The sequence below is a fragment of the Trachemys scripta genome, chromosome 1, assembly GCF_013100865.1.
Source record: "Trachemys scripta elegans isolate TJP31775 chromosome 1, CAS_Tse_1.0, whole genome shotgun sequence".
In the NCBI taxonomy this organism is placed as follows: domain Eukaryota; kingdom Metazoa; phylum Chordata; order Testudines; family Emydidae; genus Trachemys; species Trachemys scripta.
Genome location: NC_048298.1, coordinates 184,605,591 through 184,749,769, shown reverse-complemented (window position 1 = coordinate 184,749,769; position 144,179 = coordinate 184,605,591). Strand labels below are relative to the sequence as shown.

General features: G+C 43.1%; 2 protein-coding genes across 6 annotated transcripts in view; one reads left to right on the top strand and one right to left on the bottom strand.

Annotated features, from left to right (window-relative positions):
• Positions 1-24,413: 24,413 nt before the first annotated feature.
• EVA1C (eva-1 homolog C) lies at positions 24,414-95,172 on the bottom strand. 5 transcript variants are annotated; one of them, XM_034793714.1, is made up of 8 exons: positions 95,130-95,172; positions 62,095-62,291; positions 58,239-58,362; positions 55,216-55,368; positions 37,091-37,234; positions 30,322-30,402; positions 28,659-28,748; positions 24,414-24,928 (listed from the first exon to the last, which is right to left on the bottom strand). In XM_034793714.1, the coding sequence occupies exons 2-8, from the start codon at positions 62,164-62,166 to the stop codon at positions 24,525-24,527; spliced, it is 1,068 nt and encodes a 355-aa protein (XP_034649605.1). In that variant the 5' UTR covers positions 62,167-62,291; positions 95,130-95,172; the 3' UTR covers positions 24,414-24,524. The 5 variants fall into 5 exon arrangements, with proteins under 5 accessions (XP_034649605.1, XP_034649577.1, XP_034649587.1 ...); XM_034793686.1 differs by lacking the exon at positions 95,130-95,172 and adding an exon at positions 94,480-95,025; XM_034793696.1 differs by lacking the exon at positions 95,130-95,172 and adding an exon at positions 94,480-95,019 and having other exon boundaries at positions 30,331-30,402.
• Positions 95,173-109,201: 14,029 nt separating this feature from the next.
• Positions 109,202-144,179, top strand: part of URB1 (URB1 ribosome biogenesis homolog) — a 79,665-nt gene continuing 44,687 nt past the window's right edge. The window contains exons 1-18 of the mRNA XM_034770176.1: positions 109,202-109,497; positions 110,574-110,713; positions 112,848-112,999; positions 115,385-115,517; positions 117,679-117,775; positions 118,957-119,042; positions 121,246-121,371; positions 123,315-123,445; positions 124,829-125,024; positions 126,473-126,610; positions 127,045-127,218; positions 127,895-128,039; positions 130,603-130,725; positions 134,462-134,574; positions 135,794-135,913; positions 138,967-139,083; positions 139,581-139,719; positions 142,398-142,568. Coding sequence (XP_034626067.1) covers positions 109,362-109,497; positions 110,574-110,713; positions 112,848-112,999; positions 115,385-115,517; positions 117,679-117,775; positions 118,957-119,042; positions 121,246-121,371; positions 123,315-123,445; positions 124,829-125,024; positions 126,473-126,610; positions 127,045-127,218; positions 127,895-128,039; positions 130,603-130,725; positions 134,462-134,574; positions 135,794-135,913; positions 138,967-139,083; positions 139,581-139,719; positions 142,398-142,568 — 2,437 coding nt within the window. The 5' untranslated portion in view covers positions 109,202-109,361. The remainder of the gene's footprint in view (positions 109,498-110,573; positions 110,714-112,847; positions 113,000-115,384; positions 115,518-117,678; positions 117,776-118,956; positions 119,043-121,245; positions 121,372-123,314; positions 123,446-124,828; positions 125,025-126,472; positions 126,611-127,044; positions 127,219-127,894; positions 128,040-130,602; positions 130,726-134,461; positions 134,575-135,793; positions 135,914-138,966; positions 139,084-139,580; positions 139,720-142,397; positions 142,569-144,179) is intronic.

Here is a 144,179-nt window from a genome sequence, read left to right as displayed (position 1 = left end):
TGCCGCGGCGCCGGTCATTATCCCCAGGGCATAAAAAAGCCCATAAGACGGGGACGTCCGCGCCGAAGACGCCGGCTCCCCCAGTGCCGGGGGTAGAGCCGCGTCCGCCGATGGAGCATCGGAAACAGGCTCCTCCAGCACCGTCGACTCCGGCGCCGAGGCCGTCGAGTCCGGTGCAAATAGCGTCTCCACCGAGGCCGGCGGTGATACAGTGTCTCCCGTCGACTCCAGAGACCTTCGCGGCGGCGAGAGACTTGATAGCTCTCACGGAGCCGGCACCGCCTCAACCACCGGCACCGACTGCACCGTTGACTCGCCCGGTACAGTCAAGAGGGAAACCTGCCTTGATGCGCCCTCCATCACAAGGGCTGGAACCTCGGCGCCGATCCAGGTCCCGAAGCAGGTCCCCACGCCGCTCGCAGTCCCGGCACCGAACGTCTCGGCACCGGTCGTACTCGCGGTCAAGATCTTCTTCGCGGCACCGCTCTACGTCTCGGCACCGATATGATCGTCGGCACCGGTCAACGTCGAGACGTAGTTCCGGCACCCCCACGCCCGACGCTCGACGCCGAGGGGCCGATCCCGGCACCGGGCATTCTCTAGGTCCTCGTCGAGGTCCAGATCCGATTCCCGGCACCGACGAGGTCATCGGCACCGGTCGCAGTCCCGGCACCGATCGCCGGCACCGCACAGAGATAGATCATCTCCGGACCGGCACCGTGCGGCACCGCAGACCACGGGGATCATTCCATCTTTCACGGCACCGCCATGGCCGTCAAGATCAGCGTCTCGATCCTCAGAGGACCTGTCGAGATCGGCATACCCCCCTCAGGGGCAGGCCGAGGAACGAGACTTGGGCCATTGGCAGGAGAGGGCAGAGGACCACCCTCATGGACCATCTCACTGGTCGTTTTGGACCCCGTGGGCGTACCACCAGGAGCAAGGGGCTTCGTTACCATCGACCTCTCGCTCGGGTCACTCGGTCAGAAGGGCCCCAGAATCCACCATCTCTCGGCCTCCGCCTGGAGGCGTAGAGGCTTCTGTGTCCACACCACCCGACACCGTGGACCCAAGTGCCGGTGATGCTCCGACCCAAGACCAGGGGGACCGGGACCCCCCCTTGGATCCACTACCACCAGAGGCGTCCTCCTCCTCCTCTCCGGATGAGGCAGTGGCGGGCACTTCATGCACGGGTCCCCCTCCGATAGATCTTCGGGCTCACCAGGATCTCCTGCGCAGAATGGCCCGTAACATGGACCTGCAGACGGAGGAGATAGTGGAGGTGCACGACCCGATCGTGAACATCCTTGGATCGGATGCCCCTTCGAGGGTGGCGTTACCCTTGATCCGCACGATCCAAACGAACGCGGATACGATATGGCAGACTCCTGCCTCCATTCCACCCACTGCGAGAGGGGTGGAAAGGAAATACTTTGTCCCATCTAAAGACTATGGGTATTTGTACACACACCCCCAACCGTGCTCACTGGTGGTGGAATCAGTGAATGCACGAGAGCGCCACGGCCAGCAGGCTGCAGCGCCAAAATCAAAAGAGGCTAAGCGGCTTGATCTGTTCGGCCGTAAGGTTTACTCAGCCGGAGGGCTACAACTTAGAGCGGCGAATCAACAAGCGCTACTGAGCCGCTACAATTTCAACTCCTGGAACTCTATGGGGAAGTTTAAGGAGTTGATTCCCCAAGAGTCCAGGGAAGAGTTTGGAGCCATGGTTGAGGAGGGTAAGAAGGTGGCTCGGACCTCCTTACAGGCCTCCCTGGACATAGCGGACTCGGCCGCAAGGACCCTGGCCACAGGTATCGCTATGCGTAGGACCTCCTGGCTCCAAGTTTCGGGTTTGCCCCCTGAATTACAGCAGACCCTACAGGATTTGCCCTTTGAAGGACAGGGGCTGTTCTCGGAGAAGACGGACTCTCGATTACAGAGCCTCAAAGACTCCAGGACAATCATGCGCTCCTTGGGGATGCATGTTGCGGGTCCCCAGCGCAGACCATTTAGGCCCCAGCCTCAACGGTTTTACCCCCCTCCACCTCGTCAGAGACAGGACCCTGCCAGAAGGCGAGGGCGAGGTGGTAGGAGAAGATGGGCTGGCCCTCAACCTGGTCAAAACCAAGGGCCACCAAGACCACCTTCAGGTCCGAGACAGAACTTTTGAAGGTGCGGTCGAGGACGACGCCCCAGTCATCCCCCAGGATCCAGCTCCCTCCTTTCGGGATCGCCTCTCCCACTTCCACCGTGCTTGGTCCCTTATAACTTCGGACCGTTGGGTCCTCCGCACGGTGGAGAGGGGATACGCTATCCAGTTTTCTTCTATCCCCCCCTCCCACCCCCCTTCCCCGTCCCTCTTCAGGGACCCTTCTCACGAGCAACTTCTTATGCAGGAGGTTTCTACGCTCCTGGCCATGGGGGCTATAGAGGAGGTTCCGATAGAGTTAAGGGGCAGGGGATTTTATTCCCGTTACTTCCTGATCCCCAAGTCCAAAGGAGGTCTGCGGCCCATCTTGGACTTGCGCGGACTCAACAAATTCGTAGTAAAGTTGAAGTTCCGCATGGTCTCTTTGGGGACCATCATCCCTTCCCTCGATCCTGGAGACTGGTTCGCCGCCCTCGACATGAAAGACGCATACTTTCATATCTCAATTTACCCACCTCACAGACGTTTCCTGCGATTCGTGGTAAACACGGTGCACTACCAATTTACAGTACTTCCCTTCGGCCTATCCTCGGCCCCAAGGGTGTTCACGAAATGTATGGCGGTCGTGGCAGCGTACCTTCGTCGGCAAGGGATACAGGTGTTCCCGTACCTAGACGACTGGCTGGTGCGCGGTCGCACCAAGGAGCAAGTTCAAGCTTACGTCCACAAAATAGTGCACACATTCAGCGAGTTGGGCATCCTACTCAACAAGGACAAATCCACTCTAGAACCTACCCAGAGAATAGAATTCATCGGCGCAGTTCTAGACTCCAGTCGTGCACAAGCCATCCTGCCAGACAATCGCTTTGGCACCATCACGAACCTCATTCAAGGGCTCAAGGCCTTCCCAACTACCACGGTGAGGTCGTGCCTCACCCTGCTGGGTCACATGGCTTCCTGCACGTACGTAACCAGGCATGCCAGACTTCGACTTCGCCCGCTTCAAACTTGGGTGTCATCAATATACCGTCCACATCGGGACAGCCTGAACATGGTGGTCACGGTCCCGAACTCGATCCTGGCCTCCCTCACCTGGTGGCTAGATCACAATGTGGTCTGCGAGGGGATGCCATTTCACGCCCCACAACCCTCCCTGCACCTGGTCACAGACGCGTCATCTCTGGGGTGGGGCGCCCATCTCAACAAACACCATACCCAGGGCCTGTGGACTGCATCCCAGTTAGCCCTACACATCAATGTTCGGGAACTGATGGCGGTACGCCTGGCGTGCCAGGCATTCCTCAGTCTCCTACGTGGCCGTTGTGTGTTAGTTCTCATCGACAACACCACGGCCATGTTCTACATCAACAAACAAGGAGGAGCACGTTCGTCAATTCTATGCCAAGAGGCCATTCGCCTGTGGGACTTCTGCATCGCCCACTCAATCCATCTCACGGCATCGTTCCTCCCTGGAGTCCAGAACACTCTAGCGGACCGGCTCAGCAGGTCCTTCCAAACGCACGAGTGGTCTATCCGTCCGGACATCATACATTCCATCTTCCAGAGGTGGGGGTTTCCCCAGATAGACCTGTTTGCATCTCGAGACAACAGGAAGTGCCACGTGTTCTGCTCCCTACAAGGTCGAGCTCCGGGCTCCCTCTCGGACGCCTTTCTGCTTCCCTGGAAAGACCACCTGTTTTATGCCTTCCCTCCGTTTCCTCTGGTCCACAAGGTACTGCTCAAACTGCGCAGAGACCAGGCACGGGTAATTCTGATCGCTCCTGCGTGGCCGAGACAACATTGGTACACCACACTGTTGGAGCTCTCGGTTCAGACACCGATCCCGCTTCCGTTGGATCCGGATCTCATCTCTCAGGACCACGGCCGGTTGCGTCACCCCGACCTCCAATCACTCCACCTCACGGCGTGGCTGCTCCATGGTTCACTCAGGCAGAGCAGCAATGCTCGCACTCTGTGCAACAAATTCTACTGAGCAGTAGGAAGCCCTCAACACGGACCACGTACCTGGCCAAATGGAAGCGGTTCTCCTGTTGGTGCGAACAACGAGCCACATCCCCGTTGCAGGCACCCATTCCCCTCATTTTGGACTATCTCCTCTCCCTAAAACAACAGGGGTTGGCGATTTCCTCAATTAGAGTTCACCTGGCCGCTATATCGGCCTTTCACCCAGGGGAACTCGCGTCCTCGGTATTCTCTAACCCGATGGTCGTTAGATTCCTCAAGGGCTTAGACCGGACGTACCCTCAACATCGTCAGCCCGTCCCGACGTGGGACCTCAACCTGGTTCTCTCCAAGCTCACAGGTCCTCCATTCGAACCACTAGCCACCTGTTCACTTTTGTACCTATCCTGGAAGACAGCCTTCCTCGTAGCCATCACCTCAGCAAGGCGCGTTTCTGAACTCAGGGCGCTTACATCCGAGCCCCCTTATACAGTTTTCCATAAGGATAAAGTGCAGCTTCGTCCACATCCTGCCTTTCTCCCTAAGGTGGTTTCTCCTTTTCATATCAACCAGGACATATTTCTCCCGGTCTTTTATCCCAAACCACATGCCACTCGCCAGGACCAACGTTTGCATTCCCTGGACGTACGAAGGGCCCTGGCCTTCTATATTGACCGCACAAAGCACTTTAGAAAGACGACGCAACTCTTCGTTGCAGTGGCCGACCGAATGAAAGGCTCACCGGTCTCCTCACAACGCCTATCCTCCTGGATTACGTCTTGCATCCGGACTTGCTATGACCTGGCAGGTGTCTCAGCACCACACCTCACCGCTCACTCCACGAGGGCCCAAGCCTCCTCGACTGCTTTCCTGGCACATGTTCCGATACAGGACATTTGTAGAGCGGCGGTTTGGTCATCAGTCCACACGTTTACAGCTCACTATGCACTAGTGCAGCAGTCCAGGGACGATGCTGCCTTCGGATCAGCGGTTTTGCACACAGCATTGTCTCACTCCGACCCCACCACCTAAGTTGGGCTTGGGAGTCACCTAATGGAATGGATATGAGCAAGCACTCGAAGAAGAAAAGACGGTTACTCACCGTTGTAACTGTTGTTCTTCGAGATGTGTTGCTCATATCCATTCCAAACCCGCCCCCCGTCCCCGCTGTCGGAGTAGCCGGCAAGAAGGAACTGAGGGGGCGCCGGGTCGGCTGGGGTATATATTCAGCGCCATGAAGGCGCCACTCTAGGGGGCTCCACAGCCGACCCGCCGGTGTTGCTAGGGTAAAAATCTTCCGACGATCGTGCACGCGGCGCGCGCACACCTAATGGAATGGATATGAGCAACACATCTCGAAGAACAACAGTTACAACGGTGAGTAACCGTCTTTTATTGAGGAATCTTAAGTATGTATTTAAATATGTCAGCAAAAAGAATAGAGTACTCCTTTACAATAGTAACAAAAATCCTATCGTAGATTCTCAATTCCTTGTTCTTTTTTTGTAAAACAAAATAATATAGTGATGAAACTAGAACGTTTTATTCTTGAGTGATGGAGTCAATGTTACTGGCAGGCAGTCTTTATCAAAATCAGAATTGCATAACTTTCTCGCTTTAGAACAAAATGAGACACAAAATCAGGTTAATTGGATTACTCTACTCAATGGGAAATTGGTAAAGTATGACTTCCTTTTATGGTGTCTCCCCCTCTCCAGTTCCCTGCTAGCCTTAGTACCCTTCTCTTGCACAGCTTCCTAAAATGTTCATTTCCCCTGGCTCTGAATGGTTCTGTATGTGGTGTGTAGGGGAGGAAAACAGCTGGGAAGGGCTTGGAGGCATAGAGGAGTCCAGCAGAGCAGACAGAATATAAAAAGGGACATGGGGGTAGCAGAATCGGGGACATTCCACCATCGTTGCAAACTTTAGAAGGTTCCCCCATCTTCATGATCCTTATAACCCCATCAGATCGTATCCCCTGCCCCACCCCACCGCCACATACACCACAAGTTTTAATATTTATTTAGACTTGTGCATACTAAAAACAGGTATTTCCATACACTATAGGTGCCCTTGACATATTTTAAGAAATACAATAAAATTATTATCCAGGTGTAACTAAACTGCAGCAATACAATTAAATATAATCTACTAGCAGCAAACCAACACAAACGCTTACCCTCCCCTCTCTATCAATTCCCCACACTTATCATTTTCCATTGATTTCAAATGCCTGGGGAAAAGGATGAGCTTTGCAGCATGTGCTGATCTTTATGTTGTTCAGGCTATTTCAGACTTGAGGAAATTAAATTCCTCTTCATCACTCAACATGCTTGGGAGTTTTATTAGACCCAGCGATCCCCTTACAAGCCTAAACAGGGGCACTGGGAGACTGACAAGATTGCACATGCTCATGTGTCTGATCATCCGTTTTAGCTTGTTGGAGGCTAACTGGTCTCCTAAGGCTTGCAGGAGTTGGGGACTGCGTCCCTCCAGGAATTATCCCAAAACCTGTGAGGTTGTGGAGGCATGCATCTTCTAGTTAATAATTTACAGATTACAAAGACAGAAAAGACTACTGACTTGTCAAATGGCTGCTGAATTTACTTGGGTGGAGCCCTGTTTCAGAATGCACCACCTAAGGTCTCAAGGAGTAGGTTTCCCCTCATGTATGTCAAGATATCCATAGGAAAGCAGGGCAATGCATGTCATTTTTCAGACATCAAGGTCCCCAGAAAGGGAGCCCCCACTCTTGTGCACCTCCTAAGGGAGAGTCTTCACAGAAAAGTTGCACCAAATTAATTAAAATGGGGTTAGTTAAACTGATGCAACTTCTTGTGCATGGCCCTTATATCAGTTTAGCTTGCATCTGTACATTCACCAAGACACGCTAAACTGCTACAAACCAGGTTTAAAAAGACAGGAGTGTCCCCCCACACAGTTGTACTAGTTTTTAATTAATTGGTATAAAATCACACCTTTAAGCTGTTACCACTTTTGATTTAAGCCTGGTGTGTATACAGTATTGACGTAAAGGGGAGCCAAGGTTGATCAGCAACTTTTGAAAATCAGGCCAGTTTTATTTAGGTGTCTGTATCCCCAGGTTTGATATATTGGGCCACAGTCAACATATGTTACCACTGTCAAATTCTACATTCCCTCCTCCCCCAGATGATATGATGTGCATGTCACTGGTTTAGGTACTTGGTCGTGGAGTGGCGAACAGGGGACAGGGAAACAGAGGGAGTTTGCCTGGGAATTCGCCTGCGGAAAGTTCCCACAAAGTTGTTTTGCCTTTCAGGCTTCTAAGAGCCGCTTCAGATGTTGGATTTACTGCTCACAGAAGGAAGACATTATGGATAGGGAGCGATCAACTGTTGTGACCTGCACAGGCTATCTCCCAGAGGATAGAAGCAACTTCGTCTGTATGAATTGCAAACTGGTCTCCATACTGGAAGAGAAGGTTAAAACCCAAGTATCAACCCTGCATAGCATCTGAGGAAAGGAAGATTTTCTGGATAGAAGTCAGCGTTTGATACTGCAGGCACAGCATGCTAAAGAATCAGAGAGGGCAGTGCAGAACAGGGAAGAAAATTGGCAGCATGTGACCTCCAGAAGAAAAAAGAGGAGAACCTATGTAACCGCAATGCAGGTAGAGGTAAGAAACCGTTTTCAGGCTGTCTGCACAGGTACTACTGCAAAGAATGGTTTGGAAGAGTTATCTGGGATCAGAGGGAGACCCCATCAACCGGAAGGCATGGGATGCATTGTACTAGGGATGGGGGTTCCCAAGAGGAAGAGATGGGTGGTGGTGGTTGGGGACTCTCTCCAAAGGGGGACAGAGTCATCCATCTGCCGTCCACACCGGGAAACTTGAGAAGCGTGCTGCTTGCCTGGAGCTAGAATTCAGGATGTGACGGCGTGTCTGCCGAGGCTGATCAAGCCCTCAGACCGTCACCCCTTCCTACTTCTCCATGTGGGCACCAACGATACTGCCAAGAATGACCTTGAGCGGGTCACTGCAGACTACGTGGCTCTCGGAAGAAGGATGAAGGAGTTTGAGGCGCAAGTCATGTTCTCGTCCATCCTCCCTGTTGAAGGAAAAGGCCCAGGTAGGGACCATCGAATTGTGGAGATAAATGCATGGTTACACAGGTGGTGTCGGAGAGAGGGCTTTGGATTCTTCAATCGTGGGATGTTGTTCCAGGAAGGAGGATTGCTAGGAAGAGATGGGATCCACCTAACAGAGAAGGAAGAGCATCTTCGCAGGCAGATTTGCTAACCTAAGTAAGGAGGGCTTTAAACTAGGTTTGCGAGGGAATGGTGACCTAAGCCCTGAGGTAAGTGGGGAAGTGGGATACTGGGAGGAAACACAAGGAGGAGAGTGCAACAGGGGAGGCCTCCTGATTCATACTGAGAAAGTAGGCAATCGGCTAGTTATCTTAGGTACCTGTACATGATCTCAAGAAGTCTGGGAAACAAACTGGAAGAATTGGAAGTCCTGGCACAGTCAAGGACCTATGATGTGATTGGAATAACAGAGACTTGGTGGGGTAACTCACATGACTGGAGCACTGTCATGGATGGGCATAAACTGTTCAGGAAGGTCAGGTGGGGGAGAAAAAGGGGAGGAATTGCACTGCATGTAAGAGAGCAATATTACTGCTCAGAGCTCCAGTATGAAACGAGAAAAGCCTGTTGAGAGTCTTTGGGTTAAGTTTAGAGACGAGAGCAACAATGGCAATGTCATGGTGGCCATCTGCTATAGACCACCAGATCAGGAGGATGAGGTAGATGAGGTTTTCTTTGGACAACTAAAGAAGTTTCCAGATCACAGGCCCTGGTTCTCATGGGGGACTTCAATCACCCTGACATCTGCTGCGAGAGTAATACAGCAGTGCACAAACAATCCAGGAAGTTTTTGGAGAGTGTTGGGGACAACTTCCTGGTGCAAGTGCTGGAGGAACCAACTAGGGGCTGTGCTTCTTTTGACCTGCTGCTTACAAACAAGGAAGAATTGGTAGGGGAAGTAGAAGTGGGTGGTAACCTGGGCAGCAGTGACCATGAGATGGTTGAGTTCAGGATCTTGACAAAAGGAAGAACAAACCATCCCGATGTGCAGAAAGAATAGCAAATATGGCAGGCAACAAGCTTGACTTAACAGAGAAATCTTCAGTGAGCTTAAACACAAAAAGAAAACTTACAAGAAGTGGAAACTTGGACAGATGACTAGAGAGGAGTATACAAATATTGCTCGAGCATGCAGGGGTGTAATCAGGAAGGTCAAAGCACAATTGGAGTTGCAGCTAGCAAGGGATGTGAAGGGTAACAAGAAGGGTTTCTACAGGTATGTTAGCAACAAGAAGAAGGTCAGGGAAAGTGTGGGACCCTTACTGAATGGGGGAGACAACCTAGTGACAGATAATGTGGAAAAAGCTGAAGTACTCAATGCTTCTTTTGCCTCAGTCTTCACAGACAGGGTCAGCTCCCACACTGCTGCACTGGGCAGCACAGTATGGGGAGGAGGTGAGCAGCCATCAGTGGTGAAAGAACAGGTTAAAGACTATTTAGAAAAGCTGGACATGTACAAATCCGTGGGGCCGGATCTAATGCATTTGGGGTGCTGAGGGAGTTGGCTGATGTGATTGCAGAGCCATTGGCCGTTATCTTTGAAAACTCGTGATCGGGGGAGGGTCTGGGTGACTGGAAAAAGGCAAATATAATGCCCATCTTTAAAAAAGGGAAGAAGGAGAATCTGGGGAACTTACAGACCAGTCAGCCTCACCTCAGTCCCTGGAAAAATCATGGAGTAGGTCCTCAAGGAATCCATTTTGAAACACTTGGAGGAGAGGAAGGTGGTCAGGAACAGCCAACATGGATTCACCAAGGGCAAGTCATGCTGGACCAACCTGATTGCCTTCTATGATGAGATAACTGGCTCTGTGGACATGGGGAAAGTGGTGGCCGTGATAATCTTGACTTTAGCAAAGCTTTTGATACAGTCTCCCACAGTATTCTTGCCAACAAGTTAAAAAAGTATGGATTGGATGAATTGGACTATAAGGTGGCTAGAAAGCTGGCTAGATCGTCAGGCTCAACGGGTAGTGATCAATGACTCGATGTCTAGTTGGCAGCTGGTATCAAGCGGAGTGCCCCAGGAGTCGGTCCTGGGTCCAGTTTTGTTCAACATCTTCATTAAAGATCTGGATGATGGGATGGATTGCACCCTCAGAAAGTTCACAGCTGACGCTAAGCTGGGGGGAGAGGTAGATATGCTGGAGGGTAGGGATAGGGTCCAGAGTGACCTAGACAAATTGGAGGATTTGGCCAAAAGGAATCTGAGGTTCAACAACAACAAGTGCAGAGTCCTGCACTTAAGATGGAAGAATCCCATGCACTGCTACAGGCTGGGGACCAACTGGTTAAGCAGCAATTCTGCAGAAAGAGGCCTGGGGATTACAGTGGACAAGAAGCTGGATATGAGTCTTAACAGTGTGCCCTTGTTGCCAAGAAGGCTAACGGCATTTTGGGCTGTGTAAGTAGGAGCATTGCCAGCAGATCGAGGGAAGTGATTTTTGCGTCCAGTTTTGGGGCCCCCACTACAGAAAGGATGTGGACAAATTGGAGAGAGTCCAGTGGAGGGCAACAAAAATGATTAGGGGGGCTAGGGCACGTGACTTATGAGAAGAAGCTGAGGGAAGTGGGCTTATTTAGTCTGCAAAAGAGAAGAGTGAGGGGGGATTTGATAGCAGCCTTCAACTACCTGAAGGGGGGTTCCAAATAGGATGGATCTAGTCTGTTCTCAGGGGTGACAGAACAAGAAGCAATGGTCTCAAGTTGCAGTGGGGGAGGTCTAGGTTGGATATTAGGAAAAACTATTCACTAGGAGGGTGGTGGAGCACTGGAATGGATTACCTAGGGAGGTGGTGGAATCTCCATCCTTAGGGGCTTTTAAGGCCCAGCTTGACAAAGCCCTGGCAGGGATGATTTAGCTGGGGGTTGGTCCTGCTTTGAGCAAGGGGTTGGACTAGATGACCTCCTGAGGTCTCTTCCAACCCTAATCTTCTATGATTCTATGAATAAAAACCTCAGAGACAAAATCGGCTAAACATTTTTTTGACCTCCAAAAATCTTATCTACTCAGCCAGCTCCTTGGCTTTGCAACATGTTCAGAAGTCAACAGATCTGAGATCTATTGCAACAAGGAGGAAATGAATTCCAGGTTCAGTAACTCCCCACAAAAAGTCTGGCTACCAAGGCCCAGACATGCAAATCTGGGAACAGACAGCATAAGGTGTCTCACCTGATTGAATAGTTGCAATATGACAGAGAGAAGGGATTTTCCATATATTTCTACATTATCATTTTAATATTTAATATTCCATTATGTATAGGACCCTTCATTTTTGGATTTTATTTTATTTAGTTTTTCCTGGGAATTTATCAGTGTTTATTACCACCACAACAAAAAAAGGTGAAAATCAGTGCAAAAAACTATTAGTAATTTTTCTGGGTTTATTTTGGTGGATGGAAAGGCAGGAAAAAGGTATTCAGTAGATTAATGCTTTAATAAATGAAATTCAATGGGGTTTGCTGAAGAACTAAAACAGAATTCAAAACACAAGGCCACCTCTGAGTTTAAAAAAACAATATATTTCTAGTCCCCAAATAATTTTTTTTCATTTGAATAAACAGTTTACTGTTGTAGACTTAGAGCTATTAGCCTATAAATAGTTACATTTAATAATTGGGCCACACATGTGCAGCGCATACCCTCAACTTCATCTTTTTCTCCTGTTTTTGTTTTTTTAAAAACTTTTGAATACTTCCTTGTGTTCTGAACCGTATTCTGATACAGATTTTCATTTTCTTCCCATTTTAGTGTGTCAAATCTTTAAACTGATATCTTGAAATGTGTACGTGGTGGGCTTGAGATTAATCAGTACATTCAGATGTGCACGCACTTCAGAGCTTGCGTGCTTGTGTATCGTGTGTATCTTCTAGACTATGGGCTGGTCCACACTAACCCCTCACTTCGAACTAAGATATGCAACTTCAGCTACGTTATTCACATAGCTGAAGTCAAACTATCTTAGTTCCAACTTACCGCGGGTCCACACGCGGCAGGCAGGCTCCCCCGTCGACTCCGTGTACTCCTCTCGCCGAGCACGAGTACTGGCGTCGATGGCGAGCACTTCCGGGATCGATTTATCGCGTCTAGAGAAGACGCGATAAATTGATCCCAGAAGATCGATTGCTTACCTCCGGTCCAGAGGTAAGTATAGACGTACCCTAATACATAGCCTTACTTCAACTGGCAGCTTTGCAGATACACACAGACTAATGTATTATCGTAATACATATAGCTTATGCAATTTATTGTATTTTCCTAATGAAACAAGTTATTTTTCATATATTTGAATTATACAAAAGTAGGGTGAAAATTGGAAAAAATTGAATAATACTTTTTGTAAAACTCAGGAATTTTTTGGTAAAAATCGGTTTAAGCTGAAAACAAAGGGGCTTAAGTGTTTTCCCCAATGATTATATATAATTATCAGGCTACATCAAAATGTTGATTGAGCTCACATAGCTGGAACACAACATAGTACTTGTGCTACTTAATAGATTGTTAATGGTCTTTCTACTTTGACCATCAATCAGTAGTTGTATTTTTAAAAATAGTTCTTCAGACTCTCATATAAAGTTCAATTGAACATTAATGGAAGTTGTTTGTCTCAAGGAGACACTATATATACACCCTATGGTCTTTGTCTCAGAATTAAAAACATATTGTCTTTTAATTGTTTAAGAAAAACTAATTTGGAATTATTTTAATACATTCAAAGAATGCAGTAGGTTATAAAAGAGTTGCTAATCTCATTTCTTCAGATGAACGTCTGTGACCTGTGATAACCCATTCACATAGATCATAAAAAGTCTTCATACTATAAACATAAAATACATACTTGGTGTTACTTGCAAGGGTATAGTGCAGGAAAGCCCGAATTCAAAAGTTGTAGCCATATTTGATTCCTTAGTGCCAATAGGATCCCAAGCCACAATGGTTTGGAAATATTCATATTCTATAGCGTCAATTATTCCATGAGATTGTTGTTTTCCTTGTTTTGATAGTTTTAACCTGAAGTACGTTTTCTAAAAATTCAGTTAATTGAATTAGTAAATGAATAATTCACCATCATTGCAAATAGATCTATTTTTTCCCTTTTTTTCTAACAATATTTTAGATATATGCAATGTACGGGGGGGGGGATTGAAATGATCTTTGTTTCTTTTTTTGAGTCAGAAAAAACACATGAATTGCAGTCCCATTACAGTTGCTGTTTTTAAAGTATTTTGTAATTTGAGAGTTCTATGAAGTTTTAAGCACAATGTACCATGTATCCAAAACAATGTTATAACCCAAAGGCAATGCTAGGGAGTACGGCTCTATTCCAAAATAATTCCTCAAAGGGATTGTCTGTGCTTCATGGGTTAAAAGGAACTTTTTTTTAGTTTTATTGTCAAAACTGCATTGAGATCAGTGTCCCTGGCAAGATGTTTCACAAATGTTTTGGATCAGTCTTAATGGATGCCTGAAAATAGCCAAATGACTCCATTCTTACAAATAGGACTTTCATCTTAGATTAACGTTCTTTTGAATAGTTTGTGCTGTTAGTTTCCAGGCCTATAAATAACTGAAGTCATTGTTGGCTTATAGCCATTTCACTAATTTCTATGATGCTGTGAAAGTATAACAGAGGACGAGGCAACATCACAAAAAAAAATCAACATATGAATAACCGTACAGTAAAATGGTATCTGCACGCTACACATTTCTGCATTAAAATTTGAGAAGATTGTACAACTACTTTGGCTGCTTATGATGGCAGTTTTTCATTAGCAGTGCTAGTGTCCTTTTTTCCAAGAACACTCCTCAGTACACTTGGCAAACTTATCAAAGAAGTCTAAGAAGCTCTGCTATAGTTCCATGTCTCGTTGAGAGTTGCCACTTCAGTGAAACCCCGACAGAGACCTTTTAATTACCATTGTATGCTCGGAGCTCAGAGAGCACTTGAAATGGTGCCTTTGATTTTGTTGTTTACAATATACTAAAATTTTATGTTTTTAAGAAAAAGCAAACAGTCATTGAGCTTATGGAATAAAAGTGTGAAGGATTTGGGGGTGGGCTCAAGGGTTACTGTCAACTTGCAATCTAATGTTTTAAAAATGAGTTAAGCGATTTCAGGCCATCTACTTGCCTTTGCATCCCCTTGCTCATTTTTATGCTTTTACGAGCACATTTTCTCTTTTGTTGTGTTAGTGTGTCTGATCTTTCCCTGTTGCTGTGTGCAAAACCCACAAAAACAACAGGGGAAATTGACAGTTGGCACAATGGAAGGCTACACCGCAGTCATCCTTGGTAAAAATAAATTAATCCAAATTGTGCATTAAAATAGGTTTATTTTTTGGTTTAGCTGCTTTCTCGAACCACTCTCCCACTCAAATAGTTGAGTTAAATTGTGGGTTTGCTTAGTGACCTAATGGAAATATATTCTGTACTGCCATTTGGGAGACCTGGATTTGATTATTTCCAGTCTCTTGCTCCCTGAGCCAGCAGGAACTGGAAGCATGGCAAAGATGATGAATTCAGCCCCTAAGGAGATGGGTTCTAGTGAGCAATGGCTCTACTTACTGAGTGGAGCTGACAAGCTCTCAAGGGAGCCCTGACAAGTTCTACTTGCCCAGAAAATTGTGGAGATGATGTGAGGCCATGAAGGTTGGTCAGAAATGAGCAGATCTTCAGGATCCTTACAAGGACATGAGGGTCTCAAGAAGAATCAAAATGCAGGAGTTTTATCTGCTGTGTTTTACACACAGGATTTCAGGATCAGTTTAACTTGCCACTCTATTGACTGACAGATCATTGCCATTAATTCAGTCAGAAACTGGGTGAAAACAAAGGATCTGAGTCTCATCTCATACTAGTTTATAGTGATGTAACTCCATTGACTTCAGTGAAACTATTTCTGACTTAAGTGTAAGTGAGAAGAGAATTGGGCACACAGTCTCTGAGCGTGCAGCGTTATCAGCTCCGGGAAACATTTTCAGAAGCTGTAAATAGCTTGGCGATCTCTCTCTGGGATCGCCAAGAGTAGAAATGAAGACTTGTATTCCTAAAGCTCCCACTTCCTGTCCCCATCAGGATACTGCAGGACATCATAAATGGGCTAAAACATAATTTAAAAAAACCCTTTCCTCAGTAAAGTTAAACAAAATTAGTGAGTGGGGAGAGTTCCTGTGTTTTTACCATAAAACACCTAACTGTTTCTTTCAAGGACTTGACTTGTTCTCGTGTTGTAGTGAAACAAGTACATACTATGCAGCAGTTAAAATGTTTTGGACTTAGAGGAAGTATATAGCAAAAATAGGAAATTTAGCACTTCCTTAAAAAACTGTAGCAGTTATTTTTTTAATATATTCCCAGGATTGTGAGAGAGATTTTCAATAGAGGGTGAGTAATAAAAGCCAAGTATAATTATGCATTTAAAAATTCCTAGTTGCAACATTTTTGGGGGGTTTATGAGTTTTCTTCAATCAACACAAAAATGCTACTCATTACTAGTTTTGAGTCTTTTTTAGGGCATTGTCTCTTCTCATAAGTGTTTTGGTATCTCAGTGTGTTATGCTGGATTGGTATGGAAACATAACCCTTACACTTTAAGAATTAATCCAACAATTTTTCCATACTGCAGTGATCACTTTTGCTTTTGGTACCCTCTGCTTCCCTGTCTTTCCCTCAGCACCACTTTGCCTCCCATTCAGAGCAAGAACTGCTACCTCTTCATTTATCAATTCTGAATATAGTTCGTCCTGATTTTGAGAGGGCAGGAAAAAACACAGGGTAACGGGAACTCCTTACAGACTTCAGCTGACCTGCCGCATGTTTATTTTCTTCTCCAGAATAGTCTGCTTATCTCACGAGAGTTACTGCCAAAAAAAAAAAAAAGAAAGAAAAAGAAACAAACAAACATGGGTGAAACTGATAGAACTTAAAATTTTCAAAAATTGCAGCGGTGATTAATTAAAATCTCTCCATCTTGGAGGGTGAATGATTTAGGATTATCTTCATCATTAGTGTATCATAGCTTTGAGGGGCCATCACTTACTGTCAAGTTTAAAAAAAATACATAACAGAAGTCTTTGGTGGTGACTAACAGACACTGTTTCAGTTTCTCCCTACTCTCTGTGATTTTAATAAATTCTATATAACCTTTGTTCTGTAATAGGAATTGTTAACAGCTATTTGCTATTGCATTTGATCTTAAACCATAGCTTTGTGGGGTAGTGTGAATGTCAACTTGAATTCTTAGGATCTAATTCTACCCTATTTCATAATCTGTACAAGCCTACTGGAGTCATTGGGATTGCATGGGCCGTAACTCAAGTCGGAATTTGGCTCATAGTCTATAAGGAGTTGAATATTCTGCCATTCTCTCTGCGCTTGATCTCAATTTTTTTATCCTTAGGGGAATTCCTTCTTTCCTAAGGATTAAGGAGGAGTTGCCAGGATACCAAGAGTCTGGCCCAGATCAGGACTTGCTTAGAATGAATCCCAACCCACATTTCCTCCTCCATTACGAAGCCTTCTTTCCTCTGAATTTCCTTCTGGTACAAGCCAGCTCACACTCACTGTCCCTCTCGACCCTTTCCGCCCATGCTGGGAAACTAGCAGTGGGGTAGAGTGCACAAAGTCCAACAGACCAGAAAAGAATCAGCACATGCTTGGTGGGTTGTGTGTACCTTTAAAAAAACAAAACAAAAAACTATATTAGCTGCCATACTTAACTGAAATCAAGCTAGTGTGAATGAACCATTTTGCATGTGCAATATTTCAGATATTCATGAGTGTACAGGTAGTAAGATCAAATAGCCAGAGGTGTGCGTAGCAGAAGGTGCAATCATTCACATACACCTGTGGTTGTTACAACCGAATGTATGTGCATTCATTTCATGTAGCCACAGGTATATGCATCAGAAGGTGCAGCCATCATGATATACACACCTGTGGTAGGTGTGTGCATGAGGATGCTAGTATAATCAAATATAGTCATCAGTGGTTGCTGGCATGGTTAGTTAATATACTTTATTTTAATTAGGTTTTTGGGGTATCCCTCTCATAGGGCAAAACAGGTCACTGTAAACAGGGTCATGGATACTGGGACAGTAGCGGACCTTGTCTCCCAGGGTTCTGGGCATGTCAAAGAACACTGAACCCAGCTCTTGTAAGGGTTATGTGGAGTTTTAATGGTTTAACTTTAGGCTGCTAATATTTGCACAGCCTCAAAAAAATATTCTTTGCTCCTGAGTTAGAATTTCAGCTTTATGGCAGTTGTGCTATTGAAGCCACAGTGTTTGATGTGGAAAACCAGCAGACATGTGACTGTTTACTTACAAAGAACCTTAGAGCTCAATCCAAAATTCACTACAGGCATTGGGCAGATTCCCATTGACATCAATGAGCTTTGGAGGAGGGCCTGTGAGAGCCCTAGAAAATCTATGCTACAAGACGTCTGCTTCACAAATGTTGCAAAATTGTTTTCATTGTGTGGTTGAACTGATCACTTCCAAGCTTGTCTGTGCTCAGCCATGTGACTATGAGAGAGGTTACACAAGGTTTCTACATGTTTGATTTTTAACCTTCACAATGTTTATACTGAAGTCAAGTCAGTTGAATGGTTTCTAAACCTTTCTGTTTTCATTCCTTACCTCCCAGGCACTCACATTTTTATGCTTTCTCAAGTGCTTCAGGTTCTCACTTGAGAATAAGGAAAAGCTCTAAACTATTTTAATGCTGCACCACACCTTCTGTATTGTCGTCTTCTTCATGCCACCTTTCAAGCAGCGGTGCACAGCTTGGCTGATCACAATAGCGTACACGCACGCACTGAATGGATTTTGATGAAAGGCCTGGCTTTCAAAAGGATTCATTTTCAACCTCTTTCAAGCCTGGCACAGGGATTTCTGATAATAAACTTTGGGTTCCTGGGTGGCCTAGTTATTTCAAAGGAGCAAATTATCGATTTAAAACAGATCCATGCAAACTTTGAACAAAACCTTCCAGCTAACTTAATATTTCATGTTTGTTGTAATTGAATGCAATGTTTTCAAATGCAAATGTCATTCACATAGACAGGCATGTAATATAAACCTAATATGTGATGCCTTCAAGACACACAAAGTCAGCTAACTTACTTGCAAGGTCTCCTTTGTAATATTTTCTTCTTATGCAGCTCCACTGAGTAACAGCATGGAGTGTACGGCTGAGACTTCATCTTGTTATTAACTCTGGACGATCCCTCCCGCAGCGATGCTGGTGACCTATGCCACACCAGTTAATTGTGTCTCTGCCTTTAGCCTGCAAACAAAGTAGATATTGGCTATATTTCTACATATTTTTTCAGCTTATGCATCCCTCTGCTAGCTAACGAGTCAATTGCTTTTTCACATTGCTCCTGCAATGGTAAAACAGAATAAGAATGGTACTGAAAGTGGCTTTCTCAGTACAGACCATTTTATGTTTAATTACCCTACATTGGTATTTGCTATAAAAATTGTAAGTCATTTGTTATAGCATCTGTTACACTTGTTCCTCGTTTATTTTCAGTTTCTTGCACCAAATTTTGTTTTCAGCATGAGCTATAACATCAATGAAACTGAAACGATCTGCTCGCTGCATCTTAGTTCTACCAAAAACGATCAGGAAAAAGCAGTGAACTCAAAGCTGATTAATTTTCTCCTGTTGTGATACTAAACAACAAACAGTACAGTACTGGGAAGCAAATGAGAGACTCACTGAAATTTCACCCAATCTACTGTTTGTGAAGATTTAGATTTTAAATAAAAATGAAGTAGCAAGTTGAACTCAAATTATAAACAAGAAAGGGAAACTTCCCTCAAGCAGGAGTGAGTCATGGTTTCCAATCTTATGCAAAAAAACCCTTCCCCTTCTACACCAGGCAATCCTGATTTTTCTTCTCTCATCATCACTTGTCACACCGACTTAAAACAAATGTATCCCTCTAATGTTTTATTTAAGTACTCATACTTAAATGCTTGTATGTAAGCACATTTTCAGGGTGTGGCTCTACAGAGACAGTGGTGGATTGTGGAACAGCTGCCATTTCCGATCCATGGAAGTGCTTTTACCCAGTTGGGACCTTTGGGTGTTATCATAATTTAAATATTTACAGCTGATCTAAGAATTTGATATGGCCCCTGCTACTGTCAGATCAGAGAGTGGGAAGTGCTATTATCCTCATTTTGTTGATGGTAACCTGGGGCACAAAGGGACAGAACTTGTCCATGTCACATAGGACGTGTGACAGAGCAGAGAGTTGAACCCAACCCTTCCAAGCTCTAGGCTATGGTCATAACCACTGGGTGATCCATCTAGTCCCACCAATACTGTCTCCAAGGAAATACTAGGTCCTGTAGTGTTCCCTCACATGTTAAATAGGTTTTGCTGAAATCCATGCTTTTATACACAGCTGAACAAACCATACGCATCTGCCGATGCACAAAGCCAGAATTTAAAGCAGCAATACTTACCCTTTGGCTCCCAAGTCACATACCTCTCCCTAAGTCCTACATTCAGCAATGTTCTTAGGTTTCAGGATCCTTGCTATGTCCTGACCATGATACATGGTGGTTGCCATAAGGAAGATATAGCAGTTTAAAGCACATGCAGTCAGAAGTGGATAGAACCACTGCTTAAAATTAGTGACAGATTTCAAATACCAGGTCCCTCATGGAGCCCTAAATAACACTGAGTGTATTGTAGCCTTTAGTTAGCTGTGTTGAAAAATGCATTAACTATTGGGTTATAATCTTGGTACCCATATTTTTCTGCTCTAAATAGGTTTAACTCCTCTACTTTATTTTTAGTTGGGGGACAGGGGAATCAGGGGGTGGGTTAAGTTTGGGAGAAGGCAGGGATTGTTGTTCTGGCATTTCCTCAAGCAGTGGTGGAGGTACTAGTGGAGAAAGCTGGAAAAGCAGTTCAGGAAAGAGGTGAAGTGGGGCTAGGTTGAGATGGTGAAGTATACGTGGAAAGCTAAAGCTGCAGGTGGAGAAAGAGAATCATGGGGAGGCCAAACATCAGATGGCAGGTAATGGGACCGCTGGGGAGAAGAGGTGGTGGGGACTAGAGAAGCTGCTAGCAAGGGGAGTGGTCTGGGGGAGGGGCGCGAGAGCCTGGTACAGGGGCAAGGCACATGACTATGCTAACATCGCTTTAGAAAAGAGACAGAGGGTATGTGTGAGGAAAGGGTAGCTGTGTGGTAGAAGCACTTTGTGACTCTGTTGATAAAGTAGCTCTTTCGCTGTTAAGGTTGCATATGATGGTTTTAAAGTATCCTTTTGCGAATAATATGCAGCAAGGTTACCTGTTAGGCCTCAAATGACGTAAAACCCATTATTATTAGAACATCGTATTTATCAAGATGTGGCCAACTCTCCACTCTATTTGTATGCTGTACCTCTAAGCAAAGACCAGGCCACCTTTTGTTTGGAAAGTGCCTTCCATGCTGTAGATGTCACCATAAATAAATCATAAGATGAGTATGATGATGACCTTGCTGGCCACTAGAAGCTACCACTTGGCATGTATCACTCTTCTAAGGAAACCAAGGGCCTGAAATGCTGCTATTTTACACTAGTTGAGTCACACAGATGTAAAAGTGGAGTAAATGGAGTCACAGTGGCCCAAGACTTGTGTTAACACACTGGGGGATCAGCCCCATGATTTTCTAAATAAACCTAGTTTAAACTTACCAGGTAGCTTATCTTGCCCCGCAACTTGCAACATACATTGATTGGTTTTGGCTAAACTTTGAGCAGTAATCGATACCATTAACTACATTGAGAGTAACACCTGAAAGGTCCAAAACTCTCTCATTCATCCTTGGGAAGAATGTGTGAATTGAAAACTCAACCTCCTTATCAGAAATTCTGGAAGAAATCAGGTCTGCTAAATCCATTAGGAGCAAGTACTCTCAGGAGAGCGAAGAAGAAATTACTAACCTTCATTTTGATAGAGATGATTTTCACCCTAGCAGAGCAGAGAATTGGCAGCCTGTAAGAAATAAACCACCTCCGAATTTTGATTCTGGTAAGAGGTTAACTAAGCACAATGATGATGAAGCTAAGATCTTGCTTAGCCAAACTGCCACTTCAAAATGACCACTGCTGGACTCACATGGGCTTTGTCAGGTAACACATTGGCTTTCCTTTGTCTGCTGCCATCTTGGATGTTACCTTGTCAAGCATGATCATGGCTACCAGTTGAGCTGTGGAGAGACTGGCATAGTTTGTGTTCAACGTACAAAATATCCTTGAATAGGAAAACGTGTGGTCAAAAGTCAAATGCTTATGGAAGAAATAAAAGGGACAACAGTCACGTGTCAACAGGGATCCTTCAACTATGCTGATGCTAAGTAAAAATCTGGCTTGAAGGACTAAGCCCTGAGCTTTAGAATGATGTCAAATGCAGTCACGTACGGGGCCAAAGAGTTGTAGGAAAAGAATCAAAGGAAAAGACACCGAGAGGTTGGGAAGTAAAAAGGTTTGAAGAATGTTAAACTGTCATGAAAAATGTGGTGGGCTGAGGGGGTTCCATTTCTAACGTAGCCTAAATTACACATGTGGAAAGGAGGTGTGGGGTGCTGAAACTCTTCAATGGAATAAGGGCTCCAAAAGACTCTGGGGCTGCTTTGAGGCAGTCTTTATGCATTGCAATCCAGCAGAAAGGGACAACGTAAGCACACTAGCCAGACCCTCAGCTGGTATAACTCAGCATAGCTCGACTGATGTCAATGAAGTTGCACTGATATATATAGCAGCTGAGGATCTGGCCTCCTGCCTTTAGTCCAAACTTTAAGCTGTTCCTGGAACTGGTTTTAGGGCTGACTCAACTAACAACAATGAAAACATAAACCTGGGTCTAAACTCTCTCCTTGCACTTGGCTGTCTGCAGGGTTTCCCTACAGATGCATCTCTGTCTTAGGCCAGGTCTACACTTGAAACTGTTATTGACAGAGTATTGTCTCTTAATGGTATGATATGTAGAGACATTTTTATATTGGCAAAACCATTAGAGCAGACACAGTTATGCTGGCATTTAAAATGCTTTCGCTGGCACAGCTTATTTAGTGTGAGAAATTGGTATAAACTATACCGCCAAAAGCACTTTTTTGCCAGCATCGTGTGCCTCTACACTAGGAGGTTTTGCTGATGTAGCTATACCAGAATAACTGTAACCACAGCTCTTTCCTAGCGTAGTGCAGGGTAGGCCTTAATTTGGTCAAAGAACTACTCCCATCTCTTCATAGGCAGGGTAAAGTTAATGAACCACAGCTGCCTCCCTGAGACAGCTGGAATCAGGCAGCATTTCCCTGTGGGACAACACCTACTTACAGGGTGGGGCAACAGAAAAACTTGGCCTCTTTAGGCTAAACAAACAAACAAACAAACAAAAATCTTTCACCTTGAAAAGACCAAGTAATTCACTAAATCTTTTCCAAACCAAACCCTGTTAAAGAAATGCATTAACCATAACTCTGCTGTGGAAAGGGGGCTCTCAAGTCCCAGCTAATGAAAAACTAGTGCTATCTCAAATTTACACTGTATTGCATGCTTAACACAATGTGCATAATTTGGAAAAGTGGCCTAGCTAAATGAAGTGGGCTAATGTCATCCTTTCCCATCTCCTTAATCTGTGCCCCTTCCCTCAACAGGACACTAATCAGCGTTCAGCTTTTCCAGTTCAGAATCTGATTGCTGCTAAGCCAGTTGAGCAAGTCCCCCTTCTCTTTTCTAATTTTTTCCCCAAATTCAATTTTGAGTTTAAAACAAGCCACATTTTTTTCTTTCAGAGGATTCATATCACTACATTGTACATGGGGACTGAACAGGGACAGCACAGTGACCTCATAAGTATTACCACTAGGAAGTGACATTTTTCCTCCTTTTGTTCTGCTAGGTCCCTACAGACTATAGTTAAAATATTGGAGACATTCTACTTAAAGGCAGGAAGGCTGCATTTTCAATGTAGATAAATTTCTGATTTAATTTTCTGTGTGATTGAACTAAATCAAACATGATTAGTCCATGAACACTCTTGAAGTGAAGATTGTGACCTTTATCAAAGAACCTCATGGAGAATAACTGGAAATCAAATCAGCAGGCTCTAAGAATATACATTAGCAAAAATGAACTGAAGTCAAATAAATGGCCACAATACTCACAAAAATATTTGTCTAACATGCTACCAATCCTAAGGGGGGGGAGGGATTTATTTTGGCTCTTACAGAATTAAAAGGTTGCTAAACTCAAGGACAGACAGATGTAACAACTCAATATGCCTCAGGTAAGTGCTCTATGACACTTTTATTTTTAATCCTTTTCTCAACAGTACATGACACTAAAAGTCCTGATGCCAGTTTACACGTCTTACCCATGTGTATCGTCCCTGCAAGTGGATTTTTTTTCCAGTGGGGAGGGCATATGTGCCTGCTACCTGCATGCAAAAAAAAGAGCCAAACTGTGAAGCTCCTACTCATATTGAATAGCACCTTACTCTTGCTATTGACATCAATAGACCTACGTGAGGAGTAAAGCTTCAGCATACATCAGGGACTCGTGATCTAGGCCTGTATGCTTTCTGCATGAGCATTAAGGTGGGGTTTGGCTAACCATGGTTCTGAACGAATACAACACACTTTTGAGAAAACACATGACTTCGCTGTGGCTTAACTTCAAGGGCTCCCGCACTTTTTACCTCTTTTGCATACAACCCTAAAGAATCAAACCTGTTAACCTGCCTAACACTAGCAGGATTTTAGCTCCAGCAAGACTGAGCTCAGTTATATAGTGGTTTACTGGGGGGCAAGGTTGAGTAAGGATGGGTTGGAGCAATAGCAGAAGGGCCACAGGGAGCCCTGGATGGTTTTGTCTAGCCCGCCTGCCTCATTAATAATACAAATATTTTACATTGCTATAGCACATGGCAGTTCCAAAGTACTTTAGAAGCCTGCCCTAATTAACCTGTTAACTAATAAATGCCATGTCCTTGTGGAACACAAATACCTAATCCTCTATTATGCTGCTTCATTACTTTTCTTTCTGCAGAGGTGTGTATGTTTTCCACTTATATACAGGAATTCATCTTCAACTAGTCAATAAGAAAAACAACAAACTATAAATCCTTGCAGAATTTGTTCCACACTGGGTTATGCAATCAGGGGTTTGAAACAGTCCTTTTATTATTTATATATTTTTTTACTTTACAAATAATTATATATAGTTACACATGTCCCTTCACAGAAGGTACATTAAAAACAAAAAGCTTGTATCATCCAAAATAAACACTTTGTTGTTCATTAATATAAAATGGACTGATATTTCTAGTAGGAGACATATCCAAACCACTGTTCATCCAAATTTCTTGCATTATCTGTTCTCGGCGCTCTATTCTTTCAGCCAGTTCAGCTGCTTCTGTTGAATTATAACCCGAGTAATACGTCCTATAAAATCCTGTTCGCTCATTTGGCAAGTCTGAATCTGAAGAATCTTCCTCTTCTTCATCATCACTGTGATCATCTGCTTTGTCGCTTTCCAGCACTGAATGGTCTTTCATTCTGTGCAGTTTTGGGAAGTCGTTAGTGCATGACACATGTATCACCAAAGCACACAGTGTGAAGACTAAGCCCACACACACACTAGACACAAACAGGAGAGCAGCTCTTTCAGGGTGATCTAAAATTCAAAACAAAAAGCCAGACTTAAAACATCTGTAAACAAAAGCCGAGAACAGATACAAAAGTCAGCAGTCATTTCCAAAGAGCCCTACGTGATGTTGGGTAAGTTTGGTGCTTTTTTGGCATTATCTGCCATGCAACAAAAAGTTTGTGTACTTGTCATCTAAATCCTGCCTAGTCAATTTCTTTAATTACTGGGCAAAAAGACTTGCCCCTAAAAGTGTTATGCTGGATTTTATGAATAGTTTACTAGCACTCTTAACCACTGGCTGGTGGCCATGCCTCCCTTTTCTAGCCCTCTTGCCATAGTGGGCATGGCCTGGGAAAAGGGGGCAGGGCAGAGAGGTTCTGTGTTCTGGCAAACTCTGGTTGCCAGAATAGTCCCTCGGGCTGTTGCAGCCTTCTTGACAAAGGGTACACCTACATTTGAGCTGGGAGCTGGGATTCCTAGCTAGCGCAGACGTACCCATGCTAGCTCTGCTCCAGCTTGCATGCTAAAAATAGCAGCGCAGCCAGGGTAGCAAGGGTAGCGGCTCTGGCTCACCGCCTGAGTACATACCTGCCCAGCCCCCTGGATACATGTTTGGGGGCTAGCCAAAACCATGGCCCTGCTAGCCCCAGATACACTGTCCTTTTTAGTGCTCTAGCATAAGCAGCACTAATGTGGGTACGTCTATCTCAGCTGAGAATAGCACTTGTGAGCTCAAATGTAAAGCAGTCCTGAGACTGCTCTACGTTGCCACTCAGGACCATCTCCATCTGCAGGTACACATCAAATGTTTGCTCCACTATATTTGGGAGGGAAAGAAGACACCTGGGCACCCTTCACTGAGAAAGAAAAGGATAGCACTCTTGCTTCATGAAAAAAAGGGTTCTCAATTGGGTTAGGTTGAAAATGCTGGAGTGAACTTCGGGTGAGATAAACTTCTTTAGATAGAAGGTTAAGTTTAGTCTCTAGAAAGTGTGTTATGATTTTGTTTTATATGTAACCATTTGTTTCTGCTATTCTTACTCATTATCACTTAAATCTCTGTTTCTTTATAACAGACATTCTTATTTTCACTGTAACTACATCTAAGTGCTGGGGCGTAAAGAAAAATGCTGGTGCTTAGTTGAATCTTACAAGCTGTTCCTTTGGGAACAGCAAGCCTGGTAATTCTGTGAGTGTTCAGTGGATAAGGGGCTGGACACTGCTGGGAATGCTCTGAGAACTCAGGGAGTTGGTGTGTGCCGTCCCTACCTGTACAGCGAGACTAAGGCCTGTGGAGGCCTGGAAGGTAACGCTTGTGCTGCCAGAGGCTGTTGGTTTCAGGGAGCAGGCAAGTGGTGGCGAGGTGCCTCACAACCCTGGTGTAACGGGGTTGGCATCCACCTCTCACATATGCCCCCTTCTGGTACGATGTGTCTGCAGTCTCTCATTTACGGTGACCCATCAGTAGTGTCTCAGGTGATTTATTAGTGATTCAGCCCTCCGGCCGAGTCACACACACTGTCTGTATGTGAAACAGAACAAACCCCTTCCAGGGTAACAGTCTTTAACTTGCCCCAGATATGATATGGGCCGTACCCTCAAGGCTTCTTCCCTGGAGACACTGTCTTTTTGTGGCTCTCCCTAGGCTCAGTCCTTACTCAGTCCCAACTGCCAGCCAGGAGAGCCTTCTTTGCTCCCCCGGTCCCCGCCCGCAGACTGTCTTGGGCTCAGCCCCAGCAGCGAGCCAGGAGCTCTCTCTTACTCCCCCAGTCCCTTCCCACACTGAGCTGTCCGTGGTCCTACTTCTCCTTCAGACAGTCAGGAACACAGTCCTCTCTCCTCCAACTCCAGACAGCAACTGACTGCTGCTCTGTTCTGCAGCTCCTTTTATATGGTCCCTGATTGATTGCTCCCTGCAGCCTCTCTCACTGGCTCTTTCTCCGCAATCACGCTTGGCTGCTTGGAGGACTTCTCTTCTGCTCCTCTCTGGGATGAGTGTGGCAGGACCCTGAGGCCTCCAGTCACACCTGGGCACTCTTGAGGAGCATCACATAGCTCAGTACTTGTATGGGAGACCTCTAAAGCAAAGGTGTGCTACAGGAAGGTGTGATGGTGACTCAATAGGGAAAACTCTTCTGTCTGACTCACTATTTAATGACTTTCCCAGTACGGTGCTAGGGGACACTGGGCTGCAGCAGTGTCATGTTTCAAATGCGTTGTAAAACCAAAGCCGTAATTGCTTGTGCTCATTTACAGATCCCATGACCTCTTCTGAAAGAGTAGAAATATTGGCTCCAGGGCTGCTCTCACATTTCAGCTTGTGGTGTTATATTCTGTCTACCTACATTTTTTTCTGAGTTTTCGGTTAGCTGGTGATATTATTGTTATGAGCTGGGTGATACCTTGTTATGGGTTGAGTTAAAAGCCCATTGAGAGTGGTAGATGTGAACTCATCCTTCAGTTAACATAACTGTAAGCATAAGCCCCACTGAAGGCAAAAAGTGTGTGTAAACCCACTCAGGAGTTTTTGGTTGAATACTGTTTTGGGTAGGGATGTGTGTGTGAGAAGAGAGTCACTATAGTTAATCCACCTCCCTGAGATGCAGTAGCTAAATCAACGGAAGAATTCTTCTGTCCTAGCACTGTCTACACTGGGGTTTAGGTCAGTGCTAGGTTTAACTATGGTTTAGGTTTAACTATGTCACTCAAGGTTGTGGATTTTTCACACCTTTGAGTGATCCTATTGGGATCCAGGAAGTGTCTATAGATCTATACACGAGCGTATATAGATGTTGGCCGGGCGAGCCGGCCGACATCTATACCTTTGACATCACCTTTGAGTGATGTAGCTAGGTCAACCTAACTTTTCAGTGTAGACAGCCCTGAGAATGAAAGCCAACCAAAAGGAGCAGCTGAAAGCTGAAGGTGGCTGACTCTGGAAGAAACCTGGGAAGAGGCTTTTGGGTTATGGGTGCAGGCTAAAAGAGCACTCTTGGTGCTGGATGCAAAAGAAGCTGTTTCTTGCTATTTGATCCCCTCTGCATTCAAAGACACAGGACAGTCTTTGTAAATAAACAAAACTGGATCAAAGAAACACCTATCACCAATTTCTGCTTCTAACTGGAATATCTACAGGGTCCTAAACTTTGACTAGCCACTCAGGTCTAAAAGGGGCAACATGATCTTACATGTATTTTCCTAAATCCTGCTCTGTAGAGTTGTTGGGTCAGAATTCCCACATCGCCAATGGTAGACACAGACTGATCATCCAACTAGACCATCTTAAAGATCTAGCTAGAGGTTGATCTGAGTGGCACTTAATCTGCAAGGAGGCCACGTCCCTTTGGGATTTGCCTTGATGATTGATGGTGGTGGTGGTGGTGGCAATGGGTCAGAATTCCTGCCATGTACCATCCCATGGTTGAATTTTAATTGTGCTTCAATAATCCTTATATATACAGATCAAAAATTCCAAAAATGGATTCCTAAAGACAGGCTCCTAAATAAGTGCCTAATTTTCTAAAGTGCTGAGCACCCAGCAGCTCCCATTGAAATCACTCATTTAAAAAATCTTGGCAGCAACCTCTAAAAGAGTTTAGGATCCTTCGGGCTGGAACATATTACATAAATGTCAGTTGTTATGTTATTATTGTCTCATCCTCCCGGCAGTGTGGTAATGCTCTATCAGCACAATTATTCGAAGTAACAGGTTTACCAAATAGAATATAAGGAGGAAAAAAACCCAACATTTTCCTACCTCTAATGTAAGCAAATGTAGCCAAAGAGTTGCTAATAATAATTCCATCTTTCTTTGGCAGCCTTGATTCCCTGGGGTCAATGTTTATATCTATAATGTGAAAATACAAGACAAATGCAATTAGATTGTAATACCCAAACCCATGATCTACAAACAAAACATAATGGATAGTTAGAAAACTACAAAATTGTTATTAAACAGCAGCTATGACCAATTCCAGTGCCTGAACCAAAGCCCAAAGAGGCCAAAGGAAAGATTCCCAATGACTTCACTGAGCTTTCGATCAAACCCTATATGAATCACTTCCCAAAGCAATCTCTGCAGTATCCTAGAAATGGTGGCAATAGAGGATGTGTGCTAGCCACACCATTCATTTTCTCTGTTGTTCACAAAATTACATTTCAGCGTTACTCATACATGGCTATCCAGTCTGAAACCATCATATACTCACTGTTACTGTTCACATCTCTTGACCACAGTTAAGAAAGATGTACCAAAGTTATGGATAATCATAATGTGCCAATGTCCCAGCGATGGAAATGTCAAAATGCAAGATGTTTAAAGTTCTGTTTAAAGTGACTTCAATGGCTTAATTAAAGATCACAGCTCACAGTATGTAGTGTAAGGGGATGGTTAGCAGATAACTTGTTTTTTATTTGCAGTTTCCCCTCCACCTTATTCCAATCTAAATTTAATAAATTAATAGACAAGAATGAAATATGATAAGAAATATTAAGATTATACTGTGCATGGCTACTTCCCAGGGAATGAAAGTGGCAGACTGAGAAGCAACTGAGGAGAACAGCGATGAAAATTAACAGTACAAGTGTTGCCACTCTGATTCTTGAGGAAACCTTGTGTGTATAAACACAATGTTGATCAAGTTTGCTTTTTTTCAGAAAATCTTTAGCTCTGTGTATAAACAACCACATTGTGTAGCTTGTTTGGTCTGAACATGCAGTTTCAGGCAAATGACTTCTCCACACTTTAAGGCACCCCTTTAAATATTCAGAAGCGCTGGCAGTGAACTACACTGCACATTGGGCATGTACGTTCTGGAGTAGACCCAAAATTCCAGGCTGTGCCTCTGTAAAAGGTGGCCAGAACAAGGCAGCGATTGGCACACTAAGGTCCTGGAGAGAATGGGTAGCTCCTCACTTACCAGAGCCACTGAGCATCTACTGAGTCAACAGGTTCTTCCACAGGAACAGGTGTGGGAAGCATGCCGTAACCCCTCAGCTGCAAGCTTACCCGCTTCATCTCTCAAATTTAGGACCAAATCTTGCAATCCTTGCTCGAGCCAACATCTCATATATTTTTACAGGCATTTGACCTGAGAAAAAGACTTCTGGATTTGGCCCACAATAATTTATTTACTATCAGGCCCAGAATCTTGCCTTTGTTCCTGAATGGATTTCTCATTGTGAAATTCCCAGGTTACAGTATCATCAGAATCTAATTGTGTAGAACTCATTCTGTTGATGATAAAACACTTTTTTTTTTTTTTTTTTTTTTACAACTTTCAGTGGTCAGAGCCAGTTTTAACACATGATTTTACTACTTCCCCCTCTAATTATTCTAATACAACTATGTCCATCTGTGATCAAACATATTTCCTATTTTGACTTAAAGACAAATGATGGTAATAAACCATAAAAATTACCATATTTACCATCGTTCTGCTTTAGAGAAGGATTTAGATTAGAAATCATCGGATCAACTGCTGTAAGTATGATTCTGGGAACTAAAAAGAAAAAAGAAAAATTGTATACCGTCAATTTTAAGAATGTTACACTATCTGAGTTGTTATCTTAATCACACTGCAAATAAGGAAAATTCACTATAAACTATGGCCCAGAATAATAATCAAACCCATTATTAGTACATTTTAAATGTGCACAATCAACACCTTTATGATCATTGTAACACAAACGACCAGGGCTGTAATTTTCTGCTGGCCTTGTCTACTAAAGAACATTCATACAGAGGCTCCACTCCTGCAACTGGATTCCACAGGCAGACCCTTGTGCCTGCGTGCAGCTCAAGTGCAGTCAATGTGACTGCATGAGGGTGTTAGGATCTGCTCTTCTGGGTTGGACTGAAGGACTAGGGCCAGAGTTTGTGCTCCCAGAGCCACAGGTACCGAAAGAGCTAATTTTCTTTTGTTAATAACAAAAGATGAATCAAATGGAGAGCAGAAGTTTTCTTTCTTTCAGGGGCAAGATCTTGCTTTTTCTGCTGCTCTTCTTATGTTCCTACTTGTAGTCAAAAGTAATAGATGGTACAAGAAACAAGTCCTTGTTAAATCCCTTAGCTCCAGGTGAGAGCCAGGGTCTGGACTCCTGCCAGAGATCTGTCTCACAGGGCACAGTTTCCCTAAGACATAACTATCTAATAGCTAGATCCAGCTTTCTGGCCCAAAAGGAAATGCCAATGAACAGGAAATAATGAGGAATATTTTTGATAGACCTTAAATTGTGCCAATCACTGCTTTTGATGAGGAAAATAGACCAAGTCTGTAATGATCAGTAAAGAAATGTTTGAAGCCCTGTGTGATATGCTCTGTAACTTTCCTGACTAGAAGTTTTTGTTCTACTTCAAGTGGTGGACCCTATGGGTATGCCATTGTGGGTGTGCATGCATTCCATGTGCCAGAGAACCCACAGTGGAATATAGGGACCACACAACTTGAAAAACTCCAGTTACAGCAAGGCTCCTATTACCCCCCACTCCCTGTCCCAATTTTTCACATGTGCGGTCTGGTTACCCTAATTTCAGTTTAACTACAGCCCTCTGGGGTGTGAACTTTTCACCTGAGTGACACAGCTAGGTTGATCGAAATTTTAAGTGTAGACTAAGCATTGGTCTGAGTGGCCAGAGAACTGTTTCCTTTTAATTAACTTCTTTTTCTTCTGGTGCATTTTAGTGGATTTAATTTGGAAGCTTTCACACTCTTCTTACAGGGATTAAAATGATCTAAAAGGAAGGCACATTGTGTACATGTTAAGAGCTCACAAATCCTGTGTCAGATGAATGGGTCCTTCAGTTATCCTGATCTTGGCACCTATTCTTCGTACTATACAAAGACAGACTGATGGAGTTTCACACTCATTTGGAAAATGGAAGACATTTCAGGTATGAAAAAAATGTTTGCCAATAAACTATGTAAAAGAAGATTGACAGGAACAGAGGGAGGTCCAGTGCAAGGGGTTGAAGTACAGTTTTACTCTGAAAAATAACTGTAAAAATGGCACTTCTTACTGCCCAGCCATTCTCCATAGGTGTGCGATCAAAGTCATATCTGTTTCCTTTCCTGGTAAAGTTTTTAAAGTAAGTTTTAGTACTTTTGACTCCTTTAAATACTGCAAAGCCAACACGGATATTGAAGAGTAATTTGGCCTCTATTTTGGCTTGTGCATCATCAGATTTGTTAACTAAGTTCCAGAGGCAGAATTTTTATTATTGATGTGTGCAGGGCCAGCTCCAGGCACCAGCTTAACAAGCAGGTGCTTGGGGTGGCCAAGGGAGAGGGGCGGCACCTGCGGCAATTCGGCGGCGGCAGGTCCCTCACTCCCTCTAGGAGCGAAGGACCTGCCGCTGAACTGCTGCCGCCGATCGCGATCGCAGCTTTTTTTTGTTTGTTTGTTTTTGCTTGGGGCAGCAGAAATGCTGGAGCCGGCCCTGGATGTGTGAGCCAGAAAATGAACAGCTTGATTTTCAGATTCCAGGCTGAATTTGGAGGGCTGGCATGTGTAAAAAAAAAAAAAAAAAAATCTGTGTGTTCACTTGTGAGGCTGTGAGTCTGTCATGGAGATCACGGAAGTCACGGATTCCGTGACTTTCCAGGACCTCTGTGACTTCTGGCCATTGCTGGGGCAGTCTTGGGTCGCCGTGCCCCCTCCCCCAGCAGCAGCAGTGGGGGGCCCGAGCTACTGCCACCTGCCCACCCCAATACTGGTGGGGGCCCTGGGCCACGTGCCACTGTGCTTCCCCCCAAGCACCCACAGAGGTCCCGGGCCACATGCTGCCTCCCGCCAGCACCCACGGCGCCCAGCTCCCCCGGGCCACCCCCAGAGCACCTGCGGCACACCCAGGCCGCCCCCCTGTCATCACCCAAGATTTAGTCGGGGTCTATAGTACAAGTCATGGACAGATCACAGGGCATGAATTTTTGTTTACTGCCCATGACCTGTCCATGACTTTTACCAAAAATACCCGTGACTGAAACGTAGCTTTATTAATTTGTAATAGCTGGTCTGGAAATAATGAAAGACACTAAACAAGGAACACCATGATTCTGTTTTTATAAATTCCGTTTTCAAAGTGCATTTTAAATGAGATCTGGCAAGATTCTTGGGATAACACTTATGATCAAAGGGGCCCAAGGCCTTGTGGTGTCTATTACAACAAAGGATGCATCTGTAGGGAGTATTTTTATATGTTTCTTTTAGAGAGATTCTCAGGTGGTGAGAAAGGAGGAAATATGGAACATATTCTAAAGGAAAGACCCAGCACTGCTGAGACAGAAAAAAATCACATATTGTATTACATTTTTATTTCAGAGATCAGCCATTAAGATTTTATGACAGCATAAATCATTTATCTTGAAATTTGCAGAAAAGGGGGTCTACATTTTCTGTAAAACTTGGGTTTTACAGAAAATGGGTTTTGGGATTCTCTGGAAAAAACTGAGGTGTAAAACTAATACAATGTATACTACTATTTGATCATGCTGAGATGCCTTATCTAATGAAAATCACAAGTGAAGGATCTCTCCATCAGCAATCTTTGGTTTCTCCTAGTTTGGGAACCTTTCTCTTTCTAAAATAAGCAAAGTAATTCACAGCCCGAGTCTCACCTCTCTCTCTTTCTGTTGACTCTGAGTAGGGGAAGACAGATGGATAATATTTTGTCCCATTCCTTTTTGTCAGCATAAGCAGTGCGGCCCTCATTCAGCAAAGTACATAAGGAGGCCCTGATTCAGCAAAGTGCATAAGCACTTGCTTAAGTGTGTCCTTATTCAGCACTGCGTTATGGGCATACTTAACTTTAAGCATGTGCATAAGTGCTTTGCTGTATTGGGATTTAAGTAGGAAAATTGTGAAGGATTTTGGGATCAAAGGTGCTATAAAATGCAAATTAATTATTACTACAACAAAAGTGCATGAAAAGCCAATTTCCTCATCTTTCTCTGTTAGTGCAAGCACACCAGTGTCAATAAAGCCTGTGCTACATCAAAAGTTCTATTCATTGTTGCAGTAATACCAGTAAACCCGGCACTTGAGTTCCAAAAATAAAGAAGACCATCAAGCTCCCATTGCTTAGCCAAGCATCCAGCAAAGCATTTCTAGAGTTTCTTCTTGATGGTTTCATAAATGTCTTCATCTCACTCGTCTTAAGAATCAGGTCTCAGTCTTGGCTCCACTGGACTTTGCTAAGAGGCCAGGCTCTATAGCGAGGCTCTATAGCGAGGCTCTCTCAGATCTCCTGTCTCCACAAAACAGTTTCCAACATGAAACGTCAGCTCTTCTCTAACCAACCTGCTAACTGCTTCAAACCTTCATGAAGCCTCTGCAGAAAACTTCTCTCCTTCACCTTGCCCTTGTGGCAATCACCTCAGTTTCCCACATAACTGAACAGTCATTTTCTACTGAAAAGCCTCATATCCAACTTTCTTTTCTGACAATGGGGCCCTCGTACTACCTCCTCCTTTTGTTCCTATGTCAACTCACCTCTATATTAGTGTATGTCTACACAGCAGCTGCAAGGGTGCTTCCCAGTGAGGTTAGACAGACCCAGTGTGGCCATGGCAACATGGCCGGCAGCTCAGGCTAGCCACCTGAGCACAAGCCTGCCCGATGGAAATACCACTGTCACTGTAAGCAGCGTCTACACTCTCGAGTTATGCCGACATAGCTATGCCACTATAGTCCCTGTAGTGTAGACATGGCTGTGGCTCAAATTAGCACACTTGAGTTACTCCACCTCAGCTAGCTTAGCTTCAGTGAGAGTGACCACAGGGCAAAAACAAACAAACAAACAAACAAACAAACAAACACTTGAGCTACACAGAGTGATTGGATTAGCAGAATGATTGGACAAGCAGCTGGAACTCAGGCTGTGGCATCCCCCACAGCATTATTGCTCTAGCGCCATTAGCACAAGTTTCAGACACCCCAAGCCCTGACAGGCACGCTAGCGATTTTTGTGTGTGGACAGGAGTTAAGATAGGTACAAAACTTGAATTATAGCTTGTACTAACGATGCAGTTAAGACAAACCCTGTATATGCACGTAGGCAATTTCTTGTGCTAAAATCCTTTTTCTCTGATACTTTGGTACAACTAAATAAAATAAATATAATATTTAGCATATATAATATGCTAAATAAAAATACTTTTTTAAAGAAGACTGTTGATCACTACCACTGGTCACAGGTTCCCAACGGGAGGAAACCCTGGTGCTCAGAGCCCAGTCAGACCTGTCGGATGATAAGAAGTTGGTACAAGCTGAGTAGCGGTCAGCGATAAGAAGTTGGTCCCAGCCGAAGAGTGGCAGAATCACAAGATTCCACCCTGAGACAGGGAAAGACTTAAAGGACCAAACCCTGAGGGTGGGTGCTCTCAGAGAGATCTGAAAGAGGACAGAGGTGCAGCTAGCCCTGTAACCGGGACAGATATTGTCTATGTTAAAATCCAAATCTCGAGTGAGGGGAAACCACCAGCTCATAGAGGAGGAGGAGGTGAGAAGAAATTATGAGGCAAGATCAGGAACATCTCTCAAAGTACGTCCTTAGTGGACTTACAGTTGAGAAAGCCGTCTATTTCTGAAGGTAGGCATTCCTTATCACTGTGATGTGCTATCAATTCAGTTCAGTTTGGCTGCAAGAGGCAAATTGCTTTAGCAAAGTAAAACTTGATTTACTGCCATAATCAGAAATTTCTATGGAGAGGTTTGCTTTAAAAACATTACAGTACGTATCCCCTGGGAGTCTTTTATCAACAGGAGCTCCCACCCCGTGTGTGGAATTTCAAGAATTCCAAAACTCTTCTTTTCTCATGGCTACTAGATGATCTATAAAATAATAAGAGCTGCAAATCACTTGCTAATGCTTCAGATTGCACAATTTAGTATTGTTTGGCAGAAAAAACCTGCAAAATGTGCCAGCAACACAGAAGAATGTTATCTACTACCTGGTTTATGTGTCTTTGCAAAACCACTACAACGATTAATAGTATGAGTTATCTTACCACCTACACACCCCTCAGCCCACAAATAAAGAACAAGGTGTCAGAATTATTAATAGAGTAATTAAAGGGAATTCCAATAACTCACTTTTATAAAAGGACCAACAATACAGCATTTACTGTCTAAGCATATTATGTATTAGCTCCATGGCAAGCCTCCAGCTCCTTCTTCATAAAAATAAATATCAATCTTAGTTTAATTCCTCTCACCTGAAGGCTAACAGACCGTCTTTTATGAGGGTAGATTCTTAAAAGCTCTAAAACATACCTTGAGAAATCCCCTATTGTGCCTACAAGGAACCTGCCTTCTAGATAATCCATAGATGATTATTGTTTTCTCTGATCTTCAGATATATGACACTGTACAACTAAGATAAGAATCAATCCCAAAATGGCTACTTATTGCCAACCATGTAAGTAAACTCCGAGTACCGCTTATTTGGGCCGCTCCCATGGAAAGACTTGCCAGAGGTAGACTCAGAAAACTCCACAGTGTTTCCCCATAGAGTTAGTTCAGCATATTCTTCACAGGGAGGGGAGGAGATTGCAGCTGCACAGAGAGGAAGGGGCAGGGTGCACAGCTGTCAAACCTATGAAGCCCAAGGATCTCTGGTGATATTGCCAAGAGTTAACACCTCCTTTCGACTGGCAGCACAGATTGCTGCTGTTGGCTTCACCATTTATATCAGTGTCTTACCTCAGTGCGCAGGCCAGGGGGTAAGGAAGAGCAGGCCTAGGAGGCGTTAATGAGACTATTTCAGTTTCTGTAGTGTAGCAGTAGGGGCCTGATCCAAAGCCTTCTGAAGAAGTCATTGGAAAGACTCAGATCAGACTATATGTAGGCTGCCTACAGGAGCTAGCTACTTCCCTTCTGTCTAGATGCCACCTTTACCTGGCTGCCAAAAATGCAGAGCCCCAATTATTTGGTGCTCAGGTGCAATGACATGTGCAGGCTTCTAGGGGGCACAGAGCATGCTCCCTCAGTGAGTATAGATCTCTAGCTATGTGATTGTACCTACATCTCAGGTATTTTGTCATGTAAATATAATAGGTTACAGATGCTAACAGGAAGGCCAGGAAGAATCCAGCTCTGGGCGTGTGTGTTCATAGATGTATACACAACTTTGCAGTATTATGCTCTGCAAGTAGAATGAGATCTTCAAAATTATCACATATTTGCTCTTACCACATGTATAGCTGACATTAAGATATTTTTTCACTCCAGGCAGGCACGGACTTCCAAAATGGTTGTTGTTGACAATAATTTTACACCTTTGTTTCCCATAACACCTCTTTGATAATACTTCTAAAGCTGTATAGGACAAACAGTCTGAAAGAAAAAATCTGCAATGTTGAGTACATACATATACTTACATTATCAAAGACAATATCTACTACATGTGTACTTATGAACTTGAACTTGTCATCCATATTCAGTCAAAACTCCCATTGATTTCCCTGAGTAGGACTGCAGAATTAGGTCTTAGGTTTGTTCATTGAATATAAACCAACCTTGCTAACTTCTACATTTGCCTTGCATTTGTTAGGAGATGGGATTTGTATATTTCTGTTGCAGGTCAAAAATGTGCTCCCAGTTTCAATAACATGCCATGCGCAGTAATTTTATAAAAATAAACTCATCCACCTGGATTCTACATTGAAGGTGAAATGAACTGAATAGGAAAGTTTATGTACTGTACCTACCCGATTTAATCTACTTCAGAAAAGGCAGAATATCTTTAAATGCTACTAATTTCTCATATGCACTAAACACAAATCCAACAGGAAAAAATGCATTTTTGTCTTGTTTTTTAAATATGAAACCTTCTGAAATTGCAAGTAAGGAGAAGGTCATTGTTTTCTGGAGCTCTCTGCTCCCAACCAATATTATTTCATTTCCTTTGTGGCTTTCCATGAATGATGGATGCTTTCTTTTTGGAGTCACCAGCTGGGGATTTTTAAGAGGTAAGAAATATATTTAATTCCTTTTGACCACAAATATCAGACAAAGAAGGTAGCTCATTATCTTCTTCCTCTTCATTTCCATATGGGTTGGCTAGTGCTACTTTAGAAGAAACATGCTCATGATAGCAAAGAGTTTAAATAGGATTCACAATAGATTTAACACAAGGCAAAAATTAGTCACCTTTGAAAAGAAAACAGAGATTTCATATTGAGGTTTTTGACAAAAATAAAAATTCAAAATTTGAAGTCCAGAGATAGAACAAATCTGTAATTTATAGATTTAATACTTTTAAATGCAGACTAGACTTAAGCAACTATGAGTAACTTGTAAACCTGAGTAGCCAGTCTGAGGATACTGCATTATTTGTTTTTGGCAAATGGCTTAGTGACTGGCAATCTTGAGATACATATTCCCTGGAAAGCAATTCTTAGCTATAAGAAAATGCTGGTGACTCTTAACTCCAGCACTGTACTTTTGATGCAAGTCAGAAAACTATAAGAAACAAAATACTTTAGTTTTCAAAATCTTCTGACCACATTACATATGATATCTGTCATAGTGGAATTTTATAAACTCAAAGCTGAAAAAGAGAAGGAAGAGTTTTGATTCAATGACTCAGCTGTTTTAGTCTCCCTTTGGTGAACTTGAACTTTGGAAGACTTAGCCCTGGTCTACACTACGAGTTTAGGTTGAATTTAGCAGCTTTAGATCGATTTAACCCTGCACCCATCCACACGACGAAGCCATTTTTGTCGACTTAAAGGGCTCTTAAAATCGATTTCTGTACTTCTCCCCGATGAGGGGATTAGCGCTGAAATCGACATCGACGGGTCAAATTTGGGGTAGTATGGATGCAATTCGATGGTATTGGCCTCCGGGAGCTATCCCAGAGTACTCCATTGTGACCGCTCTGGACAGCACTTTCAACTCAGATGCACTAGCCAGGTTCACAGCAAAAGCCCCAGGAACTTTTAAATTTCATTTCCTGTTTGGCCAGCATGGTGAACTCATCAGCACAGGTGACCATGCAGTCCCAGAATCGCAAAAGAGCTCCAGCATGGACCAAATGGGAGGTACTGGATCTGATCGCTGTTTGGGGAGACGAATCCGTGCTATCAGAACTCCGTTCCAATAGATGAAATGCCAAAAATATTTGAAAAAATCTCCAAGGGCATGATGGACAGAGGCTACAACAGGGACCTGCAGCAGTGCCGTGTGAAAAGGAGCTCAGGCAAGCCTATCAAAAAACCGAAGAGGCAAACGGCCGCTCCAGGTCTGAGCCCCAGACATGCCTCTTCTATGATGAGCTGCATGCAATTCTATGGGGAGGCCCTACCACTACCCCACCCCGATCCGGGGACACCTGCAAGGGGGGAGTCTCATGCAACAGGGATGAGGATTTTGGGGACGAGGAAGATGAGGAGGTGGATGAGGATAGCGCACAGCACGTAAGCGGAGAAACCATTCTCCCCGACAGCCAGGAACTGTTTATCACCATGGAGCCAATACCCTCCCAATCCTCCCAATGCAGGCTCCCAGACCATGAAGCCGGAGAAGACACCTCTGGTGAGTGTACCTTTGTAAATATATGCATGGTTTAAAAGCAAGCGTGTTTAATTATTAATTTGCCCTCAAGACTTGGGATGCATTCGCGGCCAGTACAGTCCCTCCTTTTAAATGGCCAACCTAAAGGGGTGCTTGGTATGGGAAAGGAGGGTGCTGATGTTTGAAACCATTCCCACATGTTATGAAGGTTGAAGAAGCCGACAGACTGTGGCTTACCATGGCTGCCTGCAAGCCAAATTCTGTTGCCTGGCCCTGCGTGTGTGATCTCTCACACCAAACCAGCAGGCCCTCAATATAAGAGGCAAAATGCGACCTTGTACCAAAAGCACATGTGCTATGTAATGTTAACAGCTTGGTTCACTGTGAAAGAGTCTACCCATTGTTCTCTAAAATGTGTCTTTTTAAATACTACTCTCCCTTTTATTCCTCCTGCAGCTGCAAATGTTTCAACGCTCCCCCATCTTCTCCGTCCTAGAGGCTCGCACGGATAAGAAGGCAAAAAAACTGCACTCACGATGAAATGTTCTCTTAGCTCATGCAGTCCTCCCACACTGAAAGAGCCCAGCAAAATATGTGGAGGCAAACAATGTCAGAGTCCAGGAAAGCAGAAAATGAACGTGAGGACAGGAGGGATGAACGAGATGAGAGGTGGCAGGAGCAAGAAGAGAGGTGGCGGGAGCAAGATGAGAGATGGCGGCAGTGCAATGAGAGGAGGCAGGATGCAATGCTGAGGCTATTGGGGGATCAAACTGATATGCTCCGGTGTCTGGTGAATCTGCAGGAAAGGCAGCAGGAGCACAGACCGTCCCTGCTGCCCCTGTGTAACCACCTACCCTCCTCCCCAAGTTCCATAGCCTCCTCACCCAGACACCCAAGAACGCAGGGTGGGGGAGGAGGGAGGCTACGGGCACCCAGTCACTCCACCCCAGAGTATTGCCCAAACAACAGAAGGCTGGCATTCAATAAGTTGCTACTTTGGCAGTTATCCCCCTATTTGTGTGATGAATTAATAAAGAATGCATGATTTTGAAACAATAATGACTTTATTGCCTCTGCAAGTGGTGATCGAAGGGGGGAGGGCGGTTGGCTTACAGGGAAGTAGAGTGATCCAAGGGGGCGGGTTTCATCAAGGAGAAACAAACAGAACTGTTACACCATAGCCTGGCCAGTCATGAAACTGGTTTTCAAAGCTTCTCTGATGCGCAGCGCGCCCTGCTGTGCTCTTCTAATCACCCTGGCTGCGCGTAATCAGCAGCCAGGCGATTTGCCTCAACCTCCCACTCCACCATAAACATCTCCCCCTTACTCTCACAGATATTGTGGAGCACACAGCAAGTGGCAATAACAATTGGAATATTGGTTTCACTGAGGTCTAACCGAGTCAGTAAACTGCGCCAGCACGCTTTTAAACGTCCAAATGCACATTCTACCACCATTCTGCACTTGCTCAGCCTATAGTTGAACAGCTCCTTACTACTGTCCAGGGTGCCTGTGTATGGCTTCATGAGTCATGGCATTAAGGGGTAGGCGTATTTTCTGGTCTGGGAAGTAAGTCCCTTCCTGCAGCTGTTCAAACAGACAAGAGTTCCTGAATATGCAAGTGTCATGTACCTTTCCCGGCCATCCCACGTCGATGTCGGTGAAACGTCCCTTGTGATCCACCAGTGCTTGCAGCATCATTGAAAAGTACCCCTTGCAGTTTATGTACTGGTGTCCAAGGTGGTCCGGTCCCAAGCTAGGGATATGCATTCCGTCTATCGCCTCACCACAGTTAGGGAATCCCATTGCAGCAAAGCCATCCACTATGAGCTGCACATTTCCCAGAGTCACTACCCTTGATAGCAGCAGCTCAGTGATTGCGTTGGCTACTTGGATCACAGCAGCCCCCACAGTAGATTTACCCACTCCAAATTGATTATCGACTGACTGGTAGCTGTCTGGTGTTGCAAGCTTCCACAGGGCTATCGCCACTCGCTTCTCAACTGTGAGGGCTGCTCTCATCTTGGTATTCTTGCACTTCAGGACAGGGGAAAGCAAGTCACAAAGTTCCATGAAAGTGCCCTTACGCATGCGAAAGTTTTGCAGCCACTGGGAATCGTCTATGCGGTCTCACCAGTCTGTGCTTGTTTCCCGGGCCCAGAATTGGCGTTCCATGGCATGAACCTGCCCCATTACCACCATGATGTCCAAATTGCCAGGGCCCGTGCTTTGAGAGAAGTCTGTGTCCATGTCCTCATCACTATCGTGATCGTGCTGTCATCGTCTCCTCGCCTGCTTTTGCAGGTTCTGGTTCTGCACATACCGCAGGATAATGCACGAGGTGTTTACAATGCTCACAACAGCAACGGTGAGCTGAGCGGGCTCCATGCTTGCCGTGGTATGGTGTCAGCAGGAGAGCAGAGATGCAGCGGAAGCGGTGGATGACGACGGATGCCACGAGAATAGATATTTATAAAGAACGACGAGAGGACCTGCGAGGTCGATTCATGGCACCAGGAGAGCAGGAGAGCAGAGTTGCAGCGGAAGTGGTGGTTGGATGACGACAGTTAGCAGTCCTACAGTAGGACTCCTACTGCACCATCTGCTGAAAGCAGTATGGCGTCTGCACGGAAAAAAGGCACGAAACGATTGTCTGCCTTTGCTTTCACGGAGGGAGGGGCGACTGACGACATGTACCCAAAACCACCTGCGACAATGTTTTTGCCCCATCAGGCATTGGGAGCTCAACCCATAATTCCAATGGGCAGCGGAGACTGCGGGAACTGTGGGATAGCTACCCACAGTGCAATGCTCCGAAAGTCGACGCTAGCCTTGGTAGTGTGGACGCACACCGCCGACTTAATGCACTTAGTGGGGACACACACAATCGACTGTATAAAATCGCTTCCTAAAAATTGACTTCTATAAATTCGACCTAATTTTGTAGTGTAGACATATTCTTTGAGTAGATTAGGTGGACATTTTTAGGACTCTTTAGGCAGCAAAACAGCTTATCTTGGCAAGTAAGAAAGAATCTAAAGAACGTTCTGTAGAGGAGCTATCAGATGATCCATATGGGAACTGTTCATGATAATAATATTGTCCTTGAAAGTTTAATTATATTTTCTACTACCTTTCTTGCTCTGCTGTTAATCTTATTTATATTAATGGTGTCTTATATGAGGCTCAAGCTGTTGGCCTGCTTGTTTCATTCAAGTACAATGATATAATGAGGACATGTTTTATTTCAGTTTTTTTAGGTGTTGGTTCATGTTGCTGTTGAAGTTAATAGCTCCTTTTAGTTCATATTCATGTTGACTTTGGGTTAGGCTCCTCTACCTGAGCCATTCTTGGCACATCACATAGATTGATAGGCTCTTGGCATCTAAATGTTTTGGAGGAAATTCCAGAATCTGCCTGGTTTCATGTTGGGTGGATCCATTCCAACCTTTCATGCTAATTATTTGTCCTTTTTTCTTTTACAGGAAGGTGTAGTTTTTCTAGGCCTTACATGCACAGTGTTATGACTAAAGAAAACTATTTAATTGCTCCCTATAGGCTATCCAATGTTTAACAGCTAAACAATTCAGTTCAAAATGTTCTACAACTTCATGTATACTTTTTGTGTGGGCTTGTTATCTTTCCAATAACTCCCCACAGTTAGGATGCTGGCAAACATGTGGTTCAGTTGGCAGGAAGTCTGTATACTTAATATTAAAGAGTACATTTTCAAGAACAGGCTCAAAATGTGCCCCTGCAATTTTGCTCATGCAAACCTCCTCAAGCAGAAATTACACAGCTAAAACAAAGAGATGCGTAAGCAGGTGAACTGCATATGCAGTTGCTGTTCAAATTCAAATTCAGGTTTTTGAATACACAGAATAGCAGGTGAAAACTATGGGACTGGATTGAGGTATCTTTGAAAATTTGGCTCAAGCGAGTGAGTCCATCCTTTTCTTGATTGAAGTGCCAACTTGTAGTAGTTGGTGCCTAGTTATTCTTCTTCCGCCATGTATCACACTGTATTTCGGTTGTCTCACCTATTTCCTCTCTCTCTCCACTGTCCATTCTGAGCCTTTTTCTCTCTGTGTTCTTTTCCCCCCTGTATATTTCTAGTAGTTTTGTCTTCTATCCTTCATTTTTGTTTTTGTCCTTTACCTTGTTTTTTCATGCTAGCCCTTTCATTCCACTCTGTCCTCCTCTTGTCTCCAAGTTCCCCCACTTCAGTCTGCCATTCTTCCCCTCCCTCTCTGCTGCCACTGCTATATGGTCTCTCTCAGGCCTTATTTCACTGCTAATAAAGGTATACTTTTTACCTCAGGGTAGCTAACATGTAGGAGCTATCCTAAAATAAAAGAGACCAGGCACTTTAGCTTTACTGAGGTAAACTAGATGAAGTCAATTCTATATCCCCAATTCTATATCACTCAACTAATTTACCTCATGGTAAAACTAAAGTACCTTGTCTTCACTGTGCATTTACTGCAGGATAGCTCATATCAGCGTTTCTCAAATGAGGCCACTGTGGCTGACGTGGCTACCAGGACATTTTTTTGCTGCCACAACTGCCTCCAAAGCCTGGGCGGAGATTGGGGGCAAAACAACAGCCTCTCCCTCCAGCACTCCGCTGTTGCTCCAGAATAGCTGTTACCAAGGGCCGCGAGATACGCTGCCTTGGTGTTTGTGCTGGCATCGCCAGCAGGGATTGGTGCCCTGCACCGCGCAGCCTCCCTGGGGGCTCCAGGCAACACGTCTGGATACACGTGGGGCTGGTGTGTGCAGCGCTGGAGGCGGCTATGGTGTTTGGTTGCTGGGACACTCCCTTGGCAGCTCACACACTCCCACTTGGCCAGGGCACTGGGAGCCTGGGATTCCACAGGCAGCCAGTGAGTTCCAGACCCACCTTCCCCGGGGCGGGCTCTTGCTGAAGGGCCAAGGGCGGCGGAGGCAGGGACAGAGACAGGGGTTTGTCAGAGCAGCCACCAGCAAGAATTGGTGGCCACACTCTGAGGCCACCACAAAATTTGTTGTGGGAACCCCTGGCTCATATGCATTTGTGACCCTAGAAACCCCTTGTTTTCATACCCTCCACACTACTGCAATAATATTTGTGCAAAATATGCCTTGTGAGGTACAATATGAAAGCTAATAACATGCTGGTTATTGATATAATTTTACAATGCATATGCTAACATTATATGTAATGTTAAGAATTCCGTCTGCATGATGTTACTAGAACATGTTTAAGACCAGACAGCCTAGCCTAGGTAAAAGGTGATAAACTGATCTGTCCTAGACAAAAGAATGTGGGTTTACCTCAATTCACATGTTTCAGAGTAGCAGCCGTGTTAGTCTGTATCCGCAAAAAGAACAGGAGTACTTGTGGCACCTTAGAGACTGACAAATTTATTAGAGCATAAGCTTTCATGGACTACAGCCCACTTATGCATCCGAAGAAGTGGGCTGTAGTCCACGAAAGCTTATGCTCTAATAAATTTGTTAGTCTCTAAGGTGCCACAAGTACTCCTGTTCTTTTTGCTCAATTCACATATTAGCAATAAACAAAGCCATTGAGCTAAACCAGCAGGGTTTAACCCAGTGGTTCTCAAACTTTTGTACTGGTGACCCCTTCCACATAGCAAGCCTCTGAGTGCGACCCCCTCCCTTAAAAATTAAAAACACTTTTAAATATATTTAACACCATTATAAATACTGGAGGCAAAGCTGAGTTTGGGGTGGAGGCTGACAGCTTGCTACCCCCCATGTAATAACCTCAAGACCCCCTGAAGGGTCCCAACCCCCAGTTTGAGAACCCCTGGTTTAACCTGATCCTGAACTCAAGAAACAGAGAATGAACACAGCCTGTGCACCCCAGAGAGACACAGGAGACTGAATCCCCAGTATGACAAAGGCATCTTTTTGGGGATATAAGGAAGAGAGAGAGAGACTCCATCTTGATCCTTCACCTTAGGAGACAATGAAACTAAAGATTTGATCTCTGTGATGGATCCTGGCCAGTAAAAGGCTGGAAAGGAGATTGGGGGTGAGAGAAACCATCGTAAACAAAGATTATCTTGCTAGATTAAGTTTTAGTCTTCTAGATGTGTGTTTTCACTTTTGTTTGCTTGTAACCATTTCTACCTTTCCCCCTTGTACTTGGCGTCACTTAATACAAGCTCTTTTGTTAATAAACTTGTTTTGCTTTCATTATCAATCAGTACTGGGTAAATTCAGTAAAGTGTGTGCTTCCAGAAAGCTAACAGGCTGGACTGTTTTACTGTCTCTGTAAAGGCAGCAAACCCAAGGCTTTCTCTGTGAGGGTCCACGAGAGGGACTGGTTCCTGCAATAGGACAATTCTGGGGCAAATTTGGGGCTGGAAGGGTCCTAAGGTCGGCCTGCAAGGACTAACCAAGTTGGAAAAAGTCCAGGTGAGACTTGTGGGCTGCTGGCAGACTGATAAGGTCAGAGCACTGGACCAAAGCTGCACAGCCACAAGGCACCCAGGGTTACAAGGCAAATGGTGGCCGAACCCCTCACTGGCCTGTGTGAACCCCCAAATGTCACAGCATTAGGTATCCTGAGGTAAAAAACACACTTTTTTAAGGAGTGAAAACAAAGCCTCTCTTTCCCTGAATTGCTAGTGCTACAGGGCTCTTTGCAGTATGTCTCTTGTCACAAACACTATGGGGATCACCCTCAACTAGCATTACTCAAGGGAGGGGAAGAATAAGCATAGCTTAAAGGAGGTTTGGAATATGAGAAGTATTCCTAGGGGAGATGGGTTAGTGGGCAAAGTGCAGGTGAGTCAGTCAAAGATACATAATAAATGCAATTTATCATATTACCACATCTGTGATGGGTAGGCGTGTGTATAAATAAATATGTTCACTTGTCATTCAAAGGGAACATTTAATAAAGTAAAATACAGTCTAAAATATTTCTACCTCATCTGACCTGTATATTATATTATACTTGAAAAATTCATTTCTATGTCCATGTTATTTAACAAGAAAAATAAATCACTTTCCTTCAATAATGGAAAGCAGAGAATAACGCACTTTTCAAATGAGAGAGATTAATTCAAGATTGTGCAACCTTATGATATTTCTGGCAACAATGGTTTAAACACAGTAAGTAGGCTGTATTCTGAAAACAGGATCTGTTTTCCAGCTAAAGAGCATTACTTCAAAAAGAGTTTTTCTTTGAGGACCCAGTTCAGCAAGGAATTTAAACAAGTGCTTAACTTTAAGCATATGAGTGAATAGTCCCACGAACTCAGTGGGACTAAAGTGTGTACATAAAGCTAAGCACATGTGTAAGAGCTTTCCTGAACAGAGTTGAATTTAAGCATGCACTAAGGTTTGAAGGTAAGCACATACTATTTTTTTTTCTGGAATGCCTTAATGCTTAAATTAGATATGTGCTTGCATAGCTTGCTGAACCGGTACTTAAATGTTTGAAATGAATTGCTTGTGAAAGGTGGCTGATCGATGGAGCTGAAGGCTGAAGTCTTCCATCCACAGAACACAGACAATATAGAAAGTAGCAGTATAATCATCCCCACACTGCTAGTTTACCTCATCCTTCTCTGAAGGGACCCTCTCAAGAGAGAGAAGACAGTTAATTCTCCAGGCCCCTCTGCTGAGATTGCCAACTAGGTGCCAATAGTGTTGGGTGGTGGGTTTTGTGAAGCGGACATTTAGTTGAGTGGAACTGAGGAATATGGGGCCTTAAAAAGGGGGTTTAATACAGCAGGAAAATATCAGCTCTGACCTCAGTTATTTAATGAATTAGAAAGTCTTGTTTCCGGAGGAAGGACTCTTTCAGTTTGTAATTAGCTCTAGTCAGAAATGTTTTGGCATGCAAATTACATCTAGCCGCTGTAGCCATAAATCGTTCAGGATTTAATTAGTAGCAATTCTTCTGATTTCATAAAGCTTCTCACATTTCAGCCTGTACTCTCTTTTCCTGCACACAAAACCTGCAATTCAATGGATTGGCCAGAGCTCACTGTAGCAGCAATTTTAGCCAAGCCTGTGAAACAATGTTCTGTCACTCCTTACTAATTGCTGTCCAGTACTATCCCACTGCCATGCACAGAGCCGGCCTAGCAATTATAGGGAGGGTTAATGAGATGGTTTTTTGGGATGCACCTCAAACATAGACCCAATTTACTTAGATTGTAAGCTTTTTGGAGGCAGGGACTGTCTTTTTTTTGGTCTGTGTTTGTACAGCCCCTAGCACAATAGGGTCCTGGTTCATGACTGGGGGTGCTAAGTGCTACGATAATACAAATAATAATTAATACATGTGTGTATGGGGAGAGGAGGTTGTTGCCAACTTCCTACTGCAGAAATAGAGCCCAGCTGCTTGTACCTTTCATCCCTGATCATTGGTTTTCATGACTTTATGTTTTCAAGGCTGTCTCCTCAATAAAAAGAGCTAGTCAGGACTTGCATTTTAAATAGTGTGAAATCTCTGCTTTCAGTTTATCAAACCAGGATGGCTCATGCTTTGCAGAGCCCAAAGGTCACTCTGGGGAGAGGAATTGACTGGGGGAAACAATGCAATTCAGGAGCACATTAATGCTGGAAATTCCAAAAGAAGGACAATAACATGGCAATTTATGCAGGAGCATATTACATGGGGCCCAGCTTGTGCATCAGAAGACACTCAGCTATGTTGCTAACTGTAGCAAATACATAGAATACATTGTGTTCATAAAACATATTCCTGATACCTTTCAGTTTCAGATCCAAGTACGTGAGTAAACAAAGCATGGATGCAATCTGCCCATTCAACTCAACAGGATGTCAACTCTGAAGCCTAATGAGATGTTTTAAACATTATAATTGTTAACTATTTTACTGCTAATTATTTCAGCAGAAACTTCTCCACAGTGGTTGGATGTAGCAGCAGGCATTTGGACAAGCTGCAGTGGGAGAGGCTATGACTGCTGGGGTGGGAAGGGAAAAATTCAATTCATTCCCCTTCTCTGCAACTTCCAAGAGTAAAGTCAACTCCAGTAGCCAAAAGAGGAAGGGAAAGAGAAGATGTATCCCCTCCCCATATCAAAAGTCTCTCCTGCCTTTTGGTGGCAAATTCACATCTAATGTACTGCATGAGCCACACAAAACAGCATAGGCAATAGGAAGCTATTTTCATATTTCTGATCTCATACATCTTGGACAGTGCTGCAATTCAAATGCAAAATCCAGCACTCTGAGACATGGTGCAGATTTGTGCCAGTCCCAAAGCCTAACCTTCATCAGGTGTCTACAGCAAAATCAGCATCAAGATTGATTCCACCTGCTGGAGACAGCGAACAACGGTGCTGATGCAGCAAACAAGTTCTTTTCCTATCTCTGTCTGCTGCTAGGAGGAGGCAAAAAACAAAGACACCTAGGCTAGTACAGGAAACCACTCCTTTAAATTTGTAGTCACTGGAAGAAGTAGTTGTAACCCCACAAATTCTCAAGCTGGTCTCCTGCTAGTGAAAGCCTTTATACATTAATGAAACACATTACTGCATAGCTAGCATCCATATAGTTGAGTTTGTAACCTGGGTTTACAGCAAGAGCAGTTAACCAGGTGCTCTCACCTCAAAAAGTGGAAATTCTGACTTTATAATTAAATTCAGAGGGAGAACAGATCAAAGAGGACGTGTCTGGAAAATAAACAGGTAGGAGTGTGGATTGGACTTCCTCCTCTCAGTAGTTCTGCTTGGATTGCAATGACAGTATTTTTTGAAGGGAAACATATTGAAATACATGTATAACCAACTGAAAACAAGAAACAATAGCTTTTAGAACTAGGGATGTGCAAACTGAATCACATAAAAGGGAAACTGGCCCCCAATTTTTGCCCATCTCAAACGGTTTTTGAGGTTCAAAAAGTTTGGTTAATGACTCGTCATCTCTTTCCCTCTCCAACTCCCAGCACTGAGAGGGGTGGAAGGGGATTCCAAATGGCTGCTGCTCTCTTCCTGCCTTTAAATAACACCAGTTATCTCCTGCCGGTACTGTGGATCTCTCTCTTCTCACAACTTTCTTAAGTTTTCCCTTTTTCTTTCCCTTTTTACAGCTGTCCCATGAAACAATCTGATTGTGGGCATGCAGCAGTTCCTGGCAGTGTCTATACTATGCCCTGAGCATTAAGTATTTTTTCCAGTTTGTTCATGGTGAGAAGTGCTCCAAGAGTGCTCCATGTCTATGTGCATGCAAATAATTAGTTAATACATAAATTACTAGTAGATGATATTCAAAAATAGGTAGCATGGTCCCTGGGTTTTGTAGGAGCAATAAGACTTGTGTACTGTAAATTGCTTCCCTTTACATAGCTCTGTACGTCAGCTCTTGACAAGAAGTGCTCTTGAATTTGCAGCAAAATGGTTGAAGGTTTCCTTTATTACATTGAATTAGGATGATCAGATGTCCTGATTTTATAGGGACAGTCCTGATTTTTGGGTCTTTTTCTTATATAGGCTCCTATTACCCCCCGCTCCCATCCTGATTTTTCACATTTGCTGTCTGGTCACCCTACATTGAATGATCCCTGAATTGCTGGTATTTTAATGTCTAGCAATTTCCTAGATTCTGGTTGCATTAAACTATTCATGATTTCTGGAAATTAAAAGTGTATAATTAATAATGGGTATAATTACAATGGTGTATGTGTATTCTTTGAGCTGCCTGCAGTGATTTGTACTTTTACTTCTTTAGGGGGTGTTCTCCTCTCAGTGCACAGAGGGCTACATGTGGAAATCCCTCACACCAAGAGGACAACATACCCCTTACTATGTAAGCCACAAGCTTTTTGATGATTATTAATGAATAAACGATTTAGGGTCAAGTTCTTCCCTTAGCAACATGCCCACAACTCCCACTTACCTCAGTGGGAATTGAGCACACATATCCAAGGTCATAATTAGGTTGTTGGTGCTTCAGGAAATGTATGTGTATGATCAATAAGGGAGAATAGATGTAATCTGTGTAAAAGTACATTTTAGTATCTTACCTTGAACATTTCAGCTAGGGGCTATCTATTATGCACCAACCCTTCTTTCAAGTACTTTCATGTGTTAATAAGAGTAATTTATGAATTTAGGAGTGTTTGTTGACCTGAAGCTTCCTTGCACTCTCTATGGTAACCTATGTTTTGGCACAATGCTTTATTTTCCTTTGGCTAATAAATTTTCTCTATTACATCTTGTTCCCATTCACATGTTACTAGGAATTAAAAAAAAAGAAAAGAACAGAACATGTTAGAAAAGACAATGCTGTATACAGAAAGAAACTGCTACAAACTTCTGGATTGGCTGAGCCCAGTTACAGTATTTTAAAAATATCTGGCACCATGAATTTTTAAGCAAAATTGTGCCTCACTAAATTGAGCTCAACAAGTTCTCATTTCTATTATGATGCTTTTGATAATCTTAGTGCAAAAAGGAAGTGACTTTCAATATATATTTGCCATACAATGTAGAAACATGTTAAAGATAATTAAAATGCAGTTGCACAGATATTTCTTTTCTATCTGGATAATGATGTCACCATAGTATATTACCTCCTCACAGTCACAAATGGATTGTCTTGTCAGAACACCCCTATAATACAGGGAAGTATTAGCTTAATTTTACAGGTGGGGAACTGAGGAACAGGTTAGATTAAGTGATTTGCCCAAGGTCACACACAATACCTGAGGCAGGGACTGAACACACATCTCCCATATCCCAGTGTCCTACCCCACTAGACCATCCTTCCTCCCTCCCCATTGTTATGTGTATCATATATACAGTACCTACTTCTATGTTCCTTGTACCCCCAAAGCTCCTGTTGAAATCAATGGAAATTTTGGGTTGCAAGGACTGCAGGATTGGGCCCACAAGTTCTAAGTATTTGTCTTCTTATATATCTTTTGACTTGGCATTTTTTCTTTAAAAAAAAAAAAAAAAAAAAGAGGCCTGATATTGCTCCGCCCAAGATCCAGGACAGGATTCTTATTTCAATGGGAGCAGGTCTGAAATCAGTAGCTGACTGTGTTGTAAACACAGCTGTAACCATGTTAGCCAGCGTCCCTGTGTTCTCTTGAGGCTGTAGGCAGAGTGGGAGAACAGCACCAAAGGCACAACATTTTCCCTTTCAGCTTTTTAGGGCGTTCACTTACAAGACCCTTTGATCCAGTTTTGATTTTAATTCTGTTCATTCATCCACTCTTACTCCCCACCCCTTCACAAAATAGGATTTAACTTTCTTCCGTCAATTCGGATGCTTTGATATGTATGCAGACACAAGCGATATAATCACGTGTACATCTGTAGATATAGACATTCACACACACTTCTAAATCAAAATATCTGTCTAGGTTTTATACCATGCATCTCACCATGATCCCTGGGTATCTAAGTTAAATACTATTGTCAATATGGAGTTTGAATAGTCCTGCTTGAAATGAAAATCTTTGCTTTTTTCTGAATACAATGTTCAAATATTTCTGGAGTTTGTCCCCTTTCCTCCAGTGATTAATTTGTGCCAGGGCTGAGCCCTGGCACCTCGAGGCTTGGCAGTTCGTAGCCCCGGCACCTCTGGGCTTGCTGCATCAGTTATGAATATAAAAAAAAATTACTTGAGCCCAGGCACCTCTTTGATTACAAATTAAGCCCTGCATTCCTCCCTCAGATCTGAACTGACTCTACTCTTGGAACACATGAAGGGTAGGATTTTCAAAAGCACTCAGTGCTAGCTTAACTCTGCTCCTGTTGAAGTCAGTGGGACCATGACCTTCAAGAGGTAGAGTTAGGCTAATGCTTCTGGTGTCCCACTGAAGATGTATGGGGTATAAAAACTCAGGCTTCAAGGCATAAGCCCAACATCTGATTAATGGAAGCTAGAAAGAAATTTTTCTTGTGGGCAAGTTATTCCATAATGCCCTTCTGCAGGGTTTCTTACACCTTCCTTTGAAGCAGTTGGTGCTGGCCAATGTTGGAGACAGAATACTGGACTAGAAGGACCACTGGTCTGACCTATGGCAATTCCTGCGTTCCCTTGTTAAAGGCATAGGAAGCTAAACTGCACTGGTAAGCATGACTTTGAGCATTCCCATCAACTCAGATGGGCCAAATCCTCAGAGGCCCTGACCCCTTGCCACTCCTGCTCAAGTAGTGCCTTTGGAGTTGGCCCTCAGAGGGGCTCATTCCAAGAAGCAGAAGTGGCAGTGCAGAATCGATAAAGGGGCTCCGCAACTCAAAGAATCAGGGCAATAACATCTCAAACTTTGGAACAAGAACAGCTTTAGATCTCATTTTCATCCTTCGGGGCTGGGGAAACTAAACAATAACAGAACATTCAGCATGGCCTAGAGCAGTGTTTCCCAAACGTGGGACGCCACTTGTGTAGGGAAAGCCCCTGGCAGGCCGGGCCAGTTTGTTTACCTGCCCCGTCCGCAGGTCCAGCCGATCGCGGCTCCCACTGGCCACGGTTCACTGCTCCAGGCCAATGGGGGCTGCTGGAAATGGCGCGGGCCAAGGGATGTGCTGGCCACCACTTCCTGCAGCTCCCATTGGCCAGGAGCAGCAAACCGCGGCCAGTGGGAGCCACGAAAGGCCGGACCTGCGGATGCGGCAGGTAAACAAACCGGCCTGGCCTGCCAGGGGCTTTCCCTACACAAGCAGCATCCCAAGTTTGGGAAACACTGGCCTAGAGGATTCTTAGCTTGTATTTATGTATGAGAGAATATGCTTTTTGCATCTGTTTTTAATTCTTAAAGTGTTATGTATTTTATCTGGGCCCCATTTGAATCAAGCCTCTGAAAATCAGTCAATCGGCTTTACAAGTTTAGGGAGAATTTAGAATAGTTCTATAATAGTGTCAGTTCTAAGCTGCTTCTTGTAATGAGTTACTTATCAACTCTATTCAATGGGATGCAAGGTCACCAAAACCTAGAAAAGATTCTAATTAATTCAGTACCCAACACCACTGGCAGTTTGACCCAGTACTGAACGACTGAATGGTGATGAAATCCTGGCTCCATTGGAAGTTTTGCCATTGACTTCGGTGGGGGCAGCATTTCACCTCAGGTAATTTCTTCCCTGATGTAAACTAAAAGGTTCTCATGTCTGCACTATGAGGCAAAGAAAGAAATTGTAGGATTCAAAGGTCTTAGGGCTGATCTGCACGCAAAGTCAAACAAAGATAACAACAGGTGTAAATTAAAACTAATTTAATTATTGTGCTGCAAGTCAGTGTGCAGGTACTCTTATTTTCTAATAAAAATAGCAAAAATTAATTGAGCCCAAATCATTTTGTTATTGACTTTAGCTAAATTGACTGTAGCCTTTTTTGTTCTGCCATTAGTGTAGCCACACACAGAGGTGCACTGACCACAACAAAATCAGTTTTAGGAAATCAATTTCATTACATTGGTGCAAGTTTGCATGTAGACCAGGGGTTCCCAGACTTTTTGCTGGCATGACACTATTTTAATGAATTATTTTCTCCCAGAATCCCAGACAGCATGGAGGATGCCATTTTGAAGAGCAAAATGGCATCCTCCATACAACATGACCTCGCATGCACTGCCGATTTGTAGTACCACCAGAAGATCTGAACCATTTGCATAAAAATAATCATAAGCTTTTATCTGCTTTATTGGTATTGATTTTTTACTGAGTTTTTGTATAAGCACTGAATATAATTTTCAGCTAATACACTTTTTAATAGTACATATAAAGCTAAATAGAAATATTGGCTTGCAGACAAATGGTTTTGTAGAATAATTATTGATCCCCTCTTAATGTTGTAAGTATTTCTCACTAGTGGATGAAATATACCTCTGTGCAGAGGGCCACCACAAATTCTATGCATCAGTTAAATCCCACTGAACCCCTCAATACAGGGCTTCAGTGGGACTCGACTGGTGCACAGATCTTGTGCTAGTCCTCAGAGTGAAATTCTCTCCAAACATCTTGAATGTCACCCACTGAATATCTTTCATTTATTCAATGGTTTGTACTAGCCTTAAGCACTCACATAGCTACAGTTTAAGGTTATCTAACTTAAAGGCAGCTGCAATAATATACTTTAAATGGTCTATTTCCTGCCATGCCTCAGCTGAGTTGATGAGTTTGTTATTGACCGGTTATTATTTATTATTTACAGTAGCACCCACTGCTTGCCTTCTTTCTATACATTTGAAAAGGGTATAGTCCCTATAGGAATTTCACAGTCTAAGGACAAATACTATTATTTATTTGTATTACAGTAGCATCTATAGACCCCTATTATGGACCCGGACTCAGTTTTGCTAGGAGCTATACAAACACTGAACAAAGAGATGGACCATGCCCAAGACATTACAATTCAAGTATAAGACAAGAGCCAACAGTGAGTACAGACAGACAGGGAGCACAGGGCAAGGATAAGACAAGCATTATAAGCAGCTGTCACAGCACATTGGCTGCCTAATCATTGTCAGAAGCAGACAGAGGTTAGGGGGAAAGGGAAAGCAAACAGGGATATTTACTACAAGTTAATTAGATTCACAACAGACATCAGGAGTAGAACTTTTAAAACTATTGCTGGACCATTTTCTAGATTGCAAATGTTATATCTCAGCTACACTTCTGATGTAATTTTTGTTCTTCAGCCTGGACACTTTGTGTTTTTTAAAAATACTAGTTCTCATTAACAGCTGATCAGATGCTATTCCAAAGAACAGTGGATCTTGCATATCAACTTTTCTATCTGTTTTCTACATTTCCACATTTCTTTTAAGAAGGCTGTATAAACACACTAAAACTTACCAAATTGAGGGGCATGGCCCACTTCTGTAGAGCAGATGTCCTTCTCATGTGCTGATCTGCCATATGTGGCAGAATAGATGTTAAGAAACTTTGACTCTTTACAGTGGAGTTTCAGTTCTTCGTTTTCACACGCTGATTTGGTTTTATGTTCAGCTAAAATAGAAACCAATAACAATGCTATATTACGAGGTGGACTGTTAATGGTTAATTAATGAAATGTGGCATACCTACAAGGAGGAACTCAACCAAACAGCAAAGGGGAAAGTTAACTCCTTCAAGATTGTTCCCTCATTTTAAATTAATTAAAAAAATAATTTTCCCATTCTTCTCTCCCACTGGCTCATCCTCTATGGCCTGCTTTATAAAAATACTCCTTACAATAAATCTAATCTCTCTTTGCTTCTCCAAAGGACAGGGCCACATTCTCCACTGCTTCGTTGCTGAGTGGCTCAGCCCACACATTAATAATATAGATGGTCTGCATCACTTGGTGCCACAGCATACAGCTGAAGTGAGCGCCAAAGAATTCTAGGCACTGTGGTATAAGAATGGTTCGATTTCAAATGTTGGTCTCAGCCACAGTCATTTAACTCCAGTGAAGGCAATGGGTTTGCACAGGTCTGACTGAGAGCGGAGGTTAGCCCATTCTGTTAAACATCTTTCAAAATGGGTCATGAAAACAGGAAAAGGGGGTTACACAGCTGAAAAGGGGCAAAGGGAAACCTTATTGTTATCAGGGATGTTGATGTGAAGTACTAAGATCAGACTGGAGAGACGAAAACGTCATATCTATTCATAAAACAAACTTAATCGTTTCATCTGAAATACAAGAGACATAGCTTTGATTTCCTTGGGAATAATCCAGTTCCCCGCACTAGAGCAGACAGAAAGTAGTCACTTTTAAACATTCTTTGTATTGACTCGCTGATTATTAGTTGTTTAGAAGTGCAAATGGTGCTGCACAACAGGAAAGTTGTGTGAAGCAAACAAAAAATGTTCTGATCTGGGGGGCTAACAGCCTAAAACTATGTTCTGGGTTTGTACAGCACCTAGCACAATGGGATCCTGGTCCATGACTGAGGTTCCTAGAGGCTACCGCAATACAAATAATAAAGAAACCAGAAGCTGTTATACTACAGGACAAACCAACCCAGTTGCCTAGGATAAGAATATAATGAAGACTTTTGTAGCTATACCATACTAATAAAGAAAAAATAGCATTTCTAGTGAGACTAAAAACTACATGAAGCTGAAATCTAAGAATTAGGAAGAGTACTTAAGCACATGCTTGAAGACAATGGGTACACCTAAACAGGGATAAAAGACTCCTGGCATGGCTGCGGTTGGCCCAGATCAGCTGACTTGGGCTGCGAGGCTAAAAAGTGCTGTGTAGCCATTCGGATTCAGGCTCGAGCTGGAGTCCGAAGTCTAGGACCTTCCACCCTTGCAGTGTCCCAGAGCTTGGGTTCCAGTGTGAGCCCGAACAGCTACACAGCAATTTTTCAGCCCCGGTGCCTGAGTCAGCTGACCTGGACAGGTTATTTATCCCTGTCTAGACCCAGGGGCTTGACGTTATGCATATGCACAAGAGCTTTCCTGAATATAGGGATGTTTTCCAAAATCAGGCCTAAGAATGTTAATATCATACTGAGAAGTATAAATCTTATGTTGAGATAGATTAGATTGTTCGCACTCACCTTGAAACCTATTACTTAAAGCAATTCTGCAGACAGGAAACTCCATTAAATATACTTTTAGATAGATTTTGTAAAAGTGAAATCACAAAGTCAATCATATATATGAAATATCTGCGCTACAGTAGATGAAAAATATCAAGTGACTTTAAAAAAACAAAGAAAATCCCAATCCACTGAGATCCATAAAATGAAAATGCTTTTTAATGACAGACCTAAATATAATATCCAGGATACATACAAATATAACAGATAGAAATCCTAGAAAGTAAGTATGCAGGCACATGTTTATTTTTCTGAAGACAGGTTCACCTATTAATATCAGTGATGGGAGTCAATGTGTTGGTGCTATTTCACAGTTAGTGATTCCTTATCTGAGCTTCCTGTCCTTGACGTTGAGGTCCTACACAATTCAGTCTCTCTTCACCTATTTGTATCTTGTATCACCCCCTCTCTCCCCTCTCCTGTTCCTTATTGCCAGTCTTGATGCTCTTCCACAATCCCCCTTGTGCTTCGATGATGCTCTCTCTATACATGGAATATCTTCTCTGCGTGGCAAAGTCACTACCCTCTGAAAATGCAAATGCCTTCTCGAAGACCCATTTCTACTATACAAAAAATTTGCTAGCAAATAATGGCTAGGGTCTGGGGAGTTGGAATTCACTCTTCTAATTAATAAGATAAAACTTAAAAAAAAAATCCAAACTCTTGATTGTTGTTTCCCTGTTCTCCACCCTTCCTATTTTTCTCTTGTGTTTGTACAATGAGTGCCCATTGAGGCAACGACTGTCCCTTTACATTTGTTGTAAGAACCTACCGGCATCTGAGGTTCTACTGAAATATAAATAGTTTATCATGTATATTTATTCTTATGTGTCCACTGAAAACAAATCTCTGTTATGCACAAAAACTGGCTATGGCTGAACTTCAAAAGATTCTGAGGTTTTGTTCCAGCTATCTAGGCATTTTTTCCCACACTCATCACCATGGTATCTAGCCTTTTGACATTTGTATGCTTTTAATCCAAACCACTTTTTGTGAAAAATGTCATAATATTCCTCTCTAAAGTATGAGCTTTTTCAGCCTTTTTTTTTTTTTTTTTAACTTTATGTCTTAGATTCTGACAAACTGTACTAGCAGTTACATTGGTAGCAAGCATGTGAATATTGCAGACAAGATGGAAAGCTAAGATAAAGTAGAAATACAAGCTGCTATTAATCTTAAAATCCGAAAACTTCATGTAGATTTATGCAAAGCTTTCTGCACTGGCATTATAACCAAAACAAATGAAACACAAAAATGAACTCGCCTGTTGTAGAAATTACTTACTAGGTTTGCATTTAAAGGAGACAAGGAGGTATTTAGTGGTTCCTGGACATAGATCAGGTCCAAAAACCCGACTATTGACAAGGAGTTGGCAGGCTCTCTGGTTCTGGCATTCATCCAGTACTTTCTAGAACAACGGGCAAAAAGGATAGTCTTGAAAACAAGATATGAAGCTATACAGCAACAAAAACTCTTAGCTGTATTTTACTCTATACATGAAAGAAATTATTCAGCGGCACTGGGTTTTTGTCATAGATGCATTAAAAAAAAAAAAAGATATATGACAGGAATAAGACCATGTCTGTGCTGGGCTTTGATTAGTGGTTGAAAATCCTGGGTGAGTTCCTTTGAAACACAGTTCAAACTAAGGACTTGATGCAGCAAGGTACTTAAGCACATGATGAACTTTAAGCACATGAGTAGACTCAATAGGGACTACTCGTGTCCTTAGAGTTAGGCACATGTTGAAATACTTTCCTCAATCAGGGCCTAAATCCATTTCAGACTTGATTTGGTTAGCCAGTATAGATGTGACCAAGCTACTTTAAAACTATTTTTAAAAAACTCAGACCTTTATCTACATCAATTGGTTTTTCTAATAATATCCCACTATTCCTATTGTGCTGCTCCAGCAAGTAATCAGTAATTGTAAGGGTGAGAGGAGTAGAGTCGAAAGGCTTACAATGTTATAACCATGTTGTCCACTAGACTGCTCTGAGCAGGGTGAAATAACATGGTGGTTGGCAGGCCAGAAGCTGTTTACAGTAGCACTTACACTTTGCTATTGCTGCTGGAGCTGGAGCTGTATCAGTGGTAGCGATGGTGGGAAATCTTAAGGAAAAAAGGACAGTGTAAACACTGCCAAAGATGGTTTTGAATCCAGTTTTAATACAATTCTGCAATGCCGAATCATGTCTGAAAACAGTTTGGGTTTAAGTTTGGGTGTAACTGTGTTTAAACCAAGTTTAATAGGCAGTTTGTTTAAAACAAACAAAAGGAAGTATTTCTTCACACAACGCAGAGGAACTCTTTGCCAGAGGATGTTGTGAAGGCTATGACTATAACAGGGTTCAAAAAAGAACTAGATACATTCATGGAGGATAGGTTCATTAATGGCTGTTAGCCAGAATGGGCAGGGATGGGGTCCCTAGCCTCTGTTTGCCAGAAGTTGGGAGTGTGCGACAGGGGATGGATCACTTGGTTATTATTACCTGTTCTGTTCATTCCCTCTGGGGCACCTGGCATTGGCTACTGTCAGAAGACAGGATACTGGGCTAGATGGACCTTTGGTTTGACCTAGTATGGCCATTCTTATGTTCTTAAAACTCAGTTTTCAAAACATGGTAAAAAACCCAATGTAGACAGGGATTTTTAAACATTATTTCTGAGTCATCTGTATTATCTCCATGGTTTCTTATGCTTAATAATGCAGCAAATTGTGATATTTGGTATATTCTCTTTAGGTCATCAATCTTAATCCAGTCCAAGACAGTAGTGACTGAAAAGCATTATTCTCTGATAGCTGTAGGTGCCAATGTAAAAATGCTTTGGCCATTACTGTCCAGTTTCTAGTCAGAAGGAGCTAAATTCATCCCTGACATAGCTCTACCAACTTCAATGGATTTACACCAGGGATGAATTTAAACCAGGTGTTCAAATCACAACAATTGCACTAATTGACACTCTTGATTCCACTTTCAGAAAAGATGCCAATAGCTGAACTATCATCATCCTTGGACACAATCCCTCCGGAACAGAAATGATGCACATTGGCAGCATATCACAATGATCCTATAAAGTTCTGGCCCCTTTTGTTCCTTTTTGTGGCGAAAAAGGACTTAAATCCAACACTTTTCATGAGCATTACATTGCTATTAAATTGTTTAAAGGAGAAGAAAAAGGACTGAGAACTTAGTTTGGTCACTCAATTTTTCTTTTAAAATGTTTCAAGTCAAATGGCACACCTTCATTGGAATTGTTCAGGAAAGAGTCAGTTAAACAAAATCAGAAGAAATTTAGCTCTTGAACAAGTGGGCATAACTGACTCCCATTGAGTTCAATGAACATTGCATCTGTTTACACCTGAGCGGAACCATCATCTGTAAATCTCTTTATAGTGGTATCTCTTTATACAAAGAGTGCTCACATTTTGCACTGACTCAGCTGTGCAAAAACATCCATCTTCTTATATTATCATAATTAGATAGCATTATTAGTAAGGTTATAAACCTACTGGGACAGATCTAACTTTGCTTTTATCCTTTCACTAGGAGGCTACTGTATAAAATGCCAGCTATTCTTTCTCCTTTCTGTAAGATAATACTATGCTTGATTATGCAGATCTCAGACCGTGTTCCACAGAGAGGGACAGAATGAGATCATCAGCGTTCTTTTCCAAGAATTCCGTTTACAGTATGTGTCTTTTCTATTTGACAGAGTCAGAGCTTTCTGGGATGCAAAGCCAGACACTTAACTTTCATATCTGTAGTTCTGAACAGTGAAAAAGGAAAAGATCTGTAAAAATTTATATTATTTTACAATGCAGTTGTCAGCTGAGATGTGTAGTGTACTCAAGAAAAATTGTTCATGGAAACCTCCCAGAGACCTTCAGGACTCAAGAACTCAAATTAATCATGGGTGTCACTCTACTGAAGTCAATGAAATGACACCAAGGATGCATTTGGCCCCACATTTTTTTAGTGGACAGCTGTACTTTCACATGGTCCCAAGGTCATTCATGGAATATCTTTAGATGTTAGTTGCAGTTTGCATGGACAAGCCACATTTTTAAAACTCTGTGTCACAACACTGTTTTTATAAAAGGATGTTATACTAAATCACTTATTAATACTATTATTAATGGATGGAATGTAGATTCCCTGCTGACATGAAGCAATGGAACTAGGGTGACCAGATGTCCTGATTTTATAGGGACAGTCCCGATTTTTGGGTCTTTTTCTTACCTAGGCTCCTATTACCTCTCACCCCCTGTCCCGATTTTTCACACTTGCTGTCTGGTCACCCTAAATGGAACAGCTGTAAGCACTAAGGCCTTGATTCTGCAAAGTACCCCTGTTCTGTAGAGCTCTTAAACACATCTTTACTTTAAGCATATGTTTAAATCCCATTGAGTTCCCATTGACAATGCTTTGCTGAAGCATAGCCTAACCGAGGAACTCTAGCCCTTCTTTACTGTGCTGAAACAAGCTCTTGACTATACTCAAAGGGCGGACTTCCTCAACTTATGTAAAGAAATTCCCATGACAGCAAGTAATGAACTGCAGTGTAAGCCATACTCTACTCTGTATGTGAAGCAACTCCTAGGATATTATTGGTAACCCTCAATATTCCTGTCAAATTTATGATAAAGTAGGTTGTTGTGGCCAGAGAGTTTTCTCAGCCTTGCCATGCTGGTGATCCAGGTTCAAGTGCTGTTATCTGACACTCTGGGTGATTAATTTGGCTCAGTATGTTCAGCTGCTGGGGTAAGCCGTGCCTCATGTCAGGGGTCCTTGAGACTGATTAAGACTATTCTGACCAGATCGGCTTGGCTAAAAGGATGGGTGTTGAGGGCCTCAAAAATGGGGGGTTAAGTGTGGAAAAATGGGGAGGTTAGTATAGAAGGAACCCTGAAAATCTTTTTCAAGCCTACAGGAATAATAAAACCTATTCACCTGATATCTCTGCTGGTCTAATGAGTGCTTCCAAGTGTGCCATTTTGTGTTATATACCAGTTGAAACATTGTGGAATTCACTTAACATTGTGAATACTTGGCATTTTCATAGAATATAGGTCACAAAACTGAAATCTGATCTAAAAACATTCTGCTTTTTAAAAATCATCTACAATATGTGATACCTGCAAAGTGGTAGACGCCACACAGTTTAAGGGGTCTTTCATCGCGGTTTCAGGCTGCTGTGTACTACACATTTGGTAATCTTGCCCGTAAAATGCTGATTGGACACTTATTGTTGAATGTCGAGGACACTGCAGGCTCAAACGATCGCCATCACAGGCATACACAGAGTGATTTTGCAGAAGTTTGGTTAGGTAACCTAGAAAATATTTAGCTATGTTACAATTAGTACAGGAAATGATAAACTCTTTAGGTAATATGAAAACCGTGGTCATCTTCTGGAAAGGGCATAAAATCAGGATTGTAAGCATGGCCATACCATATGACACTGTGAGCTTATCAGCCTTTACAACCTAGTCAGGATCAGGCCTCAAAAATATCCAGATGCTACAGGCAATCTTGTTGGTGATCCAGTAGGTGGAACCCTTCCCACTGAGTCAGTACTAAACCAATGCTCCAGTAGGGGGTACTGTGCTGCTGGAGATGCCATTTTTCAGATGAGGCTTGAAGCTAGGTTATGGCAACTTGTGGTCATTAAAGATCCCAAGGCACTTTCTCAAAAGTCCAAGGTGTTATTCCTCAGTTTTCTGATCTATTTCCCCCTGCAGTCTCAATTGGATAAGGTATTCTTTATTTCCTGTCCTAAACTGAGATGTAATCTTACCGTACTCTTAAATGGTTGCTGTGGGGATTAGGGGTTTGGGTATAGGAAGGTGCTCTGGGCTGGGAGCGAGGGCTTCGGAGGGTGATCAGGGCTGGGGCGTGGGGGAGGACTCCGGCTGGGAGTACGATCTCTGAGGTGGGGCTGGGGATGAGGGGTTTGAGGTGCGGGAGGGGGTCAGAGGGGCAGACTCCAGGCGGCACTTACCTCAGGCTGCTCCCAGAAGCAGTGGCATGTTCCCCATCCGGCTCCTACACATGGGGTAGCCAGGGAGGCTCTGCATGCTGCCCCATCTGCAGGCACCACCCCTGCAGCTCCCATGGTTTCCAGCCAATGGGAACTGCGGAACCAGCGCTTGGGGTGGGGGCAGCGTGCCGAGCCCCCTGGCTGCCCCTACGCGTAGGAGCCGGAGGGGGGACATGCCACTGCTTCCAGGAGCTGCGCGGAGCCACAGCAGGCAGGGAGCCTGCCTTAGCCCTGCTGCGCTGCCCTCCGGACTTTTAATGGCCCAGTCAGCAGTGCTGACCGGAGCCGCCAGGGTCCCTTTTCGACTGGGCGTTCCGGTCGAAAATTGGACACCCGGTAACCCTAGTCATAACAGCTGCATTTACCATGTGATTTCGGGTAATATGCATGACCATGTTCCCTACTGTCTTAAAATGCAACAAATTCCTATATTTTAAACCTTCCACATCACACATTTGAAAGTTAATGCATGTTCAGCACTCAGCACCCCTAAGTATTTTTCTTCTCACATTTAAATTTAAACAAAGAAAATGTTATAAAATAAAAATAGGGGAATAATTAAATGAAATGGCCAAGAAATCAGAACCACAGTTGTTTTTTTTAAAAAAGAGTTGTTTGACTAATGCCCCATTTGCTACATTTAAAAATTATCTCTAATTATCTTCTGTTTTAATTATCCAGTCTTAACACACCCTTATGTTGATGTGAATACAACAGTGGTATTTAAAGGAGCACTTGGAAGTTTGTAAGCCTAACATTTGAACTTTTATCTTTATATGGCCATGAAATTCTATATATTTGTTCCCTAAAAAAATCAAAACCTACAACCCCATAGCAACAAGATAGTACATATTCCTGATAAAAACATCCGCAACATTTTTAATAATGAGTGACCGCTTCCAGTGAGTTATTTGTTTTAAACTAGGAGAAACAGAATTTTAAAAATCAAACTAAATAACACAACTGAGTCATTTTAATTCTTCAATACACAATTCAGTTCTCTACAAACAACTTTTAAGAAGTTTCAGGGGGAAAACAGGAAATCCCTTACCATGATAACAGTTGAATACTGTATGTTAGTACAGTCTGATATTTCTTTCCACATTTAAATTTTTTGTTTTAAAATTAAGGGTATGTCTACACTACGGGATTAATCCGAATTTAGATAATTTGGATTTGAGAAACAGGTTGTATAAAGTCGAAATGAGTGCGGCCACACTAGCACAGTAATTCGGTGGTGTGCGTCCAAGTACCGGGGCTAGCGTCGATTTCTGCACCGTTGCACTGTGGGTAGCAAATCCATAGCTATCCCATAGTTCCCGCAGTCTCCCGCGCCCATTGGGATTGTGGGTTAAGATCCCAGTGCCTGATGGGACAAAAAACATCGTCGCAGGTGGTTCTGGGTACAGTCTCACTTCCTCCCTCCCTCCCTCCCTGCATGAAAGCAACGGACGGCAGACAACCATTTTCGCGCCCTTTTTCCTGGGTGGGTGAACACTGCAGACTCCATACCACGGCAAGCATGGAGCCCGCTGAGGTCAAGACAGCACTCATGAATATTGCAAACACCTCGCGCGTTCTCGTGGAGTTTATGCTCAGCCAGGACCAGAAAAACGAGGAGAGGAGGCAGCGGCGGCGGCAGCATGATGAGGGCATGGACACAGACACGGATACAGAATTCAGTGAAACCACAGGCCCCGGTGCTTTGGAGATCATGTTGTTAATGGGGCAGATTCTATCCATGGAACGCCAATTCTGGGCCCGGGAGACAAGCACAGACTGGTGGGACCGCATAGTGTTGCAGGTCTGGGACGATTCCCAGTGGCTGCGGAACTTTCGCATGCGTAAGGGCACTTTCATGGAACTTTGTGACTTGCTGTCCCCTGCCCTGAAACGCCAGAATACCAAGATGAGAGCAGCCCTCACAGTTGAGAAGCGCGTGGCGATAGCCCTGTGGAAGCTTGCAACGCCAGACAGCTACCGGTCAGTCGGGAATCAATTTGGAGTGGGCAAATCTACTGTGGGGGCTGCTGTGATGCAAGTAGCCAAAGCAATCACTCAGGTGCTGCTACGAAAGTTAGTGACTCTGGGAAATGTGCAGGCTATAGTGGATGGTTTTGCTGCAATGGGATTCCCTAACTGTGGTGGGGCAATAGACGGAACCCATATCCCTATCTTGGCACCGGAGCACCAAGCCACCGAGTACATAAACCGCAAGGGGTACTTTTCAATGGTGCTGCAAGCACTTGTGGATCACAAGGGACGTTTCACCAACATCAACGCGGGCTGGGCGGGAAGGGTTCATGACGCTCGCGTCTTCAGGAACACTACTCTGTTTAAAGGGCTGCAGCAAGGGACTTACTTTCCGGACCAGAAAATAACCGTTGGGGATGTTGAAATGCCCATAGTTATTCTTGGGGACCCAGCCTACCCCTTAATGCCATGGCTTATGAAGCCATACACAGGCAGCCTGGACAGGAGTCAGGAGCTGTTTAACTACAGGCTAAGCAAGTGCAGAATGGTGGTAGAATGTGCATTTGGCCGTTTAAAAGGCCGCTGGCGTTCATTATTGACTCGCTCTGACCTCAGCCAAAGAAATCTCCCCATTGTTATTTCTGCTTGCTGTGTGCTCCACAATCTCTGTGAAAGTAAGGGGGAGACCTTTATGGCGGGGTGGGAGGCTGAGGCAAATCGCCTGGCTGCTGATTACGCGCAGCCAGACACCAGGGCGATTAGAAGATCACACCATGAAGCGCTGTGCATCAGAGAAGCTTTGAAAACCAGTTTCATGGCTGGCCAGGCTACCGTGTGAAATATCTGTTTGTTTCTCCTTCATGAATACCCTCCCCCTTTACTGACTGATTTTCTGTAAGGAACCCACCCTGCCCCTTCCCCCAGCTTTCTTTCAAACCAAATAAAGTCACTATCATTTAAAAATCATTTATTCTTTATTAATAGATTAGAAAAAGAGGGAGGGAACCCGGGTGGTATTTGGGAGGAGGATTGCTGGGAAGGAAAAAGCCACAAAGAAAAGGTTAAAAAAATGACAGCCTTTTGCTTGGGCTGTCTACTGGGGTGGAATGGGAAGGTGTACGGAGCCTCCCCCCCCCGTGTTCTTACACGTCTGGGTGAGGAGGATACGGAACATGGGGAGGGGGGAGGGTGGAACAGGGGCTGAAGCGGCAGTCTGTTTTCCAGCAGCCGTTCCTGAACCTCCACCAGACGCCGGAGCAGCCCCAGCGTTGCATCCTTCATCCTCTGGTCTTCCTGCCGCCATCTCTCATCTCGATCGTCTCTCCTCTCCTCACGTTGGTCCCTCCTCTCCTCACGTTGGTCCCTCCTGTCCTCACGTTCACTGACTTCTTTCCTATACTTTGAAACTGTTTCCTTCCACTCATTCAGATGAGCTCTGTCACTCCTGCTGGATTGCATAATTTCAGAAAACATGTCCTCCCGCGTCTTCTTCTTACGACGCCTTATCTGTGATAACCTTCGGGATGGAGGAGGGAGGCTTGAGGAATTTGCAGCTGCTGTAGGGAGGGGAAAAAAGAGAGAATTGTTTTAAAAGCTACATTTTGCAGAACAATGCTTATACTCTTTCACGGTGACCAACACTGTTCACATTACATAGCACATGTGATTTCTGTGCAAGGTCGCATTTTGCCTCTTAATGCTGAGTGCCTGTGACTTTGCTGCTAGAGATCAATCACAGGTCTGGGCAACAGAGGTTCACGTTCCAGCAACAGAATTCGGCTTGCATGCGGCCATGGTAAGCTTCAGCGCCGTCCGTGCTTTCCAACATACCAAGCATAGCTTGTAGAGTGCTGCAGAAGCCTGGCCAATCTCAGCCAGTTGGGGGGGGGGGGCAGTGTGGTGGTGCTTGTCTGGGCCCCTTCAGGCAAGTAGAGTGCTGCGGTTTTTCTGTTAACATTCAGCAGCACCAGAAAACAAACTAACCCTGCAGGAAGATCCCTGCAGGCACCAAACTACCACCCCCCCCCGCCGCCCCCCCCCCCCCCCTCCATGAATTCTCTGGGATGATCACGGTACCCTCCCCCCACCGCGTGGCTGGTAACAGGGAAGATCCCTGCTAGCCAAACGCGAAAAACTCAGGGCCAATTTCCCATCTGCGCTTGGCTAACTGCAGGGAAGGATTTATTTTCCGCCACAGGCAAACAGCCCAGTAGGAACGGCCACCTCTGTCCCCTTAATTAAGTTCCCGTATTTCAACCAGGTTACCAGGAGTGATATCACTCTCCTGAGGATTACACAACAAGATAAAGAACGGATGTTGCTTGAATGCCAGCAAACACCGGGACCATACGCTGCCAGGCTTTGTCAGGCAATGATACCAGATTACTTGCTACAAGCATGGCGTGGTCAAGTGTCCTACCATGGAGGAGGGAATAAAGATGCACTGCCCAGAAACCTTCTGGCAAGGCTTTCGGAGTACCTCCAGGAGAGCTTCATTGAGATGTCCCTGGAGAATTTCCGCTCCATCCCCATACACGTTAACAGACTTTTCCAGTAGCTACAGACTTTTCCAGTAGCTGAACTGACCGCGAATGCAAAGTCAGGCAAAGTAATCATTAAAAACCGTTTGCTTTTAAAACAAGTTTTATATTTTAAAAGGTAAACTCACCTGAGGTCCCTTCCATGGGGTCAGAGTCTTGGGTACTGGCTTGGGAGGGTTGGGAGGGTACTTCAGTCAGGGTGAGAAAAAGATCCTGGCTGTTGGGGAGAAGGGAGTGCTGTGTGCTCTCTGCAAGCTCATCCTCCTCCTCCTCCTCCTCCTCCTCTACCCCCTCGGCAGAATCCTCAGGCGTCGAGACTATCCCCGACCCAGAATCCACGAACAAAGGTGGGGTAGTGGTGGCAGCCCCCCCTAGAATTGCATGCAGCTCGGCGTAGTAGCGGCATGTCCGTGGCTCTGACCCGGAGCGACCGTTTGCCTCCTTTGTTTTTTGATAGGCTTGTCTGAGCTCCTTGACCTTCACACGGCACTGCTCAGAGTCCCTATTGTGGCCTCTCTCCATCATGCCCTTGGAAATTTTTTCAAAAGTTTTTGCATTTCGTCTTTTAGAACGAAGTTCTGCAAGCACTGAATCCTCTCCCCATACAGCGATCAGATCCAGTACCTCCCTCACGGTCCATGCTGGTGCTCTTTTTCGATTATCAGCCTGCATGGTTACCTGTGCTGATGAGGTATCTGTGGTCACCTGTGCTCTCCACGCTGGGCAAACAGGAAATGAAGTTCAAATGTTCGCGGGGCTTTTCCTGTCTACCTGGCCAGTGCATCCGAGTTCGGATTGCTGTCCAGAGCGGTCACAATGATGCACTGTGGGATAGCTCCCGGAGGCCAATACCATCGAATTGCGGCCACACTAACCCTAATTCGAATTGCTAAAATCGATTTTGGCGCTACTCCGCTCGTTGGGGTGGAGTACAGAAATCGATTTAAAGGGCCCTTTACATCGAATTAAATGGCGTCGTTGTGTGGACGGTTACAGGGTTAATTCGAATTAAAGCTGATAAATCCGAATTAAAGTCGTAGTGTAGACCAGGCCTAAGGTTGGTTGTTCATAGATGATGTACAGATTTGGTGAGTTTAGGCCACATCTAGCAGCTAGCCCCACTTTTTATGTTCTGGCCTACTTGGGAAATTTGAGAATGCCAGAATGTAACTGTTACAAAAAACCAACTACAATTCTGAATCTGCACCATTAAAGTTAGTGGGAGCTTTGTCACGGATGTCAGTGAATTTAGGATTAAGCCCTTGTAGAACTCCACTTGCAGCACTAAGTTTGGAATGAGAAGAAGGAAGTTTAATTATCAGCCCATTTTTTCACATGCTTATAAATCTGAAAATAATAACCCTTTGGGTTGAAAATGTTCATTCTTGTTACTAACTCAAAAGCATTTCTTTCTTTCTTTCTTTCTTTCTTTCTGCAAGTTTGGTAAAATTCAGTTTGGCCATTTTTGAGTTACCAGAGCACAACAAATGGTGGATTTTACACATTAAGAAAGTTACTCAGAAGCTTTCTGTGCTCTTATATCTCAAAAACAGCTTTATTTTAAAAGTTCACATTTGTCATGGCTCTAGATGTCAATAAACGCACATGCCTAAGACATGATTAAAGAAGTCTGATTTAGGAATAACCAAATTGTAAGTCTCAACAGAATGTGTTGAACAGGCACAATATATTACTTTGCCACAGTTTCTTTTAGGCATGGCACTGAGGTGTGAAACTGTAGATAAGTGGTTCTCAACTTCTGCATGTTGAGACCTCTCTCCCATTTAGCAACATGAGAAGGGCAGGGTGGTGACGTACCCCAGGTTGAGATCCCCTGCTTTTAATTTACCCACATGTTGTGAGTAGATATCTGGAACAACACACACTGAAACAATGAGCATAATCATTCTGAGGCCTACCTGCACTGATGCCTTCCCTCTGTCTTTATTCATAGCTCTCCCTGTCCTTAATTCTGTTGATCTGCATGCAAGGGCTTGTCTACATGGGGAAAGCTATTGCAAAATAAATAAAGCTAGGTCTACACTACCCGCCTGAATCGGCGGGTAGAAATCGACCTCTCGGGGATCGATTTATCGCGTCCCGTTGGGACGTGACAATCGATCCCCGAATCGACGCTCTTACTCCACCAGCGGAGGTGGGAGTAAGCGCCATCGACAGGAAGCCGCAGAGGTCGATTTTGCTGCCGTCCTCACAGCGGGGTAAGTCGGCTGCAATATGTCGAATTCAGCTACGCTATTCATGTAGCTGAATTTGCGTATCTTAAATCGACTCCCCCCTGTAGATGTAGCCCAAGAGTGTGAATGTAAAGCTCAACAGCTACTCTGTACTAACTGCCCATGTGGACACATTTATTTTGCACTAAGAGTGCTCCATGCTAATTTTTCCCCTACTGTTACTCACACCTTCTTGTCAACTGTTTGAAATGGGCCATCCTGATTATCACTACAAAAGTTTTTTTTCTCCTGCTGATAATAGCCCACCTTAATTAATTAGTCTCATTAGAGTTGGTATGGCAACCCCCATTTTTTCATGTTCCGTGTGTGTGTATATAACTTCCTACTGTATTTTCCACTGCATGCATCCGATGAAGTGGGTTTTAGCCCACAAAAGCTTATGCCCAAATAAATTTGTTAGTCTCTAAGGTGCCACAAATACGCCTCGTTCTTTATGCTGATACAGACTAACACGGCTACCACTCTGAAACCTGTCAAATGCATACAGTAATTGCAAAGTTCTTGGCTCAGGCTTGTAGCAGTTATGGAATAAACTGCTGAATTAATAAGTCTCTGGTTGCTTCCAAATCATTGGAAGGACCTCAGTCCATTGGTTAGAATGCTCCCATGAGTATAGTCCAGAGGATTGGGCAAGAAAGAGGCAAAATAGAGGGATTTCCAGGGCCATTTATATTCTCTGCCATGTGGAGGAAAACCCATTGTTTCAAACAAAAACCTCAACCCAGCTAGTGGAGAATCACAGGTGATCAGATAGTGTTTGGAGTCACATGGCAAGTCACATGTTCATGCCCAATTTCACTCAGTCATTTCAGGAAGTCATTACCTATATTCCAGACAGCACATTTACAGGACAGTCCACTCAGTGTAGATAGGCGCCTCCCATGGTCCATTATGAGTTAAGTGTCCTTTTGATGGGCCACTCTATTTGAATAGTCCCTCCAAGACATGCTGGCTAACTACTTCCTGGGCATTAACCCAAGAGCAAACATTTGAAATCCAGGTATAGAGCTAATATTCATAACTTCAAATACAAAAATGATACATGGATACAGATAGCATAATCATAACCAGCAAATCATAATCTTTTTATAGATATCTTACATGCCACATTTTGTACAAGATTTGTTGCAAATATATAATAGTGGTTGCAACATGACAACATGAGTGTTAATGACTGGTCCAGTGACATGTTGCGGGTCAGAGCTCTAAGGAGCAACTTCCACTGTGACTGTTAGTCACGGAGAGTAAATGATATTGTAAACATAATGATTCTAAGATTTTTAAAACTAGGAACCTACAATTAGGCTCCTATGGTCCAGATCGTCAAAGGTATTTAGGTGCCTAACTCCCAAGGATTTCAATGGGAGTTAGGAGCCTAAATACCTTTGAGCATCTGGGCTCTACTTTAATATTAGACGGAGCTGGACAACATTTACCAAAGTTTAATTTTGTCATTTTTCATCAAAATTTGAAATGGAAAAAATTGGGGGGGCAAATTTTTATTATTTTCGGTGTATTTTTCAACCAACTCTGAGATAGTCAAATTCTTTTTAGTGTCAAATTTCATCAACATCTTTAATTTCCATGACCATTTTTTCCAAAATTTGCATGAATTATTTTAAAACATTTTTTTAATCAGCCCTGTTTGACTGATTTTCATAAATGCTGACTGCAACTCACCAAAGGTTCCTCTATGGAAGGGAGGCCTGCGAGACGTTTGAGCCTGTTCATTTGTTTTTCCTTTCCTTTGTTCCTTTTCTCCTAAGCCCTGGAAGGAGCAAGCTCCGGCGGACCCCAACCAGAGGGCTGAGTTTCCATTTCCAGACCTGGATGACAAGAGGCTGAGTACAGGACCCCATCGAATACCAGGGAGGTGTGGTGGAGGGACTATGCCCATGAGAGTCCCACTGACTTTCAGTGAGGTTTAGGCTCCTCAGTGCTTTGATCACTTTTGTAAATGAGAGTTAGGTTTCTAAGGCACAAAAGCGCTTTTGAAAATATTAACCTATATTTATGTAGGGATTCACCTAACTACTGAAATGCAGCCATCCCTGAGACACATGAAAAAAGTTACTAACAATTGCACCTCTAGAAAGACAGGAATTATAATATTAAAGAGTGTTATAATATTAAAGAGTGTTACACACTCAAAACGATACTCTCATATGCTGAAAACTTCTAAGTCATCTAGTTTCCTTGATTTGTCATCTCTTTACCCACTAAAAATAGCCAACAGTCTTGCTTTGGTATTTTCTGAAGTTTTATTCCCCTAGTTTTGTTAATTTTGACTTTTTTTCACCCTTAGAACTCACTAAGGGCGCAATTTTGCTTCCATTGAAAGCTCCATTGACTTCAGTTTGAGCAGAATCAGAGCCTATGGTAGAAAACCCCTGGTTAGAAACAAATCAAGCTTCTATATTTAATTGCCCTAGGGATAGATTTCATAAGGGAATAGATGGCTTATAGAAGAGATATGAGACCCTTCACATCTAGGTCACTGCATCAAATCTAATGTAGGTTAATAGCCAGCAAAAGCCATTGCTATCTTCTGGCTGTGTGGTGGCTTATGTGAAATGATTTGGCATTCTTCATCTAATTCCTAAGGACAAACATCTGAACTGACACCTTTGTTGGCAATCTCAGCATACCGGCCAAGGGATGTAGGGACATGAAGACTCAACTACCCTCTCATGACTAGAATTGGTAAGTCCAGAAAAAGTCTGAGGCATGGGGGAGTTTGCACTGTCTTTACTGTAAGGTAAACAGAGGGCATGAGTCTAGGGTGACCAGACTTCCTGATTTTTGCTTGTTTGTCCCGATGTTTGGTTGGGACACTGGACAAATAAACAATTTTGCCCTCCGCTCCAGCGCACGTCCCCTGCTGCCCCCCTTAGATCCCTCCCCAAATCCCCGCCCCAGCCCCGCCCCCTCGGATCCCAAGCCGGGCCTGGGGAGAAGACATCCCTGTGCAGCAGCCTGGGCGCATGGGCCATGGCCGGCTGGGGCCGGGAGCGCTGCAGTGCAGCGTGGAGGCTGCTCCAGCCCTGCAGCCCACGGGGCAGCGCGGAGCGGGCAGGGCCCGGGTGGGCGGCGCAGCCCGGGGGCGTGGGCCGCCCGCCAGAGACACGTGGCGGAGAGGGGCTGTGGGGGCGAGACTTGTCCCAGGCGGGGCGGCCGGCGGACAGGGGCAAGGAGCCGGCTGGGGTCCACCGAACCGATAAACTTCCCCGCTGCTGCCGGGGAGCCCTGTGCCTCTCCCGCTTGGCTGCACTCCAGTGGCTCGCCCCACCGGGAAGGAGCTGCTGGAGTGCAGCCAAGCGGGAGAGGCGCGGGGCTCCCCGCCGGCAGCGGGACACGCCGCATGCGCCCTGGGCGGGCAGCTCCGCAGGGAAGGCAGCGTGCCCCCGGCCCCTGCAAAACTGCTTTTTTTTTTTTTGCTCCGCCCCCCACCTCCCCACTGCGTCCCGATATTTCATCCCTGTGATCTGGTCACCCTACATGAGTCTGCCAGGCTGTCAGTCTGGCATCTCCCATAGCACCAAAGACATGGGGTGAAATTCTGACCCTGTTGAAGTCAATGGGAGCTTAGGCATTTACTTCAGGAAGCCTAGGATTTCACCCCATCATTGCAGCCCCTCCCTTGTGTGAGCTGTCCTTTTCAGGTCAGCGAGGCTGCTCACATGAAAAAGTGTTTTCAGGATCAGGCTCTACATTCTCTTTTAAAACATTCTCGTTAAACAAGAGCTTTTCTCTACTCAAACTGTACAAAAATGAAGTATCTTCCCTGCCTGAGACACTTCTCTGTGGGCCCAATGCCAAAAGGTGCTGAGGCCTCCTGAGAGGTGCTGGGCTTGTACTGAGGATAGGCCAAATTCTCATTTACAGTGTGGCTTCTTTGCACCACTCTAATATTGTAAAGGGGCCTTAAATGTAATTTACTGCTACTTTACGGACTTTTTACACTACCAGTGTGGTGTAAAGGAGCCATAGTGTGAATGAATACCTGGCCCAACATGCATCGTGGATGCTCAACACCATGAAAGGTTTGGTCCCAGAGTGTGATCGTTTCAATCCTTTAGGTTTTAAGTTACTTGGAACCAAATGTGCTGTGTACAAAACAGCCCAGTATTCCCTAAAGAATATTAGTGACAGTGTGATTTGGATGAGTTCCCGGCATCTTAACTGCACCTTTGATCCTGCAAATTCCTAATCCAGTATCTAAGCACCTTTCTGCAACAACCACAACTATTCAGTTCTCAAAATGCTTTTTTAAAAATCTGCTCTGATTTTATATAAGCAGGTGCAATTCACTCAGAAAATAATGTTAAAGGGACTGACACAAAAAGAAATCGTGCTCTCCAGCCTTCAAAGTGGCATTTAAAATGCTTGTATATTTGCACACAATAAAGGATAAAAATAGTCATGGAAATTGGCTGCTAACCTTTGATAAGAAAACTGGTGACGTACTGGTATCTGGATTGTTTTACTCACATGGTAGACTATGTAGACGTGCATTTTTATTATTACACAGAGTACTACACACACAGCCTTTCACCTCTTAGAGGCTATACTGAGACTGAATGTCTCGCCTTGTGTAAGGAGGGGTGGTGCACACAGCAACCCTGGGAAGGGATGGTGATTCAGAAAGCCACAATTATCTCCCTGCTTCTCCTTAACTCCAGGAGGAAATAAGTCACTGCAGTCCTTTACAAAGTGCAGCATACCTCCCCCTCATGCTGACTCAGTTCCACTGATTTGTGCCTGGGGGGCATGGCTCTGCGCACTTTCCATCCACTGGCTCATGGAGGGGACTAACATTCCCAGGAAAGCTGCTGTCTCCCAGGCAGACCATGCAGACAGTAGCAGTTTCCAATTGCTTCCTTCAACTTCCCCAGGAAGTGTGACTTCATAACACCTCTAATGCCGGCCTGTGCCTCAGTGACAAAATGTGCTTCTATATTGTTTACATAATCCTGTGCAGAGACCAATTTTCCTAAAGGCAACTACTCCTACCAAAGGGCAATGTCAGATTAGAAAAAATGTCCTTATCTCTCTAACTAATAACAGCTGGGATTATTCAGAGAGAGATCATTTTAGCAATTGAATGGACTTGCCAGTCTTTATGATGTCTGTTTACTTTTTTGCAGTTCTCTGCGCTGGGACAATAAACATAGGCAACTAGTCAGTTTCACGTTGCTTTAGAGTCAAGTTGTTTAGGTTTGGGTTCTGATACAGGCTCTGCAGTGTTGTCTAAATTATTACAAACATTACAGGGGAATGTTTATTTGTGTTACAAGATGTCTCTTTTTTGTTTAATATGATGGAAGTATTTCTATTGGTTGTATGTTCTATAAAAGTATATTTTAAAAACTCATCTAAACTGGGAGCCATAGCCAACCTGACGGGGATAGTATTGCAGAACCCGAGCATACAAAACTCACAAGTCAGGCCCCCAAAATCATGAGATATGCTTAAAAATCAAGATTTTAAAAAATAATAAATGTTGGGTTCTTTTGATTTTTCTTCTGGTTTTTGAGACATCAGGGTTCACATTTTCAAGGTTTTTTCTGAAACATGAGAGCTAAAAACATCCTTTTCCTCCCTCTCCCTTCCCCCTGCCCACAAATGAAAGTAGAGATTCCTATGTAATAACATGACTCCCGCAGCTGGGGCTTTAAGGAAAATGATTTTTCCCATTGGCTCAAAGCATACAGTTATAAGCATTATATGGGCTACACTGTGTATAAAGTAACCTAAAAATCTGTACAAACCTACTCAGAAGTTAAGCCTGAATCACAGCATCATAAATTGATTTATAGGTTCAAAGATTTTTAAGATCAGACGGAACCATTGTGATCATCTAGTGTGACCTACTGCGTAACACAAGTCAGTAACTGAATGCAACTTTTTACTAGGACTCAAAAAGCATATGTGAAATCCAAGCTGAATCCTTTCTTCCAGAATTGACCAGCTTAGTTACAGTGTCCACCATGTTGACAAAGAACTCTGACTAAAATTCACTACATAGATAAAGCATGAAATACATGCAGATTGAACTACAGTATTATGTTATTAATTATTATTATTATTAATTATTTTTACCATAGCACTTAGGAGCTCTAATCATGAACCATGACCCCATTGTGCTAGGCTCTGTACAAACATAACAAAAAGATATCCGTGCCCCATAGAGTTTACAGTCTAAGTATACAATTAGAGACAACAGCTGGATTCAGACAGATGAGGGAGCACAAATAAATAATGACACAGTATTGACCAGCATGAAAAGGTGTGGTTTTAGCACACCAGCAACCTAACCATTGTCCATTTTTTTGTAGGCATCACGGCAAAGGAGAGTTTTAAGGAGGGATTTGAAGGGGGACAATGAGGTAGCTTTGTGAATATTTATGGGGAGCACCTCCGAAGCAGCATGGGAAAAAGCACAAAGGTGCTCGTTTGACAATGTAACAAGTCAGCAGTGAAGGCTGTTATTATCGGTGAGTGGAGGCAAGCATCGACACCATGATGATGGATGAGATGATGGATGGGGGGACTGATTGTGAAGAACCTTGAAAAAGACAACAAGCAGCTTATGTTTGATGCAATTGACAAGGGGGAGCCAATGGAGGGATACAAAGCAACGGACTAGGAAAACCATCCAAAGGTAGCAGGTCGCTTTGAATGGGAAGGGTGGAGGTGCACATGGAAACCTAAATGTACTAACATGGGGAGCGGGGAGACTCAGAGGGAGTGGGTGGAAGTTGGGATGTCGGGGAACGTTAGGATGGGTGCTCCGTGGGGGAGAGGGAGACAGTTGGGGTGCCAGGGATAGGAGGGGGAGCAGGGTGGTGCTCTGCATGGCATGTGAAGGGAGCTACTGAAGATTTGGAGGAGGGAGACAGCTGGCACCAGGTTGGGAAGAAGGATCTTGGGGATTTGGGCCAGGGGTAGTTGCTCCCAGCCCTGGCCTGATCACCCCGGTTCCTACCTGCTCCCCAGGCCAAGCCCGGGTGCTGCAACAGCTGCTGTAGTCCCCCCAGTCACACTCTTGCCTCCACATCCAGCAGTCTCAAAGCTCCACCTGACCTGAGCCATGTTGAGCTTGAGCTGACGGCTAGACATCAATGAGGGGATATCTGAAAGAGAGGCCTCTGGTGTATTGAGGACTGTGTTGAAATTGCAAGCTATCACTGTAAGAGTGTGAGGAATGAATGAAGGGTTCCTGGTCCTGCTTGCAGGCTAGGGAACTCTGTAGTGAAGTGTGTGATCTGGGAGCAGCAATCAGTCTGCAGCCAGACAGCTGAGTTGGTTTAGGGAGCAGCATGCTTTGTTGCTCTTTGTTTTGGGGTTCTCTTATGTTACCTGCATTCTAAGAAATAAAGCAGTGTTACACTTTTGTGAGCAGTATTTTTTTTGTTTGGCTTTTCTGTGTGTATGCTGTGAACGTAACTAGGCCAAGATTTTAATTTGGACAGAAGGAGACAATTCTGAAGTAGAGAGGTAGATCTAGAAGTTAGCATAGAGATGGTAGTTAAATTTGTGTTTACAAATAAAATGACCAGCGATAAGGTTTGGAGGAAGAAGAAAAGAGGACCAAGATCAGAGCCTGTGGAATCCCCACAGACAATTGGAAGGTAGATGAGGAGGATCCTCCAAAGAATATGCTGAATGAGTGACTAGAGAGGTGAAAGGAGAACCAGGAAAGGACAGAGTTATACAAGCCAAGAGAACAAGATGTCAAGAAGAGCATGGTTGATGATGTCAAAGGCGGCTGGCATGTCGAGGAGAATGAAGGTGGAGTACTGGGTCTGAGCTTTAGCTAGGAAGAGATCATTAGAGATTTGGCAAGTTGGCCCCTCACTGTCACTTCTTATTGTAAAGAGGACATGGCACTGATGAACCATAAAGACAATCCCAGCCCCAAAACACCAACCTTGCTTAAATAGAATTAAGACTGTAAATAGATCTCTCAATTTAAAATAACATTCTTAGAATGCTGTAGCAGTTAATTTAAAAAACTCAATGTCAGGAAATTCAGGGAGAATTTTATTTTTAAGTTTGAAGGTCTGGAAATGGGAATGTTGTAGTTTACAAATGTAAACATCAGAATGTCTGGAAATACTCACTTACGACTCCAGTGCATCATAAAATAGCACAAATACTGTAATTGACAATACAAAGCATTGGAATTCATTAGTTTGTTCTTATCCAGAACAATATCATTCCATTTGGGATTAATTCACCTCTGTGTAGGTGGCCAGCATAAGACCTGTGCACCACTTATCTCTCTCGAAATAAAGTTAAAGTGATGCATAAGCTTTGCGCAGGCCCACTGCACTGGGGTGCATTTCACCCTTAGTGAAGAATGGCACTGTCAGAACATAATCATGAGCTCTGAGGATAATACCTGGCACATATTAAAAGTAATCTGTTTACTAATAGAATGCCTTTTTATCAAGAATGTATTCTGCAAACATTTATTTTTAGAGCCTGAATATGAAAGGCCCACAGCATTTAACAGCTCTCCGAATCAGGCCTTTATATAAGTTTATTATATTGGCTATAATTCATAGTTCAATGTAGCTTGATTAGCATAGTAATTTGTTCTCTGTTTTTTAAGAGATGCTAATTCATTTCAGATCAAAATAGACTGAAATACCACACATATTATTGTTGGAGTCCCGAAAAGCTAATCCATTTTATAAATCTCCATCAGCCCCTGCAGTTTTTCCAAGAATTGTGCCAACAGCCAGTAAAAATTGTATGGGCAGGATCGACAGATTCAGAAGAGGAGAACTCTCCCAGTGATGATTAAGCCACTGATAAGCTCTACTACAACTGAGGGTACATCTACACTACAGGGGGGAGTCAATTTAAGATACGCAAATTCAGCTACGTGAATAGCGTAGCTGAATTCGACGTATCGCAGCCGACTTACCCCGCTGTGAGGACAGCGGCAAAATCGACTTCTGCGGCTTTCTGTCGGCGGCGCTTACTCCCACCTCCGCTGGTGGAGTAAGAGCGCCGATTCGGGGATCGATTGTCGCGTCCCAACGGGACGCGATAAATCGATCCACGAGAGGTCGATTTCTACCTGCCGATTCAGGCGGGTAGTGTAGACCTAGCCTGAGATATTAGTCAGTTCTTGAAGAATTATCTCTGGACACTTGCGATTTCATGGGTGATTTTTTAGCAATAGCTACCCAGCAACATTTCCATTATTGATAGGTGGAGAGACAGGATGAAATCCTGGCCCCATTGAAGTCAATGGCAAAACTCCCATTAACTTCAAAGGGGCCAGGATTTCTCCCACTAAGTTACCAGAAAGTGACTGATTTTCAGCTGGCCTGCAGTGGCAACTGCTGCCCCACAAGGAACACTGCAGGGCTATTTAGCAGTGTTAGATTCATCGATTAATATTGCTCCAAGAATTATAATTTCTCTACAGGCTGCTTGACCATTTCTGGTGGCTCTATCCAGCTAACAGCAGAGACTATGTACTGCAGCTTCATCCCTTTGCAGTGCTGAAATGAAAGTGGCTAAGGTTTACTTGGCTCGTTTTCACTGTGCTACGATACAGTACTATTGTAGCATACAGTGATCTCCACTCATGATGTCACAACACCGTTTTCAGAGAAAGCTAATCTTCATTACAATAAAACAAAGGATTTAAGGTGAAATTTGAAGTGGGGAAGTCATTCGAGGGGATGAATGAGGGGGAAAGGGCCATAAAAGGGACAGCATAAATGAATGAGTGATTCCCTACCTGTGGAGGTAAGAGAGAGGAAGACAATAGTGGAAGAGATGAGTGAAATAGACAGGAAATAGGCAAGCAAACATAGAGAGATAGCATAATACATGTCCATGGAGAGACAATATACATTGGATTTAGAAAAAACTACAAAGCCATCAGAAATGACAGAGGGTTAGGTTGTTACACACTGTTCCTGCTTCCTGGAGTGAGAAAGTCATTTGGCTGCAGAGTTCTGGACACCTGAAGTTTGAAGAAGAAGCATTTAGGAAGAATGTAAAAGAAGGAACAATCATACTCAAGAAATTAGAGGACTGATTTTCAGACTGAGATTGTGTGTTCAAGTGCATGACATCTTACGGCAGACACTACCACATACACATGTGTAAATCAAAGACTTGAGCGTGTGCACTGGATAGCTATATGGATAGTTGCCATTTAACTCTGTGGGCATGAAAATCCCTGCTTTTGTGCATGCACATGCTTGTTGTATATATGCAAAGTAGGTGGCAATTGAGCAGGCTGAAACTGGCATGCAATCTTGGTCTGAAAATCAAGAGGGAAAGAAAGTCGGGGTTAGAGACGGCTTCAAGGTTTCTGCCCATCAAAGCAAAGTTAAGGTTCTGGTTAAGGACAGTGATGTCTTCATATTGATCTAGATAGAGCCTAGCATGTTGTAGGCACTGCTGCAATACAGATAATATATATTAATAACAATAATAAAAGATAACAGTCAGGCACATAGAGGAACTGAGTGTGTAGTGTAAAACCTCCCCCCCACCCAGAATTAAAAAGAACCAGTTATAGAAGTAGGCTTTATGCAAGAAGAGAGTGCTGGAGATGGCAGCAGTGTGTCCAGTGATAAAAGAAAGCTTTGTCTAGTACAGGTTTGGCAGGTAAAATGGGAATGCTCCTCTCATCCGCTCTGTTTCCAGGAAAAAAAATTAGTAGTGGCAGACATAAAGGGCCTGATTCATCTCTCACTTATGCCAGTGTAGATCAGTTTTACACTGGTACAGGTGGGAAAGTGAGAGGAGAATCAGGATCTATATGTGTACATTAACTCTTTTGATTGTGATGTATGCAGCGAGGGACCTTCCTTCTCATTGCCTGTAAATTAGCTAATATTCTTCACAAAGGGACCTCTCAGCTAGCAAAGAGTCAACGTAACTCTTATTAGTCCATCACCCAGGTGTTCTTTAAGCTCTTTCTATAGATATAGAGGGTTCTCTTTAATATTAATGCTTAGGACAGAGGGGAAAGTCCTCCATGAAAAACATTACTTCCAGGAATTCAGAGCAATCTGATTTGTCTGTTCCATAATTTGCTTCTTTCTTCCCCCAAGTTCCCCAAAGCAGTTTTCCAGGATGCATAGTTCAAGTCACCCTAAAAAGTCTTAGTCTAATAATCTTATTCAATGGTAATCTTCTTTGGAAAGGGACCTTGTCTACTCCACATTCTGTACAGCACTGAGCATAATGCCAGAGTGCCCACTTTGCTAGATTTTATTTTTGCATATACTCATTAGCTTTACTTAAGTTTTCCCATTTCCTTAGTTTTTCAGATACGATTCTTTCCCCCGCTTCTCCACAACTTGCAACATGGAGCTAACTCTATCATTTTGTTTTCACTGTGGATTGTAAACATTTCTGGAATCCCTATGGAGTCCCCCAGAGCTGCGTGGGTTGGAGATTCCCATTCCCACAGTGGCAGCATGAGAGGCTGTGCTGTCACGCAAGGGAAAGAATGCTTGTATAATCATCTTATTTTTAATTTTAGGCATTGTGCCAGCAGTTGGTGTTATCTTAACCCTTTGTGATGGGCAGATGTTCGCTTTGAAAGCACAATGGTAAACTGGTGACCACAGAATTCTCTGTTCTCAGATGTCTAGTCCAGAACTCAGCAGAGGTGCAACCAGCAAATGCTAGTTCCAGATCTTAAGTTCTGACTCTGTTGCTTTGTTAGGACCAGATCCTGAGTGTTTTGCCATTGACCTCAATGAGAGCTGGAGGAGCAGGCCTTTCATAAGCAAATATTAAAAATAAGTGTTTTACCATAGGTGCAGCAATCCAAGTAGACTCTAGTGATGAAGATTATAGTCACTAGCTACAGTAAAATATTTTATCAACATGCATCTTCCTAAAGGAAAACACTTATTTTCCTTTATTTCATGAACATGTCTTGTGGATCATAATTATCTGACATATCATAACTCTGATTACATGTCAAACTTCAATGGCCAAATTCATCATGGGGTGACTCCATTGAAGCCAAAATAGAGGACCCAATGGAGTTACATCAAGAATGAACTTGCCTCAAGACCTCAATCTTACCCTCAAGTATATGAGGGCAGTAGCTCTGGCTAGAACTCTGGTAAATAAAAGATGAAAGAAATACATAGCTGGTGACATCATCTTCTGAAGATTGAGGAAGGGGGCAACCATGTCCAGGAGATAGCAGGAAACCACTACACCCCAAAGATTTTAAGTAGGTGGATCACAGAGTCTGGAGGAAAATATTCCTTTGAAAATTTGGGTTTGTAAACTTGAATCTCCATGCAATCTTGTGGGGGTCAATCCCTCAAGAAACACAATGCAGGGTTCAGTTTGCAAACACCATTGTGAACGAAACCCTGTGGGGTTTAAACAGTCCTAGTTTATATCTGACCCTCTAAAATTCACATGACATAGGATCACATGAGTTAGAGGTGAGGAATGGGATCACTTAATCCATTCCCTTGCAAGGGTGGCCTACAATCCCCCCAGCAGAGGAGATGTCAGTTAACTGTACACTAGATCAGTGTTTCCCAAACTTGAGACGCAGCTTGTTTAGGGAAAGCCCCTGGCGGGCAGGGCCAGTTTGTTTACCTGCCGCGTCCACAGGTCCGGCCGATCATGGCTCCCAGTGGCCGCGGTTTGCCGCTCCAGGCCAGTGGGGGCAGCAGGAAGCGGCGCGGGCCGAGGGCTGTGCTGGCCACCGCTTCCTGCCGCCCCCATTGGCCAGGAGCAGCGAATTGTGGCCAGTGGGAGCCACGATCGGCCGAACCTGCGGACGCGGCAGGTACACAGACTGGCCCTGCCCGCCAGGGGCTTTCCCTAAACAAGCGGCGTCTCAAGTTTGGGAAACACTGGGCTAGATCAAGGCCGAAAAGCTATCTTCATGGCTGGATTACTTTCATTAGCGCGGCAATTGGCTTCTCATTTTTTTTACTCAATTCAACTTTAGGTTGGATAAACTGAAAGACCAAAAATTCTGCTATGGTCCAAAAATGCAAAGTGATTCTGAAAATCTAACTTGTGTCTTCCAGCATGTGAACAAAGAAAACAAAGATAAATTTAAAAAAATATTCTACAGTTCTTTAGGGCCCTGATCCAAAGTGCACTGAAATCCTTGGGAATTGTTCCACTGACTTCAATGGATTTTTGCATCTGGCCTTATGTTACAACTTATGTTTTAAAATTAATTCTAAATTAGTGTCCAAACAGTGCTGGTATTCTTTTTGTTGCCAAAAGCTGCACAATGGATCTTTTAAACAACTCTCTTAAAATGCACAGAAATTCAGATGAAGTGACTCACAATGCTGAACAAATAAGGCACAACCATGCCTACTTGTGCCTCTCTAACTCTCTCTAAGACAATACAATATTTTTTCTATGTTTGGTGACAAAGAAAAATATTTTAATTATAATTGTTGATCGGCTGGAAGGTGAAAAAAATCTGATAGTTGGTGACTGATTAAAGTGCATTTTCTTGGGCAGTGGTTGGTTATAAACCTAGAGAACGTTACTGAGAAATGTGAAACATATTGCATAAGAAATGGGATTAGTATTTCTTTGGAATTAGTACCACTTTCCTTAATAAAGCTGAGGTCACCTGAAAGTCCTATCCCACTGAGAAGTTTATCAGCTTGAATTGTAGTATAAAGGCAGGAGAAGCTAATCAACAAATTTGTTTTATGAAATTTGCTTCTCCTTTGACTTACAGAATATACCATTTGTTATGTGCCAACAATATGCTCAATGCATTAGAAGACACAAAAATAAAACAAGTTCTTGCCTCAAGGAGTTAACAGTCTAAAACGCAAACTCAAAAAATATAGAGATGGGCCTGACAGAAAACACCCACTAAGTCCTCACATTTCACAGAACCAAATCCAACATCCCACAACCTCAAACCAGCTCAGATCAGAACTCTGAAGTTTGCGTCCCTTTCTTATTGACATGGAACAAATGTTTTCCTTTAAATATAGCAACCAACATTTGCATCTAACCTTTTCAAACAATATCAAGAAATTACATCTCTTACCATCTCTCTTACTATTTTGGTTGAGTTCCAAGCATCACTTACCACAGTGAGTCAACAGAATTTACTCAGTGGATTTATACAGAATTCTATCTTCTGCTAACACGGTAAGTCAACAAAACAAATGCTGCATCAATGTGGCCATCAAAATTCTTACCACTTTACTAAAAGCCCCAAATAAAATGGCATTCACTTGCTTTCTTTGTGTTTTAGGAGAATCTGGATTGTGTTAATTAATGGAAATTAATGGAAACTTATTGTGCGAGAGGATTGCATGGTCAGCTGATGTTTCTTGAGTGTTTTTGTTTACTTTTCATTGACTCCATTTGCTCTCTATTGTTGGAGTAGAAGACCAAGCCTAATTTGTTAAAGCAGTGATTATTTCTGCCTGAACTGCTCTTGAAAAAACAGATGTCTTTGTGAGTGGACTAAGACAAAAAGGGTTGGAGCTAGCAAAACTATAGACTGCTTCTTTTGCCTCTTCCACCCCCCCAAAATAATTCTCCAACCCAGGTAGAAGATCTCACAATTACTCCCTTTTGATGTGTGCATATCTTGAGGTTCCATTAAGATTCTTTTGGTTTTCTATTACAGACTTACTTCTTGGAGGCTACACAGAAGAAATGGGTTTTCAGAAGAGATCTGGATGAAGAGAGGGTGGTTGATTGATGAACTGGGGTAAGGAGGTCATTCCATATATAAGGGTCAGATGACCACAACCTCCTTGAAACCCTTGTGACCCACCACAATTCCAGCATTCTCTAATGAGCAAATAACTAAGCATTTGTGATGGTGGCTCTCAAAAATGGGGTGATTTAGCAAAATAGAAAGTCTTCGCTTTTCTAAGTAGATTTTGACCCATTCTCAGATATGAAAGTTGCAAGTTACCACTGATGAAATAATATGCATTTAGGCCAATGGTCCCCAAACTCTTCACAGTCATGCCCCCCCATCCCTGTCTGTGCCCCCCCCCCAGGGAGCCGGGTAGGGAGCAGGGCCGTAGCTCCGGGGGAGGGGGAACGACAGGGGTAAGGGGGCCGAGGCTGGGGCCACAGATGGGGGCAGGGCTGGGGCTGGGAGCATGGCTGCGTCTGGATGTGGGGCCGGAACAGGGCTGGGGGCAGAGTGGAGCTGGGGGTGGAGTGGGGCTGGGTGGTGCTCCCTCCCCGCCCCTCATAGGGCTGGCCCAGGTCCCACCGTGCCCCCAAATATTCCTCTGTGTCCCCGTAAGGGGGTGTGCCCCACAGTTTGGGGACCTCTGATTTAGGCCCTGATTCAGCAAACCATCCCTATTCAGCAAAGCATTTAAGTATGGGCTTAAAGATAAACCCATGCTTAAGTGTTTTGCTGAATAGGGATGAATTTGTGTATGTGCTTAAATGCTTTGCAGAACTGGGGCCTTAGACTTCCTCTGGTGAATAGCTAAGAGGGAAGAAAAGAGCTCTCTAGCCACGGACCCAATCTGGTTCCCATGGAAGTCAATGGAAAGAAAGAGTCCCATTATATTTACTGGGCATTGGAGCTGACCCTACATTTGTTTTTCAAGCCCTTGGCATTCAGTTCCCAGTATTTAAATATATGGATGTGATTTCACTAAAAAAATGGCATTAGGATAGCAGACATCAGAATAAATATTCTCTATTTTGCAGTTCATGATACATACAGGATGAAGCATGTTTGCATCAAACAATTGTTAAAGAAATACAGACTATGTAGATCTTTAAACCAATGTATCTTACATCTCCATGTGGACAACTTCTACATGAGATATGTCCTGTTTCCAAAATGTGGCATTACATTTTTTGATACTCAGCCTTCTCTATCCAATTAAGTGGTTTAGAACCCTGACATTGGGGACATGGATTTTCACGACATGTATTATTCAGATAACACTGTTCACCAAATGAAGAGATACCTAGAGAAACCCTATTTCTGTATTTGAAAGCCAGACTTAGGAAGACTGTGGGAACAAGCATATGTGACTACATAACCCTAGAGGGGTTACAGAAAAGGCAAAACCATGTCTAAACTTGATTTGTGGTAACAAAATGTGTGGAGATTGAAAATTCCACCCATAGCCATAGAGACTAATGTGACTCTTATGAAAAAGGAAGGGACAAATCCTGTGTAAATTATATTGCCTTCATACTGTGAGGTGATCCAGCAAAAATATTACATGAGCAGAGTTTGGGAGAAGAGGGTGGTGAATGGGTTCGCTATCCGCCACCTAGTGGTTGCCGCCACTGGCTGCCACCCCACCTAGTGGTTGCAATAGGATGGGTAGGGGAACCCAGGCCCTCCTGCTCCAGGTGTCAACTCAGGACCCTGTGAGGCCGGTCCAGCGTCTTTCATCTTGGGGTGCCTTAAGTTAGCCTTCCTGGGCCACTTCTTACCTCCCTCTTTCCCAGGGCATGTGGCAATTTGTCCCTGCAAGCGCTACCTCAAGGCTTGCCTACCCGCCTCCGACCCATAAAAGCTGTCGCTCATCAGCATGCCTTCTCCTGGTCTGGATCTGGCTACGTCCTCCTCCTCCACAACTCACAGAGTGGGTCCTTCTCCCTGCCCTGTCTATGCCCAACAGAGCTGTCCGGCTTCCTTTTAAACCCCACCTCCAGTGGAGCATTCTCAGCAAAGGCGGAGGGGCAGGGCCTCCTGAGCTCAGAGCTGCTCTTTAACCTTTTTCTGTCCAGAGAGGGTTTTATACACACTGTCACACAGCCTCCCCCCTCAGATCCGGTGCTGGGGTATTGTCTTGCAGACCTTGTGGGCCTCCCACCCCCCACCTGATCCATTAGGCACTGAAAGGTGGCCGCAGCCCATGTAGGCCGAAGGGCATGATCTTAAATTGGTATAATCCAAATAACGTGGAGACGGCGGCCTTCTCTTGTGATTAGGCAATTAGGGGAATCTGCCAATAACCCTTTGTTAGATCAAGGGTAAATATATACTTGGGGGCCCCCAGTCTGTCTAGTAGCTCATTGACCCGGGCCATAGAGTACGCGTCATACTTTGATATAGCATTCACACTCCAGAAATCGATGCAGAAGCAGATTGATCAGTTGGTTTTCAGTACCAGCACAATGGGGTTCCTCCATTCATATGGGACTCCTCCATTACCCCAACTCAGGGCTGGCTCTAGGCACCAGTGCTCCAAGCATGTGCTTGGGGCGGCACTTTCCAAGGAGCGGCACTCCGGCTCCTTTTTTTTTTTTGCTTGGCGGCAAAAAGTCAGGATCCAGCCCTGAGCGGAGGTGAGCTGTGGCGGTGGGGGGGGGGAGGGGCGCAGGGAGGGCCGCAGGAAGTAACCCTGGGGGGAGGCAGAGGAACCACTCTCCCCCCAGCTCATCTCTGTTCCACTGCTGCCTGCTCCCCCAAGCTCGCCGCCGCTCTACTTCTCCCCGCTCCCTCCCAGGCTTGCCAGGTGAATCAGCTGTTTTGCAGCAAGCCTGGGAAGGAGGGGGGTGGCGGCGTGCTCAGGGGAGCAGGCGGAGCGGAGGTGAGCTGCGGCAGTGGGGGGTGTGGGGACGGCCGCAGGAAGTAACCCGGGGGAGGCAGAGGAACCGCTCTCCCCCACCCAGCTTACCTCCGCTCCACTGCTGCCTGCTCCCCCGAGCGCGCCGCCGCTCTGCTTCTCCCCCCCAGGCAAGCCTGGGAGGGAGGGGTAGGAGGGGAAATACGGCGCGCCCGGGGGAGGAGGCAGGGCCGGGGATTTGGGGAAGGGGTTGGAATGGGGCAGGGAAGGGACGGAGTTGGGGCGGGGCCGGTGGGGGGTGTGGGAAAAAACTTGGGGGCAGCAAAAAACTTGGAGCTGGCCCTGCCTGAACTTCAACATTGTCAGCAGTTCCTAGTGGACTGCCTCACACACCTTCCTTGGCAGGAGCCAGGGGTTCTCCCGGACCTTTTTCCCTGGCTTGGTATCTGTGATGTTGTGCCAGGTGCATATGCCCCGGTAGCGCAGCGAACACCGAGGCAAAGGCTTCCACCAACTGCCACAGCTAGTGCTCTTACTCCGGCTGAAAGTCTTCTCCCAGTGGAATCATTCCAGTGTCTTGTCCTGGGGGCATGTGTGAGCCGAGTTCCAGCTCGGGCAGAGATGATGCTATAAGGAGGCTCTTCCACTCAAGCCAGACTTTTAGCAGGTTGATGTATCTCATAATTACTTGCCCCTACCTTCCTTAGCACCTTGAATGGGCCTTGTCATTGAGCCATCAGTTTCGACTCTGAGGTCAGAAGAAGCAGCAGGACCCTATCCGTGGGCCTAAACTCTCTCATCCGGGCCCTTCTGTTGTAGGCTCATTCTTGGTCCTCATGGGCCTGCAACAAGTTTTCCCAGGAAAAATGCCCCTAACCTCTCCAAATCCTCTTGCAGGCAGATTATGTATTGGACCACACTGTGTTGAAGTGGTGGCTGCTCATCCCACATCCCCTGGAGGAGGTCTAGCACCCCATGGGGTAGTCTCTCATATAGAAGCTCAAATGTTGAGGACCCCATGGAAGCTTGAGGCACCTCACGGATAGTAGAAAGGAGGGGGAGCAACTGATCCCAATGTCGTGGGTCCTAGGCGATGAACTTCCTCAGCATCCCTTTTAGGGCTTTATTGAAGCACTCCCTAGCCTGTCCATCTGAGGGTGATAGACTGACATCTTTAAGGTCTTAATCTTTAAGAGATCACATAGCTCTTTCGTCAATTTTGATGTCATATTGCTCCCCTGATTGGTTAAGATCTCCTTTGGTACCCTGACCTGGGTGAATAGCTTCAGCAGGTCAGGGATGATGTGAGTGGCTGTGCTAGCTCAAAGGGGGATGGCCTCAGCATAGTCCACTATCATTGAATGAACTGGTACCCGGTTGTCGTCTTCTCGAGCGGTCCCACCAGACCCATGCCGATTCTTTCAAAGTTGGTCCCAACCACAGGGAGGGTGATGAGCGGGGCTTTCAGGAGTATTGTGGACCTGGTCAGGTGGCACTCAGGGTATGACACATAATAATCCTTGACTTCTCCATGTATCCCCAGCCAGTAAAACCTAAGGGTTACCTAGTTGAAGGTTTTCTCTTGCCCAATCTGACCCCCACAGGGTATTGTATGTGCCATCTCTAGCACCCGTATTTCCCCTGTTTGGGCATTCTTGGCCATCCAGTACATTCTTTCCTCCCATAGCTCAAAGTGAGGGCATAGTTGCAGCAGCCATGGGTCTGTCACTTCCCAGTTCACGCCTGTGATGAGGTGCTCATATGCCCGTTTCAGAGTCAGGTCCTCCTCCTGCGCACTTATAAAATCTATTTTGGCCATGAGCAAATCCCACTCTTCAGATTGGGGGGCCTTCTGCCTCCCTGGTGGTGGTTCCAGTTGTGATAGGCTCTCTTTGGGGTCCTCTTCATCCCTGACTCAAGCTAGGTTTCCTGACCCCAGGGATTCGGGGGTCCCTCCCTGGGGGTCTTCTTCCCTCAGCAGGTCATTATCCCAGGATTTTATAATCTTCTTAAAATCTTCCAGGTCTTGACCCAGAATCACTGGGTAAACTAGTGCAGGGGCTACCCTGACCCACACTTTCCTTGAGTGTTCACCTATCATGAGCTGCACTTCCCTAGTGGGGTATGGGTGTATATTTCCATGGACATACTGTAGATAGATGGTGTGTAGGTTGTCTCCCAGCCTTGCTAGATGTACTCAGGCCATTGTCTGACTACACCCAGAACCTATCAACGCCAGCACAGCCACCCCATTAACCGGCACAGGAATTACCATTTTGTCTGGCCCTTTCTTTCTGGCCTGGGTATCTGCCATCCAGACCTGCCCATAGGAGCAGTCCATGTAGAGGAACTCTTGACAGAAATGGCCAGGCCTTTCACACAAGAAGCAGGGTTTGGTCGGGGGGCTCGCTCTATCCCTTCCCAGCATTGGATGGTTCCCCATCAGGGCTGGGTTTCTCCTTGGGGTGCTCAGCCCCCGGAGCCCAGACTCCCAGGGTCCCATCCAAGCTGTGGCTGAGTAACGGTTGCAGGTCAGGGTAGAATCCCAAGTTCACTGAGGCATACTGCCCTCAGTAGTCTCTGGATCCCCAGGGCAGGGAGACCTTGTGTCTAGGGCCTTCTGGTCACCACCCAGCTCTTGTGGTGCCACCTGCCCCCAGAAAGTTTTCCACCAACCTAATTGCATCGGCCAAGGCCCCACTGGTGTCATAACACCCATTCCCAGCTGCTGGTGGGGAGAATCTGTGTAAATTGCTCCAACTCTACTTGTTCGGCGATCTGCTCCCCAGTTTGCTTGTCGAGTTGAAGCCACCTCCAGCAGTGTTCCTTAAGGTGCTGGGCCATAGCCTGCAGACGGGCACCCTGGGGAAATCTTTCCTGGTAGAAACGTTGCCAGTGGATTTTGGTGATGATATCAAAAACATGTGAGATGCCTGCCTTGACCCTGGTATAGTCTCAGGCCTCTACCGTGTCAAGGCTGTGGTAAGCAGCTTGGGCTGGCCCTGTAAGGTATGGAGAAAGCAGGATAGTTCTGGAGGCCATTGAGCTACTGTTGCGACCCTCTTGAAAATGACCAGGAACACTTTTTAAAAAATAAACCCCTACCTTCCCTGTTTTGCCTAAAATGTCATTGTTCTTTTGTTTCAGAGTGGTAGCTGTGTTAGTCTGTAACAGCAAAAAGAAAAGTCTTTTGATTAGTCTCGTTATAGTTGGTATGGCAACACCCATTTTTTCATGTTCTCTGTGTATATATATCTTCCTACTGTATTTTCCACTGCATGCATCCGATGAAGTGGGTTTTAGCCCACGAAAGCTTATGCCCAAATACATTTGTTATTCTCTAAGGTGCCACAAGTACTCCTCATTCTTATTGTTCTTTTGTGTATCTTTCCATTGTATAAGTCCAACTCTATGCTCCAAACCTTTGCATGTGCGGGGAGCAGGGGCGGCTCCAGGCACCAGTGCACCAAGCGCGTGCCTGGGGCAGCAAGCCGTGGGGAGCGCCCTGCCGGTCGCCGTGAGGGCGGAAGTCAGGCTGCCTTCGGTGGCATGCCTGCGGGAAGTCCACCGGTCCTGCGGTTTCGGCGGCAATTTGTTGGCGGGTACGCCGAAGGCGTGGGACTGGCGGACCTCCCGCAGGCATGCTGCCGAATCCATGTTACCAGCGGACCTCCCGCAGGCGTGCCGCTGAAGGCCGCCTGACTGCTGTGCTTGGGGCGGCAAAATACATAGAGCCGCCCCTGGTGGGGAGAATTAGGTCCTGTGACCAACAAACGACTGAACAATTTCCAGGTTAGTACTGACAGCACAATTTAATGTATTTAAAAAGGGAAAGGGTAAATGTACTGTTGTTTCATGCAGGCTCTCACAGCAGGCTGGAAAGTGATTAGAGGAAATCATCAGAATGCCAGGAGAAGGAGGAGAGAGAGAGAGCCCAGTTTGGGGCTGCTGAGGTAGAGATCTGATGCTAGAATCACATAGAGTGAAAAGATCAGTGAACCAAGAAAGTATGCCACCTGATAATCTGAGTATAAAAGCTCAAGATCTGTGAAGAGGAGAAAAAGCTTAAGCAACTTTCCTTCCAACTCCGTGTGCATCACTAATCTCTCACTACTGGATCCAACTGTACGGAACACGTAAATGACCCCTTGACTCTTTCAGTTTCTTTTGCTGTGACATGGTTTTCAAAAGGAAACGCGCACCAGGCCGCATGGAGATTTTGCTGTTGGATTCACCTTCTCCAAAAAGTAGGGTGACCAGATGTCCCGATTTTATATGGACAGTCCCGACTTTGGGAGCTTTTTCTTATATAGGCTCCTATTCCCCCCCCCGACCCCCGTCCCGATTTTTCACACTTGCTGTCTGGTCACCCTACCAAAAAGTGAACATGCATGTGGATTACAAAACACTGAGAGCCAGCTCCTCAGCTGATGTAAATCAGCACAGCTTCTTTTAACATCTGTCCTTGAGAGCAGAGGGGACACATGGGTCGGGGGGGGCGGGGAGAGGAGGGGAGCCTATCAGCAGGCACAGGTCACCTCTGCCAGAGAGAGATTGTTTTGTTTCTTATGAGTCTTTGTGCCAATAGTGTACTGTCTCTTTAAAAGAGGCAGATTTGTTTTCACAAACTCAACAAGGCTTAAGAAAATCTACTGTGTGCTTTTGCTGAGGAAGGAAGGGAAAGTATAAGGAAAGTCAGCAACTTTAGAAGCTCAGTACTTGTGTTTGCTGTTGCATAGCCTGCAGCTCCTTAACAGGTATATTAGTTTTAAGCAGACTCAGGATGGCATTTACAGGTTTCATCTTACTTCTTGAGAATTTTCTGACAGCTTTTGGCCTGCACTACCTGTTGTAAGTTTCACTAATTCGGAGCTAGTGAAAAACCTGCTTGGATTGTTCTGGATAGCATTCTTTTTTCTCTTAAAGGGATTGCTAACATTTTGATTTTTTTCTTTATCACTACGGATTACATGCCTGCATTAAGAAAAAATGTGAGCAGATTGTAATGCCTACAAATGTCACCAGTTCCTGCTGGCAATAGATTGCAATTAAGAGGCTCGTCTACATTTTACTTACACAGTTGTCTGTATGGCATATTTGTAATGCTGGATTCTGGGTTTGGGGGGGGGAATTGTCTTGATTCATTTCATTTATTTGGATAGCTCTATGAACAATGAAATACTGAATACATAAGTACTTTTGAAATTTATCTTGGATTTCCTTATCTACATAACTTAATTTCAAGTTTGAATAATCTTTTGTGAGAGGATCTAGGGATATTTTTTAATTCAGTTGCTATTAGAAATGGAAAATGTGAACTCTATTACTATTATTTTTTCTTACTTATATACAGTTACATTAGTAACTCCAGTACTACTACCAATAACTGGGAGTCAAGCCACAAAACACCTAAGAGTAAGATAACAAGTATTTAAAAGCCTTTTACATGTGAAAGGAATCTAAGGGTAGTCATATAACATATAAATCTGTTATTTTGTTCTCTACAATTTAGGTGTGCTTGTTCAGGAAAAGGATTTTCACTTTTATTCAATTTGAAACAATAGTACAAACTATGTTTCCTACATTTGAGAAAATAAACATGTCCAGCCTCTGCACAACCACCCACCAGCATTTTAAAGAGTATTAACATTAACTATGTTAATATTTATAATAATGTATTAATATTATTGATGATGTATTAACTTTGTCCCAGTGCACCTGATTAGGATTTGGAAAGTTAGACTCTGCTTTTTAATTGTGAGGTTTACCTTTTGCCATAGGAGAAAACATTGGCTTACAGTTTGGTAAGGTTGCAACTATGAGGGGAATACTAAGCATATTATTAAATATGCAAAGACAAACAGCTGATCTTCTAAGTACTTTCATAACAACAATGAAATGTCCTATGTCATATAACAAAAGAAATTAAACAGAAATAGTAATCTTCAATAGAAATTTTGTCCCTTCTTTCTGCTGAAAATAAGCAGCAGCATCAGTACAATTTCCAAAGCTATTTAAATTTTGCATTATCAGCCACATGTCATTTTGATGGGGGACTGGTGTGTCCACTAGTCTCAGAACTGACCTTGTATGATATCTTCACTTAGGGCCTGATCCAAAGTCCATGGAAGTCAGTGAGAGTTTTTCCATTGACTCCCATGGACTTTGGCACAGGCCCTTACTCGCTACCAAATTGTGTTCTCACCGTTTTATTTGAAAAGAGATTGATGGTACTGAATAGTTAAAGTTGTCACAATGCTTCCCATGCCACTTCCCTGGAACCCTTAACTCCCTCTTCCTATGTCCTCCTCTTTGAGTAATTCTACAGCACCAGAAGGTCTGAATCATGCTCTTATTAACTTTTGTGGTGTTGGTCTAACAGCCTGTCGGGATGGGCATGATCTTGCTCAATGCTACAGAGTTAATGGGTCTCTTCTTTTACCTGATCTGTGTTGAAGAGGTAGTCAGTGTTCTCCCTTTGACTAATCTTTGCCCTGTGTCTAAGTGTGGGCTTTGTACAGCTAACATCTATGCCCAGTGCAGGCCCAAAGGCTAAAACTAAATTCCTAAATGTGATTTCCAAAGCAATGGTAACAGTTAGAAGTTTCATTGATTCCAAAATTATTCTTTGTGACCTGAATAGCTCAAATGGAAAATGTAAATCAGACAATTTAGCCAAAGTAAAACGTTCCAGTCTTCTCATCTATCTATCTATCTATCTATCATTATACCTTTATACCACAGCATGCACCCTAATCCCCAGCATGCACCCTAGTGAGGAACCACTCCAGCGTGCACCATAACCCTGGGCACATGTTCTATTCATGAGCCCCTCCCAGACATTCACCTAACTACTCCTAGACATGCACCCTAATCCTATGCACACATCCCTGCTGGGCACACACCCTGTGCACATATCTCGCTGAGCTGAGAGCTGGGCACCCTAATCCTGGCCATGCACCTTGCTGATGAACCAGTGCTGGGCACGCACTGTATTGAGGAGCCCCTCCTAGGCACACCCCCTGATCCTGGCCTGGCACCCTGCTTGTTGGGCAGGCAGACAAGCTACCCGCTTTCCCCCAGTGCATGCTAGTGAGGTGCCCACCTGTTACTCAGTGTCCCTGTCTCCTCCCAGCCCCAGGTGGGTTCTGCCAGCCCCGGGCAGGGCATGGCCATGCTGCCTTACCTGAGAAGTCTGTCAGAGCCTCGATTTCCTTGGTCCCCACTAGGAACACGCAATACAGGAGATTGAGAAGCAGCCCGGGCTCTACCTGTCTCCGGCTTGGATGCTGCCCAGCATCCAGTTCACTCATGGTGCGGGGAGGAGGCGGGGGTCTTTGCAGCCCGGGAGAGTCACATGATGAACCCGGCCCCCAGCTGGCAGCGCATCCTCCCCAGCAGCCACCTCCCTTGCAAGCGCCCCGTCCTTCCCGGGACTACAGCACCAGCGGGGAGGAGGGAGCCGAGAGCCGCCGTGACCGAGCCCGCGCCTCCGCGCAGTTTCCCCCAAGAGGAAGTCCCAGCAATTACTAGTCCCTGGCACAGCGCTTTGCTGCGTATGTGTGTGTGAGGGGAAGGGACGAGCCTTTCCCCAAGGCACGGCTACCGTGAGAGCCTGCGGGAGTCAATCCCGAAGTGCCCCCCCTTCTCTCCACCCCCGGTTGGGCATTTCTAGGGCCCGGCACCTCCCTCCTGGTTCACACACATCGCTGCTTCCTCGCGCGCTGAACTCAGCGCTCCTTCCTAGCCACAGTGTGGCGGGCTCCGTAGCACCCGTGCGCGGCGTCCCCGTCTGTCTGACAGGACAGCCCCTGCCCTCACACGCGCACGCTTTACCTCGCGTGGGTACTTGTCCCCCGGGGGTCTTCACCAAGCTCAATCAAGCCTTCCCAGAACCCCCCTCCGCTCCTTGGCACCGAAGCGAGCACCACACTTTTCTTCCTTCTCTACTTCAGACTTTTTGACACGATCATTAGCAAAGCAGAATCTGCCGAGTCCATTGGTCTAACCCAGCAGAGCACTGCTTTTTAGCCTGTCTTATGGGTCTCTGAGGAAAACCCAACCAATCTACAGATTTCCTCCCAGGATCAAAACTCAGGATGTAAGGAATTCAGCTGAAGTGTATCTGTTTTAAGAAACAATACCAACACACGTATCAAAGCAATCTTGTTTCCCTGATTTCTCTGCTAATTTAAATCCTTCTCTTAGCAAATATTTTATTGCTTCATTTAATGTCCAGTTTCGCAGATAGAGTCCCCCCTCCCCCCATTTTGTCCCATTAAAGATTTAAATGAGCACTCGGAAAATATTAGGGGGACTGCAGTCTCTTTTGCAGGAATAAAAAAAACTAGTGGAAAGTAAGGGATCCAAAAACTGCCCTTACAATGTTCTATACTGCCTTCAAATATTCTTTCCAGTTCTTTTAAGCCCATCAGTAAGGAATTGCTGAAAATGGCTTAGTCTGTGTGCATCTCCTTTTGACATTATTGGGATGAATTAAGTAATAATTAAGCTAGGGCACTAGTTCTGCAGCCCCTTTAAGGCTTGCCACCATGAAGGAGAATAGAAACAATATTGGAAATATGATAAGGAAGCATCTGCAATCAACTCCCTGCACTGGTGTTGTGTTCAGAGATAAATGTGAAAGTGGGAATGCATGAGCATTTAACAGTTTGTAGCTTAGTATGCACAATCACACTCTACAACTTATTTGTTAGATGACACGGGTGAGTATGTAATAGGAGATGGGACCAAACTAGCACTGCAGATTGTATTCCAATCCCACACCTCAATCTTTGCAGGAGTTCAGACCAGATCCAGATTGAATTTCCCAGCTCTGGCATCTCTCTGAAGTGGGCCAAACTGGAACATCATATCTGACCAGTTTGAACTTTGTCAGAGTTTGTATTTGGCTCTGAATACATATCCTAATTTCAGGCCCATCTCTAACAGAAAATTCTCTTTCTTTCTTTCTTTCTTTCTTTCTTACACGCATACAGAGTACACCAGTTGATTACCACATACATTATATTCATGCTTCCCTGGTCTTAGGCAGATAAAAGCAAATTAAATTTTGCACTAACCTGCCTGTGGTTGTGAGCACTCCACTAATTTTTACTGAATTCAGATAAATAAGATAAAAATATGTTAGTGCTAGCCATGCATGAACGGCATTGATGGTAGTTGGTTCTGAAGCAACTACTTGTAACTGAACCAGTTCTCCTAATGTGTTGTGGAATTTGCCTGACTCTCTACCTTGCTCTCAGTTGACTGACTGACTCAACAACCTTGTCTACGCTGGGATTTTTTCCCTAAAATTTCACTCAGTGGATAGCACTGGTTCAGCTCTGCTGCTGTTAGCAATGAAGGGAGTGATAAGATAGGCAAGGCACCAGTGGACAGTGATGTTTTAAGTACCATATTTTTTTATCCCTCTGCCTGTTAAGCCAGGTGCTTCAGCAATCATGAGTCCAATGTACACTCAGAGGGAGACATAAAAACTTCTAAAATGACCTAAAATAGCTTTTCTATACTTAACCATTCACATTTTTATGATTTAATATGTAGGGACCTTCCTGGGCTGTATGTCCCATTGGGAAGCTGGGAATCTTCCCTTTCCTATGAGATAAAGCTCACATTTCTAGCCCTATAACCATGGCTTAAATTCAGCTGGAGCTGTCTGGAGTGGAGCTTGAGTAAATATTTTCAACCCACCTGGAGTTTTTATAGCATGTTGGGGGAAAGCATGGGGGACCCCAGGAAATACTTTGAGAGTGTAAGCCCTGCCCATAAAGTTATGAGAAAAAGGACCTTAAATCCATCAGTGGTTCAGGATTGAATCTGGTGCACACTAGCCCTCAGGCAGACGAAATTTTGGGGAGAAGATCCACATGATCTTGGGGAGAACATCCTCATTAATGATCTGGAGGATGGCATAGACTGCACCCTCAGCAAGTTTGCAGATCACACTAAACTGGGAGGAGTGGTAGATACGCTGGAGGGTAGAGACAGGATACAGAGGGACCTAGACAAATTAGAGGATTGGGCCAAAAGAAATCTGATGAGGTTCAACAAGGACAAGTGCAGAGTCCTGCCAATATGGCAGCTGTTTGAAACTGCTAAGAGTTTGGAATATTGCAAGTAATCTCAGAGATGATGGATGAGTGGGCAGAGGGCACGGTGAGGTAGTCAAAGATGTATGATAGTTTCATATCTGTGTTATATGGCTGTGCAAGTTATATGGATATCACCACCAGATGTGTTTGGGGGAATCTATTTGCCTATCTATCTGTCTGGATAGACAGACAGATACAAGTATACATATATAAGCCCCAGGTCAGGAAAGCATCCCTATTCTGAAAAGCATTTTAGGACTTGAAGTCAATGGGACTTAAGCACATACTTATAGTTAAGCATGTATTTAAGTGTCTGTTTCCTGAAACAGGGCTATAGTTTGTTAGAGTTTACCTCTAACCTTTTTAGTAGGACTTCATTATTGCTATTGATTTTATGATGAAGGAATTCAGATACTGCATTGATGGCAATATAAAACCCTAACACAGATAGTTAGAAAGTAATATTTACAGAATGTATTTTCTCCTTTCACTTCTGGTAAACCCTTTGCCTAGGAAAGCAGTTTTTGCCAGCTGACAATATCCACTAGTCAGAGGGAGAACACAGCTTATGTGTTTGTTTACTCACTTCCCAAACCCATGATGCTGTAATCTAGACCAATCTGACATCATCTTTTGCTCTCCTAAGTGATTCCTTAGTAGCAGCAACACTTGAGTCCATTTATTCCTGAGGACAGAAGTTAGCATCTGAGCTGGGTACTCTGTCTGCTCAAATCAGTTTACTCTCTTTTGCACTGGAGAGAACAGAAATAATTTCATAATGTTAGAAATGTGGAAAACTTGCTGTTTGTATGAAGTTACTATTGGAAGTCTCAGACTGGCAAGGCAAGAAACATACCATACTATATCTATGTTTTACTCATTTTCTCTGAACCTCTGCCAATTTGAAACTCATATCACAGTTTCCTGTATGGAAACTCAAATAAAATTAGTGTTGTCAGTTAGAGAAGAAGCCAGCAGTGTGGAATAATAGAAGAATCTTGAGTCAATTACTAAATATTAGACTATTAGTAAAAAGTTCACAACCAGGCAGATTTATATCACCATGACAGTGACACCACAGTTACTGCTCTAGAGATATTTTAGTTCTCAAAATCCCTATTTTCAGGCACACACAACTCTTCTCCCCTCAAAAAAATCTTTTCATGCTCGTTCTCAGCTGCAAAAGTGAGGGTTTTGAAATGTTTAGTAAAATTTTGTTTGGTTATTTTAGAAAATTCTGAGCATGAAAAATAAAAAAACAAGATTTTCCCACCACTTAGGACATTTTTAAACACTTTATTTTCTTGCACTCTGACACAAATGAAATCTACAAGAGAGTTCTAACAATTGGGCTGCCATAATCAGTTGGGTTTCTCTGGCAATGAATGTCAGACCAGTTAAAATAAAGTAAGTGCTTTAAAATAATTACTATATTGTGGTTATTTAAAATAACGTGTCCCATATTTGCTGATTCAACCTCCATTTCTATGGAAAAAAGAATAAAAAAGGTAACCAGTAACAGAGAACTCTCTCTTGTATATTTCAGCTGTGGCTGTTTTCTGAATGATACAAGTTCTACTTTTCATATAGTACTAAAGACTGTTGCATCTAACAAGGTCTTCAAGTCTGCAATAGTTTGACTTTGAAAACAACAGACCAAATCCTGCATGCTCTACTCAAGAAAAATTCTTATTGACTTCAGTGGATCTTGGCCCAGAGTGTTTAAAAGTAGGGAAAACATCTTACCATCCCCCCGCCTCTCCTCCTTCACAAAAGTAATGATCTCTGATGTGATGGAAAAGACAAAGTTATCTAACACTGTGGTTTTCAACCTGTGATCCACAGACTCCTGGGGGACTGCAAACTATGTCTAAGATTTCCAAAGGGGTCTGCACCTTTATTCAAAAATTTTTAGGGGCCTACAAATGAAAAAAGATTGAAAACCACTAATCTAAAAAGTTCTGCGCTTTGTGGTTAAATCAGTTCCCTGCACCGTCAGCTTCTTGCCCGGCTAATCATAACTTTCCAATGATCATGCCCACTCTGTAAGAAAGCAGTAAGACAGAACAGGATGTGCATTCATATCAGTTAGTTAAACCAATTACCTTCTCTTTGGTTCCCCTCTAAATTCCATCTTTACTCCCTCATTGTAGGGAACCTCCCCACCCCCCATCATGCTGCCACTGTCATTGACAGCTCTCCTGTAATCAGATATTTTTTCTGATAACACCCACAGCATGAAAGGCACTATACAAACAGAAAGAAAGGCACAACCACTGTCCCAAAGAGCTTCCAATCTAAAAGAACAAAACAAAACACAAAGGAAGAAAGAAAGGGGTAAAACATAGATATAGAGAGGTCAAAGTTTTGATTGTCCATATCTCAATAATTCAGAGCATTGATGGTGTAGATCAGAGATCGGCAACCTTTGGCACGCGGCCCGCCAGGGTAAATTCCCTGGCGGGCTGGTTTGTTTACCTGCCGCATCCGCAGGTTCGGCTGATCGCAGCTCCCACTAGCCGCGGTTCACCGCTCCAGGCCAATGGGGGCTGCAGGAAATGGCGGCCAGCAGATCCCTCAGCCTGCGCCACTTCCAGCAGCCCCCGTTGGCCTGGAGTGGCGAACTGCAGCCAGTGGAAGCTGCGATGTGCCGAACATGTGGACGCGGCAGGTAAACAAACTGGCTCTGCCCACCGGGGGCTTACCCTGGCGGGCCGTGTGCCAAAGGTTGCCAATCTCTGGTGTAGATCATCCCCAATTGCTCCTCAGTCTAACCATTATTAGTAAAATCATCTCTTGTGCCACAGTAGCAGTGGGTGTTCAGGAGGGATCAGAATGCAGGGAGAGAATGTGATTTGCAGACCAGCTCTGGAAGGACATCAATAGGAGCTGCTGGTACCCATGAAAATGAAAACCAGCCTAAATGTTGGTGCTCATTTTGTCATTGCTTGTACTGATGCTTGCACTGATGCTCTTTCCCTCTGGACTGCAAGGGTTCAATGATGAATTTGGAGGAAATAATCAGTTTATAAAGTCAAAGTGGCTAAAGCTTAATTAATATAATATTATTCTATTAAAATAAAGTGAGTGAAATTTTGGTATTTCTGTAAGCTACCCTTTCTCCTTTTCCTTTGTAACCTAACTACTGTGCAGAAGATGTCATTGGGCAAAGGGACTTATTCTATTAATTACAAGTGATTACAATTGCTTCATCTTATACTGCTCCCCTCTCTTCCAGGTTTGCTCACTTTGTTTGTTGGTCCCCTGTCATCTTCCTCTCCTATCCTGATCTTCCCCCCCGTTTCTGTTTTCTGGGCAAGCAGCCCAATTCCCAAGCCATTCTGAGTCCTGGCTTGAAATCCTAGCATGTCCACTGCTGCTGACACCACAGCAGGTTGGTTGCTTTGATATTGATATAGCTCAAGTGTGACAGTGAGGAAGATAAACCCCCATAAGTCATATTTTAAAATGCAGTCATTTAGCTATTTAGAAAAGTGCTGCTCAATTTGAAACAGCTAAAAGACTGATTTTTTTTTAAGATTAAACCAAGTGGTGGTTTACCTAAATTGCTGCAGCTGCTAATCCTTGTCAATAACAGAAAACTCAGCTTGGCTGCATTGGCTCAGCAGTGGAGACACATTAAGGATGTAATCGCAGGCTGGCACTGCCAAAGAGTGAGATTTACCCCAGTTCCTGGGCCCACACAAGGCCTTATGCACTTCTTAAGCCCTGTGTCAAGGCCAATGTTTTCAGAAATGATTTCTAACTGGGTGCAGGGCAGGGCTAAAATCATCTCTGGCATGATGCTCAGAGGGGCTGTGCACCTACAGCTCTTCTTGGAATTGTAGGTGCTCAGTACCTCTGAAAATCTGCACCTAGGTGACTGATGTGGGCATCCGAAATTAGTGGGCACTTTTTAAAATGTTAGCTTTAACATAGGGCTTAACTGATGCTTGTGTGGGGCTTCTTCATGGGGGTGAATTTCACCCAGTATGCTACAGGAGCTGGAGAGCTTACCCAAAAGTACAGATGGAAGCGGTGTAAAAGAGGATAGTGTAGGTGTGAGTGGAGAAAACCAGTGATAGATTCATAGATTCATAGACTCTAGGACTGGAAGGGACCTCGAGAGGTCACCGAGTCCAGTCCCCTGCCCTCATGGCAGGACCAAATACTGTCTAGATCATCCCTGATAGACATTTATCTAACCTACTCTTAAATATCTCCAGAGATGGAGATTTCACAACCTCCCTAAGCAGTTTATTCCAATGTTTAACCACCCTGACAGTTAGGAACTTTTTCCTAATGTTCAACCTAGACCTCCCTTGCTGCAGTTAAGCCCATTGTTTCTTGTTCTATTCTTAGAGGCTAAGATGAACAAGTTTTCTCCCACTTCCTTATGACACCCTTTTAGATACCTGAAAACTGCTATCATGTCCCCTCTCAGTCTTCTCTTTTCCAAACTAAACAAACCCAATTCTTTCAGCCTTCCTTCATAGGTCATGTTCTCAAGACCTTTAATCATTCCTGTTGCTCTTCTCTGGACCCTCTCCAATTTCTCCACATCGTTTTTGAAATGCGGTGCCCAGAACTGGACACAATACTCCAGCTGAGGCCTAACCAGTGCAGAGTAGAGCGGAAGAAAGACTTCTCGTGTCTTGCTCACAACACACCTGTTAATGCATCCCATAATCACGTTTGCTTTTTTTGCAACAGCATCACACTGTTGACTCATATTTAGCTTGTGGTCCACTATAACCCCTAGATCCCTTTCTGCCATACTCCTTCCTAGACAGTCTCTTCCCATTCTGTATGTGTGAAACTGATTGTTCCTTCCTAAGTGAAGCACTTTGCATTTGTCTTTATTAAACTTCATCCTGAAGTGATGGAGAGGAACAAGAGAGCAGTAAAGGAAAAGGAGGTCTGGGTTGAAAACAGTTAATAGGATCTGCCTTGCCTCCTTTTTCAGTAACTGCAGCAGCTGCTCAGGCACTCAGAGGAAAGGATGACACGACTGGCACAGAAATTGAAAAATATTGGTGCTTTTGGTTTTTATTAGTTACTTTTAAATATGAAAAAACCCCATTTTGGACTGAAATGTAACTTAATTTTTGTTTTTGGTACAAATCTTAATACAACATCGCGTCTTCTATATATCTCACCCTTGGTTTAGCTCCCTATGTTTTATATCAACAGTATATCAAACCAGAGCTTTCTGTAAAATGGGAGCGCAAAAGCCATAGCTCCCTTAGCAGAAGCGAGAGCAACTGAGAGGGAGTGTCAATGTAACAGAAATAGAAATATATCCCTACAAGAGGTATGATCAAAAATAATAAATGCCTAGAACTAGAAAATTAAAAATTACCTAAGAACAAATGTCTTATAAAAAAAGACCAAAGGTACATAGTTATAGTCTATATACAAACAGTACTGTACTTAATTTGACAATTATAAACCTTGCTCACTTCACTTTACACATGTAGTCCCCCTGAAATCTATGACTGAACAAAGTAAGAAACATTTGGCTACATCTCTACTAAATATTAAGTTACTAAGGAGATCAGCATGAATTATGTCACTTATTCCATCCACCAAACTCTCACGATTTTCACCTTCTTTAAGACTGAAGAAATAGGAAGTTCTTTCTTATATTTTTTGTATTGTTTTAATGAAGGGATAATTTTTTTCCACTACACTGCATCCCAGCGTCTCTAATAAACCCTTTGGGCCTACTCCTGCAGTCCTTAGACAGTCATAGTCCTACTGGCTAAGCCACAGAGCCTTCAAACAAAAATATGCTAAACTTTAAGCACTAGACGTGAGTGGGATTTACTGCCATGACTGGAGTTAACCACAAGCGTTAGCATTTGCAGGGTTGGGGCCTTAAACAGGAGTTTTGAGTACCTCAGCACTACAAGATCTAGCTCTTAGTCATCACTCAAAAACCAGAACACTGGAAGAAGGTTACAATTATTTTAGTCAAAATTTTGGCATGTCAAACAGTCATGTGTAACTTGGCACATCAAACAGTCTCTACTTGTGTAAAATGTTGTTGTTTCATTGAAGCCAATGGAGTGATGGCAATTTACACCCATTGAGGATCTCTGTTGCAGTCCTGTACTCACTGAAGTCAATGGGACTTCAATCAACCTCATTTGGAGCAAGGTTGGGATCTATCTGGAACAGAGAAATAAAAATACTGTCATTTTGCTTGAGGTATTCCTGAAGCAAATATATATGGATAACCAAGTCAGCAGGGGGAGGGGAAACAGAGTAAAGAAACAAAGATTGAGTTGGCTCTTATTTATCGATAAGTCCATGGTCTATATTTCTACATTCTAATGTATTGTGGCCATAGTAGGAATTCACAAAGCCTCCCTTTGAAGTGATTTTGTGTTCTGAACACCATGCACGCAGGATAATTTAACCTTTTCAACCTTAATAAATCTCAAAGAAACAGGTTTGCCATTAAAGAGATTAAAATTTGTGCCAAAATGGCAAAAATCTCTCCTAGATGTATTTCTTGGAGTAATCCATTGCTTTTAATTGTATTTAGTCCTGCTGATGTACAGTGGAGGGAAGTATAAGAGCATGTATTGTGTATATGACAATGTGTATATGGCAATGTGTTCTTTACATGTGTTAAAATTCTTAATAGAATTCTTTAATAATAAAGTTTATAAGAGCATTTCTACCAAGTACACATTGCCCATTTTTTAGATTAACCGTAGAAGAAGGAATATTGAAAGGGGTATTCCTAATTGATTCACAGTGTGAATGAACCAAATAGTCCTTCACAGACTTTTCAGGATTATAAAATCATACCTCTTAGCACAGGTTTCTAAAGTTGGGTGCAATATCCCAAGTTTTTAATGTGGTATGGTGGCTATTTCTAAGCAATGAGCATTTATGGCCTTGCAGTGTTATATTCTGGGAACCGTGTAGTTCTGCCAGTGTCTGCTTTTACAAAATGTCTAGGACACATGCTGTAAAAATGTTCCTTTGTTTTCTGACTGGATCTGGATTATTTTTTAAAAATTAACATTGAATTTATAATTATTATTTATTATTATTATTACCTTAGTGTCTAGGAGCCCCCGTCATGGGCCAGCACCCCATTGTGTTTGGTGCTGTACAAATATAGAACAAAAAAGTGATCCCTGTCCCAAAGAGTTTACAGTCTCAGCAGGGCCGGCTCTAACTTTTTTGCTGCCCCAAGCAGCAAAAAAAAGCGCTGCCCTCCGGCGAGCACTGCGCGCCGCGCCGCCCCCCCCCCGAGCACCCCCCCCCCCGGAGCCCCCCCCCCCCCGCCGAGCGCCACCGGAACCTCCCCCGAGCGCCGCCGGAGCCCGCCCCCCCCGCCGAGTGCCGCCGGAACCCTCCCCCCCAGCGCTGAGCCCCGCAATCATCCAGTTTTGTGAGATCCTTTTGTAGCTCTTCGCAGTCTGCCTGGGACTTAACTATCTTGAGTAGTTTTGTATCACCTTCAAATTTTGCCACCTCGCTGTTTACCCATTTTTCCAGATAATTTATGAATATGTTAAATAGGACTGGGCCCAGTACAGATCCTTGGGGGACACCACTATTTACCTCTCTCCATTCTGAAAACTGATCATTTATTCCTACCCTTTGTTTCCTATCTTTTAACCAGTTACCAATCCATGAGAGAACCTTCCCTCTTATCCCATGACTGCTTATTTTGCTTAAGAGCCTTTGGTGAGGGACCTTGTCAAAGGTTTTCTGAAAATCTAAATACACTATACCCACTGGATCTCCTTTGTCTGCATGCTTGTTGATCCCCTCAAAGAATTCTAGTAGATTGTTGAGGCATGATTTCCCTTTACAAAAACCATGCTATTTCCCAACAAATTATGTTCATCTATGTGTCTGACAATTTTGTTCTTTATGATAGTTTCAACCAATTTCCCTGGTACTGAAGTGAGGCTTACTTGCCTGTAGTTGCCAGGGTCACCTCTGGAGCCCTTTTTAAAAACTGGCATCACGTTAGCTATCCTCCAGTCATTTGGTACAGCTGATTTAAATGATATGTTACAGATGACAGTTAAAAGAACGAGGAGTCCTTGTGGCACCTTAGAGACTAACACATTTATTTGGGCATAAGCTTCCGTGGGCTAAAACCCACTTCATCGGATGCATGCAGTGGAAAATACAGTAGGAAGATATCAGGGCCGACTCCAGGCACCAGCCAAGCAAGCTGGTGCTTGGGGCGGCAGCTTGTAGGAGGCGGCATTCCGCCCAATCCTAGGGCGGCACCAGCCAAGCAAGCTGGTGCTTGGGGCGGCAGCTTGTAGGAGGTGGCATTCCGCCCAATCCTAGGGCGGCATGGACGCACTTTTTTTGTTTGTTTGTTTTGTTGTTCCACTCTGGCCGCCCTGTAGGGGGCAGCGGCATGGAGGACAGGAGCGCCCTGCAGCAAGCCCGGCAGGGTAGCCTGCGTCCTTCCCTCCCAGCCGACCGGAGAGGTGCGGAGCCCTCCCGGCAGGGGGCACGGCGGGAGGGGCCGCGTGACAGCGCCCTGCTGAAGCCCTGGCCACCCCCCGTCTCTCTTCCCCCGCTCCCTCTACCTCCCCCCGCTAGCCGGGGCACATCTGCAGGGTAGGGAGGCCCCTGCATCCTGGCTCCGGCCGCGCCGCAGGGTTTTTTTTTTGTTTCTTTTTTTGCTTTGCTGTTCTGGCCGCCGCGGTTTTTTATTTATTTATTTTTTGCTTGGGGTGGCCAGAAAGCCAGAGCTGGCCCTGGAAGATATATATACACAGAGAACATGAAAAAATGGGTGTTGCCATACCAACTCTAACGAGACTAATCAATTAAGGTGGGCTATTATCAGCAGGAGAAAAAAAAAACTTTTGTAGTGATAATCAGGATGGCCCATTTCAAACAGTTGACAAGAAGATGTGAGTAACAGTAGGGGAAAAATTAGCATGGGGAAATAGTTTTTACTTTGTGTAATGACCTATCCACTCCCAGTCTTTATTCAAGTCTAATTTAATGGTGTCCAGTTTGCAAATTAATTCCAATTCTGCAGTTTCTCATTGGAGTCTGTTTTTGAATTTTTTTTGTTGACGAATTGCGACTTTTAGGTCTGTAATTGAGTGACCAGGGAGGTTGAAGTGTTCTCTGGCCCCACTGGTTGTTTATCAGGCTTTCTGCTTCTGATGTATTTAAAAAAAAAATTGCTATTACTTTTGGCGTCTTTGGCTAGCTGTTCTTCAAATTCTTTTTTGGTCTTTCTAATTATATTTTTACACTTCATTTGCCAGAGTTTATGCTCTTTTCTATTTTCCTCATTAAGATTTATCTTCCACTTTTTAAAGGATGCCTTTTTGCCTCTCACTGCTTCTTTTACTTTGTTATTTAACCACAGTGGCTCTTTTTTGGTTCTCTTACTATGTTTTTTAAATTGGGGTATACATTTAAGCTGAGCCTCTATTATGGTGTCTTTACAAAGTTTCCACACAGCTTGCAGGGATTTTACATTTGGTACTGTACCTTTTAATTTCTGTTTTACTAATCTCCTCACTGTTGTGTAGTTCCCCTTTCTGAGATTAAATGCTACAGTGTTGGGCCATTTTTTTACCATCAGATCTTGTCTGTTTCTTGATCCTGGACATATGCTGATGACTCCCTGGCATTTTTGTTCTCGCCCTTGTAAAGCTCACAAGCTCCCAACCCTAGCAACATAAAAATCATCTTTGGGTGATAACCCAGCACTGGAAACTTCAGGTGCTGCCTTTGCACCCCTCCAGCCCCTCAAAAAAAAGTAGAGGATAAGGAAAAGAAAAGGAGTATTGGAATAGAAATAGATCATCCATTTTAATAGGTTGCTCGGTAGCTTTTGTATTCCTTAAAGTAACAGTTGGTATATGTATGAATGCAGTGTGCATATAAACAGATTATATGACTAGAGCCTGAACAAAAAGTTATTTGCAGACACAAGTGAAGCATCACCAATGCTGGGATACCTAACTGGGAGGTGGGAGAAGGACTCCTAGATGAGGGAATTCTAGGGGGGGGGAATCCTCAAAAGATAGGAAAGGGAGTTGGAGACCCAGGGGTATGAGAAATGCAAGGAAAGAGAAGACCAAAGGGGCAGAGAATTTGGGAAGAAAGGGAATTGAGAGTGGGGTTTACAGTGATTCTCAACCAGGAGTACTGCATACCCTTAGAGGTATGCACAGGTCTTCCAGAGGATACATCAACTCATCTAGATACCCTGTTTCCCCGAAAATAAGACATCCTCCGAAAATAAGGCCTACTTACAGTTTTGCCTCTCGTTGTAATATAAGGCATCCCCCCGATAATAAGACCTCCCCGATAATAAGGCAAAAAAATGTGTACCGTATTCTTCTTCATTGAAAAATAAGACATCCCCTGAAAATAAGACCTAGCGCATCTTTGGGAGCAAAAATTAATATAAGACACTGTCTTATTTTCGGGGAAACAGGGTATTTGCCTAGTTTTACAACAGGCTACTCAAAAAGCACTAGCAAAGTCAGTACAAACTAAAATTTCATACAGACAATGACTTGTTTATACTACTCTATATGAAAATGCACTTAATGAAATGGAAGTACAATATTCATATTCCAATTGATGTATTATAGAATTATATGGTAAAAACGAGAGAGTAAGCAACTTTTCAGTAATAGTGGGCTGTGACACTTTTGTATTTTTATGTCTGATTTTGTAAGCATTAGTTTTTAAGTGAGTGAAACTTGGGGTACACAAATCAGATTCCTTAAAAGAGTACAGTAGTCTGGAAAGGTTGAGAGCCAATGGTTTAGGAGACCCTAGGAAAGAGGGGTAATGAAGACAGAGAACCAAAGGTTGGGGGAGAGGAGTCCCAGAGAAACAACAGTATAAAAGAGGGAAATTCCAGGAGGGAGAGAGACTAGTAAAGATGCAGCCATGTACAATAAATTGGGATGGGGGGAACCAGGAGTGGCTCCTTCAGGTTTCTTTAGAGGCTCACATACTACAGTGATGAGTGTTAACAGATAGATATTTACAGGACAGTGAAGTAGTGACAGGTGGAATATGCCCCTCCCCCCAATTCTCATATTGTTGTACTTATGAGTAAGAGATGTTTCAGCTCCCTGATTTAGGGCCCAATTCTGCTGCCCTTACTCTTGCTGAGTTGTCCAATTGAAATTAGCTGGACTCTTTGAAGAATAAGACAACACTCAGTATCAGCCCTGCTTTAGGGATTAAGATTAAAGCAGTCTGTACAAAATGTCTCTCTGATGAAATACCAGACACACATTTTTGCGATAACCTTTCCTGCAAGGATGGCCCTGCACTTCTCACTGAAGAAGAATGAAACAGACACCCACTGGATTCCACTGATTTTTGCTGTTGTTGTTGGATTAGCCAATAACCAGAAAGCAGGATCTTTAGGGGAATTTCCTTGGTGTTCTCAGAAGCTTGTGGGGAACGTTTTCTAAAACGTCCTGCAATTGCTTACACTGGTGTGAGCAATGGTGGGAGGCGAGCCCTAACGGGACCAGCCCGCTGGTCGTTTAACATCATGCCTGTCAATGAGAGCTGCTCTGACTGTGAGCACACATTGGGCTCCCCCTTGCAGGCTGATGGACTAGTCACTGAAGGCCTAAAGCTGCAGTGGGGCCTAATTCCCTGCCTCCGCCCGGGCCTAGGTAGATGTACTCAGGTGGAATGTGGGTGGCCTAGAGGGGGCTTGGGCGTGGGGGTGGATGTCCAAGGGGGGAAGGGAGGGCAGGGGCGCGTGGCCCCCCCCGGGGCTGGGAGACAGCCTGGGGCTTGTTCAGCCAGCCCTGAGCGCTCTGGGCCGGGGCGCTGCCGGGCTGCAGTTTCCAGAGGACCGAGCAGGGAAGCGGACGCGGGCCGCTTCCGGGAGAGCACAGGCCGGACCAGCCCGCCGCGTGTAGCCGCTGTGCGCAGCCTGGAGGCCGGCGCGATGGGCGCCCACAAGCGAAAGAGCTCGGCGCCGGGCCCGCGGGCGGCGGAGGCCAAGAGAGCCCGCGGCGCGGAGGGGGAATTCACGGGCACCCAATTCAAATCTCTGCTGCGGGACCCCGAGACCGCGATCAAGGGTGAGCCGGGGCGGGAGCTGGGCTCGAATTACACGTGCTTCCCGCGGGGGAGCCTGCTTCCGTCACTGCTGCTGCTGGGGGCATTACTACCCCCCTCCCCCGTGCTGCTGCTGCCCCTGTCCTTGAACTGGCACTGACGGGGCACCAGCCTGGGGTGTCCCCAGGCTGCTCTTTGAGTTGTCACCGGCCATCGCCCCCTCGTGCTGCTGTCTTTGCACTCTTTAAAGTGTGCTGAGTTCCTGTTGCGTTCGCCCCCCCCCCGTCCTGCATTATTTCCCAGGTCCGGGCACACTGCACTGCTCCCCGTGCTGCTCCAAGTGTATTACGGTTCCGTTCATGTTGATCTCATGCATTATGGCCCATCCCTGCGGGGAGGGGCGGGGGGATTGAGACCCACACCTAGGAGCTTGTTTAGTGCAGGTGCCCCAGTAATAAATGAATTATTGTTGCATTTGTACTGTGAGTCGCTCGCTGTTACTGTTCACAAAGATTTTGCATTTTCTCTCTCTCTCTCTCTATATATATATTACTTTTTCATCTGGCAGCCTTGGATGTAGGTAGGTGCATTATGTATATTTTCTTTACTATACAAGTATTCCTGTATCTTATGCAAAAAAAAGGGGGGGAGGGCACCTTTATTACTCGCTAAAACTATTTTGCAGTTTTTGCATGTTTAAATGAGCTTGAAATGATATGAAGTAATTCAATGTTCAGGGTAGAAATATTCTTGGATAAATTCTGTCCTTTGTGGGGATTTATTCAGTGAAGGGTAGTTGGTTGCATTGTGCTCTTGTAACGTTCCCATTCTATATTAGTGAATGTACCTTTGGATTGGCAGCAATATGCCTAGCACTCAGATGAACATAAAGTGAGAAAGAAAATGTTAACAAGTAGATGATATTGGTCTAAGTTTCTTCCCATGCTGAATGTCACGTTCTCCATACCAGACACTTCTTCCATGAACCCTGACAAATTATAATGCAGTGTACAGAGTTTGTGAATCTGGAATAAAGGTTATATCTGTCATTTGAAAAGCATGCTTTTGATTACAGATGTAAATGCTTGTTTTCTTTCAGGTTTAGAAAACTTCGTCTCTACAGCTAAAACATTACCATCTACTGAACTATATGATGTAGTAGAGGGATATATAAAAATTTCTGTGGAGTGTGCTGAAATTTTCAGACTTTTGGATGGTGAAAGAAGGCCTGAAAGTGAAGTAAGTTGTCCACATGCATTGCATTTGTAATGAACAGCAGAGTGTGAACTGAATAGAACGTTTAATAATTGTTGTATAAACACAGAATAAAATAATTTATTTGGAGATCTGAGGAGCAGAAAAATCGGTTAAGTTGTCAGTGGCCTTATAAGTTTGTCATAAAATGTAAAGGCATCCTGCAAAGCCTCTTACACATGCTAAACCTAATGTATTCTGAATAGTCCCATTGAAGTCAAGCTCTGTAGTACTGAGGCCTTTGAATTTTGTTAAGAAAAGCTTTTATAAAACTCAAGACCAATAGAAATGTTTATACACACATGCGCACACACAAATCTAATAAAAGCATTTGTTATTAGATAAATAAGCCTTCCTTTGTAGTGTGTGATATTCAGCTATTGCAGCATTAAGAACCTGAAGGTAAAACTTATTGTCTGAGCTGAGAGAAATGCAAAACATAAACAAAGAGCATAAATACTGACCAATAAACTGGATTTATAGAATTCTCTTACAGCTAATTATGTGAGGCGTTATTAGTAATTTAGGTAAAGAAGAGTTTGTTTACAACTGATTAAAGCTGATAGAGCCCCTATTAACTTCCAATAAACAATCTCTTTAATAAAAACAATGAGGAGTCCTTGTGGCACCCACTCCATGCATCTGATGAAGTGGGTTTTAGCCCACGAAAGCTTATGCCCAAATAAATTTGTTAGTCTCTAAGGTGCCACAAGGACTCCTCGTTGTTTTTGTTGATACAAACTAGCACGGCTACCACTCTTTAATAAAGTATCCTCTCTGTCTACATAACAGAAAAACTATGTATACATTGTGTCTTGCTTTGTCAGCTGCTTGCTGTGTAGATATTCTTCCACCTACTGATAAAACACAGAGTTTGTAATTTGTAAGGCCCTGATGCTGCAGTAGGGTTGTGTGTGTATTTAGGGTTTCACTTTGAGGAGCTCAGTGCAGTATTGGGGCTTAGGTATAGTTTTTGAGTTCTGTATATAATGGCATTACAGTAGTACACCTCTACCCCGATATAACGCAACCCGATATAACACGAAGCTGGATATAACATGGTAAAACAGTGCTCCGGGGGGTGGGGTGGGGCTGTGTACTCCTATGGATCAAAGCAAGTTCGATATAATGCGGTTTCACCTATAACCCGTTAAGATTTTTTTGGCTCCTGAGGACAGTGTTATATCGAGGTAGAGGTGTACCTCAGAGTTATGAACACCTCGGAAATGGAGGTTGTTCGTAACTGAACAAAACATTATGGTTGTTCTTTCAAACGTTTACAACTGAACATTGACTTAATACAGCTTTGAAACTTTACTATGCAGAAGAAAAATGCTGCTTTTAACCATCTTAATTTAAATGAAACAAGCACAGAAACAGTTTCCTTACCTTGTCAAATCTTTTTTTTTTTTAAACTTTCCCTTTATTTTTTAGTAGTTTACATTTAAAACTGTACTGTACGGTATTTGCTTTTTTTTTTTTTTTTGGTCTCTGCTGCCTGATTGTGTACTTCCGATTTCAAATGAGGTGTGTGGTTGACCGGTCAGTTTGTAACTCTGGTGTTTGTAACTCTGAGGTTCTACTGTATATTTGAGTATTATTTTCCATTCCATCCACATGTGCATCCTAGTGTCTTGTTTCCTTTCTTGAATGCTGCGGCACTATAAGCAGATGTTTTAATTGTGCTGTCCATATTGAGGCCTAGGTCTTAATCTTTATTGGTTACAACTACTTTAGAATACAGTAAGTGTATGAGTAGTTTAAATGATTCTATATGATGTACTTTGTCTTACCATTATCAACACTGAATTTCATGACTTTTGCAGCTGGAAACAAGAAGAAGAGTTGGTACCATGTGACCAGCCACCTCTTCGCTGCTCAGTAGTGATTCATAGACCATAGTATGGAAGCCTCTGCCCAAGCATATTATTTCAGTGTTAACCATCTGGAAGAGAATCAGTGTGTTACCTTGAGTTTCACATTTGGAAGCATTTCCTCTTGTTGCACAGTTACTCATTATTTATGATGTTTACTGTTCTAATGTTCTTATTTAGCTTGTATAGGGATATTTGAGGAAAGTAATGGCAACAATATTTTAAAATATCTCTGAACTTTGCAGATGCTGTTAATTTTTCAAGCTTTGGAAGCCATCTTGTTGAGAACAGCAAGTGACCTGTCCCATTTTTCTGTTGTGGGGATGAACATAGTAAAGAAGTTGATTAATAGCTATATGAAATTAATCTATGCTGCTTTGTATTCTGAAAGTCACAGGTAAGTCTAGTGCATACCAGAGTGAGAACCTGTGTTGGTTGCTGTGACGTAGTCCCGATATGCTACCTCGGGCCACCATCCTGCAAAGACTTAAGAATGTGCTGGACTGTTTGCAATGTGAGGAGTCCCACTGACTTTAGGAGGACTGCTCACAGTGTATAATCTTAGGCACATACATATAAGTGTTTGCAGGAATGCTGCAGGGAGTAGCCCTGCACTTGACTTTATCTAAGTCTGTAATTTTCCATTCTCTTCCTCTGCTTGCTTTGTTTACCCTAACTATGTCGTTTGTGATATGAAACCTGCTTGAGGTGTAGAGAGAGGTTTCCTTTTCTATTGCTCACCGAAGCTGAGCAGAACACCATGGTGATGGCAAGAAGTGTTGAGTTTGATTGTTGCTTCTTTTTCCTAGTCTTTTCACAAAATGTCGACGCATTTGTAATAGAATTTCTCCATTAGCCCAACTTTTCCTCGACACCTTTTTCTCTGTCTCTTAAATGTGACAACTAATTGTTTTGATTGAATTTATTTCTTAATTTATTTATAACCTAAGTCCAAAGGAGGTACTTCCACAACCATTTCTTCTGCTTTGTCCCTCCATGGCAGTTGAGGTTTGCTGAGTGGTTCTTGCTTTACATCCCAGTGTGTCATTTGGATGAGGGAAGGTGCTTATTGGTGCAAGGACCCTGTCTGTTGCATTCAGAGCTCTTCGTCAGCTCTGTGTAAGCTTGAAGGCTTGTCTCTCTCACCAACACAAGTTGATCCAATAAAAGATATTACCTCACCTCCCTTATCTCTCTAATATCCTGGGATAAACATGGCTCCAATAACACTACCAACAAAATAATGTACCCTCATAATAATGACCCCAAAATACAGCTATTGGAGAAATCCTTCTAGAGCTTGCTTAAGGGAAACAGCCCTGTTGAATTTCAGATAGGGTATTTTGACTTTTGGCTACATTGGCCAACTGGAAAAGCCAAGGGGTTTGGCAGTCACAAAACAATTATTTTCATGTGTCAGTTGCACCAATGGGGCATAGAATATAATGATTACAATAATTTGCTGAGAATGTATGTTGTCCAGTTGAAGCATAAAGAGGTCATGTTGTTGTGGCATATGGAGGCAGGATCTCTGCTTTGTATGCGTCTTCTCCTCAGGATTTTTTATGAATGATAACATTTCTAAATTAAATTAATGGAGATGTCCTATCTCCTAGAACTGGAAGGGACCTTGAAAGGTCATCGACTCCAGCCCCATGCCTTCACTAGCAGGACCAAGTACTGATTTTGCCCCAGATCCCTAAGTGGCCCCCTCATGGATTGAACTCACAACCCTGGGTTTAGCAGGCCAATGCTCAAACCACTGAGCTATCCATCCCCCCTATTGGAACGTTAGGGCTTGATCCTGCAGCCATTAATAATGGCATGTCTTCACACACCAGAAAGGGCTGCAGAATCAGGCCCTTATGGCCCCAGTTTTGAAGTTAACAGCAAAATCCTATTGACAGTGGATGCAGGGATTGGAGCCTTCATTTCCGGCACTCTCCCCCTTATTCTGGAACATCAACATCCAGCCTCCCAGTATATTTGTGTGTGTGTAAGCTGAGTTGATAGGAACAATGTAGATGTACTTTTCCTTATGCCTACTCCCTCTACATCAGTACCTCTGACTTTTTCCTTTCATTACTCAGATAGATTTCCACTCCAGTCAGTGAGTAAGGACTGAGTATAAAATTTGAATGAAAACTAGTAAGGACTTCAGGGTTTGGTCCAGTGACAGGAATACAGCTCTTTTTCTGCTTTCTTTAACAAAGAAAATAATAATAAGCAATAATAATACAAACAATTTTATAGGAATGAATTAAGGCACCATCTTGTAAACACTTATGTTGGTGCTTAACTTTACTGCCAAGGGTAGTTCCAATGGCTCTGCTCCTCATACTAAAGTTAAGCACATGCATAAGAATTTGGAGGCTCAGGGCCTTGATGTGAGAAACATACTTTTTAAAACAAGCAATATGAAAATAAGATTGGCCAGAATTAGGGAAAAGTCACGTGCATTTTGCCTAAATTAATAACAGTGGTTGCTTTGTAAAGATGCTGGATCTTGCATTCCTTATTGAGCCAGGGCTTCCCTGGACTGTGAGAGCTTTGCATGCAGTAGGAATACAGGATCAGGTTCAGTGTGGTTAGAGCTTAGCTTTCCGGACTGTGCTTGCTTACTCACGTTGGGACAGACTCCGAGTGCTGTTCTGTGCCTGCAACTCCCACTGACTTTGGTGGAAGTTGTGGCTGGATGATTTGAGAGGTATAAATTCTCACATTATAACGTCTGTGTAACCATCATTCCTCCAATAACATGCATTCCCCCCTATTCACGTAGGATGACTCGAGTATGCCTCACCTTGCTGTCGGCCATGGTGGCACAGGGGCCAGATTCTGCAAGGGATGTCTATAGCCATTTTGATTTTAATAATAAATTCCTGCCTGGATTAGTGAAGAAAAGAGATAAGAAGGTAAAGTGAGCAAAGTATCTGCAGGGGTCAGATGAGCTGGCCTGGAGGTATCTTCGGTTTACTTTTGCTAATTTTTAAAGTAAACTTGCTAATGCGACTCCACTGTATTTTCATCCACTGCTGCTTCTCCACCTCTTCCTTCCCCTTTTCTGTCTGATTGTTTATAATAGGCACTAGCGCTGATCTATGAACAGTTTCCCATTCACTTAAATGGGAAACGCCCAGGGGTCATGAATGTTTCTAAGTGTCTGTCGTTATGGGAGATCTTGTGTAACAAAGTCCTGGCACCCATAGGAGTTGCTCATTTCATTTCCATGCCTGCTTGATCTCTGCTACCCTGATGAAGTGGAGCGCCTGAAGATTATAATACCATAGGGAAAACTGGTTGAGTTTTGCTGCCATAGTATTGGGTGACCTAGTTTGTTATGAAACTGCATCATGGCTTATTATGTGGTTTGGTGGCCATAGGAAAGAACTGCCATTAGATGACATTTTAAGGCTAGAATGGAATGAAGGCAAAGGCAATGTTTTAATGTTTTTAATTTATGTTTCAGAGGGGTGGAAATTGTCCAGTTCTAAAATTAACAAGTTAAATCCTGGTCCTGTAGAAGTCAGTGGGAGTTTTGCCATCAATTTCAGTGGGGCCAGGATTTCACCCAATATTTATGAAAAAACGACACTCTGCTTTGGAAATTGTAATTAATGGTTTTAGGGGAAAATCGGTTGGGTTTTTTTAATGTTAAGTTATTAGGAGTGTCAAGTGTGGGGTTTTGCTGCAGGATCTACCTTTGTGAGCTCTCACATCTTAATTGAAGGACTTGGGTGTTAAATCTTTATCCAGGATATTCATTTAACAACATGTTCATTAGTCATGGGAGTAAATTAGATACTATTAACCAAAACAGAGTTTCAGACAGTGCCTGAAAATTCCTCCTCTTCTCAGTTGTTCAGATTTCACTCCATTATGATGTCGTCATTTCACTAATTCTCTAGTTGTAATAGTGTCTCAGGATAGACCAAGCCTGAATTTCTAATGTAAAAATCAAGCAGAAAAGCAACAAACTCCCTAATTTTTTGACAAAATCTTTCATGTCCCCACTGCTATTTCTTTTCTTTCCCCCTTTTTACAAGTCACTTTTAAAGGGAAAGTTGTTTCACATTGTACCCCAGTAATTATATTTAATTTGGGGATTTTTACATATAGTTTAAATGACATATACTAACACAGTGGCTCTCAACCTTTCCAGACTACTGTACCCCTCTCAAGAGTGTGATTTGTCTTGTGTACCCCCAAGTTTCACCTCACTTAAAAGCTTCCAAAATCAGACATAAAAATACAAAAATGTCAGCACACTGTTACTGAAAAATTGCTTACTTTCTCATTTTTACCATATAATTATAAAATACATCAATTGGAATATAAATATTGTACTTGCATTTCAGTGTGTCGTATAATAGAGCAGTATAAACAAGTCATTGTCTATATGAAATTTTAGTTTGTACTGACTTTGCTAGTGCTTTTTATGTAGCCAGTTGTAAAACTAGGGAAATATCTAGATGAGTTGACCCCCTGGAAGACCTGTGAGTACCCCTAGGGGTACACGTACCGCTGGTTGAGAATTACTGCGCTAAAGGGCTAGGGATTTCATTTTCCAGATGGAAGTTAAATAATTAATCTTTAAAAATAATTCTAATTTACAGTCAGATCCTGTGGCCTTTATGCGGACAGAACTCCTGTCAGTTTCTGTAGCATTGCCAATACACCTTGGTCCTGAGCAATAGCTCCCCGTTAGTCTGGTCCTTGGCTTGTCTGAGTAGCTCAGCAATCTCTGGTGGTTTGGTGATGTGCGTAAATGGGGATTAGAGTCTGACTGCCAAACAATTTATCATTTGTGACCTAGCCCAGGTATTCAAAATTGAAAAATTAGTGAACCAACCAGCCTTCCTAACTAGATGCTAAGATATGAAAGTAATCTCCACAGGTTAATAGACTGTGGTTGACAAACTCGTGTAGTTTATCAGAGTAATATACTGGGGATGTGTTTATATAAAACATATCTATACAACTTATTACATATTTTATGATAACAAACTGCTGCTGTAAAATTTTTGCAATTGTGTACAAACTGTATGCTAAAAGTGTCTTTTAATTTTCTTTTAGGGGAAACCAGATGTCCGTATGGCATATATTCAGTTTGCTCTCTCCTTTTTAATTGCTGGTGACAACACTATCCTAGTACAAGTGCTAGAGTTAAAAGGTACTTAACAATTACTGCTTTTGTTAAAGGAGTATCTTTTAAAGATCACATTTAAAAATATGAACCAATTAAACAGCATTGACAAGACAAAGGAAATTCAATTTTAAAAACTGATTTTAAATAAGCTTATGCTTTCCGAAACACTTGGCTGTACTGGCTGAAAATAACGGTCATGGTCTTGCTTATGTTGACTGCAAAGAGATTGCAGGGTAAATAGGAAGGCCTAGATGACCCAATTCGTGATAAATAAGCTTATAGTACCTTCAGAATCACAAAGATCAGATGACAGAGGAGACTTTATGGCTTTTAAACTTCTTCAGAATGTAGTAACATTGGATGTGCTGCCTTCTTTTAAAGTTAAATGTTTAAAAATCAGGCAAGATCTAGTTTTTGAACACAGTGAAATTCATCCCTGTGCAGATAGCCTGTGCAAGGCCCGTGTAAGTCCTTAGAATGGATTGTCCTTGGGTCAAATGGCCACTGTCTCTGGCTGCTCTACCCCTTTAAGCCCTTCATTTGGGCTCTGCAGGGAAGTGCCATCAGAGGGTGTTTGTACAAACTCCGTATGTTGAGGAAGAGGCAGCTGTACTAGCCCCACATAGAATAGCTCACAGAATTGCAATAGAGAAGGAATCAGGGTTTTTAGCTAATTTAGGGTCTGCTTCTGAAAAGACTTATCTATGCACTTGATGTAGCATACTAAGAACTGGATCCAATGCTCATTGACGCTAATGGAAATACTCCTGTTGATATCAGTGGACCTTGGATCAGACCCTATAATTAATCCCATTGACTTCAATAAGTGTAGGTCCTTCAGGGCTGGGGCTGTCACTAACTATATGTTTACACAGAGCCTAGCACAATGGGGCTCTGACCCGATTGAGGTCTCTAGGCGCTAGCTCAATATAAATATTAAATAATAATAACTGAGCTAACTAACTGCCTAATAATTCTTACAATAGGTATTTCATAAAAGGCAATATTACAGCAGTTTGCTTATCACTGTATTATCTGTTCACCATGCATGCTAATACGGGTATTTTTGTTCATCTTTAAATACAACACAGAGATGAGTGACATGACATTGAGGACAAACAAGTACAAATTCCCTGAAATTAATTTCATAGTCAAATGCTGCTTGTCCTCAGATCACGACTCTAACATTTGAAATATGTTCTTAGATTTCATTCCAGATATTCTTAGGACTGGATTAAAGGAAGATAAAGTTTCTACTATCAATCTTCTGTTTTCCACACTGGGAACAAAGGTGTTGTATGCCCTTGAAATGGCTTTGTCTCTTGCTTTCTGTTTCTCTTGCTACTGAAGACAGCTTTGCAATGCATTCCCAAAGAATATACACCTATTTATTACTCTGGCATTGTGCTGCAAAGAATCATCAGCATTTCTGTTGCTGAGCTTGTTCATCAGGGGTTTATATGTTGGCCATAAAATTGTCTCAGGGTTAAAGCTTCTAATGTGATATTTTTTAAGTAGAATTTTAAATTAAATGATTACGCGGCTGAATTTAAAAGCTACTTACTGCTTGTATGTAACGTTTCTCATACATCCCATCTCACTTACCTCCTGGAGAAGTGGGGTGGTATAAATCTGCAATAAGTTATTACTCTTACTTCGAAAATCTAGCTATTGAACACACTGCCTCACTTCTAGAAGGAACAGAGCTTTTATATTGGGGGCTGTTGGGGCAAATGGGGTGCAGAGAATTGTCCTTGTCTGGTGGGTGAAGCCCCTTTACCATAGGTTTCCAATTAAAGACATAGTCTTGATAGGGTTCTGTAGCATCCCTCATCCTGACCTCATGACTAGAGATAACTGTTGCAGTCTGGATCTGCTTGCAGTTGAGACTGGGAGTGTCCTGATTTGGGGCTAGTGATTTAGTCTGCCAGGCAAAGCTGTTTCTTGATGGACAAGAGGAAAATGGTGGCTTTTATAATGAAGGTTTCTAGTAAAAACCCAGGGCTACATCCAGGAAAGCTGCTGCAGGGAAGACTACTTTCCATGTGCCACATAAACCCATTGAAAGAGAAGGGAGAAGTTGGTTCTGTGATGGGATGTCATGTTGCCTGTTTCTCACATGGGGTGGGGAAAGCAGATTTAAGTTACATCAAGGCTGCTATGGAAGCTTGATAACAGAAGTCATTGAGAATTGCTGTAGAATCAGTTGTCTTCAGCTGCTTTGGCCATATCCCCTTGTGTATCAGCAGTTTCCACATTTTGAGCTCTGTTGCCCCTTCTGTCCCTTTTCCATATGGAAGAAACTTAACAGGAAAGGGTAACTAACAATATAAATGAAAACTGTGCTTTTGTTTACCTTACATTAAACTTTAAAAAAGCTAGCATCGTGACTGCAAAATCAGGACCTTAGAAATCAGGGAGTTACAGAAATGAATTTTTCTCCTGCATTGTTAGCTTGTCTGTGTGGCATATCTTATTCTGGTATGTATCATGGTTGAGTTAATAACATAATACACAAAGTTTAAAATTTAACAAGGAAAACAGGAATAAAAAAATGAAGCCGAGAAAACATTATGGGAAAAACCATTAATTTTCGGAATTTCCTTGCTGGATGTTACAGGGTTAATGCTATATTCACAGTAATTTTTTACATTTACTTTTGCTGCAAGGTTTTGTTTTTTTATGGTTATTTTTGCAGTAGGGAAGTGGGGAGGAGGCATCTGGAACTGTTTGTTGTGTGAAATTTATATGCACCTCAGATTTTCCCATAGAGCTTGTAAATTCCTTGAACTGCAGCTACAAACAAGCCTCAGCTATCCAAATCTTGCTTAACCAAAACTCTTGGTTCTCCAAAAGTCAGACGTGTCCCCTGAAGGTCTGATTGAAGCTCAGGTCCTGTAGAGCTGCAGAAGACTCTGATTCTGCAAAACTTAACTCTTAGCCTGGAGCAAACCAGTTGCCATTGCTAACATCTGCTTGGTGCATTCATTGGATTACTCTGGTAACAACTCTTGCCAGCTTCCCCCAGTGGATTTTGTCAGCTCCTGTATTGAGAGTAGAGCCTTCAACATACACAAACTCTCTGTGTAGCTAACACTCCCTCCTCTTCAGATTCTAGAGCTAGGAAGCTCTGCCAGTTTTTCTAATAGCTTTCCAGTTCCTTGTCTGGAGCTAATGGGGTTTTGGCATTCCAAAGGTGCTGGAAGCTCCTTAGTCCAAACTGTGGCTCTAGTCCTGCAAACACTTAATATGCTCAGTGCTTAAAGTAGATTGAAACAGGAGAGGCTGCTCGCAGTACACTAGCCAAGAAAGAAGGGGAGTGGTGGGAGAGGGCTGCTTCCCCAAGCCAAGGAGAAAAGGGGAAACGCTTCTGTTCTAGTAGAGGAGAGGGAGATGCGCAAAAGCAATACCAGTGCAAGGTGTGATGGAGACTATTATTTTCCATTTCATTATAATTTGCAATATACAAAATACTTTCTTTTTATTGTTTTCAGGTGGTTCAAAATAAGAGTATCAGTAAGACGCAGAAGGTGCGTTTTTTTACTGTGGAAGTGTTAAGTCACATTGCTTCTCTTTACCGTTGGAATGGGATTACCGATGTCAGCACTGAGGATGTCAAGGTCTGGTAATTTCTTTCGTAAGATGTTTCTCCTAATTCCCTATCCCGTGCCTCTTTCCTCACTCTCCTTGCTTGAATCTGTGCAGCCTACAAACAGGAGGAATAGACAGGTGGGGCTAGGGCTATCTCTATTTATGATCCCAAGAAGAGGAGAGAGCCATGCCATATGCTGCTTTAAAGAAACCAACAAATGACTTGCCTGGGCTGGAGACTACTAGTGCTTCAGTCCTAGGACGAGTGGCAGTAGGGCTGCCCCTTTTTTCTGATTGCCTGAAGGGTGTGGAGGGACCTCTACCTTCATGTCGCTTTGGGGCGCTCTCTTTTCTGTCCCCCAATTTCTGGAGCTCCAGAGCAGAAGTGCTGCCTTTGGGGCATGCTGATACTTCAGCATTCTTCTCTGCTTGACTGCCAGGAAGAATTTGCTCCTGCATTAGGGCAAGACGGAGCAGGAGAGAGCAAAGACTAGACTGTGCAGTGCCTCTCTCAATATCCTTTCCATGTACCCAGTTTCCATACATCAGACTGGGCTGACTCTGAAATAATGCCCCAGAATAAAGAGCAGCCTCATCTCTGGGGCTGATTCTGCTCTTGCTTCCACCAGCAAATGACGTTACGCTTGTATAAAACTGTCTTTAATGAGTTAAGAGTCATTCTTCTGAAACCTAGTACCTGCTAGCACTGCATTGCTGCTGCGTAAGTCACTTTGTTTTTACTTTACATAACAAGAATTACACGGGTTGTTATCTTTTAGTTCCACTTTTGTGTAATGGAAATATCTGAGATGTGGTATATCTAAATTGTCTTAGGACCTTATGCAAAGCTTATGGAATGGAATGAAAGACTCCCATTGCTTTTAATGGGCTTTGTATCGGGCCTTTATATCAGTATCCATAGATTTTAAAAGACCAACTCTCTCCATGAAAACTTCTACCATTAATGGGCTGTCTCTTTGTCAGCTCCTATCCTGGTACCTACAGTATATGCAGTTCAGGTTATAAGAAGCCTGTAAACTCCTGGCAAGGACCTGTTTCCATTAAGTGTTTAATACAGAGCCATGCATACATATGACTCTACATAAGTTTGAGCTGTGAATTATTCACACTGTTGCAGTGTGGATCAAACTGCTGCTTTGTCAGTAGGTTTTGTGATTTCCCAACAATAACTTGCCAATGAATTTTGCATTTGCAGAAGTCTTAAACTCTGCCATATCTAAAGAGTTAAAGTAACCAGACATTGACCTGATAAATATTGCTGGTCTGTTCTCTCCTCTCATTTTTGTGCTGTATCTGTAATGGTATTCATGCTTTTTCATCCCTGAAGAGTTAGCATGTGCAGGACATCTTTCATGTACTGTATTAAAATTGTTCTCGGTGTGGCCAACATCTTGACCCAAAATTGGCCCAAGGAACATGTTATTTGTTTTGTATGCTTCATGCTGATAGCATCTGTGATTTCTATGACAGCTTTCTTGCACTGATTTTTAGTAGTAAGGCTGAAAGTAGACATTTCAAATTAATTTTTAAATCTTAATTTTTATGGTGCCAGCACATTGTTTGGCCATAATCCCTTTATAAAAGTGACATACTTACATCTCAATTTAGCTTCATTTTTCACTTTGTTCATCTGGCATGGTTCTTTTTACTGTCCTTATTTCTTGCCAGAAAGCCCTAGGTGGCAATGCCCTGTAATTAATAAAAACACTCCCAAGGTATGCAATTTGAGTCCTATGAATAGAAGGAATCCTATATTATTGAATGTGTTTAATACACAGGTTAAAACTTGCCTTGTTAACTTAACCAAAAACTAAAGTGAGTGAAGTAGGAGTTGTCTGTGTATAAATCAAGCTGTATAAAATACAGATAAAAGTGAATTTGTTGTAAATTTTTCTGTCATTAAACTAACAATTAAAATGTTTGTTTTTCACAATTCTCTTGTACACTGTAGATTACTCAAGATCCTGAAGAGGCAGGAAAGGTCATGGTAAGAGAACTGGTTCATAACTTCTTAATGGACCTGTGTTGTTCTCTGAAACATGGCATTAATTTCTATGATCGAAGCCTTGGCACGTCTGGCAGGTGAATTACCAGGGCTTTTTTGTCTATATTCATTTTCGGGGGGAGGAAGGGGCCATTGGGTTTCCAGTCTGTATTTCATAGATTTTTAAGGAAAGAAGGGTACCATTCTAGTCATCTAGTCTGACCACATGCATACACGGGTCATAGAATTTCACTCAGTAATTCCTGGATTGAGCTCAATAACTGTGTGGAACTAAGGCGTATGTTTTAGAAAGACATCCAATTTCAATTAAAAGATTTCAAGTAATGGATAATCAACCACATCCCTTAGGCATCTGTTCCAAGAATTACCCTCCCTGTTTAAAAATGTTTTCAGTTTGAATTTTTTAAGCTTCAGTTTCCAGCCATTGGATCTCATACTTTTGTCTGCTAAATTAGGGATCCCTCTCGGATCAGGTAGCTTTTGTCTGCACAGGTTCTTATAGACTGATTAAGTTGCCTCTTAACCATGAGGTATTTGAGAAGCTAAATAGATTAAGTACCTTAAGTCTTTCATTGTACGGTGGTTTTCCCAGACCTCAAATCATTTATGTTAGCATAAAGTAACAAAGATGAAATTGCTAATGTTGACCTTGCCACGCCGAAGTGTCTGTTTTAATTTACTGGCTTATGGAACTACAAATACATATCCTTGTCCCCCTAAAGTTAATGTGAGTTTTGCTATTAACTTCAGTGGCACTAGAATTTGGTTCATAACACCTGACCAGCTTTTTCATTTGTCTCACAGTCACTGTTGGCTTACTGGATAAAATACTTATGCACCCAGTTTATGACCAACAGGGAAAATAATCTAAACTTTTATGTTTCCATGGAGGGAGGTGGGTACAGTGATGTTGTGCTTCATTGCTAGACAAACCATTTGGCTGAAGTCCATTTATAACTCATATTCACGCAAATTGTTTTCTTGCTTTGGGGTAAATTTGAAGAGCTGTTCCCTTGGCATTTGCAACATTCTCACTTTGCTCAGGGTCGTTTAGAAGAAGCCATCTGCAATGCCGTGACTGATCTTAATAAGGGGGGACTACAGAAAAATATTTTCCAGTTTAATATAATGCTATAATTCTATGTTTTTAAGTTTGTGATATTTGGTTAGAATATTTTTTGGAATATCTCAGTGATACTGTGTTGATGAGGGCTCTGTTTTAGCTACAGTACATCATGTAAGAGACCTTTAGCTATAGTCTATTCTTAGTTACCCAATATAAATCCAGGGTGACTCTATTCATGTCAGAGGAGTCACTTTGGATTTACACCAGCAAAAATGAGAGTAGAGCAGAATTTGACCTCTTGCATGATAACATTATTAATACTGGAGTTACTGAACTAGTGGAGTGCTTAAAATATTAAAATTGTGACTCTCCCCCCCCAATTTTGTCTTTACAGAGGAGGAAATTTGGTGCTTCTGCGCTTTCTGCTGAATTTAAAAACTGCAACAGAGGATGAGATGGTTGCTGATCTTATGGTGAATATTCTTAAAGTGTGCCCAGATTTACTGAATAAATACTTTAAGGAAACCCAATATTCCTTCATTCCCAGACTGAAGTCAACCTGGTTAGACAATATCAAATTGCTAAAAAAGGTAAGAGAGAGATGAAAAAATGTGTGCTTTCTGTATATGGAAAAGCCCAGTTTTGAGGCTTTTTATTTTTTTTTTAAAAAACATTTTTTGTTTAAACAAGTACTATTATTTTGTATGATTGTGTAATACAAATGACAGAAAATTCAAACACTCATAGCCTACCTAAAGCCACTTAACAAGGAAATGCAATGCTATATTGGACAATTTGCCCTTAACTCCACCTGTTACAGCTGGGTATTCCAGCACATTCTAAGTACTGTTAGTACGGTGCAAAATTAACCACTCTTGGGATGCCATGCAATACATGAGTCTATGAGTCTATGAATACATGGTCCCAATCCAGTTATATTGTGGAAATAATTTTGTGTGTGTGACTTCAAATTGAAGATCTTGGCCTGAACTGGTGTAAATTGAGGATGCTCTGTTGACTTCTGTAGAGCTAAACTGATTTGCACCAGCTGAGGATCTGACCTCTTAATTGAAAGAATCAGTAGTTTGGTGTCAGAGGAGAATGTGCCTAAGCTGAGGCTCTAGTGGATGAAGATGTAGTGTGTTCCCAGCTGTGCACACATGCTGTTTAGTGATGTTCCCTCACCAAAAAGGCAGCAAGGCACTTACTTTAAATAAATTATTTATTTTAAAAATCAAATGAGATCCAAAGGCCCAGCTACAAAGAAGGTAAACTGTTGTGGTTTAAATGACCTAAACAGGAAGGACATAAGGGTTCTGAAATACCTTTAGTAATTGATGTTATGTTAGGAAAGAAGAGGCAGGATGTTGTAAAATAAATGTTGAAGATGGTAAAGAAAAAAGTTGCATCCTGTTTTCTGTGAACGCTGAGTAAAATGAGCTGTGGCTTGGAGCCATGGCAGCTTGGAGAAGTGTAGATGTAAAGTGAGTGAGAAGGTCATTTGGTAAAAGGCCATTCTGGGAGTAGAAAGAGGTATAAACATTTAGCTAAATTGGGAAAGAAGGAGTTGGCATTACAGTCTGTGAGAAAAATCCCAGTGAGGATTTTGGTTTTCAAGACACAAAAACAAATGGCTAGAGAATCCTTTTGTCCTTGCTGTATACTCCTCTGCCTTTTTTTAATCTTAAAATAGCTGAGTGGTGTATACAGTGCCATCTGTTAAATAGAGCAGGGCATCCAAGGATAATAGGCAAATTTTCTGCAGGTTTCCTGTGTAACTGAACATAAAGTAGATGTATGCTCTGCAGGATATACTACTACTCATTAGTAATCATCATTTTAGAATAACTATGTTTTAAGTATGTATGCTCTGTGGTTAACTTTCGAGTGCCCTTCTCTTTGTGTGAAACCTGACATTTAGTACAGTTGTTAGTAACCTTTGACAAATAATATCGTGTTTGTAATGTATTCTGTAGAATTGGCTGCAAATCCGCATGATTACATCAGTCTTGGTTAAACTCCATTATTTTTATTTCAGATCTATGAGGCTCAACCAGAGATTTCCACCTCCTTTAAAACTGCAGAGTTTATTCCACTCCCTAGATTGCTTTCTATGGTGATGGTAACAACAGTTCCTGTGGTGTGCAATAAAACTATGTTCACCCAAGGATTAACGGTAAGAGCATTTTATTGTCTCAATGTGGCTTTTCCCAAACAACCACCTTAGGGTTAAGAGTGTGAAAGGTGATCATCCAAGTAACTTTTAAAATCAATTAATTATCAGATTTTATGCCGAATGCTCCAAATTGTGACCCCAGTACAAGAAAGCACTTAAACATATATTTAAGTCCCACTGATTGTTGCTTTCATTAACTTCTTGTAAGCTACAGCTGTGCAACTGCTCACTGGCTGTAAGGGCTGTTTTTTTTTTCTTCTACCACATGCAGTGAGAATGTATGCGGTAAAAGAACCCACCTAACAACCCAGTTTTAAAAAACAATTATCTTGTTTACAAGTTTCAACAAATACTCCAAAATAAGTAGCTTGAATACAATGGATAGGGAAGAAGCACTGTAACTTTATTGTTAATTCAGCTTTTCTTTCTTTTAGTTACCCAGCAAAACAGTGAAACACACCATCTTGACCCTTATATCAACTATTTTGAGAAGAGCCCTGAAAAATATTGAGCACTGTCTGAATGAGGAAATATGGCAAAAGTCAGAAATCTACACTCCACTGATGATGCAGGAATTTGTCCAACTGTACAGAGAAGCCCTTAGCAAGGTACAAAAGAGAAGATATTAAAAAACAGCAAGAGCCTAGAATTACAGGTGTGCAGCAGATAACTGCTCCAGTGCACTCTGCCCCTGATTTATTGTATCCTGGGGTCCAAGCACATAAAAGTTTCTAGGTATTTTATAGACATTTTCATTAAGTGTTAATAACCAGTACTGTAGTACAGAATGGTAGCTAATAAATCTGGTCAGTGGAAGTGCCAATAAAATTCTGTTCTAAGATGAATTCATAACATTGGCAGCTGGTGTGCTAGTATTGAGAAAAACTATTAAAGTTAAGAGCAGCTTTTTAATAATTTGGGGCCAAATTCTACTCTCATTTTAAGTAAATTGCAGTCAATGGAGTTCATCCAGATTTACACTCTGGTAATCTATAGCAGAAACTGGTCCTTGGTTTGAAAATGTTTATTACATTGAAATCCAGACAGCCAAAAAATTCTAAGCAATTGGTAACTTTTCATATCTGTTTTTAATACAGTGTTCTTCTTTCATGTGTTTATTCTCTGCAGAGCTGAAAATAAAAATCTAATTTCAGTCTGTATTCAAATTGCATAGTGTAAGCAATTCTCCTCGTCAGTGTGTTAGGAATATTTGCATCATTACAGCATTGTGCAGCACCGAAGAGCTGTTGATTTTTTTTTCTCACGTCTATATTTTGTCTTTAGCTTTTACCTGACATGAACAGCATAGTGGCGGTCTGGCAGTCACTTCTAAAACAAGAGAGAGAACAACATGATGGGGAGAGAAGGGAAGACACCATTTCCACTGAGGAGGAAATGACTGAGATCACAGAAACCAATGAACAGCACGGTAGGAAAATATTTGTAGGCATAACATCCTATATGTATATAAACAGTTGTGATGAAATCCTGGCCCCATTGAAATCAATGGAAGTTTTGCCACCATTTTATCCTTGGTATTTGGTATTCAGTCAGTTTGGTCCTTTGGCAAGGACCTTTGTCTATAGCTGTGTTCCAACATTTTTTTTTAAAACTGAGTCCCTCTACAGCAGTAGTTCTCAAAGCCTGTATGCCACTTCTTCAGGGAAAGCCCCTGCCAGGCTGGGCCGGTTTGTTTACCTGCTGTGTCCACAGGTTCGGCCAATTGGGGCGGCGTGAAGCGGCGGCCAGCACATTCCTTGTCCTGCGCCACTTCTTGCAGCTCCCATTGGCCTAGAGTGGCGAACTGCGGCCAGTGGGAGCTGCAATCAGCCGGACGTGGCAGGTAAACAAACCGGCCTGGTCCGGCAGGGGCTTTCCCTGAACAAGCGGCGGACTGGCTTTGAGAACCACTGCTCTACAGAAAATCAAACCAGTCATGCCCCCTGCAGCTTAGCCAATTATTGCTAATGGCCTACATGTCTTAATTGATGTGTCTTCTGTGCACCCACTCTTACTTTGTGCCCTCCCAGGGTGGCATGTCCCATGTTGAGAGAAACGCTTGTGAAGCTCTTCGCAATATGAAACTTCCTCTCCTTTTATAGGAGTTTTGTGAGCAGCAAAACAGTTGTTAATATTGACACTTAAATCAGAGACCAGTGATGATACTTTAGCACCTATCATAACAAATGGGAGTTTACACCTAAAAAGCAGTTGTTTCAGGCTCTCTGCAGACGCAGACAGGCTCTGCTGCATCAGTTACTTGCAGGTCATGTTTTCAAGGTTTTCTCTGCAGCCATTACAGCTAGAGATTTCATTTTTTAAAAACTGTAAGCTGAGAGTGTGGATAACAGTAGAGAGGTCTGTTCTCATCTTCCCATCTAGTTTTGGGGGGGGGGGGAGAGGGGCTGTTCCACATTTTGGGAAACGCTGGCCAACAGGAAAAAAAAATGTTGTAAAGAATTGTCCAGCTATTTTTACACTGTATTTATTTACTTCCACTAGCAGCTGTACAACAATTTGCCTTTATGCAGCCTCACATCAATTCAGCTGTCAATAAACCAGAAAAATATTTTAGGCTGCTGAAATGCCTTTTGCTTATAAGTGGATGGCTGCTGTACATGAATGAGGATGTTTCTGTTGTACCTGCTGCACATCTTACAGTCATTAAATGATCTCTCATTTTAAGGCTTCACATTTGGAGATTATTATTTAAAAAACAACAGCAGGGGAGAGAGAAACCTTAGCTGAAATAAATAGTGATACATTTCCAGTATATACTGTATATCCAACACCAATATACCCAATGTCAATGATAAAAAAGCAATGATATTGGTTAGCTATATTTTTCACTTCAGGGCTTTGGAGCTGTGCTCCGGCTCTGCTCCAGCTCCAGGCAAAAACTTGCAGCTCCACTGCTCCGGAGCTGCTCCGGGCTCTGCTCCAAAGCCCTGCTTCACTTTCCTATTTCTTTCTATCTATCATTTACTTTAGAGCAGGGGTCGGCAACGTTTGGCACGCGGGTCGCCAGGGTAAGCACCCTGGCGGGCTGGACCAGTTTTATTTACCTACTGACGTGGTGGGTTCGGCCGTTCGCGGCCCCCGCTGGCCGCGGTTTGCCGTCCTGGGCCAACGGGGGCGGCGGGAAGCGGCGCGGGTGAGCGATGTGCTGGCCGCGGCTTCCCGCCACCCCCATTGGCCCGGGTCGGCGAACTGCGGCCAGTGGGGGCTGCGATCGGCCGAACCCGCCGCGTCAGCAGGTAAATAAAACTGGCCCGGCCCCCCAGGGTGCTTACCCTGGCGAGCCGCGTGCCAAACGTTGCCGACCCCTGCTTTAGAGATTGATGGATGGTATAGATAGTATGCTTTTTAAGGGAAGAGATTGTATCTTCAGATGTGGGGGGCACTATACAGGCAAATTTAAAAACGATAGGTCCCCATGTAAGACTTTGGTCAACTAATCCAGATTTAAAAGTATAAATATTAATACAGAAAAAGGGGTGTGTATCCAATTCTGCTTCTTTTTATTAGTCAACTGGACAGAGTCTAGCTCGTAGTGGATGCTACTGATAATACAAATAATAATACAAATGTGGGTTAGAGCAGTGATAGTCAGACCACTGTGATTCAGGAGCCAAATTAGCAATCAACATTACTCAAAAAAGCCACAGTAGTGTTAATGACGGGGGAAATATTTAGTGTGTGTGTATATTGAAATATACTATAATAAAATATATTATTCTCACAGCAAATAAGTTAATAAATTAGTGCAAGTTGATAACTTAATTGGTTGATAACATAGTTAAAACCTCCTGACTGGTTACTAAATAAATCCTACAGTGTTTTAATAGCGTGTGCTGCAAACAGGAGAGACACTAAAGAACCATTTGCGGCTTGAGAGTATCACTGTGTTAAAACATTGCGAGATTGTGGGTTTCCTTTGTCTGAAGGAAAAATGAACTAATTCTAAATATATTCATTCTATCTGTGTTCAGGCTCAGATGATGCAGAGACCACTCTTCTGAAAGCTGTGTTACTTCAGGTCATATGCCTTTGTCAGAAGGTTGTTCCCCATTTGGTAGCTCAGAGCAACTTTGATTTCAGCAAACTGCTAAAAGGTATGTTAAGGGTATTTAAATGTTCTTCAGCTGGCTAATGAAAGCATTAAAAGCCTCTAGGACAGGGGTCCTCAAATTGGGGGTCGGGACCCCTAAGGGGGTCACGAGGTTATTACATGGGGGGTCGCAGGCTGTCACCCTCCACCCCAAACCCCGCTTTGCCTCCAGCATTTATAATGGTGTTAAATATATTAAAAGGTGTTTTTAGTGTATAAGGGGGGGGTCGCACTCAGAGGCTTGCAGTGTGAAAGGGGTCACCAGTACAAAAGTCTGAGAACCCCTGCTCTAGCAGGAGAGGTTGATTACTTTTCTACTTAGTAAGAGGAACAGAAGTGTCCTCAAAAGAGTAACCTGTTTTAGACTCTCGATTACATCACCATTTCATTTTGCTGTTTGTGCAGGGCATAGCACTTCACAAACAAATGTAAAATGACAAGATCGCTGCCCCCAGGATTTAGCTTTAAAACTATAAATATTAAGGGTTATGGGGCGTTGCTGTCTGGAGTGGTTCATGGTTGTAAGTGCCAGCCTCTGAGCAGTCTGTCAGAAAAGCAGGGCAAGCTGGTGCCATGTTCTATAATTAGATTTTCCCAACCTAGTAACAAATGTGAACTCTTGGATCACTGTAAGAGTGTTACCATGGAGTCACGGGCAGTCCCCTTGGGCACTCCAGTCTGTCTTGCCACCCAGGCAAGCTGGACTTAGTGATGGATGGTCACTAACATAAAAAATCAGAAATATTCAGGTTGCTCCCAGTCTCAGGAGACCAGTCACTTACCCCAGATCAGTTTGTACCTTAGATCTAACACCAAAAACAATGCTGGTAGCCAATCCTGTAATAAACTAATTAAGGATTTATTACCTAGGGAAAAAAATGAGAGGGTTTATTTATATGTTAAAGCAGGCAACTTATGAGCACAAATGAGTTACAGTCTGTGATTCCAAAAGGTGACAGAGATGTAATAATCTGTCTATTTAATGTCTTTTAGGGTTAACCTAGGTTGACTCTGGGGAATCTCTGCTCTTGTTTCTTAGCTCCAGCCCGTGTAAGAGTCTAAACAGCAAAGAGATAACTATTTCTTCTTGAGAGCATCTTTCTATGTCCATCCCCCAGAGTTCAAACTGATGGGACAAGAGCTCCTGCACATAACTTCTTCCTGGGTGGATGGGGCAATCCATAAAGTTTCTGTCCTACGATGGCCTGGATAATCCTTCTTGGTGGGTGGGAGAACCCCTCTTCCTGCTGAGGCTCACAAGCTCATAGCAGGCATTTTTAAAATTATAAAACAAAACTTTTATATTATCTTACAGCATGGGATACAGACATTAGAAGTCAGATCAATGCATGGAACAACTTACAAACATTTTACAGAATCTAAATAGATTTTTACAAGTCTAACATCTGTCTTGAACAATACTAATATATAGGTCTGGTTTCCAAATACGAATTTGTCAGTGCTCAGCTGATGCCTTCAGACTTGGCAACAGCTGGCACCTGGTCTGCCAGTGTCACAACAGGAAAAAGACATTTTTTCTTAAATTCCGTATCTGTTTTGTCACATCCACTCCTATTTTTAAATTTTAAAAATAATTTTCTAATCTACTTCTTGATGTTGTTTACAGAAATTTACTTGCAAAAATCTGGAATTTCTAGGTGCCTAACTCATAAGAAGATAATATTAGAAGGCCATACTGGGTCAGACCAAAGGTCCATGTAGCCCAGTATCCTGTCTTCAGACAGTGGCCAATGCCAGGTGCCCCAGAGGGAATGAACAGAACTTGTAATCATAAAGTGATCCATTCCCTGTCGCCCATTCCCAGATTCAGGCAAACAGGCTAGGGACACCATCCTTGCCCATCCTGGCTAATAGCCATTGATGGACCTTCCTCCATGAATATATCTAGTTCTCTTTTGAACCCTGTTATAGTCTCGGCAACATCCTCTGGCAAAGAGTTCCACAGTTTTACTGTGCATTGTGTGAAGAAAAACTTCCTTTTGTTTGTTTTAAACCTGCTGTCTATTAATTCCCAGTGACTTTCAGTGGGATATGGGTGCCTAACTCCCTCAGGCCCCTATGACAATCCCAGTCTAAATAAATGATTTTAGAACTCTTCATATTTGCAACAACATTGCAGTCTCTTCAAGGGATAGGGTAATTCATTAGAGGTTTAAAAAAATCACTTACCAATGCAGTGGTCTCTTCTGGAAGGTGTCAAAAGTAACCCTTTTCTTCTTCTACTGCTCTGTTTTTTTCAATCATGCTTACTGCAGTCCAAGGGAGGAGGAATGGAATTCTACATGGTGTTGCTTCTGAGGGAAGCTCATAATAGGAGAATTATTAACAGTAATATGAGATGGTTTGAGTTTGGGCAACTGTTACATAGGAAACAAGGAGTGTTTCTTTGTACAGCAAAACTGAGTAGAGAAGTATATACATTTTCTGTACCATAGAGCTAGAATAATTATCTGTACTATGTGCAGTCCCTTGTAAGGTATATAAGAGTAGGAGTTACATAAATTAAAAGTTTGTCAAGAAAAGGAGAGCCAAAAGTCTTAAAATAAATAGACTAATGCATGGGCTTCCCATCCCCCTTGTGCCCCAATCAGAGTGCACTGCCATGGTTAGTTTATTCTGTGGCTGCCTCACAAAATCATGTGTCCTGTGTGTCCCAGTATTTCTTGCAACATAATGGATTGATTTTTCCAAAAAACAAAAGGAGGGACATGTATCTTGATAAGGCAATGACCCCTTGGTATTGTGTTTAGTTATAATGTGACACAAGGAATAAAACTTTAGCACCTCACATTTTTTGGCAGAAAAGTACATTGAGATTTAATCACAAATCTCCCATCCTCCTGCACAGAATTGAGCAGTCTGCCAGTGGGACTGAAGACAGGCAGTCTGTTTTTGACTTGTAACAATCTGTATGTTTAACAGCTGATCCCATTGTTTAGTTTTGCTGCTGGTGGAACTTTGGAGTTTTGTTAGTTCTGCTATCTTTTTTTAATGTGCTGTCCCATATACAAATTACACAATACAAGAAAAGAGAACACTGAGCTCACCCCATAGAAAATGAGATTATAGAGTGCATACCAGAGTGGAGTTAAAATATGAGGCAGCTCCCACTCTGTGCTTAATGAACCAATGGTAGCATCACTAGTTTTGTGAATTATATGGGAAGTATTTGATCTCTGATTAATTCAGGAAAATAAAGTATCCCATCTCAGTCTGTTTTTTGCTTTAGGTGAAAAATACCACTTGTTGCAAATAAATGATAAAAAGCTACTTTTGGTGAGATGTAAGCCCAAAGTTCACTTGCGGTTAGTAAATATGCCATATCACATTTTGTAACAGTATGGGTATTAGTCCGGACACCTAGGTCAAATTCCATGTTGTAGTCTTTGCTAAATTTCCCACTGCAATCTGAACAGCACCTGGGTTTTCTTTTTCACTTGTTATGTAAAACTACTGTTTGGAGTTGCTGCATGATAACCCAAGGGCCTGTGTTGTCAAGGGTGGGCCTAATGATTTCTACAGTGTGAACTGGGTGAGGTCGTTTGGATTGTGTTACTCAGGAGGTCAGACTAGATATTAATCCTGGCCTTAAAATCTATGAATTTCTTGCTTGCTCACTTCATAAGAGTGCTTTGAGGCTTAAATAATGAATGTTTGTGAAGCATTCTGAGATCTAGAAATGCAAAGTAATATTGATTATTACTGTTTTCCAACCCCAGGTATTGTCACTGAAAAAGGACTCCGAGAGGAGATCCCTCCTGTTCTACAGCACCATATACTGAAAGTGGCTCTGGAACTGCCGGCAAATAAATTTGCCTGGTTCAGAGTACAGGTAGGAGAATTGCAGATGCGTTTATCTGTTTCTTTTGCCAGTTGCCCTCATGTCTTTGTCTCTGATGCTGCACGTCTTTAGTGCCAGTCCTATCATTTCAGCGTCTGTTTCCATTAGGCAAGAGCCCGGGAATCATTGGCTCAACAAAGGCCTAGGACCTTTGTCAGTGGGAATAGAAATTCCCTCCTCTCCTATGAAGGGTTAAAAGGGGCATCCTAAAATCTGCTACTCCCAGAGGCAAGAGTGAGACTCTTCTGGACACTGAGGGATGGAAGGATTGTGGCTGCAAATCAAGGAGATGAGCAGGATTCTCGGGTGCTGCTTCTAAACACCTGCTGGAGAAGAACCTTACCCTAGGGGGCTCCTTGCTTATGCGAGTGGAGGCTTTCACAGACTCCCCTCTCTTCTCATTTACTCTAGGCACATATAGGAAGAGACCCTCCTACAGCTGGCTGGAGAAAGGATTTGAACCTGCCTTGTGAGAGTTGGCAGTGGGGGAAAGAAGTGACTCAAGGCTGCCCTGATTGGAACCCTCCATGATAACAGATCCTCCATCATATTCAGCCAGCCATAGAGAACAGGGAAGAGACTTAAGAGGGAGCAGGAAAGATCTTTGAAACTGGCAAAAAAAAATTGACTTCTTGCCAGTTTCAACAGCAGTGTAATTTTTCTGTTTTGCACACTATTAGTGTTAGGCAAGTGCTTAAAGGAAAAGTTAGAAGGCCATATTCAACAGTGATGCAAAGGGTTTTTGTATTTTGCACATTGGGTTGGTCTGAAAAGTAGAATAAGCAGTAAAGTAGTGCACATTTGTAATAATTCGGCACCTGTCAGAACAGAAGCGACTTACACTGATTTCCTATTCTTTGGGAGCTAAATTCAGCCCTGGGATAAATGGATTTATTTCCCCTTGAGTCAGTATTAGTATGACATCAGGATTATTGGTGATGAGGGAAAGTTAAAGGGTGTGGTGTTCTACTTAGATCCTTCTGTTAGTTGGTTTTCCTATTAGACACACTCCTTCCATTGCTCAAAGGCTATTATACTCATCTTGCTCACCCACTAATTGCAGAATTCGTTCAAATCACGCTACTTCCACTTGGCCAGCCCAAAAAAGCTCTGGCCTGCAAAACAGTTTTTGCTATTCTGCTGCCACAGAGTAACTTATTCCTGTCCAGTGATATCACACAAGGGAAGTTTAAACCCATTATTCTTTTAGGATGTCTCGGAAACAGAAAAGGTTCGTGGTGAAAGATCAGTATTTTATTTACTGATGAAAATGTTTGTAACAAGTAACCATTCACAACTGAAAACGTCAACAAAACAACTGATCATCAAGGTAAGTTTTTTTCTTTGGCCTCCGATACTTAAACACATTTATATAATTTGTGCCAACAGCAGTGTGTTGATGTTGATCACGCTAAGGTTGTTTTTTTAGCACTTTGATTTTAAAGAGTCTCTAATTTCATTTGACTGTAATTATTCACTCCTTGGCTCACAGCCAACCTGTTCTGCTCACATGAAATAGTCCCATTGGCCACAGTCTTTTCTGGGTAGCAGTGAATATTATTTACCCTTTAAAAAACAAATTAAAAAAATCTACATTTTGGCACTTAAATAGAAGATGTCTGATTTTCAGAAGTGCTGAAGGCCCACAAATCCCATTGAAGTCAGTGGCAGCTGCAGAAGTTTGGTGCCTCTGAAAATCAGGTCACTTCTAGTTAGATGCCTCAATATGGATTTAGGAGCCTAAATTAAAAGAATCTGGCCTAGGTGTTCCTAGGCCCTGATTCTGCAATCAGGTCCATGCAGGTGGATTGTTGTGACTGTGCATAGCCCCAGTGACTAGTGACTTCTGCACAGGTCCAGGAGCTTGTCCCTGGGTACCCAGTTGTAACATCATTCACAAACCAAAATGATATGGATTTTAAAAGTTAAATCTGGCATGTGATTACTGTTATCAGGTTTTATCACAGGTTGCACTTTGAAAGCTGGAAACAGCTGCTTTTATCAGAGAAATTACATAAAGAGTTCCGTTGTATAGTTCATGTCAGCCACTGAGATGCACGTGAGTCTGTTACCCACTAGTGTGCTCTTCCTGCTCATGGCACTAGCATTGGCTGCCACTGTCAGCAAAGCAAGGTGCCAGATCACAGATGAATTTTTAATGACTTGGGGGGAGGGATAGCTCAGTGGTTTGAGCATTGGCCTGCTAAACCCAGGGTTGTGAGTTCAATCCTTGAGGGGGCCACTTAGGGATCTGGGGCAAAATCAGTACTTGGTCCTGCTAGTGAAGGCAGGGGGCTGGACTCAATGACCTTTCAAAGTCCCTTCCAGTTCTAGGAGATAGGATATCTCCATTAATTTAATTTAATTAAAAAAACGTAAATTACAATCCAAAGCCCTTTGAAGCTAGTGAGGGTCTTCACACTGAGTTCAACGGCCTCTGGATTTTAATGCTTGCATGGTAACACCATATCTGGGGCCAGTGGGATTCAGTACAAAATGTTGTAGAGGCTTAAAGACAGTGACAGAACTCCCACAGATGTTATAGGGTTCAGGATCAGAGCTGGAATTTGGGACCCTGTAGAATTTCTGTTACAGTTACTTTTGGCAGCTGCATAGGAAAAGCCTGCTTCGTAAATGTGCAGTCCTTAATGGTGGTGGGTAAGCTCCTCTTGTGTGAGCCTCTGGTGCTTAAACGTATTTACATTTAAAAGCAATAGCGTGGGGTTTTTTTGGGGTTTTTTTTTTGTAGTATATTTGATTGATGAGCAGAGATTTGGGCTGCCTGATTCATCTTCTCCTTTCAGTCCTTTCTGTTTTCTTTGAAAGGGAGACATAAGCAGTGAGGTCAGGACAGTTGTATCAGTTCCAATGGGCTTTTCAAAATTCTTAAAAAAAAAAAAAAGATGTTAATGAGTCTTTTTTTGCTTTATTTTTCAACATAATGGAATATAAATTGCAGGTATGTTTTCAAATTTTGCGTTCTGTTCCTGCCTCTTTTCATGAGGGCTGAAAGTACTGTTCTTTTTTGAGAATCTGCCAGAAGTAGTTAATTATTTAAGAGTGAATCATTTTTTTTGATGAACTGTCATGTCAAATTCGTGTAATCAGAGATGCTATTTTTGTATCTGCCAGTGTAGCGCACACACAGTGAAAGCTGAACAAACTGAGCTCTGAAAGAGAACTGTTTTCAATATATGTTTTGCAAAAGACAAAGCTCATAAAACTATATAGAAGCTTGTTATTTGAGTTTTCATATGATAGTGTCCTCTCTCTTTCAGTAACTTCAGATAGTTTATTTATAACATGATTACCTGTGCTGTTGTTTTAAACACAAAAGGTCTGATTTTGATTTCACTTAATGCTGGTTTAACTTTTTTGACTTCAGTTGAGTCAGAACTTGTTTACCCAGTTTTTGTACTGCTTTCACTATATTGGTTTGCAACTAATCACCATAGCGTGGATGCAGTTGTGAAAAGGGCCTAGTCCCTATAGCTTGTTACCCATAATTTCTGGGAATAACCTATACCGGTATAAGGCACCTTTTCAATGGTAAAACTATTGTCCCCAGACAAAACTATGTCTGGTAAAACCCTACCAGAAATCAGGGGTTTTACTGATTTAATAATTTTGGTAAAAAACAAACAAACAAACAAAAAACCACCAGTAACTGAAATAGTTTAATGGGTACAAAAACTGTGTTTAGACCAGGCCTAAATTACTTTTGATTTATACTGGCGTGAGATCGCAATCAGGCTGTAGTTTAGCCAGATCCCTGCTTCCCCCGATGTTACAAACACTCTAGTCCTGCAAACAGTTGCCCTTATGAATAACTTTACATATATGAGTAGCTTCATGTTGTTCAACTGCATTACTTGTGTGCATAATATTAATTGCGTGTGTAGCTGTTTGCAGGATCAGGGCTTAAAATGCATGGATCTAAGAAAATAAGTGCAAGACTAAGAACAAATTAGAGTTGTATCTGAGAGTTGTATAAAGCTAGGCAGAAAAAAAGTGTGTGTTGGGAAAAGTTTTGGAGGAGAAGATGGCTGCTTTCAGCAAAGGGGGCAGCATGAATAAAGACATGGGGCCTGATTCTCATTTACATCAAGGCCACTTTACACAGCTTTGGCAATGTAAAATGGCAGTAAATAATATTTACATCCACTTTGGGGCCCTTTTGTGGAATTAGGGTGGTCTAAAGCAACCTTGGTATATGTAAGAATCAGGTCCCTTTTGTCAGAAGTTAGAGAGGGGGACAGTGTTGGTGTTCAGCAATTTGCTGCTATTCTGTATGTAGTAAAAGAAATAAAAATGAAAGCTGCTGTACAAAAAGCTATAAATATACACTATTTATTTTCTCTCACATGCTGTTTTTCCGGCTAGGTTTTGCATGACAGTGGAGTATTTGAGTACACGTGGAAGGAACTCGTACTGTGGCTGGAACACTTGGATAATACAATAGAAGACAAAAAGGAAGCCGTGATTCAGTTTTTGGAGAGGGTAATTGTTCAAATTAGTTAGATAAACAATGTCAAGAATAGCATTAATGGGAAGCTAATTACTTTGCTGTTATTGAGGAAAATCTTTTCAAAGGATTGTGAATGAATTCTGAGAAAGGCAGTGACTAAATCCTTTACACAGAATTCATATCTGTTGTCCTTGGTGAAGGGGTGGATGAAAAGGGTTGGGGGGAATTGACTCCCCATAAGATATATTTTTACTGGAGCAGTGCTGGTATGAGGAGAAAAGACGCTAAGGTTATTAGGCATCCCACCTGCTAGGCTCCTTTGAAACTCCCAGATAAAATTAACTAATTCCAATAAAATCTAATCTTTAAAAGAAAACATTCCTTTTCCTGATCACCTTTTCCGGATGTTAAATTTCCAAGCCCTTCCATTTGTTTCACTTAATATTCCTATAACTAGCATTTTCTGTATAGAATTGCAATGAGCTTGCTTGTTCGGGGGTCTATGACTGACTTTTATCTTGGTTCGCAGATTTTAATGAAGTTGGTGACAAACCCCTATCCATACACGGATAAAGCCGCAGACCTTGTCCAGGAAGCCAGTATGCTCCTAGTCAACTTATTTAAACAAGATGTGGATAATGTTAGCATACCCATCTCTCACATTGATGGTATGTGATGATCCCAAAGTGATGTCTGCTCCATCTAATTTTGCAGTCCTTAATCAGGCAAACCTGCTGCTGATGCCTGTTGAAATCTTGCCTGAGTAAGGAACTACAGGATTAGTCTTTTTAATTGTATTCAGCTCTGTAAGTAAACACTAAATGACCAGGATGTCTCCCCGCACCAGAAGGTAATCTATGACACAGCTTTGCAGTTTTAAAAGTCCAAGTAAAATCTTACTTTTGATCTGCTTTCTGTGTCCCACAGCACCAGTTTTTAATCCAAGTCAAATCCATTGCAGTCATGCTTCCTTTTAAACCACAGGGCCAGGGCTAGTTCCCCCTGCATATATGAGCAAGGGGCAAGGATCGTACCAGAGCCCCTCCCACTTCTTGTGTTCATTCACAGGGGGCAGCTGGAATCCTGCTGCTTGTGCTCTTTAGGTCAAATCCTGGTCCCATTGACTGCAGTGTCAAAATTCTTATTGACTTCAGGGACCAGGATTTGGCTAGCTGAGCATACAGACATGGGAGTGTTAGTTCCACTTTGGTAATTCAGGGCTCAGGAGAAAGCACATGGCACACCCCCCAACCCCCATCCCCATTTTTTTTTTTATAAAGAGTATAACAGCTGCCAGGGTGGATTTGATTTTAAATCACTAGTCAGGAAGACTCAATTTAATCATGGATTTCTACATAAAAGTGCATTCTTGTTGGTTGTTATAACCTTAATACATATTCTTCACAACTCAGAGATAGATGTAGGTTTCATTTTTAGAAGGTACACACTATACGTTTTTAAAGTGATTTATTTTGAAAACTTTTCAGATTAGTTTTATAGCTATATTAGAAAATGAATGATGGTTTGGTTATTTCATTTACCAAAAGTAATTGAAGCAGATATTTATGAAGTAATTGGGAGGTGAACTATCTCCAATTCAACAGGTTAATCATTAATATTTGGAGGATTTTCTTGCCATGCTGTATTAGGAGGAGAACATCACCAGACAGACATTTAAATTGTTTTATTTAACTAAAACAACGACGTTATGTATTCTGGATTTTTTCTTTAACAGCAAACATATAATATTTTAATAAAACAAGTATACGAATTTTTGAATTTAGTTAAAGATTCAAGGTTTTTTTTAAATCAGGTTTTTGTTAAAAATTTTTTTAACTAAAATAGTTAAATGAAATATTTAAAAAAAAACACACAAAAATTAAATCGACTATATCAGCCTGGTCAACATGAGAAACTTAAAATATTGGCTTCTGCAGCTAACTCAGTCATCTTCACCTTCCTGCTTTCCTAGGATGATTTCTCAATTTGGAATAAATTAGTCCAAAGGAAGAAAATATTCTTTCTACACCGGCAGAAGAAGCTACTGCTGTTAAAAGTGAAATTATCACTTCAACAGTCTCTGAATCCACGTGCTTAAGTGACTTCCACCAGTTCACTGGTGTGACTTTCTTTAAAACATCATCAGCAAATATATATCTCAGAAAGACCTCAAGACTTCTGGAATATGCTGCTCAAACAGTTTCACTTTTGTTTCTACTGCTTTTACCTCCTTTCTCCATTTATCTCCAGACTTCTTCTCCTTGTCCAGATCTATTTCACCCCCAAAAATCTTCTATTCATTGAAATTTTTGAAACTTTGCACTTTTAGAGAGAGGTAAGGGATTGGCTCTGTGTACACAAATTTAGAGATGGACAATAGGGTTGAGGTCTGTTATTTCTCACCGCTACACATTATTTATTTATTTATCTATTTATTTATTTTAAAACATTTTTGTTATTAACAAGCATGTTATCTCTGGAGACACAAATTCACAATTTGAGAACTGCAAAACTAAGCATCTCTGATGGTATCTTCTAGACTGAGCGCTGAGTCCCATTGGGAAGAAAGCTTAACCTAAATAATCTATACAGAAGTCACTGGAACCCCATAAGAGTGAGTCCCTAATCCATGAACTGTTGGAACTCATTTACCAAACTTTTCTTAAACATTACATGAATATATTGTCTCATTCTATAGAATTAGAATTTATAATCCCTATTCCATGATGAGATATCTTTGAGCTATAATGTATCTTAATTAAAACTATCTTTAGATAGGTTTTTTCCTCAAAAAGCATTTTATCAAAAAAATCCGTTTTTTGTTTGTTTGTTTGTTTAAATCATTGATTTTTATCCACCCTGGCAGCTGTCTCCCCTGTACGCGCTCGCCTGTCTCCTCCAGAGGTGCTCTGACTGCAGATGTTTTGGTGCGATGCCTTCATCCACTGCTGCTGGTGCTATTTCCCCTTTCTCCATACTTCTCTTAATGGGGCATCAGCTTTGAAAGCCACCCACAGTGTAAACATGCTAGGAGTGCCATCTATTTTACCATCATTAGGAGCCAGATATACCTGTCTTTCACCCTTTGTCTGATTTGTACCATGAATGTATATTCAAAGATAATGTATATTCAAAGAGACATCTTCTTATCCTTGGGTCGTTGTTCCCCCAAACCTGTATTAAATTGTTCCCTTTCACTTGCCTACAGCACTAACATTGGATGCTCCCTTTATTTTCTCCTGAATTACCCACACCTTTAAATCTCCTCTTATTTCCTGTGTACTTGCATCCTAAAAGTAGTGTTTGCTTGAACTCAGAACCCTGACATTTTTTCATTGGTAACTAGATGTCCTGGATATGGTTGATGTCCTTGTGGAGGGCAGCGAAGGCCTAGATGAAGAAATTGGATTCAGTTTAAATGAAGACATGATTCTACACACCTTTCCATTCAGTGCTGTTGTCCCTGCAGCGTTAGAAGCCAGGAATAAGTTGTTGCTTCAGACTGAAAATGAAATGGGTATTTACTGTGTTTATATATGTCCCTGGGAGTGGCTAAAAAGATTCGTGCTGTATATGGAAGGGGGGGGATATTTTATCATTTTCATGCAGTGGTTACTCTGGTTATTGTGTATGAAAATCAATGAGCCCTATTGTACCCTCTGCTTCTACAGGTGGAGAAAACACAGATCCAAGGGATCCTAGCTCAGAGCAGCATTAAGGGTGCAAGGTGCCTCTACTCTCTTCTGACCCCAAGGAAGATGCATTGGGTTCAGAACCTGAGCCAAGAGGGCAATATCAGGGTGATGACTGCTCTTTACAACATTAGTCCCACCACCACCAACTCTGTGGAACTCTTGTGGGAAAGCTACATAGGTCATATCCGAATTAAAGAGCCCACCTATCCTCTGATGCTGTGGAACCCACAGCAGTGGCCAGAGAAGGGAGCCCCTGTAAGCACAATTCTGCTGGGAACCAGGGTGGAGGCAAAGTGCCTCAGCATAGATAGTCCTGGCTTGAGAAGCCTCCAAGATTCTCACAGCATAAACCTTTACTCCCTATTTCTTTTGTGAGAGAGGAATGCATGCCTTCCTCCCTTGCTCCTGAGGTAAGAACATGTACAGAAGTGACCCAAAGGAAATTCCTGGAGTTCCTGTCCTTTTATGCAGTGTAGCCATGTAGGAACCAATATTGCTCACAATAATTTGTGGCCTTATGGAAAATGTAGAAAACCAAACCTCCCCCTTGCTCCCGACGCACACATTTCATTTGGGGGAAGAATTCTGCAAGTTCACATTTTAAAAGCACACTGTTGATGCTTAGTGACGACTATGTTACAATAGCCGTGACTGGGAAAAGGAAGTGCTTAAGTGAAATAGAGCTGAACGGTTTTAAAGGATTGTGTTTGGTATAACAAATAGTGTGAAACTCGCCCATTGAAACCAGTTAGTTGGGACTGGAGAATTGGACCCAGGGGGGAGGGAATGAACTTTTTTTTTTTTTTTTTTTTTAAAAGAAAACTTCCATATTAATCCTTGACTGACAACGTTATCTTTTTGGGTGCATTGGGAGCATAAATGACAAAATGGGCTATACTCTACTCAGACCTGAATTTAGTAAGGTTGCACTGGGTATAACTTTAGGACAGAACTTGGCAAAATGTGGTTAAATGCTAAACTTAAGATAGAAGTGCTTTTGTTTGTATACAGGTTCAACGAGTTAGAAGTTTAGGTATAAATTCTGACTGACGCTGCCATGTACGTGAGAAAAGAGGTAGCCATGATGGGTATAATTGTTATGCACAGATCAGGATTCTCTCCCCATGCCCCACCCACAAAGCTGGCATTCGCCAGGCCCTGCACATGGAGAACTGTTGAGTATCCAGAGTGACTAACGGGCCAAGATCTACGTATTTATACACAGCTCTCCCTCTGATCTGCACTCCTGCATGCAGATTATGCCTGCTTCTATGTGCAGCTGTGCTTGGGCCTATGACCAGCCAGAATACAGGTATAATATAACACTGCGAAAAGCACTTAGTTTTGTGTCAGGTTGGGGGTTGAACCCAGTAATCTGTGTAATCTGGCACCATTTACCTTACTAAGAACTACAGTATGTAGGATTTTCACTA

Bases quoted from the DNA above. Each gene is read 5' to 3' on its own strand.
- EVA1C (XM_034793686.1), bottom strand. From the start codon at position 94,606: ATGAGTGAACTGGATGCTGGGCAGCATCCAAGCCGGAGACAGGTAGAG. The intron at 55,369-58,238 runs GTAAGTAATTTC...TTTCTATTTTAG, and splicing joins CTCCTTTAAATGCAAACCTA to CTGAACATAAAACCAAATCA. The intron at 28,749-30,321 runs GTAATTTTTATG...TTCACATTATAG, and splicing joins GCAGAACGATGGTAAATATG to ATATAAACATTGACCCCAGG.